Source organism: Manduca sexta, chromosome 21 (assembly GCF_014839805.1).
Source record: "Manduca sexta isolate Smith_Timp_Sample1 chromosome 21, JHU_Msex_v1.0, whole genome shotgun sequence".
In the NCBI taxonomy this organism is placed as follows: domain Eukaryota; kingdom Metazoa; phylum Arthropoda; class Insecta; order Lepidoptera; family Sphingidae; genus Manduca; species Manduca sexta.
In genome coordinates, this window is record NC_051135.1 from 4,286,141 (window position 1) to 4,430,319 (window position 144,179).

General features: G+C 33.5%; 4 protein-coding genes and 7 long non-coding RNA genes across 14 annotated transcripts; 6 read left to right on the forward strand and 5 right to left on the reverse strand.

The window, feature by feature from the left end:
• The first annotated feature begins 1,548 nt into the window (after positions 1-1,548).
• Positions 1,549-5,003, forward strand: LOC119190122 (pyrroline-5-carboxylate reductase 3-like). The gene is made up of 5 exons (XM_037441193.1): positions 1,549-1,762; positions 2,542-2,798; positions 3,244-3,471; positions 3,925-4,136; positions 4,674-5,003. Exons 1-5 carry the CDS (start codon positions 1,726-1,728, stop codon positions 4,747-4,749), a joined length of 810 nt encoding a protein of 269 aa, XP_037297090.1. The 5' UTR covers positions 1,549-1,725; the 3' UTR covers positions 4,750-5,003.
• Positions 5,004-12,416: 7,413 nt separating this feature from the next.
• On the forward strand, positions 12,417-17,607 carry LOC115445280. The gene is made up of 2 exons (XR_003938811.2): positions 12,417-12,700; positions 15,514-17,607. It is a non-coding gene; the product is annotated as an uncharacterized LOC115445280 (long non-coding RNA).
• A 7,157-nt stretch (positions 17,608-24,764) lies between these two features.
• On the forward strand, positions 24,765-27,505 carry LOC115445270. Of its 4 annotated transcripts, none has more exons than XR_005112698.1 (3): positions 24,765-25,124; positions 26,109-26,848; positions 27,311-27,505. It is a non-coding gene; the product is annotated as an uncharacterized LOC115445270 (long non-coding RNA). The 4 variants fall into 4 exon arrangements; XR_005112699.1 differs by having other exon boundaries at positions 24,765-25,030; XR_003938809.2 differs by having other exon boundaries at positions 24,766-25,332.
• A 2,067-nt stretch (positions 27,506-29,572) lies between these two features.
• Positions 29,573-33,234, reverse strand: LOC115445287 (proline-rich protein 12). The gene is made up of 5 exons (XM_030171509.2): positions 33,083-33,234; positions 32,569-32,787; positions 31,155-31,372; positions 30,287-30,436; positions 29,573-29,888 (listed from the first exon to the last, which is right to left on the reverse strand). Exons 1-5 carry the CDS (start codon positions 33,087-33,089, stop codon positions 29,796-29,798), a joined length of 687 nt encoding a protein of 228 aa, XP_030027369.2. The 5' UTR covers positions 33,090-33,234; the 3' UTR covers positions 29,573-29,795.
• A 10,579-nt stretch (positions 33,235-43,813) lies between these two features.
• Positions 43,814-45,804, forward strand: LOC119190059. The gene is made up of 3 exons (XM_037441084.1): positions 43,814-43,878; positions 44,160-44,304; positions 44,934-45,804. Exons 2-3 carry the CDS (start codon positions 44,217-44,219, stop codon positions 45,116-45,118), a joined length of 273 nt encoding a protein of 90 aa, XP_037296981.1. The 5' UTR covers positions 43,814-43,878; positions 44,160-44,216; the 3' UTR covers positions 45,119-45,804.
• A 177-nt stretch (positions 45,805-45,981) lies between these two features.
• On the reverse strand, positions 45,982-48,070 carry LOC119190060. The gene is made up of 2 exons (XR_005112754.1): positions 47,992-48,070; positions 45,982-47,298 (listed from the first exon to the last, which is right to left on the reverse strand). It is a non-coding gene; the product is annotated as an uncharacterized LOC119190060 (long non-coding RNA).
• Positions 48,071-53,147: 5,077 nt separating this feature from the next.
• On the reverse strand, positions 53,148-53,882 carry LOC115444908. Its single transcript, XR_003938768.2, has 2 exons — positions 53,743-53,882; positions 53,148-53,506 (listed from the first exon to the last, which is right to left on the reverse strand). It is a non-coding gene; the product is annotated as an uncharacterized LOC115444908 (long non-coding RNA).
• An 8,372-nt stretch (positions 53,883-62,254) lies between these two features.
• On the reverse strand, positions 62,255-63,499 carry LOC115444931. The gene is made up of 2 exons (XR_003938774.2): positions 63,422-63,499; positions 62,255-62,646 (listed from the first exon to the last, which is right to left on the reverse strand). It is a non-coding gene; the product is annotated as an uncharacterized LOC115444931 (long non-coding RNA).
• Positions 63,500-71,198: 7,699 nt separating this feature from the next.
• Positions 71,199-82,488, reverse strand: LOC115445065 (proton-coupled folate transporter). The gene is made up of 9 exons (XM_037441034.1): positions 82,189-82,488; positions 81,233-81,449; positions 78,423-78,716; positions 77,945-78,097; positions 74,722-74,914; positions 73,375-73,476; positions 73,040-73,177; positions 72,084-72,158; positions 71,199-71,594 (listed from the first exon to the last, which is right to left on the reverse strand). Exons 1-9 carry the CDS (start codon positions 82,230-82,232, stop codon positions 71,269-71,271), a joined length of 1,542 nt encoding a protein of 513 aa, XP_037296931.1. The 5' UTR covers positions 82,233-82,488; the 3' UTR covers positions 71,199-71,268.
• Positions 82,489-84,897: 2,409 nt separating this feature from the next.
• On the forward strand, positions 84,898-91,340 carry LOC119190121. The gene is made up of 3 exons (XR_005112770.1): positions 84,898-85,030; positions 85,491-85,714; positions 91,214-91,340. It is a non-coding gene; the product is annotated as an uncharacterized LOC119190121 (long non-coding RNA).
• A 7,999-nt stretch (positions 91,341-99,339) lies between these two features.
• LOC119190046 lies at positions 99,340-134,592 on the forward strand. Its single transcript, XR_005112748.1, has 3 exons — positions 99,340-99,443; positions 99,956-100,223; positions 134,574-134,592. It is a non-coding gene; the product is annotated as an uncharacterized LOC119190046 (long non-coding RNA).
• The last annotated feature ends 9,587 nt before the right edge of the window (positions 134,593-144,179 follow it).

A 144,179-nucleotide genomic window follows, 5' to 3' on the forward strand; every position in this document is an offset into this window, starting at 1 on the left:
TTTAGTGGTGAGTTTTTCGACAACAATGAACTCTGTGACAGCTGTTGAAATAACGTGTCAGTGCCATTAGCATGTTAAAATTGATTACTAAAGAGTATCGATTCTGTTTCTGTTCAAATTCAAACGAGGAAACACATGATTGGCCTGTAATAATATCTACCTAATAATATTTCCAAGAAAGCAACCAGCGATAGTTTATTGTATATTTTTATTCGCAGGGGTTTAAAAATAATTATTCATAATCGATTTATTTTATTAGCTAATCAGTAATTAACGTAAATAACGTTGCGTAACGCTCACCTCTATTTTGCATCCTTGTAAAGTGCCAATTTAATGTCAATCAGGGGGTGGACACTTAGAACATTTTGTGTAATGATGAATGATTATATATCTTAATGCCGTTACATAGAGTTTAGTTTTGGTTGACAAAAGGACGTCTCATCGTAACATCTTGTACCAACATAATAATCCAAATAAAATTAAAGCATGTTGGCTACCATGATAGTTGATAATTTGCCGCCATTATTGACGGTAGATTTGTCATTGTTGAAGTTTATTTGCAAAAAAATTGTATAATTGCGATTATGTTCAATAATAAGTTAAGTTTTATGTCGAATATGTTGAGTTGAGCCAGCTTTTCCGTTTCGTGTATATTTCTTCTTGAAGGAATTTGTGTAGTGTGTGTTACGAGATAGTGATTCTTATTATTCCGAGATATTGACTCTAATTCTGTTTACATTTGTGTAGTTTATTTATTTTGTGTGCGAGAATGGGGAAAAGAATTAATGTGTATAAAAATGTGAGGTTTGTGGCATACAAAAGTACCCAGTCAAACATATTTATGGCTAAGTATCCACTTGATCCACACCGGTAACAGAAAATTTATATTATGATTTAAAACATTACATAAAAGTGATGTATATTTAATTCAAATTTACAAACTCAGGTAGTCGTTGAAGGGAATACTCTAGATTATGGAGTTTCAATTCTATGCTTAGTAACCTAATCAAAAGGCACGTGCGAAATCTATGAATTTGCCCTTGCAATAATTGTATCATAGTAATTGTTGATTGGACGGAAAAAGATCATATCTGTAAGGTATCGAATTTGACAATTTCCATATAAAATTGGAAATAAATAACGGAAAACTGGAGTGTTATGAATATCTAAGTAGGAGACCTAAACATTATACAATTTATACATAAGAAATTCACGTGATAATATTGTGTATTTTCTAATTAAATAAAGGGAATTATTAAAAATTGTGGACGTTTTATTTTTAATATTCTAAATTCAATCATAATTTATACCAGTGTAAGATTTATGGTCAGCAATTTTTATCGATATAAAGCTGTCGATACAAAATTATCGATAATGTCGATTAAATAAGGAACGTCCCTAGAAACGAGCAGATTTATAGTAAGTTGGCAGCCTTGCGTGTCATTTTTTCTGCGTAATGTTGGTACAAAATATAACTCTACTGGGCTCACGTATGTGTGCGTGAGCTCAAATTCAATGTACTAAGTGCCGCCTCTTCTTACGTAGTATATTACTTACTCTATGATGTCAACTGTCAATTCAACAATCAACTCATCTGATCTTGGAAATTGTGTTGTGGGACGTTTAAAATCTGCTTTTTACCTAGAATTTTGCTGTTAGTTGAAAATTGTACAGGTTAAAATTCACCACCATGAACTTAAAATTGGTTTTATCGGAGGAGGAAATATGTCTACGGCAATATTTCGTGGTATAATGAAAAGTAGTAAGTTGAAACATGTATTACATATAAACGAAATGAAAAAAATTGTTTGGTTATCCAGTTGCCATGACCACCGGTTGAATCTATTACCAAGCATTGGTATGCTGAATTAGTAATTAATTGATGTCTAATGATTAAAAAGAAACATGTATACTGTTTTTTACTAATAAGATTTAATACAGCATAACTGGAGGGTAAATATCTTAAATCAAACATTTCTAATTTTAGGGATGGGGGGGGGGGGGGAGTTCGGGAGTCCCCTTGAAAAGCAAACCTTAACTGCTTGTTGTGCACTTTGGCTCTGGCACTAAAAAGCTTCGGCATGAAAATAAAAAAAATATACTTACCCTATTGTTATGCAATTCGGTTCTAGCACTAAAGACTTTCTGCTTCATACAGACTTATTAATATAACAACATTTTGTTTACACACATGTGACTCATATGAAAGTGTGAATAATTCAAAAATATTTTGGAGGCATTGCTGCAGCCAGTCGATTTGGAGAGCTTCAGAGAAACCCTTTTAACCCAAAAATCCAATGTAAAATCCCCAAATTTATACTCCTTAATGTAAGATCTAACCCAAACTGGAAATATCAACTGCTAGATTCTTTATATTAGGGGCTTTAAACCACTTAAGAATATAAACAAAACACTTTTTTCCTCAGTGTTGTAGCAGTTTTGGTTATTCATATGGGTTATTAACCAATTCCAGGTCTACAACATTGTGATATACCTGACAAAATGTTTATTTTCTAATTCATGTTTGTTCTTAATTTACAGATGGACACCCTCCATCAGAAATATGGGTGTCGGGACCAAATTTATCCAATCTCAAACATTGGAGTGACTCAGGTGCTCACATCACCACACGCAATGATGAAATATTTAATAACTGTGATATAGTTTTTCTAGGTGTAAAACCTGATAAGCTACATGTAGCTATTAGTCAATGTCAAAATAATGCAAAAAAAAATACTGAGAGAAATGTCCTCTTTGTATCGATGTTGGGTGGCATCACTATTAAGACTTTACACCAAGTTAGTATATTAAAATTTAATACATATATCTAATGGAAATAATTTACTCTATGTAATAGCTCTATAATATCTGGTGATAAAATTAAATATACTGGCTGTCCCAGAAAGTAGTGTCATCCCTTGGGGTATCTGAATCACCCTCATGTATGTTCCGCGATTTTTCATAGTTTTTGAGTTATGAATATTTTTCAGAATTTTTGAGAATTTTTGATTTGAACGATTAAATGTTTTCTTTTAAAGAAGTAGAAGACTTAATCGAGATTTTACCCAATATATATTCCGCATTTATTATAGACAGTGGTACATGGAGGTGATTCGGATACCCCAAGGGGTGCTCTATCTCTGGACCTCCCAGTGACACTACTTTCTGGGACACCCTGTATGTTTAACAGATCTCTTTAAAAATATGTATATATTATAAATTTTATGTTATTTATAATTTCAGGCCTTAAGGACATTGGATAATTATGCAAATGTAAGTGTAGTGAGAATAATGCCCAACACGCCTATGGAGGTTGGTACAGGTGTGTGTCTTTACTCTCATGATGACATTGCTACAGAAGAGCAGTGTACTGTGCTAAGAAAGCTATTAAGCTGTTGCGGGCTCTTTGAAAATATTCCTGAATCTCTTATGAACTCATTGGGAATTCTTACTGCATGTGGCCCTGCATTTGTGAGTATTAGTAAAGTATCATTTTCTATAGCTTAGGTTTTGATATGTATGGTTCATAATTTGTAATATTGCATGGTGTGATGGTGTGGTAAATTATAATATTCCGATTTATTATGTATTACCTAGATCTAACTCCTCTTCTAATCATTCCCATATTCAAACTCATTGTAAGTGACAATAAATACTTTTACAAAAAAACCATCACTAAGGTTAGGGGGAATAAAAATTCAATAAATTTTCCTTATTCGGGTAGTTCTTTTCTACAATATCTCCGTGTCAAGTAAGAAGTAACAACTTGTACCCAATATATATTCCGCATTTATTATAGACAGTAAGTTACTAAAAAGCCAATGGTACTAAAACCTAAAATTTATGTAAACGAAGTCCATTTAAATAGTTGAATAATACGTATTTAATGTATAATCAATGTATAATCAAACTTTGCAATTTCAGATGTATATTGTGATAGAAGCCTTAGCAGATGGAGCTGTAAAACTTGGTGTTCCAAGAGCAATGGCTCTACGTCACGCGTCACAAGTGGTAGCGGGCAGTGGTCAGATGGTATTGCAGTCTGGAAAACATCCTGGATTGCTTAAAGACGAAGTTTGTTCACCAGGTGGCTCTACCATATGTGGTGTCAGTGAACTTGAAAATGGAAGGCTAAGGTTTGTTTCTGTACATTTTAACGTTAAATGAAACCATATACTTCTCTTGTTGACAACACCAATTTACGATATATAGGGTTAGTATAGCTTATAGTATATATATAATAAAGAGATTCAAATAAAATAAATATCAACAAAAAGTAATTTCAATTTTTAACTACTACATACTATGATTGGTTAATTTTTACCTTTGATATGCTATTACTGTTATTGGCTTGTTTAGTAAAATTGGCCATTTGTGTTAGTCTATTTTATTTTATACGCAAAATTCGAGACACTAGGTTAAAATTGACTGTGTAAAGATGCATATAATATGCCATTCAGGGGCTAGATTCGTTATTAGGGAGAAATAAGGCATAATTTAGTATAAGCATAGTATTGAGGAGATGGTTCGTAAGAATTAAAATTACAAAAGGTTGTCAGTCATAAAAAATCGATAACCAAACAATTTTATTGTTTTTAATCACTATTAACACGGGACCCCCGACCCCAACAACTAGTTACACCCATGATGATATTGTTTTCATGTTTTTTCAGGGCTACATTAATAGCGGCTTTGGAGGCAGCATCTCAAAAAACTAAAAATGTTGGTGAAAATAAAAAGTATGAGTAAACATTAAAAAACTCATACTATAACAATTTTAGAATGCTTCACTGATTTTACATAGCATTTAATTTATATGAGTCTCAAGCATAGGTGGTTCAAATAATATATCTATATATATAAAAATGAATTGCTGTTCGTTAGTCTCGCTAAAACTCGAGAACGGCTGAACGGATTTATCTTATCTTGGTCTTGAATTATTCGTGGAGGTCTAGGGAAGGTTTAAAAGGTGAGAAAAATTGAATAATTGCCGGGAAAATCCTCAAAACAGCATTTTTCTATTTCCCATACAAACGTTTTCTAAATAAAATGGAGAGTCAATTTGTAATTTATTACCGCTGCATAAAGTTCAAATTCGCGTGCGCGTTGGAGGATCTAATATCGCGTTCTGAAACTCAACAAAAGTGAAAGTGAATCGCGAACGCGACAAAATTGCATAGTCTCAAAATACATAGTACATAAATAGTGTTCGGCTTCGAGAAACTCAATTTTAGCTAACTTCAGTTGTTAATATAATATATAACTCAAAGGTGACTGACAGTGATATATCAAGGAACAGCCCAAACCATTGGACGGATCGGGCTAAGACTTTACATGCATAAAGCTACTATGACGTAGGCATCCCCTAAGAAAGGATTTTGATAAATTCTACCCTTAAGGGGATAAAATAGGGATGAAAGTTTGTATAAATGTTCTTAGATTTTCGACTGATTGAACTGAAATTATAGATTGGGGATAAAATTAGTTTGAACCTATAAGTACCGGGAAAATATGTAGCAAGACTTTTATCAAACAGTGGAATTTTATCCTGGAAAACACCTTCACGCGGGCGAAGCCGCGAGCAAAAGCTAGTTAGTATATAAATAAAAAACAACACTCATACTTATTAAGCAAACAATGCGACACTGATTAAGGTTAAATGTAGCGCAAGATTCGATCTGCTTTATGAAATTAGACACATTATTAGTAAGTGTTTAATGCATAACCGTTTTCAGGTCTAATGCTTTTATTTACATGATGTGTATCAAATTTGGCTAAGCTTATTTTGATTTTTTTCGATTTACAAATAAAATTCTTTGTAGCACAAGCTCACTGTTGATGTATATGTTAGTATTAAAACATATTTGGTTATGTAACCTTTATGTATAAAAATTCCTAGAAAGAATTTTTTCTTATCTTAAATCATGACATTAAGCACAAGGATATATTATTTAGGATTTTTGTCTTAATAACACATTTAAAAGAAACTTCAAGTATTATTTAAGACATTCACTTAGTATTTATAACAAATTATATATTATTATCTTAACATTGTAATGACTTAAAGTCTATCTTAAGATATTAATTGCGAAACGGCACACAAAGTACAAGCCGTAAAATCTTTATTTATATTTTATGTTTTATAAGTACATAGTACATGTTCCTAGAAGTGATAAACGTCTGTATATTATTAAACTTGAAGACTGTGTTTCCAGTATTTATATTTAATTTATGGTTAAGATTATTTATTTTGATTGCATTTTTTTTATTAATTTATTTTTGTAAACCGTGTAAATTTCGTTGTTTTATTTGCTGTGATTATCTCATTTACAGAGTAAAATTTTCGAGACTATGAATATAGAAAATAAGGAATTTCACTTCAGTAGTGTTTTGGTTTTGATTGTACACACACACTACTAGGTTTGTTCATATTTAAGTTGGCCTGGAAAATGAACTCTATATCTTCCTATTAGTGAAAAAAAATAAAAGTCAGTATGTTTAAGTAGTACTTCCTGAGACAAGTGTCTTCAAACAAACAAACAAACTCTTCAGTATTATATATTAGTATAGATTTTATTATGATTTTATGTGTGTGGATGGATGGCGAGCGCAGTAGCATACCAAACAATACTTTGAAATTCAAGGTGTTGGATGGTGTTTCCACTGTTTATGGGCGGTCGTATTGTTTATCATCAGGCGAACGGTAAGTTCGTCTTGTCATTAAAAGGAAATGAAAAAAAATATTGAGGTCTTGTCGAAGGAAAAATTCCTGCGTATGTACTTATTTATAACTTTTAAAATACTCACGGTCGTCTCTGCCCATTGAAATTAAAATACCAACCAGAGGATTTCTGTGTATTTTATTCCGCCTGCCGAAGATGCATGACGCTTCTTGTCTTGACACTGTGTTCTGGCCTCACTACGATTTCAAAACCGATACTTCTTAGTTTGTATGTGTTCACAAATAAAAGTTCATAGAAAAATTACGTGTTTTATTTTTGAAGAAGTGAATAAAAATGGGGGAAGAAATCGAACGAAGTTACGAGTTAGAAGACAGAAATTATCCAGATAGTTGATGCACTATTAGACCTTTGCAGTTTATTACTTACGTATCAAGAATGAAGAAGAAAAGCAAATATTAAGTTATTTTAAATTAATTATTTGAGTAGATAAATCCTTTATTTCCTCATGGTAAATAAAGGAGCACAATTTTATTTATGTAGAGTGACTTGGTAGAGAAGGTAAGTATAATACAATCAATAAGAATAATTACAGTTACCTACCAGGTACTCAGAATAAATGAAAAAACAAAGTTATAATGTACATAAATAAACAGGAATGGAGAATTAAATTAACAATTAATATACAGAACGTAATCATCCCAGGGGGAATATAGCTCCCTGCTCGTTGTTCACGTATTTTTTATTTAAATTTAATGGCTAGACGTAAGTTCGCTCCACTGATGGCAATGCGAATTATAGACCGAAAACCAAGCTAAATTATAAGTTAAATTGGCTTAGTTCTTGGGCTGCAACCGGTTTAAAAATATTTTTTGCTACAGACTAATAGGGGGGTTGCTTTAGAGATGGGTTAACACGTTTTGATTTTTTATCGCCGTCGATGTCGATGCTTTGGTTATATACCTATACGGTTATGAAAAATATGTACGATAGTTACTCATTTTGGTGTTCCAAGAACCCTGTATCTAAGTAATATACAGTGCAAAAGTTTCACAATCAACTGTAACCTCACAATGTTAATTTACTTTGTGCTTTCGAGCGTTCCTATGATAATCTTCATACAAGGGGTTTCTAAAGATTTTTTTACATAAAAAATTATAATTATCTTTACTTTTATACTAGTTAGGTACCTAATCAGCTAGGCGCCTTTCGCTAATATTCTTAGATATAAACTTTATTTGATAAACTCACGTGTGTATCATAATCAATAATTTTCGGTTGGTTTATATCACATAATGATTATTTTAAGCTTTATTTATGCAACTCATTATCAATGTCTAATTGATGATAAATAGGTATACAAGGTAATTAAAATGTAGAAGATTATAACCTCATGTTTCGACTTTACAAAATATCATAATTAAATATAACATACCAATATCTTTTGTCTAATATTTTTAAATTTGGCTGTTTATAACAAATCAGAAAAGGGGTTGACCTCATATGTATATAGGAATTAATTTCAGGGCGGGTAGGTATAAGTAGATTTAACGAAGTGGCGTACAGATGACTAAATTAATAATTAAGATAGTTCTGAAAAGATATCACTATATCGCCTCTACATTGGCAATATTTTTGAATGCTGACAAGTTCTCTGACTTTTAACCAATTAATTAATAAGGTTTTCTCTAACTGATCCTGAGGACGATACCACTTTGGCCATTCGTTATAAAAACGAGGTTCTGTAACATATACACTCCACAAGACTGCTCGTCCCAACCTCCGATGTGTTTGTATAAGCCGAACCTTTTCGAGCTAACGGGTGTTCGTTAAATTCCATTGATCTTCCAAACATCCAGTAGATACTGCCAAATTACATATTAAGCTTTTGTATAGTTTAAAAGCTTTAGTTAGTATTTTTAAAAGCTTTAGTTAGTATTTTAAACAACGGTTATTAGTTATGAGAATACATAATGGGACCAAAGACATTAAACTATATAGGTAGTTATAGATTGGACATCAGAGGCAAATTTGTGGTCCAAAAGTGATTACCAATTAGTCCTTAATAAGCTCAATAAGTCATTGTCTTATTTGAAATGTTCGTGTGCCAAGATGTCATAGCATCCTTGAATATTAATACAAAAATAACATATTTACAGAAAATATGCTAATATGCGCATTAAAAACATGGAAATCACGACATGGATAAAATATGAAATATTTTACATTTGTGTTTTGCTATTTCACGGTAGATTGAGTAACCATAGTATGTGCGCAAAATTTTTGTATGACAATCTCCCCAATGTCCGCTCTATATAATCTTAAAACTCTTTGGTATCTATCGTTCAACTTTCTGTAATATGGCTCATGAAACGTGATATTTATTTAATACACACTGTCCACTAGCATGTAAGTATAAGCTAAATGTAGGTACGTATGATGGAAATTGCTGGTGTTAGTTAACCTATCATATTATTTTTTTCCTATAAGTAAAGCTTAGATAAGAATACACGACATATGTATTTACATGAAAAATATAGTTATTTTAAATAATAATAATGTAATATACGTACATAATTTATGGGAAGTATTAAAGTAGTTTATGCTATAGAATGTTTGAAAATATTATTGATTTAAAGCGAGTATCGACTATTGTTGCCCTTCATCAATGCAGAGCAAAATATCTTTTCTGTAACCTTTTCTATTTAGCCCCCTCAGGGCCTCCATGTAGAGAAAGTTCGTGACCTTGCTGGGTAAAACAGTAGATAGGCAATACAGGTGCTAATATTATTATAATAATATAGATGAGATAATAATATCTTTACAGTATAGTCTTGAGATCAGCATCTGCTCTACCTCATCTGCGCTGAGCGTTAATATCTACGCCACCCAAATAACTATATTATTTATTTTGTATCTAATGTTATATATTTATGTATATAATAAGTACAGATATAATATTACCCACTGATAAACAGTTCTTTTGCTTCCATTGTCCATATCAGTTAACGTCGGAATGCGACTTGCTAGAACGAGTCTCTAATTAAAAAAAAAAGTATAGATAGAGTTCGTTGTCAAATCGTTGTTCTTTTCCTCCAGAAATGTTTTCACCCCTAATTGCAGAATCGCTGCTGCGTTGTTACTAAAAGGACCAAAAATTCAAGCCAGTGCTTGCAAAACAGATAATTAGCAGCACAAATAATGTTCCTCTGTAAAATATGTAAATACTAACGGCTAACAAGTAAACTAGAGTTTTGTAATTTAATAATACTTTTTTGAATATGTATATAATATAATCAATTACTAACCTTTGTATGGATACGTGTTTAATATATTTAATTACTAGCCTTTGCGCGCAGCTTTACTTGCGTAAAATTATGTTTCTAAATTAAAGTCTCACTCTGAATTATGTCGGATAAAAAGCCTATAATATGTTAATCAGGACTTGGTCTATCTTATGACAAATTTCATTCAAATCAATTCTCGGAATTGCTTATGCGTTTACTTCTAAACATCTAAACCTATGAACATTTTCACAAACTTAAGCTTTTAAAACATTAGTTGTATGAAAAGATCTAGAACTTCAGTTTGTGATATCGCAATTATTTTTCTTATTGCAGACGAATGACCAGACGCATGCCGCTTATCTGATGGTAAGCGATAGGACCACCCATGGCACACCATACAGAATTTTAAATGACGAAGTACTGCGTGGCATACTAGCATACTCGTCACCATGAGATATAATATGGTAAGCCTCATAATTACCATTAATTTTATTAGGTAGGTAACATTCATTGTTACATCCATGTTAGTTATTGATTTGGAAAATTACGTAAAAAAAAATCTTTCAATTTCTAAATTTCGTAATAAAATGCATATATTAAATTACTTAGAGATTTATTGACTTACATGTGTATCATATCTTAAAACTTCTCAGTAAACCATTTCAAATTATTCACATATTCAACTGCAATACATAATGCTTTAAAGTACTTACTTACTGCGTATTTTATCATGATTAGTGATCGTGAAATGTTTATTACTTATTCATGTTTATTTAACTGTATTAAAAATATTCACTTACATAATATTTTGAATGGTTAATCATTACACATAGTAGGAATAGTTTTAAGATTACAGTAATCCTATATGATTGATATGCATGGTATTCACAATATCGTCCAATATCACTGCAATAATGAATATTCCAAATGACTATTACATTCCATCATCACGTTTTCGTATAATGCATGCCGGTTTAAAACTTTTTTTTTTCTATAATAATTTCCAACTTACTGTTGCACCAATTACTGTGTCTTTTCTTTTATTCTTCAAGCCTCAGTCTTTCCAATATTGTTACTGCATATTTCACAGCTATACCACACTTAATAGGTATTTCAAACCCTTTTCCTCTGGGTCTTAGATTGTATATTCCAATTAAACATATTTTTGATGACGTTTTGTAGAGTCTTTCTCCTCTGCCAGAATGTAGATTTTTCTAGTGGTTTGTTCTGGAGTGAAGGGATGGTATGGATGTACGCAGACCGTTCTTCTTGTAAATAGGAAAAGAGAAACCCGTCGTGCAAGTCCCACGCCAATGTCAATGCTTTTATGTCTTGAGACTTCTATCATTGGCACTTCCTCTTCATGTGACGCGTTTTTAAAACAGTTTAATTTTTTAAAACTATTTCGCAATTTGGCTAACCGACTTCTTGATGGCTGATATCCAGGTGACTTCTGTAAAAATGTTTCTTCTTCTGTTTCTTCGTCATTCTTTGTATGTCGTTTTCTATATTTATTATTCGAATATCGATTGCGTTCTTCGTGCTTCACTGATTTCACAAATGGTCTCGTTGTTTCCGCAAGCGCGACCACGCAATAATCATCACTACCCATGACTTTGTTATGATTTTTTACATTTTATTATGTGTGTTGTTCGTTTATCAGGCTAAAGTGAGCTCCCGTCTAACTTTGGCATTGATTGAGTGTGACGTTGCGGTCGGTGTGCTCATGATAAGATTTCCAGATTATAGTGATTATACTGACATATCTGCGTGATTTTTATGTTGGGAGATTATGAGCTAGTAAAGGAAATTGTTTCTTTATCAATTGACTTAAGATACAATTTTTAACCTTTTGATTTTATGAAAAGGCTTATACTATGTTGCTAAAACAATACCTCATGTTCTTATAGCAAAAGCAAGAGTTTAAATGCACAAAATTTTAGCAATGAAACAAAATACAATCCACAAAGGAAAAATGAATAACAATGTCAATATTAACCTTGCCGTTAACCGTGAGCCGCTACTGTCTTCCGCTATTGAATAGTTTTGATCTACTTGAACAATTCGTGGACGGTAGCTCCGAATTCAGACACTAATGAAAAATAGCACACAGTAAAATTTTAATTTTGTAGTTAAGTACTTCAAAGATTTTGCTTTGAATAACGCTTTCTTGATAAACTTTAATGTACCATATTAAGGTATTTTTGAAACCATGTAAAATCGGTGATAACTGGCGGTAAAATCAATATAATTTCTACAGATTTTTCAATCTTTCCACTATATATTAAAAAAAAACAACAACAATTAAACACATACTCGTATTCAAAATTTAAAATTAAGCTCAGAGCGCAGTCTCTACTAATCTATTTTGTTTTTGCCATTGAAAATGGTTCGCTAGTGTAAAATTGATGAAATAAAGGATGCCTTACTCTTTTCATTTTCCACAGTGACGTGCCTTTATTGTAATCATATTTTTTCTTGCTCCAACATATTTTTAACGCTTCATGTTGAAGTAGGACAGCGTCTTCCGCCGTGTAAGCAGTGCGCTGGCGTTCGCGTCATCGCAGTTTTCCACAGCGGGGCAGCGTGACAAACCACAACAAACTAACCAATTGATTCATTCAGTTTCGTCACTTTTCTTACGATGTTTTGTTGAAACTACATGCTAGTGTAATTGTATATAACTCATATTTTGGATGCTATAAATCATATAAGATTCTTGGCAAATTTCAAGTAAGTATATAATTGTTTTGAAACTTTTAACTCACTAATTAAACAGGTGTCAGTAACTAACATTGGCTTACATTAACTAATGCATTGTCGGTCGTCCATTAATTTAAATAATAATGAATAAGTCATGTGACGCATGGGTTTGTGTGACTCTACAATAGCTTGTATTATCATGAAGGCGAAAATATTTTAGGATGTGAATAATCTGGTTGTTTTTTTGCGGCACATGCATAGGTTTAGGCTAGTTATATTTGAATTAGCAGACTGAAGTAAATAATCATTTATAAATTGTAAGTAGTGAACATTGGATGATTGTTGTTAAGATCTGTATTGTGCATACTTTTTATTTTTGGTTAAAAATAGTTAATACAGCACTTATTGAATATGGTTTCACTGATATTGATGTCATAATTCAGAAAACAATTACAATGTCCTATGTTAGTTACACTAATGGTAATAATAATTAAAATTTATAGATGTGGGCAGGCAACTTTATTTTTAATGTGATATGTATCACTTTGCGTGTAAATTATAACTGTTTATTGCCCACAGGCCCCGAGTAGTTCATAACATTAGTGAGACGGGTATTCCTCAGTAACAAATTAAATTTTAAAACGAACCTACGGTTTTACACGTAATATATCGTGATCACAAATATCTACTGAATAATTCAATATGAATTCTACAGTTAAAGTACGTAAATATCGTGAGTAAGCCGCTTTAAGGAAAATAACAGAAGGTTCATAATCATTTGATAGAGGTACTACTTGCACGTCGTTGTAAAGTTAACAAGTTCTTTGTAATCATTAATAATTGTGAGTGTAAATCTATTGTGAAACGTAAGTAAAGTGTGAATAATCCTTTATAAAGCCTTAGAAAGCAAGGTTAAACGTATAAACATTTAAATGAATGCAAGGAACTTACTTTCTTGCTTTCTAAGTACATTAGATTTTAAAAAATCTAGTATATTATAACATAATAGGAATAAATGTCAAGGAAAAATTTAAGTAAACTAAAAGTTGTGCTCGATTAATTGGTATTTAAATATTAAATATCAATTAGAGTTATTTTTTTTTTATTTATTAAAAATTACCTCAAAAATACGGCTTTAGAAATCTAATGCAAAATGACCACATGCATTTTTTTATTTATATTTACTAATTTATTAAACTATAATATGGGAATCTAATCTTAATATCGTTGTTTGTGTGATACCAATTTTTAACAGATAATAAGTTTTGAATACGGGTTTGTTTAAACTCTGATATAGATAGACATACTTATCTACTCAAATGTTAATTTTATCCTGCCATTTAAAACAGTACCTATTGTTTACAATGATCTCAATGTACAAAAATGTGTACAATATGTACAATTACTAGATGTGAACGTTAAATTTGGTGTGCGCTTTTTGATAATGTGTGCAGTTGACGCCGTTTGCTGTGTGTGATTTAACTTTATTTAATATTTATTTTCTTCAGTCCCGGTTTACTAATGGAACTTCACTTTATTTTAATACTATTAAATCCCAATCTTATCAAGAGAAACAAATTTTAATATCGAATTATTCTAATGACTTTTAATGGCGTTGCGTAAAATTAAAATATGAAATAAAATAATATAGATACAGTACCAAAGGCATTAATACATGCACAGTATCACTTTATCAATAGATAAAGTTTGTCAGCAGTGATAACAGGCAAGTGATAACATTCCACCATTTTGAATACGAGTCAACACGATTCAAGCACTTATTCATCATAATATTTAGAGCCGAATTTTGGACAGTAGTGTCTTATTTATTTTAAGATAGGCTACAGGTATAACTTACATACGTTTTATCGATTTTAGTTGATATACAGAGAAAAGCGAGAATGGGGCTGTGTTTGTCATTCGACTGCGGCGACTGCGACACTTGTGTGAACCCGTGCTGTTTAGCACTGAGCGCTTGCTGTCTCATACCTTGCTTGTGCCCCAACGCGTGTGGTCAGCAGCAGCAACAGCCGCCACAGACCATTCACGTGCACCATCCACCAGTAGTTATAGAACAGCCGCCGCCGCCGCCACAAGGTTATCCATACCCACCGCCGCCCGACGGAGGCCATCCCGGAGGTTATCCCGGTTACCCCGGATACCCACATCAACAACCCGGCTACCCAGGGTACCCATCAAATCAACATATGATGCGATGAGATTTTAATTGTTTAGTATAAAGGTGAGTAGATACTTAATGGACGACCGATTTTTGTTTTGTAACTTGTTTATAGTAAGTATATACTTACTACTGTATATCCTAATTATTTTTATTTTAATTATTCCGTATATTTTATTAAGCCAACACGCGTTACAGTAGTTTTTAAAATATGACTCTAGGAGTGATAATTTCATGTTTTATTTATAAAATTGTTTAAAAACGTGGAATGATTCGTATAGACTAGAGCCGAGTCCTTCAATTTTTGACAGTTTCATTTATGGTGTTATTGTAATGTTTCACTTTATAATTTGTGGTTCAACGAATAATAGGTACTTACTTGTATAATATATTATGATATTTTTGAAGTATGATAACATTAATATTATTTCTAATGATATTATTCTGTTTCGGGTTCTATTGCTATTTTTATATATTTTACTAACCTATATTAAGTATCTTGCTGTATATAATAACTTTTATACTACTCCGAAGATTTTCTATCATTATAAATTTGGGACGAAGCCACCGTTCAAACTCACTATTATCGTTCCTAAGTGACACGCATTCAGAATCACATTGAAGAACGAGTCGTTAAACCTGCTTGAAAAAATATTGTTTCTAGTGTTTCAGGATGGGTTGCAACATCTCATGCCGCCCTTGCTGTTGCTGCTGCATCCCGTGCCTGTGCTGTGATTGCTGCGCTGACCCTCCAACTCAGACGACGGTGGTTCACCATCATCACCCTCCACAACCTGCACCCGCCCCTGTCATCATTAACCAACCTCCACCACCATATAAATAGTACATTTAAATATATCATTTTCGTGTCGCTTATGTAACAACGATGTAGCATCAATTAAGGAAATGTGAAAAAGAGATAATTATTTACTGTTTTATAATGCATAATATAAATATAATATCGTAGCTGTAGTAAAGATATATATGTATATATAATATATTTACTGCTTTTCCGATAAACCTTATTAGTCAGTCTTTTGATAATTTCAAGGCTTTTCAGCTTTTCCCAAAAAACCTAATTTAAGTAGAAAAGTGGCAAAACATTAGGTTAAGCAGTAAGTAATTAAAATTATTACTGGCAAGGTGTCTACTGTATGATTTTATTGTTTAATTTATTAGTATAATTTACGCCATTTGTTTTATTAGTTATCTACATAATAGATACCATTCTATTTACTTGCTAGTATTATGTATATAAATATTTATTTTATGTTTAATATAATTTAATATTTGTCTTTCAACATGATAAAGGTAAAATAAAACAATAAACAAGTTGTAAAATGTTATGTAAGTTATTCTACCAGAATAATTTATAAATAATATATTTTTTAATAAACTGATATGTAATAAATTGTTTATTGATTCCTCTTAGTATAAATAGTTTTCAGGTAGATATTTTAAAAAAATAATAATCAATCGGTTTATTTTATGTCGGCTTTATTGATATCATGTCACTGATAGTGTGAGTATAAAAATGTGTCATTAATGAATCATCATACAATGTTCAATTATATAAGCCTACGCTGTTATCTGCCTTATAATAAAAACTTTAAAGTCTCCATAAAAAACAGGAGCTGGGTAATATAATATTATGTATTATTCTTTTTTAATTACATTGTAAATAAGTATGTTGTTTAATACATCATTTTGTCATTATTAATCTGTTTATAGCCGTCTATCCCGTAAACATATTTATTATAAAAATAACATTATAAATATCGTACGATTAAAATAAAACGCGATTTGTTAATGGCAATTATGGTAGATATATTTTATCAATTCGAAACGCCATTGAACTCGGCAATGCTCATTGTTGGGTAATAATTGCTTAAGGCGTCCATGACTTCATTTTTTGATCAGCGCCAAAACGGCCATCCACCAGACCGAGTTATGCTGTAGAGGCCAGGACAGCTAAACAAATTGAACAAATAGCGACTTTAAAAGACAAGATACAGTACATAGACATTTAAATTACCACGGCTGTTTTAAAAATCCTCTCACACATTTTTTTTACAGAAAATATAACCAATTAAAAATAATGGCAAATGAATAGATTATATATTTTAGCTAAATAATGTTGTTCCGCCATTTTGTTCGGTTGAAGGTTACAGCACGTGACACGTCCGTAAAAATTTAAGATAGGTGTTTTGTGGTTGTATTGAATTTTAGCGGTATTTGATCTTTAAGTGGGAAATGTTCAAATTAGCCGTAAGTATTTCACCAGCATGTTTAAGTGTTTTATTTAAAAATGTAAATATTTATTTAACCATAAGGTTATCCACTCGCCCATCTATACCTTAAGTCCTAAGGTAATATATAATATTATAATTATTATTATTGTATCTGTGTGTAAACTTGAATATTAATAATGTGGCACGAAAATTTACATGAACCCTCATGCGATATATAATATGAAGTTTTATACTATAGCCCCTATTTATCAATTTTTTGTGATAATGATCAAGGAATTATAATATTTTATGTGACTATAAAAGAAAAAATATTGGAAAAGAAAATTAAAATCCGATTTTTTTATTTCGATGTCTAACGATGTTTGTTTCTGACATTCGAGTAAACATAAGAAATTATTACATATCTGCAAAGCCTGGCCTAGAAAAGCTAGGAAGTTACTCTACATTTTGTCCCATCAGTTCAATTTGTACGTAGGTTGCCGTGTAAATTACATTATGATACCAAGGCAGTTTTTTTTAGCTTTTACATTTGATACATGTTATACTTAGTATGTAGGTATATTAATATTGTGGTGAAGAAAATTAACATGAATTTATATGTCATTAAAATACAATTTAGGTAATAGGTAAGGTATAAAAGATTATCGCGAGCATGACTAATATTTATGCGTCATCGTACCTACATATTTTCTCTTTCTTGTATTGTTTTAAAATATAATTAATGCCCATGCGAAGAATCGGTTATGCTCTTCACATTAACTTGGGAAAAAAGTTTCTTCGTATTTTATAATAATATGTAGACACAAAACTTATTTTTTCAAAGTTTATTTACATTTAATTACAATATGTATTTGTTCCATGAGCCATGATTTAGAAATTTGCAGACTTCTGATTAAAAAATCACGCCACGTAGTTTTGGTAGTCGTCTCTTGATGTTAACCTGATATTGTCTAAAGAATTCTAAAGAGACCAGAACCGATGAAAATCTGAAAGGGCAAAGTCAGGGCTATATGGTTGGTGCATTAACACCCCTAGCCAAAATCTCAAAATTTTTGCTAAGTGTCGTACTATGTGTGTGGTTTAGCGTTATCGTAATAAAAGATCAGACTCTTTCTATTGAACAATTCCGGCCGCTTTATCTAAAATTTCGTGCTTTAATCTCATTAATTGTTGGCAGTTGAGATCCGAATCGATGGTTCTGCCCGGCGGTAAAATTTCATAACGAACAAAGCCCTTCCAATCCTACCATACACACAACATCACCTTATTGTGAGTTAACACATGTTTTGCTACAGTCTGTAAAGCCTGGCCGACCTTTACCTCGACCTTTTCGTACGTTCTTGTCGTACGTGATCCTCTTTTCCATAAATGGCGTCCATTTTATCCGTGACAGGGAGACCAGAGCGAGATGTATCTTTAGCATTAAAATTCCCAGATTGATAACACTTAAACCAACTTTGTGCCCTTCTTACTGTCACTGCATGAGGTCCAAAAATGTCCTAATGTTTTTTTGCGGTTTGTGCTGTATATTTTTCTTTTTAATAATAACATTTTTAAACGTACCTGTATTTCTTCATTAGATTAACTCATTTTGACAGAAAGGAAAATAAATGAAAAATGCTGAAAACATTTTACTAATTTGTTCTTTTTTTAAATGTACATTTAATTTAAATGTAATATTTAAATAGTCCAGCTAAAGAGTTTTTATAATAACTTTATACATACTAGATGCGAATAGACTTTTTCCCCGAACTATTATATCAATCTTAAGTACATATTTAAGGTATTACTTATAATCAATTTCTATGTACCCTATCAGACGATTTGTCATATATTATTGTAACTAGAGTTGTCACCTATTTTTGGCGAATAAAGCATATTTGCAAATTAAAGGGAAAAAATAAAGTAAAAATGAATTTACTTTATTACTTTCCTTAAAAAGACATTTTTCATTACTTTGACAAATCAAATTATCAGATTCAAAAACGATTATTTCTTACTTCTCGCTATTTGGTAATTTTTCATCACAAAATTTAAACTCTCTCTGTAAATACCGACGCACAGTGGACGGAAAAACGGGGCTCCCTTTCATAGGAATTTTGAAAAAAAAAATTGCAATTTTCCTTAAATCTAAGTATGTGGTATTGTTACTATCATCTTAACATTTAATATTATTATAATTTTATCGGTTTTTTTGGTCTCAATAAATAAAAAAATGCCCTTTGCAGGTTTTAAATGTATGAAAACGGGTTTTGTTTTCGTCATAACTTTTTTATATTAAGATGTAAAGCTGAAACTTTCAGGTATTGTAACTTAGATCCTACCTAAGCTATATATGACGTATGACCTTGACCCCAACCGTGCCCGTTTAGAAGATATGAGGTCAATAAAAATGCATGTTTAGCCCATATTCTGATCAAGGCTAATGTGCCTTAAATAAATTAGTTTCTTGAATTTGTCTATGCAGTAATATTATATGATAACAAAAGACCCCACACCACTTATGGTCTTGACCTTAAAGAACCAGGTTCCAAAGATATGAATTAATTAAAAGTGCACATTTTGACCACATTGTTACACGGACATACCTAAATACATTAAACAAATTATTGTCTTAAATTGATTGTTCTGGTATTGTAATACATTAACTGAAGACCCCATGTGACTTTTGACCTTGACCTTGAAGAGACCCCGTATAAAGGATGAATAAATCAAAAAATCTTTAGTCTATATCACCACCCGAGATTATGAACTTCAAACAATACTGTGTCTCGTACTAGATTTGAGACACAGTATTATACTTAATTAGTAAATACTTGATATGACCTTTGACCTTAATTCCTAATGACTCAACCCAAGAAGTATGAAAATTAGAGAACTGAGTCACTGGCTGATAAATACATCGCCTTTTTAAACTACTTAGGCTAAAATCATTAAATAGGGGACCGGCCTATGCTTGATTTTGTACATTATTCTATGTGTAATGGCTTTAAATACGAAAAAGAAGCACTTCTGCGAAAACAGCATAAAAATTGGTTAAAAAATGAGCGAGTAATTCATATTTAAAATATTGTAATATGCATAAGTGGGCGCGATGTGGGGATATCGCTTCATCTCTTTCTTTCGCACGCGTCGTAATTCCCGATGACGTCACATGTGGATATTTTGTCTCTTTTCTGTTTCTTGTTAATTACCCTTTCCACCGAAATTCAAATGCTTATAACTTGTTGATTTTTCACTGGATTTTAATAATTTCTTTGGTGTTATGATTTATATTATGTAAATATTTGATAATTGTTAAGAACAAAAATGAGTCCGGTACCCTATTTGGGACAAAGTTTCTTTAGACAAGAAAAGAACTTTGCAAATTCATCTCAAGAATGAAGAAACAGATAATATTTGTTGAAAAAAAATACACTATCGAAGAAAAGTAAAATTTTGTATTTTGTTTATAACTATAAATAAATGATGGATCTAACTATTTGAAAAAAAAAATGATAATAGATGATGTCTGTTAACATAATTTCCTAATTTGCACTAAAGGGTGACACTAATAATAATTTGGCTTCTTCTAAAAGTGGTTGATTACGAATTTGACTTATTCTTGGTCTAAAACTAGAGAGATATGGGTCAGATGAAATCAATAAATTATGGATAATGTCCTCATTCGTTGCAATTCTACTGTTTTTCCGTGAGTGAAAAGTTCTGAAATATTTAAAATCTTTGTTTCGCGCTTCGGATACCTCCTCGGAGAGTTTGCCTATTGGAATGAAGTTATTATGCTCAATTATGTCTGCACCATGTATAAGTAATTTATGCACACTAGATGGCATATGATATCATGCATACAGCTCGACATATTTATGAGCGGTTGTAGTAGAATATTGTCGAAATTTTTCAACATCAACAAATTCTCCACATGAAATTACTTGAAGGATGACTTGAAAGCGTTTAATTAATTCTGCATCTACTCCTGTGATCCGTGCTGTGGTTTCAGGATCAGCAAAAAATCTTCTAGCTGTATTTCCATCATTGGTGGTTCCTGTACCTTGCTTTACAACATTTATGAGAAGTCCAAGTTCATCTCGAAATTGATCTTGGATTGCTTTTTTTTTATTCGCCAATTGTTGTTTGAGATCATCTCCTTTACCTTGCCATTTCTTCAAATCAAGGCGGTAAGCTATGTGCAATATGCATTCCATGCATCTTATACGTGTATGTAGAGAAGACAAGTCAAACTTAAGCATATCCACAGAAAAACTTCTTTGCGAAAACATGTCGATATTATTCATATCCTTAGGTTTTGCTTTGCAAATATCACATGTCGCTGTAGATGTATGTATCTGAGAGATGTGAGATTATCTTGCCGTTAATCATGGTCATATGTAATTTGTGGTTGACGCTTACATGTTCAACTCTAATTGGCTGTAGAGCAGCAATTTCCCTTTCTACTGAAGCCATTTCCTCCTTAATATCTAAATCATTTTCTTTAGCAAATTTAAAATAAATTGGCCGACAGTAAAATGTTGAATCTGCTTTCGGATTATCCCATACTACTTCATCAGTGTAATCTCTTGCCAGTTTCAACGGAACAACTGAACACATAAAAATGCTGGAATCATCACCGTCCATTTTTTGTTTAAAATTGCTGTGTCCAAATGCACCATCGAATCCCCATTTACTGGTAAGAATTAAATTGGAGCCCGTAGAGTCAGTTTCCAATGTTTTGAATATTCTTTTAACAGTGATATCCATAAGAGATTGAAGTTGAAGTTTTACTTCTGATTCAGTAATCACCATATCTTGTTTTTCTATATAGCACTATTGCACTATTGCTTCTCATTCTGTATTAATTCATATGAAGGGAAAACATGACATCCCATATTTTTCATTTCTTTTCTTAATGTTTTATATTGCCATTTAGATAATTTTAAAGACGTTGCGATACCCAATTATTTGTCAGCAGAGCAAGCTCACTGATTTGCATTCAGACTGGCTCGTAGCATTGGAGCATCTTGCGGATGTTTAATTAATGGTGCTTTAATAATTCAGCAAAGTCGGTCAGTTTTTCATTTTCGCCTGCTTTTTTGGCCAACGCATAAGCTAAAGTGTCGAAGTCATTATCTGATAGCAGAGCTTCCGTTATTAACGGGGTACTTCAAGGTCAAGGTCAAAAATCATATTGAGTCTTTAGATAATGTATAATAATACCAGGATAAGTAATTTTAGACAGTGAGTTGTTTAATGAATTTACGGTCCTGTGACAACATGGTCAAAATGTGCACTTTTAATTAATTCATATCTTTGGAACCTGGTTCTTTAAGGTCAAGACCATAAGTGGTGTGGGGTCTTTTGTTATCATATAATATTACTGCATAGACAAATTCAAGAAACTAATTTATTTAAGGCACATTAGCCTTGATCAGAATATGGGCTAAACATGCATTTTTATTGACCTCATATCTTCTAAACGGGCACGGTTGGGGTCAAGGTCATACGTCATATAGCTTAGGTAGGATCTAAGTTACAATACCTGAAAGTTTCAGCTTTACATCTTAATATAAAAAGTTATGACGAAAACAAAACCCGTTTTCATACATTTAAAACCTGCAAAGTGCATTTTTTTATTTATTGGGACCAAAAAAACCGATAAAATTATAATAATATTAAATGTTAAGATGATAGTAACAATACCACATACTTAGATTTAAGGAAAATTGCAATTTTTTTTTTCAAAATTCCTATGAAAGGGAGCCCCGTTTTTCCGTCCACTGTGCGACGTGGTGGAAATCGACAATAAAAATGAAAATAATGTATACAATTAAAAATGATCAGGCTGCAGTCACCATTACATGCTGGCATTTTATGCAAAAAATCTTACGAACCATGCCAGAGAAACCAAATCATACTAAATAAAGAATAATATAATATTTTCGCGTACTTTATTGTTCACACAAAGTATAGGGATGAGTTAAAAGAAATAACTTTCAATCCTATATACGGGTGGCAACCCTAATTGTAAGGTTCGCTGTATGACTTAAATTTTAAAACTAGTAGAAACGCATGGTAAATATTTTATTATACATACACACTCACGCCCTTTATCCCCGAAGGGGTAGGCAGAGACGCAATTGATGCATCCACTTTTTGCCGTATGTGTTGGTGATGATGTGATAGGGAGCGAGTCTATCGCCATATCGGGTACAAATTCCAGACTCCGGACTGATATTGATTACAAAAACCCAATATTACTGCCCAACACGGGAATTGCACCTGAAACCTCAGCACTACAGTACCGTAATACAACTATATCACCGAAACAGTCTATCTAGAACAATATTATAGTAAACTTTACAATATAACTTCCTAATAATAATAAGACTTAAACACTAATGGTCGTCCTCATAATATTTCTTCTATTTGTATTTTTTTTTTGGAAATTAGTTGTTCCCACAAGATCGTTTGCGTAGGCTTTGTCTATCTCAGCTTGTTATAACCAGGCTTACAAAGTTAAACTCCTCCCCACAGAACACGTATGTGACACGTCTCTCCGTGTGTCCATCTGTCCCTAGCTTACTTTTTATTATTTATTTAAACTCTTTATTGTACATAAAGTCTTATAGAAAATATATCAAGTCTTATAGAAAAGTATACACATAATAGAAAATGTAAACAAATAGGAAGTACAAATGGTGGTCTTATCGCAATCGGCGATTTCTTCCAGACAACCTTTGGATGGATTTAGATAACAAGGAACGAAACGGGCGGTCATTATCGGGTAATAAAAGGGATTGAAAATTCCATGTACTAAAGTATTTAAAAAATTAATATTTTATACTATAGCATAAAATAACTAACAATATATAACATTGAGCAAACAGATAACTTTTTTTTGGCAATATTTAATATACACATAGATACAAAAAGAAATTACATATATATGGATATTAGTTAGTAGATACCTTATATTGCTTGAAATGAAATTGAATAAATTATTTGAACCTGTAAAAGATTAACATACAATTTGGAAATAGGCAGCGCCTCAACTCACTGATTATAGAAAGAGTGTATAATGTATGTTAAAATTAATTGTGTAGGTACATCTTTTTTAAGTACAATAGGGATTTATCGTCAATTTTCTATTGGTACTGCAGCACTGTCTGTAATTATTTTGGAAAAAATAACGGCGCATCAGTTATTGTACGCTTTAAGGTAAAGGAAAACTTCACGAGAAAACCTACACACTTTAGAAATAAGAATTCTACATAAGAATTATGGAGATATGCTGCCATCCCGCAGTAGATATCGTGCTCTACTAAGACCTATACTCCCTCAGTAGTAGATGCTAATAAATAACAGATTATAGCTAATGTCTGTACAGAACAGGCAGCATTTGCCTTTACTTTGGGAAAAATATATGAAATTAGCAAGGAAAACTGACGAAATACAAACTCACTCCCCCTTGTAAAAGTGATAATGCCGGTTATGTTAATCACGACCGGTTTTGAAGGCAACAACCACGTGAAAACAAAAAAAAAGAATATTTATTTAATACATGAAGAGTTTCACGATATGACTAAGACTATGTTGAATTGTTATGCCTTTAATCCCTTCTAATATGCCATATTTATATCTAATTATTCTATTCAGTATAAATGATGTGCGATGTGTACAATTGCACATACTTAATGTTACTTGTCGTTCGCCTGTAACTGGATAGTATGATTTAAGTGATAAACACAATAGAATAAAAAAAAACATTTACTAACCTAAAAATATAAATTTTCGGAGCTGCTCTGGAGAGTAATGAATACAGATGAGTCTCCATTTAGTTGGTACGGATTAAATCTAAAGCCATAAAAATTACTGGCTTTATGCTGCCCGGCATTTAAAAAATCAAAGGGTGACAGGAGCTGTAGCACTTAGCAGGTCTGTGGGACAATGTTAAATAAATAAAAAAAGGGATAGTTCATATGTCACCAAGGACATTGTCGTTACATAACACACTTTAAAAATAAAGCAGGTAATTTGGTACAGCTTTCCACGATTAGTTCGCTCTGAAGTTGCAACGATCGTGTGTTTGCTCATGTAGTGAAATACTTACAAGTTATAAGGACGTTGAGTACACATGCATTGAGATCGCTGGCGCCATCTTCAGATTAAAAATATTTGGTTGTAAAAGGAAAAATAATTGTTACAAATATACTATTATAATATGTCTTTTAAAGCATGTAAGTATATAATGATTTTCCATACTTAAATTACCGTGATATTATGTACTTGGAAATTAAATTTGTACCTACATATTATAATCATAATGTATAGGTACGCCACGTAAACATTGCTTCTCAGGTTGTAACGTCGTTATAATAAGACATTGGACCAAACAGATTTTCTTTAATCCCTTAATGGCATGATCAATTATATTCCTTATAAATTTTGTAATTAGATCCACAAAATTTTTATCTGTATCGTTTGGGTTTTTATCCTTAATTTCTAGGTACATCAATACTCAGAAGTATGATTAGTAGAATTGCGAGTGATATATTTTATTATTATCTTACCAGGAAAATACTAAGGCTTCTCTTACACCCGTATACAACAATAAATATAATTGAGACTAAAATAAATTATATTTAGGCAGAATATTATTTTCGAACCTGTGGAAGTGTTACACCAAAAATATTAGTTTTCTAATTTGTAATAATTGATCCTTTTATTATTATATATAGCACAGAAAAGTGATTTCAGTATCTACTATCTAATGCAGTGTAAGTAGTCAAATTAAAATACATCAAATGATTGCCTCGGAAGACGACGATTTAATTATAAATATTATGTGCAGAGCAAGTGGCACAATAAATAAGTAGTCTTGGTATAACAAATCTACTCTCATGTATTTATTGCAAAAGTACGCAGTATACTACAACGTACTTTTAGAATCAGTAGAGTATGTAGTATACTACGTACTTTTATAATTATTGTTTTACATGATGCAATTTTCCAGGGTCGACGCCAGGCAGGCATGTGATGTTTGACATAGGAAAGTTCAAGGAGAACCTAGTTTAGAACGAAGAATTCTCGCAACGTTCTCTAATCAGTAATTAGTAGAGACCTCTCTCTACCGATCGTGGTAGCTACTATTGTCGGTAGATGGAGGTCGTAGCTCTCAGTGTATACTTCTGCGAACATATGATGTCGCAGAAAGAAAGCGCCGAACGAGATCAGGAGCAAACCGATTATTCTACAGCCAAATGAGAAACAGAAAGCGGCTGATGATTAACCTGCGCCTCCCGCCGTGTGGGGTGTGAAAAATTTAAACTTCAGTTTTTTGCATTCAATCCATCTCTTCTCTTGAATGCACTCCCACTCGATATTAGGACGACCACGAATCGTTTTGCATTCACAGCAAAGGTTCGACTGCTCTTGCATACAAAGGTTGACTGATAGAGAATGCCTTCGGCATTAAGTCCGCCTTTATACATTTATGTATTATAGAAAATGAACATAAAATAAATAAATAAATAAAATTTGATACTTGTTTTCCAAAATTTGATACATCCTCGCATTGTGTACAAGCCCTTTGTTGATTCATAATGATAATATAGGTGCATGCTTATCATTGGTTAGCGATAGGAATGGATATATCGACAACAAAACTCAAATAATAAATCAGCTTATACCTAGTCATATGTTGATGTTGTAATGTGCTAGCCATATTTTTTCCAAAAACGCTGATAAACACATGTAAGTATTGTTTATGTAATAGTGTACCTACTAATAAGTATTTTCTTGTTTGTCTTTGATGATCAGATAGATATTAAATAATTTCTTCTTAATAACTTTATCACTTTTTAAAGGTGACCTTGTTGCAGTATAGTTAGCATTGGTTAGTGCACTTATCTATTACGTAGTTAAAGATAAAACGTGTTAAATTATTTTATTTCCTCTATAGTTGTGGCGGTACAGTAATTCGTCACCGTCATTCTCTGGATGGCATAGGTTTTCTTGGGGCACTGTTGAACTTTTGGAAAAAGATACGGGATTTTTTGGTCTTGGGCAATATCATCGAGCATATGAAAGGTGACGTCATAGTTGTTACTTCCTGCCTGGTGGTACCAGCACAGTTGTAGTTTATTTATGCAATAAACAAAAGTAAATTCAAAGCAGGTGTTCCATTACTATCACTTATTATTTTGTTTCTTTTAGAATAAACGATGGGCATCTGCTGTTCTTGCTGCTGTGGTGATTCGACACAACCTGTGCAAGTGGTGGAGCACGCGGAAACAAACTTCGGCCCCCCGCCTCAGCCGGTGATGATCGTAGAACACAGTCCTTCCAACTACGGAGAAGGTGTTGGTAGATGATAGTGCTTTCATATATTATACGACTTATTTATTGAAATCGAGTTTTATTTATTTTGTAATATTATGACCTTTGACGTTTATACAATTACAATCAGAATTTTGAAGGTCGAGAATTCGCACTACCTTAGATATCCAGGAGACATGCTCTTATCCTCGCAGTTTGATAGAAGGATGACTATTATACCTCAGACATGTCCGTATTTAGTATTAAATGAGTTATTTTAGAGAAGTAGTCGTACACTTTTATATAATGATATCAAGATGTTTATGGCATTGCTATAATAGACGTCAATTTACTTTATTCGTTAACCCTTAACCCACACTAATACAAAATCGACGTAAGTTTCTAAGCATTTCTTTGAAACGATGTGGATCAGTGTTTATGACTAGTTGCTTTCCTGACGGCTTCCCCTTTTTAAACACGTTTAATCCGCCAGTTATCAAACCCGTCAGCGAGTGTTTCAAATTGCCTTATTATACAACCCATATCCGATTATACCAGTTCTCTCTTTACATTGAAGGATCATGTATATTTAGCAGTCAAGAAGTGGGTAGTAACTGATTTCATAAGGAAAGAAAAGTTTATACCCAAGTGTTTAGTGAGCCTGACGTGGCGCCTCTTAGATGGTCAATGTTTTGAATTAATGATGATGATGTCTTCCTGGCTGATTTCGGCCACGACGACTGTAGAAACTGGAAAGGCATATTTAACTCGAACTAAGACTGGGTACTGTCTAGTCGTGCCTCTGCCCTTTGATGAGCTCTTACGTGCCTTATATAGCCAACTTTATTTATGAAAGTACGAGCGCCTTTTGGCTACATGTATAGTGACACGTAAACATTGCATTGGCTAGATTAAAGATCCGTTTGAAAGTTGTGTGATGCGTACCATGTAGATCTACCACTACAAATTTAAATAAAATGTGTTGGCGGTTTCACAAAATATGTAACTATTATGTTGATAAATCGAAAAACGGCGTTCTGATAAGGAGGAAGTAGAAACGAGATTACGCATAGAGATCAGTTACACCTCTTTATGATAAGAAAGAAATATATTTTCACTAATGGTTCGAAATACATAAGCATGGCTATCGCTTACATTGATTTTTCTACAATCACAGGATGCACAACGTTTTTATGGCTTTAGATCTACTTATTACTTATTCTAAAAACCTTAAGATTATTGGGTATAATGATAGTTCATATCCGACATGGTCACAGTTCTCCGAGATAGTCTTGTAAATCTCGCTTCCGTCATGGACATAGAGATCGGTCGTCCTTGGCCACTTTTGAGCCCCTTTTAGTGGTTAATGTTTATGTGTTATATAACTCTGTAATAGTAATCGAGGTAATTTTATTACAAATTATCAATGTATAGAGAGGGACAATACTTTCGTCGTTAGATAGCGTAAAGGCAGGAAAAATGTTGAGGGGATATACCCGCGTTGACTTTCTGAGAAAGGAACGGTCTTAAGTCTTTGCCTTATATCATAAAACGTATTTTCCTGGATCATTAATTGATAATTCTACTGATTTTCAACAGGTGTACGACAAAGCCGGCAAGCAAATTGCTCACTTATAAGTTTATAAAAAGGAAGTAAAAGCAAATTGAAGCTTGTTTAACATATTCAGTAAAATTTACCGTAAGTCTTAATATTACGTGTTACATCCAGTTTAGTTTGGTACTTAAATAAAAGCAAAATATTATTATTAACTAGATTATATAGCTGTAATATTAATGAAGTCAGTAACTTTTGCATTTAACAGACAAATTGAACATTGGGTTTAATGGCAATACTAGTACTCTGCATACGCTGCTAGTGAGTCGTAAACGCATGACATATTATATGGGAAAGAATACTTTGCAGAAACTGTGTTCTAAATATTAAAGCGTGCATAAAATTATAATATTTATCGTCTTTATAGTGCAATATCTAATTATGTTGAAATAATTTAAACGTTGATAACAGTAGATAAAGATAAGTATTGTTGGTGTTTATCTTAAAATTATCCGTATAATATGTCCTACATAGTATATAATATGAGTCATATGTATTCATTGAAGAACTAATAAAGAAATGAATTGCAAAAATAATTACACATATTACATAGATCTTGAATTTTTATTTGATAGGTTTTGTAAATAACAAGTTACAATTCTTATGTTTATAAAATGGTGTATACAATTATCAGGATAATGTACCGGTTTACAATTTAATAAACATCTTTTTGTAGATACGCGCTATCGGTATGATGGACTTACTGGATTTAAAAATATCAGTTGATAACTACCTCCGATAAACAATTGTCATTGAAAAAGAATGCGTTTAGGGATCGATTTTACAAAGAACTTCGTAATTTTTGTGCGCAATTTCTTTACCACCGAACGAAATGTAGCAACAGCCATGACTAGGATGCACCTGGAAATAACAGCATACGTATATTAATTTACAGCAAAGAAAATTATTCTGAGCAGCAGCCTCTTCTATACACAACATACATGTAGGTGTATACTGTATACAGGAGAGGTAAAGTAATATTCAGCTAATGTATAGGAATCAAATAAGTGCGTCATGTTTCGGGAATGACTATTGTTTTACTTATTACACCAATTGTGATTCTTACTTTTGAGTGTTAGATCTCGTTTTATTTATTTTTTTAAGTGAACTCTAACTGCCTTTTTAAACATGCTTTCCAAAGACAAGGGTTTGAATGCGTGTAAATAAAACTGACTCTCACTAAACACACAGTGAGCTCATGCTACATACAAATCCTAAGTCAAAATTATTTCATTGTAATATAACTTAAATAAATGTACCTTGCCAGGTGTGATCGATTTATCTTGTCTAGCTCGGGCGATGTATAGGGGTTCGCCGGTATGAGTGTTGCCAGCCGGGATAGCGCCTACAGGAACCTGACCGTGGGATCCTGGTATCCAGCGTAGCAAGTGTGCAGGAGCGCAGAGCACCTGGAAATAATGCATTTTATTATACATTAGCTGACCCGACAGACGTTGTTCCGTCTTAACTATGAATTTGCAGCGCACATTCTGTCAATCGCTGACAGTTATTTCAAAGAATTGACAGTTGTATAAAATTAATATTTTCGTTAAGTTTTCTTAAATTTTCTAATTTTCGCGCAATTTTTTGATTTTTTTCTTTCATAAGATGCTTCTCCTGACAATAACAAACACAACAAAAAAAATAGTGAAATCGGTCCTGACGTTCACGCGTGATGGCGTGACTAAGGGAAATAAGGATTCATTTATATATATATATATATATATATATATATATATATATATATATATATATATATATATATATATTACTCATTATCTAAAAAATAAGAATGAAGTTCCTTTAACAAAGTTAAGCCATGATTCGAATCGATCATAGGAATATAGAAAGTACCTACAAGAATATTTTAAAAACATGTACTTCCAACTTTACCCGTATATTAGCTCTAATTTCGAAACAAATATCCCGTAGTGCATAATAACAAGGAAAAAAGTAGCTTAAAAGTGCTTATTTAAAACTCGGGTTCTGGGTATGAAATCTAAATCTATTATAAAGGTTTATGCGTTAACTATCTAGGTCTGAATTAGTTTTTACGACTATTGTAGTAAATGTTTTTCTTACTTTGTATTAAATATTTACAAGGAAACGAATATTAACTTTATTTACCTCGAAGTTGTGAACTGGCACTTCTTTTCCTGCGTGAGGTACGTAAGCAGATCTATGTTTGATGGCCAGTTTTCCTGGAATGAATTCACCGTTGTGATAGGCCCTGATCACCCACAACGGGCTTCCGTCCCATCCTTCTTTGCCGCCAACAAAGGCTTTGTGACTCAGCGTTGAAGCATTTATCGCGTTCGTTGATACCCAGTCGATCAAGTCCGCAGCTAATAATGAAAGTTATTGTTAGTAAATGATCAGTTTTACTTACAAACTTGTTTTAGCGTTAAGAGGTGCTTAAGAATTGCTTAAATAGCTGTCAAAAACATCATCGGTTTTCCAGTTTAAACCTTATTAAGAGGCAAGATGGCGGGTTTTGACTTACAGCTGATCGAGGAAATTTGTGTTTCAACTACGCATAGCTTTGCGAATTTTTATAAGTAAGAATGTACGCGTGCATAGAAAAGGTAGTTTCTCTATCCAGAACAAGAATATAGTTGAATCATGATTTAGTTGAATGGGGTTTTGCTTCGTAAATAAAGCAAGGACATTAATTGCAAAATTAACAGGTTACTTAAAGTGCTTGATAATGATATCCTTGGGTGCTCTATTTTTATGCTATTCATCTATATATACCTAGAATATGCTTCCATATACATAAATAAAAAATATATAAATCTATAGTTTACACAAATACATGATAATCTGACTACTGCATAAGGACAAATGCACGTCCTTCTTACAGTTAACTAGAGTCGATGACCTGTATTAGCTGTATGCTACCTTAATGATCTCATTTAAAGTGATGCAAACCACATCCTTTATTTACTTATGTTTGTATTAGATAGAAAACTACATATCAAGTTTTTCTGTATGCAATATAACCTACTGTAAAAAACTTGTACGGACGTTGTTGATACCTATAACAGAAGTAAGATTTTACTTTGGGTCCCAGTGTTCAATATACATATTATTACTTCTTTGTTATAATGCATTTATAACGGTGCATATTTATTGTAGGTGGTAATGGTAATATATTATTCATTTTGGTAAAAAAAAGATATTCAGTGATGTAGAAAAACATATTCAGTGATGTAGATGAGTCCGCCTGGGTAGGTACACACCACAATGTCTATTTCGACGGCCAAGCAGCAGTGTGGAAATTAATGTTGGGTTCCGGTTTGAAGGACATTGTAGCCAGTGTAACTGGACATAATAAGACTTAACATCTCACGTCTCAGGATAACGAGCGCAATGGAATACCAAACAATACTTTGTAATTCAAGGTGTTGGATGGTGTTTCTGCTATTTATGTGCGGTCGTATCGCATTCCATCAGGCGAACGGCAAGCTCGTCTCGTCATTCAAGCAGCAATAAAAAAAACCATGGTCTCATGAACTCAATAAAATCAGAATATACTTACAGTCAACAAATTTTACCGGCTCAGTCTCTGGCACGGCGGGGTTTGGTGGTGGTTGCTGGTAGATGTAATTGGTGACGTAGGTGGGCTGAGGCGGCGGCGGGACAGGCTCCATGGGGGGCGGCGGGTACATAGGCATCATCACGGGAGCCGGCACGTAGGCGAACGAGCCGGGCGGTGGCGGGTAGCCGTACGGGTACGAGCCTGGAGGTGGTGGAGGACCTGAAAAAGGAGTTCAGGAGTCATTAAATATTTGAGTAAAAAGCCTTTAATGTGTCTCGTTTTAAGATCTTTCTTGAATAAAGCTTTTTTTTGCTGTAATAATAAATCCGCGAAATATAAATTTGTATATTTCAATGATTCTTATGCTGCGCAGTTAGTTTATACATATACCAATAATAATATTAAAACATTTTCATAATTCATTGAGTGAAGGAACAACATAATATATTTTTCGTTATATATGTAGCTCACACCATTTTATAAGTCATACTATATAAAAAATAAAACTACTTACCAGCCATTTTGATTGAATATTAATTATATGTCAAACAAAAGAAAATAAATTAGCACTGAGGTATCAGCGAAGCTTCACACTTCACTTTAGTTGTAGTTCGTATATTTGTATCATTTGTGCCATATCATATCGCTGGAAAGTTCGACGTATTGATTAGATAAGATTTCTTGCCGTCATCACCTACAAATGGATATAGACAAAGCCATATATTATTTATCACAATAAGCAGGATATTTACTGGTATGAGTAAGACTTTTAGAGGTACCATTTTACCCTTCAGGATACGAACAAAATATTTTGCGAATGAATATTTGCCTGACAGATCATGCATAGATGCGTCATGTTTTGGGTTACTTTTTATTATGATTACCTATGCATAGACTCTAGATGGGGCATTCTATTGTGATAAGGACATTTAACTTTAGAATTTTCCCAATTTTGAGTTGTGACTTTGCCTACAGAACGTATTAATAATGATAGACTACTTAATATAGAAAGTGCATAATTTTGAATGCCATCATCATCATCACTATCATTAGTCTATATTTTTGTCCACTGCTGGACATAGGCCTCCTCCAATATGCGCCATTTTACCCTGTCTTCGGCCTGTCGCATCCAGTTCTTACCAGGGACCTCTAACAGATCGTCGCTCCACCTAGCTGGAAGGCGTCCTACACTAGGTTTGCCGAGTCATTATCTCCACTCAAGAACTCGCTAAATGTACATTTTGAAAGTATTTGTGTTCAATTAAAGGGATTACCCATATAAAAATTTCGGCTTTGCCATCCCCCTAGATCATAATTTGAGATTTAGTCTCCTCTGAGTTGAAAGCTCATGACGCCCATGCTCTGCGATCAGGACTATGTATTTGACTGTGGAGTAATATTATTATATCAAAAGAGAATAAAACAGCGCAATCGCCTACAATCTGCATTTTCTTATGAAATGCAATTCTTTATCTAAATGAGCAAAATTTTTTGTATTGGACAAATATTTTATAGATTACATTACCTGCAATCAATAAACGATATCATCGTTATATAAGTACCTAATCTCTGATGTGTTTTATTTATATACTTTACGTTAAACATTTTGTGAGTCAATAAACTAAATTAATGAGGGATTCAAAATGTTTATTTGTAGGTTAATGTACTGTTTTAACATATATAGAGAATCATATTAGGCATACTTTAAAAAATGAGCAGTGAGTGAGCAGTGGCGGCACTAAACGACGCGAAACATCAGGCAAAAAAAAAACAAACCACGCGAGGCCCGAGAGGAGTAAAAAAATATTCCGCGGTTTTAACAGTTTCGTTAGTAAGATTGTAAAAAATGTTCAAAGGTTCTTTAAGGCACCGCGCGGGACCTCTGTAAGCGCAAGGCCCCGGGTGATTGCCCGGTTCGGCTCCCTCTATAGGCGTCTCTGTGTGTGACAAGGGCAAGGGTAAATATAATCGTAAGGAAACTGCAACCCTCCTCGTATATGAGAGTCCTAACACTAGTACCCCCGTTTTATAAAATTGTATCGTAAGGTGTAGTTATTAGCAGCTACAAAGCAGCTATGTTAAGTTTGGGACTATTTGATATTAGCAAAATATGGCAAATATGATAGAATTGAATGATAGAGAAAATCGGTGCGTATCTCTGTTTGCACCAATATTTAGGCTCTCTACCCTTAATGATTTTGCTATCAATATTTAAAGTATAGATAATTTGCCTATTTAATAGACAAATATACGAACTGGTGTGCGATATTATCAATACTGTTAAATTCAAATAACTAAAGTTTAGTAATACATTGCTGAAAATCATAATGTTTAAAAATATACAATGACTTCACTGTTTTTCTTTATCACAGATGTCATTATAATTTGGCAATTACATATTCTGCATTGCATTGCATTTTGTTGTTAAGACCACCTTCTTTATTTACATACCTATTTATATGTATCTCTGCATTTTTATAATATCATGTTATGTTTTTAAAATGAAACGTATCTTACAGTTATCAGATATGTTTAGTGATTAAAAAAATTACTGCATATAGAGCAAATAAGTAGTACTGTCAGATTTGACATTAAATTAGCTATTAAAACTGTCAATATTGATTTTTAATATCTTCGAATTTAAATACCATTTCAACGATGCAAGCAAAGTCTACATGGGAAGCTCTATAATTTTCAGAATTATGTATTTATTATAAAATATGAATAGTGCGTTACTTGTTAAATTAACATATTTAGATACATAGAATGTTTGTCTATACTTGTAGATGGTTTTCGCATTTTCGAAGAAATGTTTAACGTAACGTAACGTTTATGCTTTATTGCTTTGATGTCTTGTCTTGCCATCAGTTCATTTAATCGAGCTATTGATTTTTTTCAAACTCTACATTACTTCTTTTTCCATTTTCCGTAGAAAAATTAATTATACTTATATCTTATACTATCGTTTCAAGAAATTGGCATATTTTTAATTGTAATTATTTCCTTTTGTTCATTCGATATAAATACTTTATAAGGCGCTATCGACATGAAAAAAGGCACGTTTATCAGTAATAAACATAGCATGGCATTGTTTTATGAAATGATATGCCAGTTAGAACGTAGGGAGAAGCTTTGTGTTGCTTCTGTGTTGGTGCAAATTTGGTTAATAACTGATATATATTTAATGTTTAACAAAGAAATTAAAGTGGTTAATGAATAAAAATCGCCCGACGTTCACTGCTAGCAACGTGTTTCGTTTGGACTACAGAACATGATATTAATTCAATTGTTTCTTTTTGAGTGTAGTCATTGGTTGAGTTCAATTTAGGCATTAGCCAATATTTCCTACTAATCATTTTATGAGCTATATGAAGGAGCATAATTTATTCTATGTCATTGATGAATAAAAATCCATTTGTATTAGTAGAGATTTATTCTTAAATATAATTACAAATAATAAGTACAATATTCCTACGCTTAAACAAGAGCCGTATCAGTAAAACAGCCGAGATTCCATTTCCTTAGCACAATTCCACTTTCTTAATGGGCTTTAGAATCATAATAACGTTGTGGTGTGTTATTGCTGATTTTGCGAAGATTAGCTGCGGGCATGAAGCAAGCGTTTGGTTGGAACGCGACCTGTGGTTGTGGAGTAGCTCCATAGCCAGAGTGAGGCTGGAACATAGGCTTAGCAGGTCCACGGCCAACGTAGCTCGGTTGGCCGTAGCTCCAATTGTTGGGGAAGTTTGGTCCTGGGCGTTCCATTCTATAAAAAAATGAGGTACTATTGTAAATCTAGGAAGAAGCATACACAAACTATTGTAAGAATTATACCATTAATGGAAATCTCAGATACTACAAACACAAAATCGATACGACTGTATAAATAGTGTAATCATACTACTATGTAAAAAAAAATGGGATTTAAAAAAAAATATTTGCATCCATTCTCAATTTGATAAGTAAGCATTTTAATTGTAATAAGGTCAATAAGATGACGAATAAATTATATAAACATGATAATACGATACAGGGTAAAAGTACAGACAATATTGTAGTTCAGGGGAACTCATTTTTTTTTCTTAGTTATGGTGAATCGACTTAGATAATAAATGCGTTGATCTACTTCAGTATCTAAAAACGTAGTTAAAACCGAAACGTTTTCTTCAACTTAATAAATATAATATTCTTAGGAACTGAAAAGATTTTGATTAAAATAAAAAGATCTATCACACTTGCAAATACTTACTAATACCACACCAACCAACCGACCGATAATGAATGTTAATAATATCAGCTCAGTATTATATCGTCGTTGTAGGTGGAGAACTAAATAACTCGGATTTTGGCCATTTTGTACTTTTATCACTTTTGTGTCGCCCAAAACATGGCGCATATTTTGGCCTAACAAGCATTTCTTTATCTTATCCCGTTTCGAAATTATAGCTTTTTTATGTTACAAGTGGAGAAATTAATATATTCAAATAATATATATTTTGTTGTAGAAAAAGTGAATAATAAAATCAATAAACTGCGACTTATAATGTGTTCAATAGTAAAGAAATTAAATAAAATGAATTGTTTAATTCTTCTTCGAGTCTATTGTTTAACAAAATTAATCAAGTGTGTAGAAGAATTAAACAACTTGATTTGTTTAATTTAGACACTGAAAATCCTAATGGTATTCACTTTAATAAACTCTATAATTGTAATTATTTAACCTTATAATTATTTTACCATATGGTTTCTAGTGTAGCAAAACTAAATAACTATACGAGTTATTTAGTTTATTTTAGCAAACTTACAAAACATTGTCGTGGAAGAATTAAATAAGAAGTTTTTATTTTTTTATATTTTTTTTCTTCAGGTCAGAGTTTTTTTGTTAATGCATAATATAATAGATAATAAGACCCAAGATATATAAAAATCTCGACATTAAAATAATTTATAGTTTTTTAGTAATGCTTAAAAATAACGAAAAAAAAAACAGTTAATCGCGTTTATCTCGAAACTAGAAATTTTGAGTTATTTAGTTCTCACCTACAGCGACGATATACTGTCTCACTGCTGGGGCCTCCTTTAAATTACTGAGAGGGCTCAGGACTTAGTCCACCACGCTAGCATTGGCAGACTTCAAATCAAATTTCTAATGAGAACTTCTCCGGTATGCAGGTTTCCTCACAATGCTTTCCTTCACCGTTTTACCAAACGATAATTCCCAAAGAATACTCAGATAACTTTAGAAAAGTCAGAGGAGCGTGTTCTTGGGTTTTGAACCTGTGGACATTCGGTCTCAGCAGTCCGTTCCACTGCCAAGAAGGCTATCACCGCTTCAATTATATAGTATTTGTAATTTATCGTTTTTGGTAAAAGTTTCTTTCGCTTTAGTAAGATTTTTAAAGTGAGGCGGGACGCAGGTAAAGTAGTATAGCTAATCTAGTTTGTCAAAACGTTGTCAACGTATATATATGTTTCTTAATTTTGTTTCAGCGAACGCAAGTTAGTTTTAGGTATATAATTACTTCGTGTGAGAAAATACCTTGTAATATAACTTTACGTACGCAAGATTTGATAATCAACTACTTATATTTAGAAAAAATATGAAATCCTCAGTAATTAAAATAGATTTTATGCAAGAACTTTGTCAATGTATAACTACTGCGGATTAAATATTTTTCAAAATATTCTTTATACTTACATTTAGCAGGATATAAAAAAATGCTTGAATAACTACCGCTGTTTGTGATTGATTACTAAATGCATATGCTGCAATCATTGATATTTATATTGTGTTTTTATCTATTAATATAACTAAATACCATAGGATAAGAATGCGACAATCATAACCTTTAATGTAATCGGTTATATGCGGTAATAAGCAGCGATACCCTAGTTTAGGAATGGATCGGACAGCCGAAACGAAGGCTGTGGGTAAAAGGCACACACCTCTGAATTGTTAAAGTTACGTGTGTAAGTATTCTTTGTTAATTATAAACGCTCGCTTTGACGGTGAAGGAAAATACTTACATATAGTCTATGTATGTATATGTGGAGTGTGAGTGGTCAGTTTGGTGGATTAAGGACTAACACCTTTGAGTAGTTTGTGTAGGCCCATTTCTTATGAAATATGGTCACTGTTAGAAACTATGCTATGGCAGTAGTTACGATAGTAAAATAGATACTGCACTTAAAGTTTTTTAAATCACATAATTTTGAATCGGAAGGTCGGTTTGTCGATCCTTGGTGAATTAACTATTATTCTGCTGCCCAGGTTTAAGAAAAGTATAAATAATATCGATTAGTCTAGCGGGGAAACAAAACTCTGTAGTCACTTTCGAGGACTTTTCAGTCTGTCCAAATTAGAATGAATAATGAGTAATCTGCATCAACACTAGCGGTTGATACTTTGAACTACTCGTGACCAGAACTTTCCCACAATTTAATTAGTAATATCTTGGTAGTTTAAAAAAAAGACTATAATAGATTATTTAAAGTAATTATTCATTTCACCGTAGATCTTTGTATATTAGCACGCGTAACTCGCGCACCCCCAATTATGGAAACAATTGTACAAGGCCGTTTTCTCGGTGACGGACTTTAACGTAAGCGGTATTCTATTGTTATTTATCTATACTATTATATAAAGCTGAAGAGTTTGTTTGTTTGTTTGTTTGAACGCGCTAATCTCAGGAACTACCAGTCCAAACTGAAAAATTCTTTTTGCGTTGGATAGCCCTTTGTTCGTGGAGTGCTATAGGCTATATATCATCACGCTATACCCAATAGGAGCAGAGCAGTAATGGCTAATCTCAGGAACTACCAGTCCAAACTCAAAAATTATTTTTGCGTTGGATAGCCCTTTGTTCGTGGAGTACTATAGGCTATATATCATCACGCTATACCCAATAGGAGCGGAGCAGTAATGGCTAATCTCAGGAACTACCGGTCCAAACTGAAAAATTCTTGTTGTGTTGGATAGCCCTTTGTTTGTGGAGCGCTATAGGCTATATATCATCACGCTATGGCCAATACGAGCGGAGCAATAATGGCTAATCTCAGGAACTACCGGTTTGAACTGAAAAAATATTTTTGTGTTGGATAGCCCTTTTATCCCGGAGTGCTATAGGCTATATATCATCACGCTATGACCAATAGGAGCGGAGCAGTAATGAAACATGTTGCAAAAACGGGGAAAATTATTAGTTTTGAGAGTTTCCGTTGCGTGCGCTGCGTAAACGGTTAAAGTTATGCAACAATGATGTATGACGGGATTGTTCCTCTTAAAAAGTTCTAAAAATATGTATTATAAAACAAAGTCCCCCGCTGCATCTGTCTGCCTGAACGTGTTAAACTCAAAAACTACCCAACGTATTAAGATGAAATTTGGTATGGAAACAGTTTGAGACCCTGGGAAGAACAAAGGCTCCCGGGAAACTACTACTTTTATAACGGAAAACTTTAGAATGAAAAAAACTTTATAACGCGGACGGAGCCGCGGGCAAAAGCTAGTAGTATTATAAAACAATATGTGTTTTATGTTCAGTTTTATTATATAGATTTAGAAGAAGTATTTATTTATAACATACAATAATGGAATATTTAGGCTCCGTGTCACCACTGTGTGTAAATGCTATTTGTCACATAAATGTATAAGCCGACTAAATACAAAATTCAAATCTGTGTTGTTTGATAAATTTTCATAAAATGAGTAATGAATACATTACTTGTGAAACATTCCCTTACTGTACTAAAAATAATATTTCTTTGTTTTTTGACCCGTTGATAATTATAATTCCCTTGAGCTAAATAGAATTAATCAGAATATATACATCGTTTCGATTATTTTATGTAATACCATTATCGTTTATCGTTCTTATGTGACCTTTATATGTCCAGGTAACCTTAAAATGTGTTTTTTATATAGCAAAATGATTGCTGGCTTTAAATGATATTATTTGTATCTAATTATAAATTGCGAATCTCTTTCCTTTCATAGATAAAGCATAAAAAACACAGAAGATTGAACTGGGTTAAGCGACGATGTTTTGTTTTTTAATGTGTATGATACATACATAACATATATATGTAGACATACATTATTAATATAAATTTTCTTCTTAATAGATTTTTGAGTTCCGATTGCTTTTTTCTTCTATATCATATGGGGTAATAACATATTTTCATTGTGCCGAGACCCTGCGAAATACGAGCAATGAAGTTGGTAAATCAAAAAACTTTGCTGATTTTTTTTCAAGTTAGAGGACTTTTCCTTTAGTGGGGAAATCGCTTTCGGATCTCGCGCTGGCCCAGGAGGCCGAGGCGGGTATATCCTGGGTATATCGTGTAGTAACACGCCCCAACATACTGATTAAAACTACGTGACAGCCTTCGTCAATGCATAAAAGGTAGCTCCGGGCTACCATAAGGCCTTATATCACCAACAAAGTAGCCTCTGTGTTATATCTTATAAGCAGTCAGTCGACATGAATAGAATATACGAAAAACGCAACTGACGTCCACTATAGCAGCAAGGTTTGGACACAAATTAATATCAGGGTAACTATTGACGAGCGTACAGCGCTGAATGTATGTCCGCTGATCCTTAATGGCTACTGTTACTCGACTTTTATGGCAGACAGAGTTGAACATATTACTGTTCTTCCACGCTTCCATTACACACAGCTGGTGACGAGGAGAATCGTCTGATTATGATCCCGCTCACCTGTTTTTACTACGACATAGCACGGTCGCAGAAAGAGATCAATAAGTCGGTGGCCTGACCTATATTATTAATCCTTCTACGCATCAAGCAATTGATATCGTTCATTGTAACAATAATATTATTATAAATCCTCTTAATCAATGTTTCTTTATCAGCATATTTTCTTTTGAAATGTTAAAAAATAAATATCGATACGAACTAACTAGATTTAATTGTACCTAAGTTTATGTTAAAACTACCGGCTTTTGCTCGCGGCTTCGCCGGGGTAAATGAGTTTTCCGGGATAAAAGTATCGAAATAGAAAGTAACCTATGTCCTTCCCAGGGTCACAAACTTTCTCCATACCAAATTTCGTAGAAATCCGTAGGGTAGTTTTTGAGTTTATCGTGTTCAAGCAGGCGGACAGATACGGCCGGAGACTTTGTTTTAAAATATATATTTTTAACCGACTTCAAAAAAGGAGGAGATTTTCAATTCGACTGTATGTTTTTTTTGTGTGTTTGTTACCTCAGAATTCTTGATTGGATGAACCAATTTTGACGATTTCTTTTATTTGATAGCTGGTGCTTCCCCTATGCCCCCATATAAATTTCATTGTTGTTGGACCATTGGCTTCGGAGATACATCAGAAAACTCTTAAAAATTATGTCAACTATGATGTCCTCAACGTATAATGATTTTTACTAACACAAAAAAAAAAACAAAAAATAAAAACATTTTAACAAAAAATTATACCGCCTTCAAAAACCACTAAAAACCAAAAAATAATTTAACATTACCTATACACAGTTTACCAATATTGGAGTCGGTGCCTAATACAAGCCTAGTTAAGCTAGATAAATACATGAACAAATATACGAAAACAATGTTTAATTTTTGTTGCGTAAATTCAACTATTTACGCAGCACACGTACCGAAAGCCCTGAAAAGGAATAAATTTTCCCCTTTTTTGCGATATTTTTCATTGATGCTCCGCTCCTATCGGCCATAGCGTGATGTTATATAACCTATAGCCTTCCTCGATAAATTGCCCTATCCAGTATTAAAGAATTTTTCAATCCAAACAAAAAACTCGCCAGCCGTATATAGATTAGCCCTAAGCTCAAATGGCCACAAGGCAATCTTATTCGTAGTTTCTACTGCACCGAACTATAACACAGGAAAGCAGTGGCGAAGGGTGAAATATTTCGAAAGGAAACCCTACACAGCATATAAGTACTAATAATATGCATAAATGCGGTCTGCAAATCGTTCTAATGATAATAATGAATGAATGAATTCTAATGAATCGGTTATATGGACGCTTCGCCACTGTAGGAAAGTAACATATATTTTCCTGTCAATCTCAACAAATTGGAATTGGAACATATATATTTTTTGTTTTAAATAAATTACAAATTAGAATGGCCAGTTACTTAAATGAATTAGTTAAATTAAAAGTATGTATGTAATTGAATATCGTTTTTATTATGTAATGATAGGCTGTTTCACGGGTACAAGGCAACTCACTTTAGGTTTTTACTTATGTATTGATTCGATTATAATAACTAAGTTTTTGTTACTGTAATCAATATGAAATTTAAGGCTAGTGTTATTCTATGGAAGCCATTGGGTATTGGACGCGTAAACTAGTTTGCTTTTGTTATTAAAATATTAGTTTTCCCCGTCGAATCGTTAGAAAAAATACCTTGCAAAATGGTGTACAATAATTTTAGAATTTTTATTTCTATTTGTTTTGTATTTGGAATTGGAAAGGTTTTAATTAATTCAACTGGAAAAATTATCAAATTAAATCTATTTTATAAAATTTGGTCTTTAGCGGTTGTAGGTGGTATAGTACTGGGTTATTCGCTATCATCAGTTATGACAGAATTTAAAGATAAAAGAATTTTAGCACAAATAGGCAACTTAAATGATTTTGTGGCAAATCTTTTTATTATATTATTAAATTTGTTATGTGGCACTCAAGAATATGAGCAGATGTACGATATACTAAGCAATATATTTAATCATGCGAATCTAAGTGATATGTCTTATAAAATTATGTGTTTTAAAATGTATATGTTTTTATTCACACCGCTGATTATTTTTATTATTGTTATGACTTTGCAATTTATTTACATTTCACCGCCTTTTATTCTTTTATTGAGATTACCTACATTATTTACTATTTTATACATATCTCTACATTTTTACTTAATATTGTTTGTTTTAAAGATTATAAATGAGATCTTATCGAATATGTTATTGTTTGATGAAAAATGCGTAGTCAATATGGAGGAAATACCAAGAAAATTAAATATTATAATTAACTGTTTTTGGTCGGATTTAAAATTAAAATTTGCGACGAGAACTAATAATATTAATTTAAAATACCTTTGTAAAATATATGACGATGCAAGCACATGCATTTTACATCTTGAAAAGCTTCATGGACTGCAGGTTTATATATATTTTACATTATACATAAGTACTAATCAAATACAAATATAATATAAATATTTTTTATGTACTTATAGATTGTTTTGGCGATTTGGTTATCTTTCTCAAGTGCTGTGGTTGGCGTTACTCTGGTAGCTTGTCGTGAGGTAAAAAATATTCATTTACGTATTTGATTTTTAAGGTTTTATAATGAAAGAACACTAGTTCTTAAGTTTACACCTTATTATTTACATTTTACTGTGTTTTTGTTTAAACAAAAGAGTTATAAAAATTATAGTATGCGTAGTAAAAGGGATTGCATCTATAACAATTATGTTCTTATTATCTTACCTATACATCATTATTTTGTGTTACAATAAAGTCTTAAATATGTTTTATTACAAATAAAACTCGTCATCTACTATTAATAATTAACTAAACTTTTCAGAGCCATGTTCCGTGGTTGGAGATCGTTGAAAGCCTTCTCCCATTGTCTTGGTGCTTTATGGCAAGTTATATCGAAGACAAGCTGGCTAAAGAAGTAAAGCAGGTGGAAACGCATATTGTAAAATATCTTATTGACTATCGTTGTGGTAAGCAAATGTGTATGAATTTTTGCTATATTTTCTTCATTTGGTTCTTTTTCTTTCTTTGTATTAATGCGTACATATATATGTGTGTACACATTAATGTAGTAATATATTTACTTCCAAATACGAGAGGTACATCCAGTAGTCGTAATAAATTTTTGCTTCAATAAATCTCGAATAACTACGGTATTAATTGGAAGAATTAACATAAAAATTATTTCTTTTGTATCAATAAATGTTATATGAAATACATTGCTTCTGATTTCTTAAGTTTACGCGAATTTTAGACATTGAAACATAACATTTACCGGACCGACCGCCCAGTGACCACGAAGACTGCAAAGTCAATGAAATGTGGGTAGAAAATAATAACAAAAAATGCAGTACAATCCGGAAAATAGTTTTATTTCAATACAAATTTTCTTTTTGACATGCCCTTCTCATTTACCGATATGATAAATATAATTAATCCAACGGTGATTTGCCTCAAGAACTCTCATTCCACATACCACTTCCAGTACAATCTTACGACACTGTATTGCATTCGATGATTCATGAGTGTTTTCCGAATTTTTACCCGTTACACCTATAGCTGATTCATATTATGACTCTTTTTCTTAACATCATTTCAGATGAAACAACCAGGAACGTTCTGCAGACATTCAAGCAGTTAGTGAGTACAAATCGCCTCATGTTCACTGCAGGCAACGTATTCCGTTTGGACTACGGAATGATTCTTGGCACCATTATAAACATAATCACTTACAGCATTATATTGATTCAGTTGTTTTTGTCTGAGCCGCCGAAAGCCACGTGAGGCCCATAATCAATAGCTATCTTTGAAGAGGCATTGTGTAGACTGGCTTGCGATATGACGTGGCCCTTTGCTCTATTTCATCATACTGTGTGGGAAATCCTATACCTACCAGCTGAGTCAAGGCGGAAAATCTTCAAGAAGAAATCCAGTTATTACTAGTTTATATCAGAGCAGCAAAGGTATTAGAGTTTGGATAATATGAAGATTAATAAAATATTGTTCGCTGTGGCTTCAACGCCTGTTAGATATGATAGAGCAATTTTAATATATTGTATTGATAACGTGAATGAAAAATTCGGAAATTTATTGGCTAATAGTAAACAATTGAATTTTTCCTAGAGTAAGTCATAGTTGTTCAAGTAAGTATCAATTAGGTAACTTTGGTATGTAGATTTCTATACATAAAAGCTTATGAAATGCATTAACTGTAGTTATAAGTGGTTTATCTTGTGCCACAGTATGTCTCATCCTTTCATTCACTTCGCCATTGATACATGGTGTAATATAAAATGGCATTTGCTTTTACCTTCTAGCAGAATGATTTGTAGTATTCAAATATGTGTATTTAAGTAAAATATTTGCTACTTAGGCAATTTAATATTTCTTTAAAATCATCTATTAATGTTGGTACAGAAATAAAAGTTTATTTTTACGCATGTATAGATCTTTTAATTAATTTAATATAAGTAAACATTACATAAAAATCAGAATTGAGATTCAATCATAAACATAGTTTTAAATTACATTATACAATTTAGAAACGAAATAAACAATTAGTTTTAGCTTAAATAAAAGTAAATTTCAACACAATTAGCTTTAAATAAAAATCGCTATTAAAAGGATTATTGGAATCTATTTTCACATTTCAACTAACATTAAGACATGTTCCGCACAAGATATCCTAACATTTCTACATATTTTTTTTATTGTGAATATAAAATGTGGTTTTACTTAATTCGTAAACAGGCCCTAAGGCCTTGTCAATTCACTAATGCTAATTTGGCATGTCGCTGTATATATCTTGCATAGCTGTACAGTATTTTAGGTTACTTTCTGTGACGTTAGTGTACATGAGCCATTTGAGGATAATTTTAGAATCAGTCCCATCAGTAGTCAGATTGATCGTGTAATGTATAGTTTATTTTAAATCGTCAATCTGGAATAAACTGGTAGAGTTGTAGTGATGAGTCAATCTGAATCTTCTTTCTCGTCGTAATATCCTCCATGTCATTCCTCATCTCTAAATCATGTTTGTATTTAAAATTCTTTTAATATAATATAAAATATTATACAGGTTGTTAAATCTTGCTTTTGTAACCAAATATACTTAATATTCCTGCACGCAATTGGTTTAGTAATATTATTCTCAGCTCAGTTTTTCAGGAGACTGAAGTCAACCAGATTTATCGTCTATTGACAGCCAGCATTAATTTTGTTTGATGGAAGTGAATCTACTCTAAATGAATTGATGCCTAATTGATCGTCTAATAGCCCACTTAAATCAAAACAGCCCTGGGTTATTTGATAATAAATAAGGTACTATTAACAAAAGCACAATATAGTGTGAAATTAATGATAGTAAATTTATAAATAATCCGTAATATTGCCTGAAATTCTAGAACTTTGATTTTATATTCCACACATTGCTCCGAGATTATATTTTTTAATCTGAGGCTGTCTTGAAAACTATGCAGACCACAGGATATATTACAAAATTGTTGTATCACCTATGAAGTTATGATAAGTTATAGTGGAACAGATAATGATTACATGGATATTCTGTCATATTGATCATGCAATTTTTTAGACTTTTGTTGTGTCATATCGGCATATCCACTGCGTCATGTTTATTTCAGTAATTGATAACACGTATGAGATATAAAGATAAGCTGGATCTTATGGCACATACTCCACGTAGAGTGTGAGGCTGAACGCATGGCTATCTGTTCAATACGTTTGTTTTGATTTCTGGGATAATGTAAAATCTTGTTTAAGGAGCCAATCTTGGTTAAAAACAATCTTGTTCAGAACACGTCTCATGTCTAAGATGCAAATTTTTGCTAGATAATTGGATCATGCTCTAGGACGATCTCTTGTGGTATCTTGAGGGACGTGAGGGGTCTCGTTAGGTGGTGGACGGCAGGGCTTGTCTTCTTTTTTGTCTCCTGATCCTGACATATCTGTAAAAATGGGATATTTTAATATCAAGTTTCTTTTAGAAACTACAGGAACTTTGTTCATAAGTAGATAGAACTATTTATGATTTGTTGATGCGTATTATAAAGTTAATAAGTGTCAATTAACCTCGAAATATATTTATTTATTTAAGTCTAATATACGCTTACAGTGAAAGTATAGTAAAACGCGTATATTATGGTGACTAATAAAGTTGGAAACGTATTATCGATGAATATATGTAGCTCTAAACTCCGTCCGAGTTAAGGATCCATTTTAGGTTAAATGTTACTCAGTGTAATTTTCGAGGACGAGTAATAGTCTATGTCAACCTAAAGCAAACTATCAGTATCAATATTTTATCCAAATCTACCTTTAAGGTTCATATAAACCACCTTTAGGGTTTAAATAAACCTATAATAAAAAGTAGTTCTAGTAGTGGTAAAATTTATAGAACTGGAGTAGTAGTTGCCGAGATTAACACATTTCGACAAACTCCTTAGCTTTATTATATTAGTATAGAAAAGCAACAACAAGTACGTGTGGGAACCCCTTCCACATATTTGCATTGTTTTGTGCACTATATTTTCTTTAACGAATTTTATAGTATGTCATGATGTATTAAAGAAAAAATATTTAAAATGAAAAACAAAATGGGTTCCGGTATGATAACAAATAATAGACATAAAAGTAGTTACCGAAAATTTTAAAGTGCTCCTGTAGAATAAACTATCACTTGTCAAGAACACTTAGTAACTAAGGCTTGGATGGGGATCCCAGGTTTTATAGATGTAGTCTAGATAACAATAACAGATGTACAAGTTTTATCTTGAAAGAATTATCGCCTGAATTTTCTCTTACTTAGGATTTCCTTAACTACAAAAATCAAACTGAATTTAACTGATTCCTCATTAGTCGATAACGATATGATTAATGAGTTTTTGTGTTTTTATTTATCCAGATTTTATTTTATTGAACTCATACATAAAAGCGTGGATATTACTTATTATTTATTTTTAATAAATAAATCTATAAATGTGAATGGTCTAATAGAGCTAAAAAATAAAAGGTTTTTAACAATTATCGAATATTCTAAAAGTTAAGGTCCCTCGCACATTTTCTATGCTAAAAAAATTCAGCATAAATTAATTTTCATTTAAATAGCTACTCACTGTTTGGTAAAAGGAATGCACAATAAAATATACTTCTAATAGTTCAGTACACAATGTCTTCTCTTCAAAGAGAGCAAAACCTTAAATGAATTATTTTATAGTCGAATACACTGTAAATAAGTAGATGAATAAAAAAATGTGTCATCTTTTGTTGTCTCATTTGGTTTTTTTAATTTGTCCTCATATCGTACGTATGCTTCTCACGTACCCAAATCAGACTGTCGTCTTCTAACTGTCGTCATTACGGCCTTGATATAGATGCAGAATTCATGGGCTGTAGGTGAACTACGAAGACATTAAACTATATAGTTAGTCATAGATCGAATATCAGGGCCAAATTTTTGCTCCTAAAGTTATTACCAATTCGCAATAAATCGCTGTCTTATTTGAAATATCCGTATGACAAGATGCCATAACGTCCTTAGATATAGAGACAAAAATAATATATTTACAGAAAATATGCAAATATTAGCATTAAAAACATTTATGAAGTATTTTACATTGTTTTTTTGTTATTTCACGGTAGATTAAGTAACCATCACATAAGCGCAAAAAATTTCGTATGACAATCTTCTCAAGTCCGCTCTAGGTAAACTACGACAATTTATTTCAATTTGGTTTTACAATGTTGTGTTGGTTTTTTACTTCAGTTTGGGAAATCCCTAGGTAACGTTGACGTCAGATTAGCTGTGTGTCCTCAAATCTATAAGAATTCTCTTTTCCAAAATACGTAATAGCATGTATTACGCTGAATAAACATTGATGTTTAATAATGGCAAAAGGATTTAAACCTTTATTCTACTTTTAACAAGTTACGCAACTAGAAGTTAGTATCTCACATGATATTCACTCAGTATAAGTATTATTGTCAAATTGTAAAAAAGTCAAAGTCTCCCGCTTTATAGCCTCGTTAACCTGGCATTATTTAAGGCAAATAAGGGTAATTCGACTCTACATTTAACTCATTACATATACTTATTTTCTTTGAGTTACCTATAAACTCAATCCGAAACTTTCATAACATCTATAGTATACTGGGTGGATTTTTTAAGAGGAGGCAGAAGTGGTGCTACCTGTAGGTTAATCACTGTAGGTATCGGAAAAGTTATTATTGACTTCCAATTTTGAAAACATTTTGATTTGTTTTAGTTAAAATGTATTTCGTGAGATTGAAAGTGCTAAACTAAATTCCATCATGTTCCTAATTAACACTCCTTTTCTTTAAAACCGACCAACTTAATTTCAATTCCTTTGCGAGTGTTTTTGGGTGGCTATGATCCTTTACTTTATTGGATTCGCCACCTGCCCCTCTGTCAAGAATAAAGATTACAATAGAATTGCATGTAAATAAACTGATATGATATTTTCATGATTCACTTATGTTTACCCAATACCTAAATACATATTCTGATCAGTATACATATGGATAAATTTTATAAATTCTATTGAAATGTAATAAATCCCACAATATAAAAATCACTGTTTATGTAAATCATAACGTCACGAGAATATCCGTTTGCGAAATGAAGATGGAGTTTCCACTCGAGATAAGATGGACATGAAAATAAAGATATGTTACGTAGAGATATCACATCATAAATAAACCAGACATGGCAACGATACTGTCCTTTCATTATCATCACATAAGTTTATGGCCCTGTTGTCATTAATCAGGTGACACATCGTGCCGTCATAATGTCATAAATAGTAGGAATGTATCCAAAACTTGGTGTGCGTATATGTTCCATCGTCTGTATCGAATATCTTTACACAACTATCAGGTTCATGATACAATACAAAATACCTACAACAAACATGACATAGGTAAGCAATGGTTTATTTAGTTTCCATATATATTATAATTCTCTTTGCTATCCATGTTCCAGGAAGAGCTCCGTGCGCCACACACTATAAAATGTCCATAGAATTGCAGAATGACAATGAATTGAAATAAGTAGATGATACCGTGGTAACATTTATAACGGCTAATAATCAAGAGTTTTAGGACAATGCAATAAGGATCGTATCTATAAATATTAGTTAGCTAAGTACATAGCAAGGCTATGTATGCAGTGCCTACGCACTACGAAGGCGTAGAATAGAATGCGACGTTGTGATTGGTTAATAGAGATACAACTTTACTTGAGTCGGCTCTCAGATAAATATATCTAAATAAGACCGAAGAAAACTATAAAATTGTCGACACTATGCGTTTGGGCGCACTTTACGTCCTCATAGTATTATTTGTTAAAACGGGAGTGAATGTCTTTGGTTGAACTTAGGACTCGCCAGGCTTTGCCAAGTAGTGGCCCCTTACGTAGTGAAAGGCTGGTAGGTAAGCTAGGTTAGGGTCTTAATCATCCTCACCGGTGAGGATAGCGACGCGTTCTTCCCTTTATCTTTATTAAGATTATTTACATCTTTTTAATACTTCTTTCCTGTTAGCCCAAGCGGGCTTCTTTGTTTACTTTGTACTCATTCAGCTTTTTTATGTCTAATATTAAATATCTGTAGTTATATAGGCGACTTAATTTGAGTAATAATTAGATATTCTCATATACCTTGACTATCATAAGTGCAACTATGTTCGCCTACGTGATGAATAAAGCTTTTTATTTTATTTTAAAAGTCGTAATTCTTTTGTTGGTGTTTATAGTATCTATACTTAGACAACTTTTAGCAGACATTTAATGTTGGCTTTAACTTGCTTGCAACTCTATCCGTGTGAAAGCACTTTCCTAGGGTAAAAGGTCTATTGTTTATTTTTCCGTGATCGATGTCAATGTCTCATACTCCCCCGTACGCGCTATGCGTTAAAGGGGAAACGGGGAAAGGAAAACAACGTTTTCACTTCACGTATTAATATATTATATTATAAATAATTTTAGGTTTTTAAAGTATTTAACATATTTCAAGTATTTATAATTATAATAGAATTATAAAAACAAAACAAATTGAACAGTCACATATTTTCTATGAGTGTCAGCTAAGGCCTGAGGGTCCTGTTTACTATTTGCAGAAAATGATTTGTTTATATTTATTTATTTATTTGAACAGCCAACAAAACATACACCTTACATAGTTTGTTTTTTAACAATTCCATAAGTAATTGCTGCAGTGCTGTTTTAATTACAGGCTGTCACAGCATGACCATATTAAATACATAACAATAAACAATTGGCTGCACCATAAGTGCAGTATATTCTAAATATAAGACTGAATATAAAACTAAATTTAGGTTACAACAAGCGAGTTCAAACAACTATATCCAGACTGAATTGTTAATATAATTAATTTTAATAAGTTATTTTACCAGAGCTACAAAAATTTACTTGCTATAGTACGAGTGTTGCCAGCCGTAAAAAAAAAAATTATAATTAAATTATAACCCAACGTCAATGAAGTTACTGAGTTATGCTACTCACACACACTTCCATCCTCACGCCTTGCTATCTCCGATGGAGTAGGTACAGATACAACTAGTTCACTCACTTTTCGCCAAGCTTATTCCGTTCCATGTTATTGCAATAAGAAGCAAGTCTGTCCACATTGGGCATAAATTCCAGACTCCAGGCTAAAACTGAATAGAGAAATCTAAGGGCACTTAGCACATGGTCGCCGGGAGGGGAGAGCAAGTAGGTGCACGTGCACCCCCCAGCTCAGAAATAAATCATAAAAATATAAACCATTGAATGAATCTGCAACAAAAAAACTTAATGATATTATGTACTATAGTGCATAGGTGCAGATGCACCTATCTAAAACTAATCTTGGCGGTGCCCATGACTTAGCACGACCCGGGATTCGGACTCGTGACTTCCGGATGGCAATTAATACTCGTACCGTATATTGCAATAAAACTACATCGAGGTAATATCTGTGATGTTAATACAAATTGCATAATTATTATTTTTAATGTTGCACGCGATATTTTATAAATATTTTCAAAGCAATGCATTCCGCATTGTACTTTATGTGATACTGCCGTATTTATTTTACACGGCGCCGCGCCGTCTTCAGTCACGACATTGCTAAATGCTCAGCTTTAAATTTCACAAAATTCGTATTCTAGGGCGTACATACTTCGCACCCTTGAAATATATCCTCATTAAATACAAATTTAATTGAACTGTAGTGTAATTATCAAGGACATGTTTCAAGGGTGATTGTATAAAGATTGTTCCTTGTACAATAAAAAATACAATTTAAATATAGTTAAAGTGCGGCAGACTTGTAGGTCAAGGTCAAACTTCGACTTCTTGCGGTATGTGAACAAAAGGTTTCAAAACATTAAATTTTGGATAAACACAGAAAGGTATTAGGTTGGGTCTAAATGTATTTTTCAAAAGCGACGTACCTACTCATTATAAAAAATTTATAGCTTTCCTTAATTATAATACTTCTCACCTTTTCATGAATTATTAAATCAATATCAAGGTTCCAGTTTCTAGTATTTAGTCTATTGAATCTCGCCATGTCGTTATACAACAGGACGGAACCCTTCTCAATGAATCCAACTAATAAGAAGTAGATGAATAATTCAAGCAATAAGAATCGACCCGACATCCTAGCTTTGCCAGATGACCAATGTTTGTGACAAAGAATTGTAAAAACAAGAAGAATTCAGAAGGATGTCATGAAGACCACATTCAAATGGGTCGATTTTAAGTGAAAAACAATAATACATTAATTATAAGATTTTTATTATTAAATAAATTAACAAACAATAAAGTGTACAATATTCCTATACTTAAACAATAGCCGTATCAAAAAACAGCCGAGATTCCATTTCCTTAGCACAATATCGTTCGCTTAATGAGCATTGGAATCGAAAAATCGCGTTGGTGGTATTGTATTGCTGATTTTGCGAAGATTGGCTGCGGGCATGAAACAAGCGTTTGGTTGGAACGCGACCTGGGGCTGTGCAGGGGCTCCATAGCCAGGGTGGGGCTGATACATGGGCTTGGCAGGTCCACGAACCATGTAGTTGGATTGACCATAGCTCCAGTTGCCGGGGTAGTTTGATCCTGGACGATCCATTCTGAAAAGAAATATTTAGTATAATATCACAATATTAGAGAAAAGGTTGTGATGAAAAGTTCTCAGGAGTGACAAAGTAAAACTAAATAATAATAAATTATCATTGTTAAGACGAATAAAATATTTAAATCTGTCAACTCAAAGTAATATAGATTTTAAAACAGAATTTTATTATAAAGAAGTTTTTGAATACAATTCTAGCTCGATTTCAAATTTTATTATAATTTTGAAACTTACGTGATTTTTAAGAGTGATGAAAATACTTGGACAACGAGCTCTGTTTAGCGAAAGCTTGTTTACAATACTAAATAAGCATACGGCGCAATTGATATTTATACTGATTTTTTTATCTAATGTTTATTTATAGACTACAGGATGTGTTATCGGACAATCGTAACCTTTAATTTTGCCGGTGATACGCAGGTTATGATCCAGTATAAAAATAATATTGTTATTCAGATAAAAGAAACCTTTTCTAGTTTAATGTATAACAAAGATCTGGATCAAGATGAAAGAGATACATTTAAAGTTGTACCCAGTATGTATGTGTTATTTCGCATTACAAACACAATCATATCTACGGGTCTCCTTGCGCAGTAACTAAAACCCCAAAACATAACTACATTAAAAGTTCATCTGTCTCTGAGTTGAATGGTCTTATCCATTGCCAGAGTGACCAAGACAGTTCTTGAGTGGGAATTTTCGCAATACAAAATGGTGTCAATGTAGAATTCAGGTATATACTTATAAATATTATTGTTGGAATTTAAGTATCAATATTTTTTAAATTAAACTGTTGATAATTATATTGCCTTTGAGCTAAATCTCATTTATCAAAATAATTTAATTCGATTATTAAATACTAATTACCATATATTATCATTCTTGTGAACTTTGTGAAGGTCTACCAAATAAAGTCCAAGTAACCCTAAAACGTATTCTATATTTAGCAAAAATGAAGTAAACATTTATCAATGGCTTTAAATTATCTTATTTATATAATAATAAATAATATTTTTTCAATTGTCTTTTCTTTCGCAGATAAAACGTATCTTTTATTGAGGATTAAACCTTACTCTTTTGTTTCTTTAATGCATACCAAGATTTATGATACAGACGACACTTTCCTGTTATATAAATTTCTCGAGATAGCCAACATCAAAGGGCCCCATGATTAATTCTTCAAATATCGAAGTTTATCGTGCGGTATAGTCACGTATGTATGTACCGATGCATCTGATCTGCCAAAACATGTTGCGACAACGTATCAATTTAATAACTTTATGTATCACAACCAGTTTGATGCAGTTATCGTGTTTTATAAAAGAAAAAAATAAAGGTATTCGATTACCTAAATAATAGAAAACTGAATGGCTAGCCTAAGTTAAAAGAAAAGAAAAGAAGTGTCGGTAAACCAACGTAGAATACCTAACAGAATATCCTACAATATCAATGTCCGACGGAATAGCAAAATAAGGTCATGGGGGCCTATTCCGCCTACCAGGGCAAATCCGTATTTTTCACAATTACGGGCGTTCTAATCGAACTACAACTATCATAGGGGATTTAGGTAAATAGGGCATTTTTCGGTGCTTTTATCTGTACGACTATCAAGGTTAATTATTAAGTATTTGCAAAAAGACGGATTTGCCCGCGTTAATAAAATAGGGCCCCCTAACCTTACTTCAGTTACTTCAAGTCAGTTTTCTTGACAATAGCTCGCTTATTGAGCCGGATTTATATCAAAACCAATTGGTATTTATAGCAATATTCTGTGATGTGTAGAAGTTATCTTCTTTTTAAAGCATAAACCCACATTTAGTTGGAGCAGTTATTGCTAGATCTATCTAAATAAATCTTAAACTAGCTTACGAACAAGTGAATATAATTAAGGGATCTCCGTAATCAAATACAATACCAACAATATCAAAGAGATAGGCAACGATTTGCGATTAGGAAGGGAGTTGTTTGCTACTCCGGAAATCTCACTCATTATACGAACTGCAACACTAAAGTTTCGCTTCACGTAGTTTTACCGTGTGCCATTGATATTATTCCATTTCGAATTGAATTCATGCTGTAAGCATTGTATTATGTTTATAACGTCGCTGAATATAGGGCAACATTAAAATTAAAGAGTAAAATATAAAATAGGTGCCAATGTTCGTGTTTACTGACAGAACGCAATAAACGAGGTCATTGCACAAATATTAAAACCTTTCGAATAATGTGAGGCGTAAGGCGCTTTCTGCCGAAAATCTGTAAATAGATTGAGGAACACAAATATTTATTGATCATGTAAGTAATAGCAGTAATGATTGGTTGACAAAAAAAATATAACATAAGTATAATGTAAAATGTTACGTGCTTCGGATAGACAACTATTAACGTACGTACATATTTTATTAGTTTTATTGAAAGAAATTTATGCGCGAGTTGAAGACATACAAAATATGCATGTAGTATTATTATTGAGCCATTTTGTATACAGTCCTATTGAACTGTATTTTTAAGAGACCTATATTGTAGGTATAATTTTATATAATCATTTCCTGACCTATAAATTCTTATAGGCATAAAACATTTGATATCGTTCATTGTAACAATAATATAATCTTAAATCTTCTTAATCAAAATTATGCTATCTATATTAATTTCTTAGGAAATGTGATCGATATTATCTTGAATATTAAGTTAAATGCGTGCTGATAGTGGAATTATTAGTCATTAACAAACACATAAGTCAGTAACAACTGTTATTCACGATATTTCTACGAAAATAAAATAACAATAACAGAAATTGTCAGTTATTATGCAAGAGTATTCGAGTCAAAACAACTTGTTTATGTTGTTGAAAAAAGAAATATTTTTCAGATTTTATCGTGGTTTTGTTTATATTATACCAATGGTGAAGGGTGAAACGTTCTGAAAGGGAATCCGAAATAAAATAGAGGTACTAATACTAATCATAAATAGATTATAGCTCACTTTGCTGTGAATATTAATTATGTATTTATTAATAAAAATAAGCAGCGATAGCCTAGTTGGTTGTGAAACGGACTGCCGAGACGAATGTCCGCAGGTTCAAATACCAAGGCCAGACACCTCTGACGTTTCTAAAAAAAAATATGTGAGTTTTCTTTGTGAATTATCGCTTGCTTTAACGGTGAAGGAAAACGTCGTCAGGAAACCTGCATACCTGAGAAATTCTCTATACGAATTTTCGAGGGTGTGTGAAGTCTACCAATCCGCACTAGGCCAGCGTGGTGGACTAAGGCCTAATCCCTCTCAGTATTAGAGGAGGCCCGTGTCCAACAGAGGGACAGTATACAATACAAGGCTGATATTATATTATACTAGACATTTTGCAGATACGATTTTGTTCTTGGCACCGTCGAGAGAGACCAACCAGTTATAATCTTAATATAGCTATATACAAGATTTAGACAGGTATGTCTGTACGTTGGTGTTTGCGTTGGCTAATTGGAACGCGTCGTCGCCTGCGGGCGCGGTAGGGATGGTGATATCGATAGTCGATATTTTATTACGATACGCTCGCTTCCTACCGTATCAAGTGTTGTAATAAATAAAATACGATTTGTAATATCAGCCCTGTATTATGTACTGTCCCACTGTTGGGCACGGGCCTCTACTACTGAGATGGAATACTTAGGCCTTAGTCCACCACGCTGTAATGCGGGTTAGTAAACTTCACACACCCTCGAAAATTCCTAATAGAGAATTTCTCAGGTATGCAGGTTTCCTCACGATGGAAGAAACAGTTACAAAAGAAAAAGTAATTTTGACAGACGTTTGCAGCATGAAGTTTGGTTTCACAAGGTTTATATCTTCCAATATCAAGGATAGATTTGTTTTAAGACTTTAAAAAAGTTGCAAGTTCTCAATTCCATTGTATTTTTATTTGAAAGCGCTCGGCTTCCCGTATGATCAAATATAAATGTCATTAATGATTAATGATTTCTTGTGATTACGCGAATATTAGACATTAAAATTAAACTAATTATCATATTTGATTGCGGTTTTATATTTTAATTTTCTCCCGTCGTTTCGAAGAGTACAGCCTTCGTGGTCACGGGGGGGACTGAGTTGGTCATTCGCAAAGTCAAAGTTACAATATCTACCTTTATTCTACTACTAGCTATTGCCCGCGGCTCCGCCCGCGTTATAAAGTTTTTCAGGCTAAAGTTTTCCGTTATAAAAGTAGTAGTTTCCCGGTAGCCTATGTTCTTCCCAGGGTCTCAAACTGTCTCCATCCCAAATTTCATCTTAATACGTTAGGTAGTTTTTGAGTTTAACACGTTCAGGAAGACAGATGCAGCGGGGGACTTTGTTTTATAATATATTTATTAGAACTTTTTAAGAGGACAATCCCGTCATACATCATTATTGCATAACTTTAACCGTTTACGCAGCGCACGCAACGGAAGCTCTCAAACCTAATAAATTGTCCCCGTTTTTGCAACATGTTTCATTACTGCTCCGCTCCTATTGGTCATAGTGTGATGATATATAACCTATAGCATTCTACAAATAAAGGGCTATCCAGCACAAAACGAATCTTTCAGTTCAAACTGGTAGTTCCTGAGATTAGCCATTACTGCTGCGCTCCTATTGATCATAGCGTGATGATATATAAAATAGAGCACTCCACAAATAAAGGGTTATTCAACACAAAATGATTTTTTCAGTTCGAATCGATAGTTCCTGAGATTAGCCATTACTGCTCCGCTCCTATTGGGTATAGCGTGATGATATATAGCCTACAGCACTCCACGAACAAAGGGCTATACAACGCAAAAAGAGTTTTTCAGTTTGGACCCGTAGTTCCTGAGATTAGCCATTACTGCTCCACTCCCATTGGGTATAGCGTGATGATATATAGCCTATAGCACTCCACGAACAAAGGGCTATCCAACGCAAAAAGAATTTTTCAGTTTGGACCGATAGTTCCTGAGATTAGCGCGTTCAAACAAACAAACAAACTCTTCAGCTTTATATAATAGTATAGATTAAAATAAAAATAATTTGAATAGTTTGGTTATATAATATATTACAAAAGAGAATCCGGCAGGAATCGGGTTATATTGACCCTTCGCCACTGTATTATACAGTTTCCCCTGTGACCAAGAAGGCTGACGGTCATCGAAACGTCGGGAGAAAATTATAATATAACATTTTTATATTCGTGTAAACGTAAGAAATAATTTGTTTATGGGTTGAGCTCGAATTTAAACTATATACTAGTTATTTGTACTAGTTTTATCTTACAATAATACACGTGTATTACAGAGAAGACATGTATAATAACAATAAAATACAAAAATATTTATAAAACTAAAGGGAAGTTTAAGCATCTAACGGTTGATGTCATCATTCACAGAATAATATTACGTTTGCTTGTAAAAATTCAGTGATTAGACAATCGATAGCCATAAATTTTGTAAATACGTGTATGATAGTATTTTGAGTATTTTTTCCGCAAATTTATTTCTGCCGTCTAGTTGCAATGTGCAGTATTTTATGTGTCCAATAGTAAATGACGAGAAGAGCTAGTTCCAGGTCCAATAATAAGCGTTACGACAGCCTCAAAACAGTTGCAACTCTGTTCCCAGAAATTTCAACCTCACGTATAGTCTTTTTCCAAAATAAAAAATTGATGAAATTAATTAATGTAGATAAAGTAGAGGGGTCCTATACCGTCTACGGGGGCAAATCCGTCACTTTGCAATTACGGGCGTTTTAATTAAAATGCAGTTTTCATAGATGTATAGGTAAATAGGGAATTTTTGGCGCTTTTATCTAAAGATTAATATATGGCGAACAAAGCTAATAAGCTGTCTTTAGATTAGAACGCTCGTAATTTCTAAAAGGCGGATCCTGCCCTCGTAGACGGAATAAGACCCTCCGGTCTTAATAATATTTTAAGTTTTCCACAAAAACAAAGCTAAACAGCCTAAAACAATAAATTGAATAAAAATATAATTGATAAAAATAAAAAAGCCATGATTAAAAATAGTAATGTAGAATTAAACCTGTGCTATTCCGCAGCATTGTGGATGCGTAAAGCTGAATTTGAACGCATATTGAATGTGAAGTTGAATTCTCACACCTAGATTTCCCTCCCTTCAACCAATTTTAGCGGGCAAAATCTCAGATTAACCACGTTTCGAGTATTCTTAATAAGAATCAGAAATATTACGAAAAAAACTATGAAAACGTAAGAAATGTAGGTACTGCGGGGAATACCGTCTGAGTATAGTTTGAGAAGGATGAATGCATGGAGTCCAGATGGATTCGTAATACATTTCATATTTATACATGCAGTGATATATAAGTATAAGTAAGTGTAACACTTATAATACACGAGACGTAATACAACAAATAATTAGTAACCCTTCGATAATATAAAAATTCTAATTAATATTTATAAAAAGTTTTTTTCTTACAAGGCCAATATTCAATACTTAAGTATTATTACCGTTCACTGCACTTCGTATCATGCAATAAAGTTTCTTAATAATTCGAGTATTTACTTTTATCTTATCCTTCATAAACAATGTGAGATATTGCTACACTGGGTCCTTCCCCGAGAAAAAGGCTTTGAGAGATTTTTTTCATACTTGGCAGCGCGCGTGTTGCTAGAAGGATGCATATACAATAACGAATAATTTCCAAAAAAAATGAGGTCTTTTTTAAAATTTTAAACTATGATAATATTAATGTCTATTTAATAGTGTTGCTTGTAATTTAAAATGATGTGTACTTTAGGAGGAGGAGATGCACGAAATCATAAAATGTTTGTAACTTGTTATTATAATATTAATGAAGCTGTAACCGCCTTATATTTTTTTTTAAATCAAAGGAAAATATATTCTAGAAATATATGTTTATTTTTTAATCTAAGACGCATATTATTTAAATTATCAAGATTGTTACTACGATACGATTCTTATCTTATTCCTAATTAAATTATCATCCATCAAACCAATCACACCAATACGCAATCTAATTAAACTTTCCAATGTTGCAACCGCTTATTCAAATACATTATACCTAAACTTCTCTTTGAGTAAGAATAACATATTGGAACGGGAGAAGTATCTCTCTCTAGGCTCGCGGCAGCCGGTGTTTTGCTAGGATATTTTATAATTGCCTGGATGGCGACCACCTCCAACACAAGGTGTTATAACGCATCATAGTGGCCCATGAAAGTGTGTTACGTTCCAGGATCAGCCTGCGTATATCCGGTTCTAATAGACCGGCATAATCGTGTCGACTGTTAAGGGGTAATCATCTCTCGTCAGTAGACATTCTATTTGACCCCACTATACCTATCCTTAGGTGCAGTGGGGTTACTTTGGTGTGCTCGTATAAAAAATCCAGGTCAAGAAAAAAATATTTTATCAACACTTGGCGCCTATAGAAATAATAATAGCAAGAAATACGTTTCTTTCGTAAGAGAATAAGTTCAATAATGGTAAGTCACTTTTATCGTTTTGTGTACCAGATTTATAAGTTATAAAACTTAGCCAACCAAAATTAACACAAACTGTAATTGGCAGCGTCAACTTAACGATCTGACATAAAAATTGTAGCAATAATTGTATTAGGGAATAAATAAGTACATTCTTACACAATCTGGCTACTTATATTTGAAAATACTATAAATTTATGATTTACAATAGCCTAGATTCGATTCCCAGTGTCTATACATATACACATAGTAGACATTAAATTATCAATTTAGAATGTAGTACATAGGTAATAATTACCAAAACTATTGGTTTACGTAACGAAGAATTCTTTAGCATAATTTTTTTTTTTTTTTTTTTTTCTGGTCCCCCTATCCAGGACAAGGGATGTTTTTTATTTCTTTATTTTTTATTTTTATTGTTTTTTATATTTTTTGTTTGAAGAACATAACTTCTTAAATATCTTATATGCACCAGCATAATTAATATTAATGCAGGTTAGTCCGAATGCACACATAATAGTCTAAGAGCCCGTGAACCCCAGACCTTCGTTATTTTATAAAAGCTGAAAGTTTATCAGCGCATGCTTCCAACACAGATGACAACGATGGGCTATTATGAAGTTTGGGCTACAGTCGCTTTGGCAGGTACACGGTACTAAAGGTGTATCAATTGAAAGAATTGATTTTCGATCCTGCGCCGGTCACCTGCACAGGCTCAAAAATCTGCACAGGTCTGTTCCCACACACATTGCGGTCTATCGGCGCAGACATACCTGCACCGGTGAACCTTTCCGATGGACAAATTAATTTAGCGTAATTGGTAGGGTAGTTTACATTCTCAAAAATTTATTTCCTTGTTTGTTAGTTGATTATGGAATTATGTAAACAATATATAGATATGCTGTCGCAGAAATCGCGGTCAGTCATTTCCTTTTAGTGATTGATGTATTCCATTTTTATTTTTGAATATCTTCATCAGATATATTAAATAAGTACTAAAACTTCCCTCAAAAACATACATTTTAATAACGTAAATCTCGTCCAAATCGGATGAGCAGTTTTTGGGAAAATCGCGAACATACAAACATTCATACATGCTGGGCGAATACATAACCTCCTTTTTTAAAACCAATTAATAAATAACGAATGTTAACTATTACTAAGAACATAAATTGCTCAAAAAACCTACCAATCAACCTCAACATCTGCTACACAATAAGTTTTTATTGAAATAAGTAGAAATGAGACATAATATATATTGACAGAATTTTATTAACAACAACTTAAATCTAAGAAATTAAACTAAATATTATACACTCTAATTTAAGTAATAACACACCAGAAAAATAACACATCAGAACATACAAAGAGGTAGAAGAGATTCTATTTCAACAGTTTTTCATTTAAAACCTTGGTCGAAACGGGGCGGCGTGGTGTTACTTAGTTTGCGGATGGTTGCTGCAGGCATGAAGCAGTTCTGCTGTTGGCCCTGAGGTTGCATTTGCCCAGGGGGGCCATAACCAGGTCTGGGTGCTCCGGGCATTGGAGCGCCATAGTAATTGGGAGGAGCTTGACCCGGCATGCCTTGGTTTGGCATCGGCATACCTCCGGGATAACCTGGGTTGTAACCTGGTGGGCGTTGCATTCTGAAAGAAAAATAATTTATTATTTTCCCGAAATTACCTTCTTAACAGTACCGCGAAATGAAACTGCGTATCAGAACCATAATGGATAACCATTTATGACACACGACATCGATAATGAGATAGATATTAAAGGGTGATCCCTAAACCTACAACAGGCAAAATACCATACTAATAATTAACAACAATAGACAATATACACATAACAATTTAACTTGTTGACCATTTAAATCGTTATTTAATTGTACATATGTGCACACACACAAAATATGTCGAATAAAAGTATAACTATCAATAATATAATTTATTGTAATGGCGCTATGAATATCTTCATTATAGATTTAAAGAATACATAATACATGATGATTCCGTCCTAATTGAATTTCGGCTACGGAGGCCAATTTCAACAGAGGTCTGTCAAGTACGCAGGAGATATTATAGTGTACAAGTGCACAGGTGCACTCTCTGTTTCTTCACTCTCATAGTCCGGTGAGACGGCAATCCTACATGACCGGAGAGAGATCAAGCGCAGGACCAAAGGCTTTACGTGCTTTCCGGCACAGGGGTACCACAACGCCGAATTCCTGACTCCGATCTGCGAGTAAGTCATTTTTTAAGATGGAAAAACCCTGTCGCCTTTATTTTGGCCGGACCCGGGATTCGTACACGGGACCTCAGCGCGGTAGTCGTACCCGTACCCTGTACAATTATAACTACGCCACCGAGGTAGTCAGAACATGACGAAAGTAAGTACATGACGAAGTATAGTGGTACTTACATATTCACTTTCTAGAAGAGTATGTAAATAAAACAAATGTACAGAACGATATGTTCAGAGATACTGCCTTTGCTGTATTGCGGTAGAAATATTTATACCAAAATTTTATCGGATTAATAATGAAATGTTAGCTATCGCTATCGAGTCAGATCTCGCATCATGTTGTATTGTTTGATATACATATCTACATTGGATATACATACATACACCCACGTATTTATTCCCGAAAGTATAGGCAGAGACGCTACTAGCGCACTCACTATACGTTGTTTATTTCGTACCTTGACGAAAAGGATTATAACGCTATATTGGGCGTAACTTTCCGAGTTAGAGCTGGTACAACCCAAAAAACTTAAAATTTCCCCCTGAGAACCGAACTCAAGACCTCAGCATAACAATCGTACCGCAATAGGTGCATATTATGTACTTACAACTAAATCACCGAAGCCATCAAATATCTACACCTGAAATAAAGTAAAAAACTGAAAAGATGAAATTTTGTTTTGTTTTGTTACACTACGTAGAATATTATTATCGGTAAAAGTACAAAAACAATTACATAGGCGATAATGTCAAAAAATAAGTAAGCATTATTGTACCTTTAGTGTAATATCAGCGATCGTTGCACTAGACTCAAAACCTAAATGTACTTGTATGAACCTGTATCGTGAAGATCAATAAATAGATACGAGACGAAAAAACATGGAATAAACTGCATGAGAAAACTTATATTTCTATAATCTTACACATCTAAAAAGCAGTTACTTTTGGCGCGACTCTGTCTTCGGTTATCCTAACTTTATTCTGCATTGTACATACGTATGGCATTATGTTTAGACGAATGAAAATATTTAGTATTGTAGCCGGAATATAATATAAATAAACTATTATTACAGATCATGGCGCTGCATTGGTTTTTATTTTATTTAATAACGAGACGAGTTTGCCGTTCGCCTGATGGCAAGCGATACGACCGCCCATAAATAGTAAAAATTCTATACAACACTTCGGATTACAAACTATTGTTTGGTATTGAAATATAAACTAAAAACTATTTAAACGGATTTTATCGCGGTTTTTTATATTATTATTTTCTCCCGACGTTTCGAAGACTTTGCAGCCTTCATGGTCACGGGGGGGACTGAGGTGTTGTTCATCCGTAAAGTCAAAGTTACAATATCTACCTACATTTTTCAAATATACAATTTTTTAAAATTTTTATCTGTTGACGGTCCGATCTACGCAGAATGAGCTCACAGTGTCTTGAGGTCTGGCAGCCGGTCTTTTGGGATCCGATCCGATGGTGGTGAGATTCACCGTTCAGATATTTATCAGTACTGATAAATATCTGAACGGTGAATCTCACCACCATCCAAAACAGTTAGCTACCGTGGGCAAATCATTGTTTCAGAGAGCACGAGGAATCTGTGACGAGAAACACCTGGCCGCTGAGCTACAACATGTCAAGCAAGTACTGCGAGACAACAAGCTCCAAATTCCACGCCGCCGTCACAGAGACTGAGTGAAACCAGCCACAGTTGAACGTGTTCCGGTTGTACTACCATATGTGAGAGGAGTCACCGACAAGATTGGCTACATCCTGAAGCGTGCTTCAATAAAAGCCTATTTAAGCCGCCTAAGAAGATTAGTCAATTTTTACCACCTGTCAAGTGCCATATACCTCTGCAAGAACCGGGTGTATACAAGATAGACTGCAACTGTGGCCTCTCTTATATAGGACAAACAAAAGAAATATAGGGACCCGCGTAAAAGAACATATAGCTGACGTGAAACACCGACGCTCTACGAAGTCTGCAGTCGCTGAACATTCTGAAGGAGGCTCCAATCATTATTTGCGATTAGACAAGCCACAAATCCTTGCCAAAGAACACCGATTCCTGCCTAGGATGATTCGCGAGGCTATTGAAATTAAAAAACACCCAAATTTCAATAGGGAAGATGGTTGGAAGCTTGCACAAGCCTGGGATCCTGTTCTACATTTAATTAAATCGGATCCCAAAGACCGGCTGCCAGACCTCAAGACACTGTGAGCTCATTCTGCGAAGATCGCACCGTCAACAGATAAAAATTTTAAAAATTGTATATTTGAAAAATGTAGGTAGATATTATAACTTTGACTTTACGGATGAACAACACCTCAGTCCCCCCGTGACCATGAAGGCTGCAAAGTCTTCGAAACGTCGGGAGAAAATAATAATATAAAAAACCGCGATAAAATCCGTTTAAATAGTTTTTAGTTTATATTTCAATGTCTAACATTCGCGTAAACATAAGAAATCATTATTGTTTGGTATTCCACATTATGCTACAGCCAGTGTAACTACTGGACGTAATGAGACATTGCAATGTTTTTCAAACAGGAACACAACAGTGACTACACATCGTTGCTTGACGGCAGAAATAGACATTGCAGTGGTACCCAAGCGGACTCTCACATATGAGCGACCTACCACCAGTAGCCAGACAGTGTTTTAACACACTAAAGGCAAGTAAGACAAAATCTACAATAATATTATGAAAGTTTTCAATAATTATACCTTGACAAGAAATCAACAAGGGTATGAAAGCAATATATTGATTGCTCGCTGGTGGTAAGTCGTGTTTTGAACGAAGAAAATTATGTCGGCGAAGTTCCTTAGATCTTTGTTACAAAACCTCGGAACGCCAAATTTAGCAAGTGTAGGTATCTGAATTATCTGGGTAATCAAAGATTCATCTGTGTGGTGACGGGCAAATATTCAACGATAATGTTGACTGATGATAACTCGCTAGTCACCAGATTATGCCGCCCGATCTCACTTTATGTACTCTGATTGTTACCGCGCTGCCTGACCCGACTAGGGCGCCTTCAAAATTAATGCGCGTGCTGCTCCAGCGTTTAACTTAGCAGCAAATTCGAAGACATCTTAAAATTTCTCACCAGTATGCAAATAATAATGATTTTCATCAATTGTATACCCCAAAATCAAAAAGTGTAATAATTAAATCAATTTGATGACTAGTCAAATGTTTAAAAAATACAAGACAATTATATTTAAATATCTAGGTATATTTCATATAGCATTACTGTCTCCTTTAATTTACGGGAGAGCTAACAAAACATAGGAAGTATCACTATATGCAATTCCATGCATTAATAATATTATTTCTTAACTTAACTTACATTAAATTCCTTATGCCTCGACTGCTTCTATTGTTGATCGAAGCTCGACTGCCTCGGTGGCGTAGTTATACTGAATGCGCGGTACAATAGCGCTCTGAGGTCCTGGGTTCGAACCCTGGGTCGAGCGAAGTGATATTTGGGTTTTTCTGCTCAGTATCAGCCCGAAGTCTGGAATTTATGTCTGATATGGCGATAGGCGCGCTTCCTATCACATCATGGGCGGAACACACTTGGCGAAAAGATATTGTGATATTGTGTGTGTGTGTGTGTGTGTAAATTCTTTATAACAATTTCAAGACTTGCCTTTTCAAAACATTTAATACCAATACAGATAAGTTAAAATTTCCAATGTTTTGTACATATCATTTAATGTTACAGTAAAATGCAATTATATTTTTATGAAAACAGACAAACAAATAATGTTTTTGTAGGATATCTTGTAAGATTTTATAGCCTGATACTATGTTTTTCTTGTAGATATATTATTGTATCAACAGTGCCTGTAGATAGTGACATTCTCGTGATATACTAACATGCTATTGTCATTATACATGCATGTGATCCCCATTTGTGATTCAAATATCAAATTGAAAGTATTAACGTGTAATAGATGACCCAGTGCTTTTATTCCAATTCTTAGTTCACTCAATCCAAAGGTAACGACAAAACCCCGTAATATTATAAGGTATAGTACTCTATACTAACTAGTTATGGAAGGCAGTAGTTCAAATCGGTGGCTTTTTGTACCCAAACCACGGGAAATGAAAGTATGTTATCATAATATGGGAGAGTCGAGGTTTACAATAAATTTCCAAAGTCATCCATCATAATATTATTGAGAGACTATTATATCTTTATTCGAATAAGTGAGATCGCGAAAATTTGTTCCATTTTCATATCACAGGACGACATAAATGATTGAAAATGTCTACAAATTCGGATTAAAAATTCGCCGAATGATAACAGAGACAAAGATTTTTAGCTCTTTGTGAGCATACATGGGTTTGATCAGAACAAGGTAATCGACCTGGAGTTAGACGTAGTCCTAGATATTAAACTGATCTGATCAAGATGTCCCCTTTCATTTGATTTGATTAATAAACAAAAGATCAGTGACTATAGAATATTTTTTTAGTTTCGTTAATATCTATAGAATTTGTTTAACAGTTAACCAATATCATAATATGCTGTTTTTATTATTATCAGATATTTATCTAAATTCAGATAACAAAAATATTAAAGCTGGTTTGGTTCTATCGAAGTAGCTTGAGTAATGTTGAGAAGGTGAAGATTAAGGTGAAACTTTGTTTACGTTTTTAAAAAATATACCGAAATAAAATTTAGAGGTGACACGGCAGGGGTGGTTCAAAAGTTTGCATTTTTTTGGTATTATTGTTTGTAAAGGTTCTTAGTGGTCAGTAACTCGATTCTCGCGTTTCTACTAAAATTAATACGTAATTTATATTCGTAATAAATATGAGTATATCTTATTTTATATTTTTTGTTTAAATGCCTTTATTATCCATGTAAGAACTGACAGCTATAGCCATCTTCGACCACCACAAATTTCTTATATTTTTTGCTGTTCTGAGTGACCTAATAACATTGTTGTTCCTTCAACGACCTCCTATTTATTTATTTGTTTATTAAACACAAAACAGGTCACAGTCGTGTATGCAACATATTATGACACGAAAAATAATTCCTAAACTATAATTATAACCCAACTTATCCTTGCCATCGTCATTCTTTTCGAATGATATTTATTATGATCGTTGATTTTGTTTAAACCGGCAAGGATTACTTAGTGTTAATCGATTACCGTCAGTAAATATTACATTGTCCGCTCTACCAGAGAGAGCCAGGATCAGAAGAGGATGAGGAACAGGGAATCTGAATGTGATCTCTAATATGTAATACAGCCTATATGAATTGTGGATGTATTCAATTTTTTTTGGAATATTTGTCATCTAATACTTGTACCTAATACTGTTATGTTCATTGTAATAAGTGCTAGCAGTTTCATACGTTTAGAAGAAAAAGCAAAAAACTCATCGTCTTTTTTCTAACCTCAACTAAAACATAAGGATTAACTTTGATTTCATTATCATTTCTAGACCTATATAGATTCTCACGTATTGATAGACAAATCCTTCACATCAACTATGATTATTATAATTTGATTTCCACAAAGTATTATAATATTTGAAAAAATCTTTGATGTTTCCAATATAACTCCTAATAATCCACAATTAAGATTATCAGTGTGATAAAGCAGTGATTTTGATATTAGCAAAATAAATTATTACCGATAACTGTTGGGCGTGTACATAACGTGTTTTTGCAAAAGGTGTTATTTTGTTACGGTTTTGAAAAATTCAGGACATTGACATTATATCAGTAGGTATTATCTTAATTTTGACTGGCAGTCTGGACGATAACAGGGTAAAATGTGTCATTTATTTTGCTATCAATTACTGACAATTTTTTAGTCAGGGTTATATAAAGGACGAAGCTTGTATGATCTTTCCTTTCTGTCAGAGTATAAGAGCAAATGCTCATGCATACATTTATAAAACTGTTTTAGTCTAATAGACAAGTGTTTAGGTTTATTTATGTTTGCGTTCATAACAATACAGAACGATATAATTCTTAATAAACTAGCTACTGTTACAATGTACTCTAGATGCTAATTGTTTTTTTAGTAATGTATTATAATATGATCTCATTTTATGTTACCTTACAAACAAAGTCTATTGTGATAAAAAGCACTTCTGAATGATCTCACGGGACCCCACGATACAGGCTTGCCTAGTGTGGGGACCGTTGTCAATACATTGTTTCAATTCGTACTTTACTGTAAAATTTCATACTTTGTATATTTATTCCGTGTAAGATCTTTTGTGTTAAATAAAAAAAAAATATTTTTCATTTTTTTTTTCATACATTGAGAGCGACAATATATTTCGCGGTAATAAGCACACGGGGCGTCCTTCTAGGTCCTGGATTCCAAACTTGGGAGTAAATACCCCCGCAGGGGTAAATCAGTTTTCATCGGGGTAACAAGGGACCTAATTATAGGATCGTAAAATAAAAAAAGTAACAGAGCTGACATTAAAATTGTAAGGCTTTTGAGCAATTTATGATTAATAAAGATGTTTGTATTTGCTTGTACCTTTTGTTTGTTTTGATAACATTTTGAAGGTAGAGTAAAATTAGTTACCCACACAGATCATAGGGAAAACAATATTAAAAGATTAGACACCACTGTTCTAGGTGGTCTAAGGATATATTTAATTTAGACAAGTCCATCCTCAAATGAAAGCCCTCAGAGCGGCGGTCGAGAGTAAAAGAATATTCATTGTAATAAAACAAAAAAGCGCCATGAATACCAAGCCCCAGCCCCCTCTTTCATCAAGTAGTAAATACGATAAAATATGAAAGACAAAGTTTTTATTTTAAAAGCTTTTATTTTAGACATTTTGCCGCCTCCGTATAGTTACGCCCGGGACGGGCCATCCTTACCACACCCTCTACGTCGTCTAGATCCGTGGTATTTTTTAATTTCCAGAGATTTTTTACCTTTTGTTGTAATACAATATTACGTAATATAACATTTCAAATGTTATCAATAGGTTCTTGAACTCGAAACTTGAGTGTTTTTAGATCGATCGAAAGATGAGGTCATCCAGATATGTATGAGTGTGACTTACATACTAAACTACTTCATGCTGTATATTTAATGAATATATGGAAAATCCAAGAATTAGTTATATTGTGTAAGGAATTAAAAATATGTGTTATGATACTATTCATTTTCCCCTTTGATGGACTTTGTATTACATGTAAATAAATATTTGACTACAATTTGCATACGCAGGTTCTGTATTACATCAAAAACAGCTTTCATTTTTGAATTCCTTTTATTGTAAATTGCACGTCTGCCTTGAAATGTATAAGTAAATCATGTAAATATACCCAGGCCCGCAGGTCATAATGTGACCCGTAGTGGAATTTTACATGGCCCGTTCATGCAGATTAATAATCCCCGCAAAGTTTAAGTGTTGCGTACCGCAGCAAAAACGAGTAGCACGGCCAGCAAATCGTCTCTCTTTATCTTAATATTGGATTTTTACACAAGTTTAAAAGTTATTAAAATAGGAACGACTTTTGGCCCGCCAAAAATGTCTGAATCGTCCATTTCGCCCCATTGTTAACAAATTGAACAATCTTTAGAAAAAATATTGAAATGCCTGTCTCTGGTGGCGTAGTTGTATCGCGTGCACGGTACGATCACTACTCTCTTAAGTTCTGGGGTTCGAAACCCGAGTCTGGCAAAGTGATATTAATTTTTGTGCTCAATATTAGCCCGGAGTCTAGAATTTGTGCCCGATATGGTGATCAGTTCGCCACTTACCACCTCTCACCCCTTCGGAGATAACGGCGTGATGTGTGTTTGTATTGTTTTTAGGATATTGCAATGACGGCTGCTGTATTCCGTTTTTTTATCCATATAGATTTTTCTATTTCCTCGAATTCTAATATTTAAGACATCCATCTTATTGGATATGCAGTTCCATAGACGTAAGAAAAACAACTTTTATAAAAAAAAAATGTAATATTTTATCAAAACAAATAAATGTTACAAAAAGCGTGCACTACACTAAGTTTTAGTTTTGACAGGTTTACTATCATCTAAATGATTATTCGAATTCACTTCACTTTTTACATCGTTACTCTGATTTACATCCTTTATGTTTTCAGCATCTGGGTTACTTTTGATTGGATTTTCTTTAGCATGAGTATTTTTATTTCCCAGACTTCTTGTTATTAAATAGGCAAGGAGTTGAAACACGGCTAGAGTTATTCCAGGCAGGAGCCATGCATCAGGCATCGACAAAACCGTCTTGCTGTACAACAGAGAGTATAAGGGTGAAGACATAGTTTGTGTAGCTGACTCCAACGCACCCATGACGCTGTATATCTTACCTGTAAATCAGAATTTGATATGAATTTGATGGCAGAGATGAGATAAAGTCGATCAATCATCACGCGGAATACGAATGAGCGCATCGAAAGATGCTAATAGTTTATGAAAGAATTGACAGTAACTTTTGCTCTGATCTCATATTCCACTTGAAATTAGTTTCGCAATTTAATGTTAACTTGTCACTCTATCCAAAATTTAAAATCAAAAAAAAAACAAATAATATATCAGTGATAAACCTAGTGTATTTTTTTAGATTTTCAAAATACTTTACCCCAGAAATAAAGTAAAAGTGACGCATTAAAATACAGGTTAATAACTTTTATTGACATTGTATTTTAAGATATTTAATTTAAATAATTACATATACCAAAAATTATCTTTCTACTGACATTAAGGAATATAAAGAATATTACAGCTAATCCTAAATCTAAATTAAAGGAAATCATAAATCAAGTGTGTTGACAAATAACGGCGTAAGTAACACAAACCTTGTTCGGTGGGTAAAATTTGTTTGTTAATTAACGGCCTTTGCACAACTTGAGATCCTTGGGATATTATACCAACTAGGGAACTGAAATAGAAATATTACAACTATCATTTGCTTGCTTTAAATTTCTCTGCAATAACAAAATATTGCGTAATTTTTGGTAATCTTTGTATAGCGTCAATGACAAAAGAAATCGACCTTTTATCCTTATCATTGACTTACATTTTGTTGTATCGAATGTGAATGATAGCTTATATGATAATATGAATTGGAGATTAGATGTTAGCCAGTTACATGATGCTATCAATTATGATAGAAATGATTACGTACTAAGAGCACCCATAGACAATATATAGGTACCTACAATTTAAAGTAAAATGAGATTATGGAGAAACGATAAATGATAATTTATAAATAAAGAGGACACTTCCATATTAAATTTTTATGCGACTTCTACACGAGCTTAATGGATTAAAATGAGTCATCGAATACGGAGTTGCTATTTGATTCCTTCCTTCAACCGATTTCAGTAGTAGGTAACTAACTGCTACATGGACAGAAAAATTAAGTAAGGTTCTGACCTTACTATATGCTATTCTCATTTATAGAGGCGAATCTGTCTTCGATAGCTGCACAGATAACAGATTCAAAAATGCCCTATTTACCTATACGACTATCAAAGCTGTCCTTCGATTAGAACACCCGTGATTGGGGAAAGACGCGATATATCCCCATAAACGTAATAGGACCTGGTCTTAATTAGAATGAAGTATAATGTACCAATAAATGACTTATTTTAATATGTTCATTCTTAGAATTGTTTCGCAATTATTGGGGTCGTTTAGTAAAATCTGTTAGTAGTCAATATGACATTAATTATAACTAGACATAAATCTTTATAATCACAGCGAGTGATCAAACATCTTAACGTAATTTTAGACAAAAAAGAATGCGTACGTAAAAACACGCAGATGGTATTTCTGGCTGCAATGAGACCCGACGCTGACAGAACGTACGACATACAGCTCAGCATCCCGACAGTTTCATCCGTCAGTCTGAGTCGCCGCTTCAGCACGGATAAAATTAGAAGTGTGCCTGAAAATGAAACGTGATTTAGTATAGTAAACTCTGCCAATTATTAACATGTGAGCGGAATAACTGTTCAGGAATGTAAGGTGTAGCGCAAACGTTAAGAACTTCTTACCGAGAATCTATACGATGAAAATGATGAATACTGATCTAGTTGTCAGTGGTAGGTTGACAGCGTGTGCGCGGTGCCTTAGATTACTTACCGGTAAAACTGATGATATTTCTGTAGGCGAGGAAGGATCCGAACATCACGTCGTCCCAGTGGAATTTGTATCTGTAGTACATGTACGCGATCAAGACTTCGGCTAGGAACAACAAAATAATAACAATGAATAATAATTTATTGACAACTAAAAATTGTACAGAACTTGACTAGTTTTTTTTTCGTATTTAGGGGAACACCTAAATTTAAAATATTCATAAAATCGTGGTATGAAAAATATGAAGAAAAACTAAATATAACTGCATATTATCATAAAATAACAAAAAATATTGTTGTATGTTTTTGTACTACAACACAAATAAAAATAAAAACACCGGCATTGTTAGGAACCAGGCTTTCTTCGATCACACAATCTTATTATGCATTGGTTTCTACTTATTAACTTGCGCTAAAATTAAAGATGAGATGCAATTACGAATTGATGAATTTTATTACCGTAGAAGGTTTTCCTGGACCGCCAACTACAAGTTTGGTTTAAAAACCGTTTTTCGGAAAGTGTGGATACCATATCTTTATTGATATCATTTACCTAGATGCATCACATTATAATCACTATTTCTAAAAATTCTAATTGTTATGTATTTAACTAGTCTTCTTAGTAGAGCCGAAATTAAAAATGGTAGAGTCTATATTATACAAAAATAGTCTAACATGTTTCGAATTGTTTATTTTATTTTAAAACGAAGAAATTCAGTGCGGATTTTAGGTTAGCTAAATATTGGTCCAAAAGAAATAAATATATGAAGATATAGAAATGCATACCTTTTTAAAAAAAATATTCTACTCCGTATAACACGTAACTATAATATATAAAATACATAGTAGTTTATTTCTATCGGCACTTATTTACTGTACAGCGACCTTCTACATATTCATTTTAATCCTTTCCCGCCAGACCGGCGCTAAGCGAGGCTGGCAATGTAAAGCTATGCTACTATTAGATATTTCCTAACGCCTCGCTTAATGCCCCCGAACGTCTAGTGAGCACGAACCACAACGCCTTGCATGACTAACCCTGAACAATTCTTCTTTACAGCATATGCCGATGAATGAGTAATTAGATAATGATGTTAAATGTCTCCACAAAGAGGGATAGGGCTTAGAAAGTAGGGATTTTTGGACATACGGCAAAACATTATTTCACTACAGTTAAACTCCTATATGACAGATGATGTGCCCGAGCTAGCTTATGCATACTGTAGATATGCATTTCTGTATTGTGTTCACGATTATCAGCACTGATCGAGGAGGTACATGGAAGTCTAATAGAAAGCGCTAATAAAGCAAAATGAAATCAGGAGCTAACATATAATTTAAATTTACTGACCTGATAACAGAACTCTGTCTCCAAGAGCAACAACGAGCATCAATAGGATTATCTTGCGCTTGTTTCCGTCTCGATTCCTAAGCAAACATTGTACCGCGTTGAAAGGCAGCCGCCAGTTCCAAGCGGATACTCTATTCTCCCGGTTCACGTTGACGTCTTTCATGACGAAGATCACGTACATTAGGGAAGAGAACTGAAATCAAAACATTTGCAATAAGGAAATAAGAGGTCGCTGGCCGGTAGGACGACATAGGTACCGCTGGAGGAATACGGTAGAAGGTGATTTGTAAAAACTTCAAGCCAGTAACCGAAGAGTGCTGGCAGCGGATAGGGATAGCTGGATGACTCTCATGCCAGAGACCAAGACCCAGTTTAGGCCGCTGAGCTAGCTGAGGGATAATCTCGGGAATAAGATAAAAATAGTGTTTATTTTAAATTCAATATTTTTTGTCCTACATGTTATAAATCAATGGAAGCGTAATTTAATATTCATTTTAATTTTGGAATTCAATAAAAAGTTTGTTAGTGAAAAAATTAAAAAATATTACAAACTAACTAACACAATACTAGAACCAATAAAAAGCAAGTTCATGTAATTAAGCAAAAACTAAAACCTAAGTAAAATAGTATTTAAAAACAATATTCCGTGTTATGTAAAAGCAAATCTTAACAATTAATTATTGCCTTGAAATTTTACGTTCACTTATCCTCATTTTTGCGGGGTCCAGAATTTGTAAAATTTTATAGTTATAGTGAATTCAGATTTAGATTTTTAAAAGAACTTGTCAGTGATACGTTAATTATTTTCAATAATCTTTTAGTAAAGTTTCCACACCTTAATGGCAATAAGTCATGTTTTATTTATTTTGTTTTGCGTGTTCTTAGGGTTGTCACGTTTCCTCGCTTGAGCATAAAGATATTGTATTATAAAATAAAATCTACTTACGAATATGATGGAACAATTACAAATGTATTACCTTTTGTAAGTAGTCATTTTATTTTACATGTCAAACATTTTTTAAAATGTCCGACATGGATTTATTGTGATCTAGTTTATTTTTGTGGTTTTGTATTCCCATAATCTATTTTGAAGTATTTTCTGTAATATTTGTAGTTTCTTCAAAAATAGTTGTATCACCGTATTTTATAAAGAATAGGCATCAATTACATTCAAACATTGCATTGTTTTAATAGTTTTTTTTTTGTAGAAAAATACAATACTGGGAGCTTATCAAAAATGGCAAAGATGGCAGATTTTACGGCATGTGTTCAATTCTTTGAAACTTTTAGCGAGATGAAGTTTGACGACAAAGATTAAAAAAAAATACATAATGTAATCAAGAAATATTGAACATTATTTCTATTTCATATATTAAAGGTTAATATATACGTATTAAATTTTAATAATAAGCGGCTTATATTTGTATTTTATTCTTTATACTTATGTAAGTTGCATTCATGCTTTGTTATATAAATGCCAACTGAGATAAATATCAAGCATCAAAGAAAGTTGCCGGGTTAGTTATTGGATTAACTCACCAAGTAAACGCTAAACTAAGTGCAAATCCTGTTTATCTAGCAATTGCATCAAGTGTGGCTAGTTTGGTTCTAGGCTCTATTAAGCATCTTTACAACCGTGTTGTATAATGACTTGACCCAGCTTTGTTTACGTAATTTAGTTCATTGGAATTTGGATCAAAAGAAAATGTTAATTGCACGGTGGATATTCGATTATATCTACTTTCGTATCATCATCATCAGCCCTGTATATTTACTTTCCCACTTTTGGGCACGGGCCTCCTCTACTACTGAGAGAGATAAGGCCTTAGTCCACCACGCTGACCTAGTGTAGATCGGTAGACTTTATACACCCTCAAAATTCCTATAGAGAATTTTTCAGGTATGCCGGTTTCCTCATGATGTTTTCCTTCATCGTTAAAGCAAGCGATAATTCACAAAGAATACACACATAATTTTTGTTTAAAACTCAGAGGTGTGTGTCCTTGGGTTTTGAACCTGCGGACATTCGTCTCGGCAATCCGTTCCACACCCAACTAGGCTATCGCCGCTTTCGTATATTACATAGTATTGTACCTTCTCCATAGCCTTTACAAACCGGGGCACGTTCATATTAAAAGTCTCATTTCTATATTTATACTTTAGACTAAGTATCACTCGCGACTTTGTATGCGTGAAAAAGCCTTCCCGCTACAAAAGGGCCGAACTCAGTAGCGATCCATTATTTCCTGTGGGAGTAAATTCCCGTGACAAAAGTAGTCTAAATGTTAATTCAAGACTTTGTCTATACCTGTGCCTAATTTTTTGCAAATCCGTTCAGCTATTTACGTCTAACAAATATTCAACAATTTCATAAACTTTTGCGATTATAATATTAAGAAAGATACGAAAAGATATTTTTTTTTTTTTACACTCTAGACTACTCTTAAAACTGGGGTTTGGCCCCTTCATAATTACCAAAAATATAATCAAAAACAACACACCTCTAATTACCAATGTACAAGAGTTACATCCTACTAATATTATAAATGCGAAAGTTTGTGAGGATGGATGTTTGTATGTATGTATGTTTGTTCCTCTTTCACGAAAAAACTAATGAACGGATTTGGATGAAACTTTACAGTAATATTGCTTATACATCAGAATAATATATAGCCTACAATTAAAAATAATTTTGTGTAATTTGGGCATAATATAACGATACATATCTAGTAATTTAGAAAACAAAATTACTATTTTGCAGTTTGCACCACCTTAAGGTCAACTGGTAGAAAATGCCTTTGGCATTAAGTCCGCCTATATACTTCTTTGTATATAAAGTGTTAATAAATAAATAATAAATATTTTGGCATACGTTGCCTAAACCGTTGGAGTTAGACAAAGATGATATACCGTAGGATTGTTTGTCTTAAATAGGTCTAAATAAAATTCCGCGACAGCATATACCTACCTTTTATGTGGAAGTCACTATGACCAAAATAGTGATTTCCTCAAAATCTACCGAACAGATTTTTATGAAGTTTCGTATGGAGATAGTTGACCCAGGGAAGGTTATAGGCTACTTTCTATCAAGGGAAAATATATAGCGGAACTTTGATCCCGGAAAACTCCTGCACGCGGGCGAAGCCGCGAGCAAAAGCTAGTGTATTATATATAACAAAAATCAATCAAGAAATTAAAATAAAGGAGTAAATAAAACAAATACCTGTAGTAATAAAACAAGGGGAAACACACCGTAGAATCCGAGGTAGCGGTAGAGCAAGGGCCCGCCGACTGCGCCCACCACGTGGGCTATCTGGATGGCGGCGCGGTGGGTGCCCATTGTCCGGGTCACGTCACGACCTGTCGCGTGGCACACCTGGAAATATTGGTATTTAATGAGTGCTAATATGTCAGGGAACGCATTGGTTGAAGATGCATGATTTGATAAAAGTCGTTCAGTGTAAGAAAATCTCAGTTATGAAGACGTATGTTACAGGATGCGCTACAGAAGCTTATTTAATTGTTCATTTATAATATTGTTTTATACAATTTAAGTATTTTGATAAATTTCTTGTAAGACATTATGTCATTTGCAGTCAATCTAAATAACAATAACCATTATAATTAATAATTTGCTCAAAACAAATAACTAAAATCACAGACTCGTACATACTTGTACACTATGTTAAAACTAAACTTACATCTCCAATATGGCTGAAAGCAGCAGCTAGTAGTAGTCCAAAATTCCCTCCCAACGATATGGGTATCTGTACAACGTACAGCACTTGTATGGTGGAAGCACCAGGAAATATTAGCATGAGGAGTACTCCCGTTGTCATGATGCACATTCCAACCAGTGGCATGATGAGCAGTGGTTTCCGACGACCGCTGCAGTCGCTCCACGGACCCACGAAGAGGAGAACGATAGTGGAAAGAAGACTGCCAATGAAACTTCTGCTCACGTTCACACTCGATACCAACATTTGACTGTCTGCCTGGAAGTAAGAAAATGTTTTTGTTAAACCTTTGCTGATAAAATTCATTCTTTTGCCAGTTACCCTTGCCCTACTCCACTGTGGACATGTTTCAAGCATGTTGCAGAAAGGATTCGGCTTCGTTTTTACGTGATATCAACTTCTAGAGAGTGCAGTTCTGAACATATTATTTTAGAAGACGTATCAAAATGTCGCCCGAATTGATATTCGATCCGAAAACCTACAGTTATAGTTATAGTTTAGTTAACTATCCTGACATGGAGGTTAATAAGACATCTATTTTATTTATTTATTTATTTATTTATTTATTTTATATGTATGTATGTATATTATTGTCAAAACTGAAGAGTTTGTTTGAACACATCAATCTTAGGAACTACTGCTTCGAATTGAAAAAATCTTTTAGTGTTGGATAGCCCAATATTATATAAGCTATATAACATAACGCTAAGATCATTATTCTCTTGCGTGCGCTGCGTAAATGGTTAAAGCTATTCATCAATCATGTATGACAGAATTGTTCCCGTTAATAAGTAAAAAATAATATTATAAAACAAAGTTCCCCGCTGCATCTGTGTGCCTGATTGAACACGATAAACTCAAAACTACCTAACGGATTTCGATGAAATTTTTATCCCGAAAAACTTATATACGTAGGCGGAGCCACGAGCAATATCGTTTATATAGGTGAGTGCTGAACATTGCGTTATGAAACTGAGCAATTTTTTGAAAACTGACTGGGATAAATTATTTAGATATCTCTTAACATGAAATTGTTGAATAATATTCTCCATTTGTTTACAGATTCGTAGAAATGATACTACAGTCAGTTACAATATATTCATTGTTAACTCGAAACAATGTGCGGCTGTTATTTAGTATTATTCATTCTATGAACACAGAAGAGATCAAATAGACTTGCCATGCGACGTAAATGAAAACCTAGGCAGAAACCAGTCAGAAATGATATACCAGTAGTCCAATACGGTAATAAATAAGTATATGACATCAGGCATCAGCCTGTATACCTTTTCACTGGTGCATGCAATGAACATTAAGATAATTTTTATTTATACAGAATTCATTAAAAGTCGATGGACTGAGGAAAGAATTTTAAATTTAAGTTACCACAGATCTACAGCATACAAAATTTTATTATAATACCTGCTCTTACATAACAATGTGAAATACGTCGTCATAATTGTTATATCAACTCAAACGTATCGTGTTTAAACAACTTTTCTATCTTAACTCCTGATATTATGTTTCATACTTTCTTGAGTCCTGAATAAAACCTAAACAGAGATAAAGGAATATTCCTCTTATAAACTGTTTAAATGTACATGTTTAAATGTTTATATTAATATGATCGATTCTCACAAAAAATAAAGTCGTCAACCGTTTAAAACTGAAGGAAGATAATTATAAATGGTGCGTACTAATAATTATGAGTGTTTATATTTATTAAGGCAAACATATATACCATCATATTTATTGTTTTGTATTTCGATTAAGTATCTAGAAATAACTGAAGTTGTTTACGTATTTAATTTAATAAATTGTTATTAATCAATCCATTTTATTTCTTTTGCCATTTTGTGTCATCTGATACATTAGTAACATTGTTTTATACGTTGCTTGACTATATAGTATACCCGCTATGTTTTTCTCTGTGTATTAGTGGACAAGGGTCCCCATTTTACCCGATTCCTGCCGGCTTCTCTTTATGTAAGATATCTGTAGAATAATTATCATCGGAATGATTTGTAGACCGCATACATGCATATTAGTACCTATGTTTTGTGTCGGGTTCCTTTGGGAAAATTTCACCTTTCGCCAATATTCTATACATATACCATGAAATTAAATGTTTGAATATTTAAAATTATATCAAGTAAAATAATTCGTGCATTTCAAATATAATAAATTATTAATTCTATATAAATATTTTACACGTACAGATGAATAAAACCTAAACTAACTAAAACTATTAATTTTCCTTAAATACCAAACATTTTATTTTCTCCATCGCACGAAAAACACACGTACAATTTAAACTGATTTAGGTAAAGTCATCGGCATACGTAATTGGTATACTATTTGCAGGATTATATTGATGTAGGTCGATGCCCTAAATAAACACAAAATATAAAATACAGTGTTACTTGGAACTCGGTTCGCGCTGGTCCGAACGGGAAAACACTATTGCTGTTTCCTCGTGACAACTTCGAAAAGCATGTCATTTATAACGGTCTTAAAGAATTTCTGTAATTTTTGTAATATTGAGTTTTAAGAGTAGACACTGAACAATTGCAATAAATAGCAGTAATATTGCCGAGCAATTGCGAATGTTCTATATAACCCGATGACTATCGGCTTCCCTTTATGTTAAATATAAATCAACAACAACGTTACAAGAATTTGCAGACCGCATTCAAACATATTACTACCTATATATTGTGTCGGGTTCCTTTTCAAATGTCACCCTTCGCCACTGCTGTGTATTTAAGTATTACCTCAGCTTCACGAAATTCTTCCCCAACACCTCTGTAGCAGATCTCTCGCGAATAATTCAAGTCTACTGTGCACGCAGTTCGCAGGTAGAAATTCTGCAGCGAAGTCTGGCCAAGGTTGATGGCCATCATGGCTCCCACCAAGGCTGGTTCCAGGATTATCCGCCATCTCTGTGGTGTGTCGTTTGGCAGCGCCTTGTTCTCTCCTGTCCCCTTTGGACTGTAATTAGATTTAAAATCGAACTTTGAAAATGTGCCAAATAACCAACAGATTTGAATTGATTCTTAATTTAAAATAATGTGCATTACGGCCGAACGTTATAAACTTTTTTTTTTAAATATGTTTTGTCGAGATAAGCTAAATAATTCAAATATTAGAAATCGGAAATATGAATAGCACAACTATAGTGTAATTGACATCGAGCGATATTCGATCCATTAAATCCACCTCCTGTTATCATTTAGCAGGTCGTTGCTCGATCTGTCTGAGTCAATATACTCTCCGTATATCCAAACGTGACCCTTACTTCGAAACTATAGGAGATATTTTAAAATAGCACAAAGATAATGCGAAACACTGCGAAAAGTTTCAGCACTCTGTTGAATGATAAATATAAATAATAGGTTAATTAGTAAAATCAAGATGAAGATTAGCTTGTTTACGTGATTTCAAGATTTGTCTAACTGTTAAATCGGTTTATAAATGTGTTAACAGAAAAAATATATTCAAAGTTATTTAACTAATGTATTAGCGACTACTAGTGTCATTCACCTGTGACAATAATATTTTTCTTCCTAGTTTTTGAATACAATCATCTTTTTGTAAATAAATATGTTAAATTTAAATTACTTATTAAAGAACGTTACCAAAGAGTTGATCTTTTTATAATTAATATTCTGAAAACATTACTTAATAAAATGAATGTTAAATAAATAACAATTAAAGTAACATATCTAACCTCAATTTTTCCAACTCGTGAAGATCAGCTATACTTTCAGTCATCGTCACAATGCTAGATGGTATTTATCACAGTATTTCGGTATCACAAACACGAGATCACATCACAGTATCGTATCGGTCGACGGAGCGTGCATCCACTGCCATACAACATCAACCAATACGAATAGATAAGTTATCACCACACTGTTTGCAAAATGGAAACAAAGTGCTTAGTCAAATAGATAGATAACTCTCTGAGCCGATGCATTATCGGCACAGCATGTTAGTTGGACTGGAAGCTAGCGACTGGCTCGACCGGCACGGCTCGGTTCATACCAAATTGGTTCGATTACAGCAATTGAACGACACACCTACTGCCGATACCGCTTGATCGTAACGCTTATGATAATTTGTTTGATTTAGCGCGTAACGACTATTGATAATTGATTTAATTAGAGATATATTTCGTACATTGTAGCTGTTTTGTCTTAAATGTGATAATTCCTAATGTGGTGTTGACATCATTATCATTAAATAATGTCTTAGCATTTTGAGAAATGTTCAAGATTTAAGTACATAAAAATAACTAGATATTACTCGCAGCTACCCCCGCGTTATAAACTTTAACCAGGAAACAAATAACTTATATCCTTTTTTATGGTACAAAGCTAATTAAAACCAAATTTCATAAAAATTGGTTCAATAGTCTAACAGGGTATTGACTGATATAACCAAAAAATATATAATGCTCCAGGAGAAAGAATAGTGGGATAAAATATTTATCAAATACATTTTTTTTGTTTTAAATGTATTGTAAATATTTTACTTTCGTCATTAAAATTTTGAATTTTTATTCTGTAATCCTCGGAGCCTAAAACGAAGCGATGCCAGCCGTCATTATTAGTGACGTCATCACACATAAACATTGCAAAATTCAACACAATAAATTTATAGTAACGACTGCATGAAACATAAAACAACAGATAGCATGCACTCTTTCTTATAAAAAACCGAGGTTACAAAAAACATAGCTTAAACACACTTAATATTTGACATTTATATTACAACATTGATTTTTTTAGGTAACAACAACATTTATAACACAATATAATTAAGTGTATTTCAACATAAAAAATATAATGGACGCTATAAATGAGTAGTTTTCTATCGTTGTATATATATACATTCAAAAAAATTGTCAAACACCCTATTACAAAAGCGTGACAGACAGATAGACAAAGTTACTTTCGCATTTATAATGTATGGATATCTCGTACATCTATGTTGTTTAAAACTCTAGTTTACCGTTATCTCTAATCAAAAGGGTCGGTGTTTGCTTTTATTAATATAATATATATGTATATCTATAACGACATAGCGATATCCGAGGACATAATCCACTCGTATCATTTCCTTAGTCATTATATTTTGTGATCTACGTGATAGAGATCACATACGCAACATTGAATCGGAGAATGTGCGTACATGTTGTTCTTACTAGGTTATTTAAATTTGTTTAATATTAATGAACAAACAGAAGATAACATACACGGGTGTTAATAATCATCACCATCATGTTTAATTGCATAGAGTTGCTAACAACGGATGTGAACTTATATAATACAAGGCAATAATGTTTGTTTGTTTCAACACAATAATATCTAAAACTACTACTTTAGTTTAGGAGATTTTTTATTATTTGAAAGGTTAGGATTCATTACTGTTTTAAGGCCAGATTTTAACTCGGAAAAGAAATTTACGAAGCCGTAGTCATAAGTAGATATTAATTTGATATAAATCAATTAACTTGAGAAATACGGAAGGTAATCGTTTAATAAGATAAGATAAAAGTGGCGAATTACTCAGCTTATTTTACTTTGCAAATATTTTAATAATAACATTGAATAATCCATATGTTTTGTTTGCAGATAAATTCTGCTACGTAGGAACACGTTGTATATTTTTATCTGTAACTACAAGTCCTGGATATAAGTGTCGTGGATATGCTTAGTAATGGGGCAGTTGCACCTGGTGCACCTGTATAGCAACACTAGTTCCTTATTAGGAAATCCCTCATAGGGGCACTTTCCTGTGTGTTCCGTTCCGATGGCTCTAATTCCTACAATTATATTATATCTAATACCAATCAGATAATGGAAACTAATTACATTTTGTAGCCATTGGATATTGGACTTATAATGTTCAGCGACCTTTTTTATATTAATAAGGCAAAATGAGCTACTAAGTTGACAGCAAATACTTCTTAAACTTATATAATACGAGTAGCGCGAATCGCTACAGCCGTAGATGCATACAAAGTAGCTGATGATTTGTTACTAAGAGATAACTGTCAAGATCCTAACATACTGATATTTTTATATCTTGCTAGCTGCGTGCTGCTAACGGAGTGACGTGCTAGCGAATTGATGTTTTGTGGCAGGTGGGAGGCGAGCAGCGAAAACAGAAATGTAGTAACTCGTATGCGAATCCGGAGTGGTCATCGTGGCAAGTCGTAGTGGCTATGACTTCCAAATATGACCATAAGCAAGAAACCCTGAACCAGTACACTAGAATTTCGTAACCAAATCACTACTGGATATAAAACCAACTAGTGTGGAACTAAACGTGACAATTGCCCATAAAAATTCGTTGTTCCATTGTGTTAAAGAAATAGGGGCAATTAATAATGCATAAGACACCGTTCTTGTTCAGTCAATGAACGACATTGTACTCATCGTGATGTTAGAACTAACTACACCTCTGCAATATTTTCACGGCCGAAGTGGGTGCTCGCTTTAAAATAAAACAGTAGAGAATCTCGCTTGGCGGCCGGTACTCGCTCAGCGTAGCGTGTCGATAACGTGCGCAATTATCGCTTATTATATCTACTAGGTCAATTCTGTTTTACGTTAAGTGTTTAATCTTCATTATCGTAAAAGTGCTATCTAGTAGTTAATACACTGGATTCCCCGCTACTTCTTTTTGTTCATATTTTTGTACGATCATGTCTTTGTTGTCTGTTTGAATGTAGGAAGTGGAAATGTAATGTTCATTAAATATAATAATATAGATACAGAAGTTTCAGAATTGACCTAGTAGGATTCAGGCAATGTTATTGAGCTATCTGATAATATAATAAGCGGTTTATATACTCACTGTTGAATGTAATAAGACCGCTTCATAGCATTTTATGATCAAGATTGCCTTAAGATATGTGCATCATGAATTTGGCATCCGCACCGCCAAATTAACAAATTCTAGTTATCATTAATTACTACTATCTGCTTCGGTTAAACGAGTTTGGAATCACCTACGTTTCAGGCGGAAATTACACGTTCGAGGAAAAATAACTTTAAGGAGAGCAGTATTACGAAACATTTTCGTTTGAAAGTGAATTATTTCAAAGTCTTACAAAACGTCCTTAATCAGTCAGTCAATTCAGAATATTCGGTGTTACGGTCGGTGCCTAGTTAGTTTGAAAACAGTGTTATAAAGTGTAGTGGTATAAAAGTGAGAAAATTGCAAGGAAATAATTGCTTGATACGGTTCGTATTCACGTACCTATACTTCCTAATACACATAAGCAATATCACTTCCTATATATTAATAGTTTCCCCTACCTTCCTATTCAATTGTATAAACTCTTCAAGCAGAACTAAAAAGTCGTATATTTGACATTTATATTCGTCAACAGTAAAACAATTTTTTTTAGGGTTACATGTCTACTTCCGTTGTAATTATTTTATAGTTCTTACTGAACGTTACATAAATGTCTAAGTTATGTAAAGTTATTGTTTTTAAATACTGCTTGAATATCATATTTACTATTAATTAAAAAAAAACATAGAGACTTCCTTATAAGTGTATTCGTTACGTGGTATATTCAAAAATTAATGCGTATGACAATTCCACAGAGAAATTTTGAGGAGCATTGTTTGAAACCCTTTGGAATATTAAATGTGTAGTGACGTACACAATTCCTTTGGTATATTATCATTGAATAGCATCGGAGGCGCAGTGGACTCCTTTTGTGGAATGGAGTTGGCCTTGGGTCGCGTACATCTCTCGAAATACTGAGCTTCGGTTAGACAAATGTTGTTTGCTTTAATTTGAGTTCTACATTCAATTATTAGTTTATCGTGTATGCACTAATTTATGAGATACAAGATTGAGTGACGCAAGTTAGATTGTAGATATCAGTTTAGAGATTATCTTTTTTGGATATCTCAATCTGGTGAAACGTAAATAAGTATAATTAACAAAAAAAATAATAAATTAAAAATTCTTCAAACACACAAATTATACATATGCTTTAAAAGACTTAGACACGAAAATGACTAATAATGTAACAATAAACATTATACCAGTAATCTATAAAAATAATTTTAGACAATATGATAAAACTACCCTTTAGGCAGTATTACTCTTACTCTCAGAGTGAATGAGTCGGCTCGACCGCGGCGGTACCATTATTTCAAAAGAAAATCAACGTGAATAAATGTTTCTATTTACCTTTGCGAGTGTTTAGTATCTAAAATTGCTAAATTAAAACCACCAACATCTTACCTGCATTGTCTTTAGTTTTGGATCACATTTTACTACCCCGATGGCCGGCTTATACGTTTACCATGTCTTTAAAAAACAAGGAAAACAATTGAATAATTAATGGAGGAAAACTTCAAAACAGTATCTTAGGTCTTATATTTGGACAAATTAGTCACTTATAAACCTACTATTGTACCTGAGACAAACAAGTCAAATTCCTTTTATAATGTATATTATTCACAATTTTTCAATGAAACGCGAAAGGCTGGTATGATATCACATTATTGAATGACGTAAGGGATCTGGATAAAATGTGTTTTATTGTGAATAATTTATAGCTTGCGGGTCCGCTCGAATGAAAATCACTTTCCAGATTCACTTTACAATATTCTGAATAAATAGTAATCTTAGTCAACATAAGATTTGGTTTATGTGTATGTCAAATGTCATCCAAATATCTTCACCAATTTCTGAATCTACTCCTAAACATTTAAAAATCTTCATATTGCCATTAATTATACACCTTAATAATTTTAATAGGCTAAACAATCAGTAAGAAGCAGAACAGTCCGTACAAGGTCTTTATGCCAAGTCACTAACCCTCGTCCAAACTCTCGTAAGGCATAATTAGCTAAATGATAATTCGAAGCTCTCAGTCATGCGGCACACTCAATTGGTAAGAGCACCTAGATTTGCGCTAATCCCTTGATATAACTCCTTCAGGCCAGTGATTTTGCTGCATAAAGCCATAGGCATGTGCCGACCTTGAATTGTTCGTTTATAGCTATTTCCTTCCACTCCGTAATATCGTACCTATGTATGATAAGGTTCAATGTAGACGTTTTTTGACTATAAACTTTTCCACGAACTGTTTGTCAATACGTTTTGATAGTCAGTGTATAAGTTGTAAATGATCTCTTTAACGATGAAGGAAAATATTGTGAGAAAACTTGCACCTTTAACAATTCTAAAGGATTTTGATGGTATGTGAGTCTACCAAATCGCTCTAGGTCAGCATGGTGGACGAAGGACTGCGTCCTCGGTAGCCCCATCAGTGGGTGCGTGTATAAAACAAAGCTGATAATATTTTTATAGTCAACTAGCTTTTGCCCGCGGCTCCGCCCGCGTTTTAAAGTTTTTCAGGCTAAAGTTTTCCGATATAAAAGTAGTAGTTTCCCGGGAGCCCGATGTTCTTCCCAGGGTCTAAAACTGTCTCCATACCAAATTTCATCTTAATACGTTAGGTAGTTTTTGAGTTTAACACGTTCAGGCAGACAGATGCAGTGGGGGACTTTGTTTTATAATATATTTTTTAGAACTTTTTAAGAGGAACAATCCCGTCATACATCATTGTTGCATAACTTTAAACTTTTGTTGAGTTTCAGAACGTGATATTAGATCCTCCAACGCGCACGCGAATTTGAACTTTATACAGCGGTAATAAATTACAAATTGACTCTCCATTTTATTTAGAAAACGTTTGTATGGGAAATAGAAAAATGCTGTTTTGAGGATTTTCCCGGCAATTATTCGAATTTTTCTCACCTTTTAAACCTTCCCTAGACCTCCACGAATAATTCAAGACCAAGATAAGATAAATCCGTTCAGCCGTTCACGAGTTTTAGCGAGACTAACGAACAGCAATTCATTTTTATATATATAGATGTATACCGATAGAACATTATGTACTCAGCCATGACGTTATGTTGTGACCTTACTTGCTAAGAAGTTTGACATGTTTACTGTCTTATAAGATTAGGTGAATGCATGAGTAATAACAAAAAAATGCGCTAAAAGTGAAATTAGAGGTAACCGTCTGTCGTATAATAATAATATCAGCCCTGTATTATATACTTGCCCACTGCTGAGCACGGGCCTCCTCTACTACTGAGAGGGATTAGGCCTTAGTCCACCACGCTGGCCTAGTGCAGATTGGTAGACTTCACACACCTTCGAAATTCCTATAGAGAACTTCTCAGATGTGCAGGTTTCCTCACGATGTTTTCCTTCACCGTTAAAGCGAACGATAAATTCACAAAGAATACACACATGATTTTTTTAGAAAAGTCAGAGGTGTGTGCCCTTGGGATTTGAACCTGCGGACATTCGTCTCGGCAGTCCGTTCTACACCCAACTAGGCTATCGCCGCTGTCGTATATTGGTCATATAACTAAATCTAAACCCATTAAGGTATGTGCATTGTGCATCTATAAACTTTCCTCGGCTCGAAACGAATTAATCGTCGAATTATGATTTATCATTATATTAAGTATGTATGTTATTATAACTAAATCGTTTATCATTTTCTGAATAAATTGCCGAGTTAATTAGATAAATTATAATTTAAAATAGATTTCGTTATAAGTTATTTAATGCAAAATATTATACTAATCCTAATCGAATAAACTATAAATTATTGTAAAGGTGATAAGTTATATGACTTTTATATAATAATATAGCAACAAATATTACCCGTTTTATATCATATGAAGGCAATGTTGTTAAAGATTGATCGAAATTGAATTTATCTTTGGTAGACAGAACCCATTCATAACATAAATTAGGTTCCTTGTAATCCTATTTCTATTATATATCTGGAATGAAAATCTAGTATTGTTGTAATTTACTTCACCCACGCACGCAGTAGGCGATATAGAGCTCATTAATCTCATAACTTCGCTGGCCGTCTATAGAAAAATGTAGTCCATTGAAGTGAATCTCATCTCAAAAGTGCAAGCTTATAGTTGAGTGAATGGGGTGACGTCACATCATCGATTCGTTACTTACTGTCACTGCGAGCAACGTCAGATGCGCGCGCAGGTTTTTTCTTATAATTTTCCTTTCTTGAATTTAAAAATAGAATAACAAAGTAACCGCACGAAAATAATACTTTTAGAGGCAGTGGCTGACATAAAATGTATTCAAAAGATTTTATTTGAAAAAGGAATTGTAAAAGCCGGCAACACCGAATATACGTAACGATGGTTTTAGTGATTGCCTCGTGCGAGGAAATTGAGGCGCATGCGCGGGAAATATGGCGAGACGACGACCTCACTGCGGGGCGGTAGTGACTAATGCACAGGCACCTACTAAGGATCCAATTTAAATTTTCGTAATATAGCATACTTGTCTTAGCTGTGTGAAATTAAGTGGGTAAATTAGACGTTTGACATACATCATTGTATACAACTTAGGTTTACAATTGCATTATATAACTAACGTATATTGTAATTTGTAAAGAAGGATTTGTAAATGAATACAAACTGCTGACATCTGATGTTTATTGCATTAAATAGCTAGGAAACTGAACAGCAAACTAAAAAATAAATATTTAAAAACTATAATATTATCTAGTTAATATTATTAATATTATTTATTTGTATTTTCATGTGAAATATTGATATTTTATAACATCGGAAAGATATAAACGGTACACATTAAAATATTATTTGGATAAATTAAATATATTATTCATAGTAAATAAATTTTATATATTTTAGCAACTTCGTCGATGTAGTACTAATATCAAAGCAATTTTTTTAATTCATAATTCTAATAATACTGGTTAAGGTTCTATAAAAGATAAAAAAAAAAACAAATAAATCTCTAACTATTTACTATAACATAAAAACATTTTACACATACTAGAAATAATTATTTTCATGCGGCCTTTAGTTACGATGTTCCTTCTCTAAATTCGTCCCTGTACGGTATCTGCATTCGGCTCCGATCGGAGTTGTTCGTGCATTTCCGCGAGGTTCGCCTTTCAACCCTCCGCGAGATGCCTCTACCACAGTCTGAAAAATCTTTACACATTTCCCCTTTAATTTCCTCTAAAATGTTATTTTTAAGTGAATTTTACGTGTATACTGTATTATAAAGTTAATAATTGTTATGTAGATTGTTAAGTCATGGATATTTACCGTTTTGTTAAGTGTAAGTGCTAGTTAATTGTTGTGGATACATTGTGCTACGAGGGGCGAACATAGTTCGATATTAAGGTAAAGATTAGCTTGATTAATAATGAAATAACTGTTCGATTTTTGCGTGCCGTGACTATAAGAAATATTAAACTATATTTTAATATTATAAATGGACTATTATCAGTGATGGTCGTAGTTTATCAATTACTAAATATTTTATTATTTCGCGGTGTTTTAACCTAAATAGTACTAATGTTATGTTAAATCTTCGTATCTCGTAAATGTATGTTATGTTTGTGTCTTCCATGTTTAATTACATACCCAAAACCATTTCCGATGTAGCATCGACTGCCGATGGCGACGCAGCGAATGTTACGTAGGGAACTTTTTCTTATTCGCTATCTATTTTTTGACACACCCAATCTACAAGAACAACATTTACAAATACAAATAACTCAGTTTATTACAGCTCTATTTTCATAATGAACTTATGAAAATAGAGCTATTATAAATTGACTGAATCTTTAAAACTTTATTTATACAGTATTATTTGTTAAAGATTGTTTTTTTTTCCAGCTAGAAGCCATGAAAAACATTGACGACGACCATGACTGAAAAAGGAGAAGTTAATAGAATGCTGGGTAAGTGTTTGTATCCGAATTACACCTTCTTTTATTAAGAATGATTTCTCAAAAAATCATCATTTTAAATCATAAACGGTAAATGGTACAGAAATTAGCAACCATTGAGATACATTTTGTAGGCAATTTTCCTGGGCCTCTATCGACGACCTAAATACTGCAGAGCAATATAGGCCATACGCGGCTCAGTGAAAGCCTATGCGAAACTCGAACATTCCCTGAAATGAGTTGACTATGAAATGTAATTTCCTGGACTGGTTTCCTAGTTGATTAACGGGAGACAGTTAAACATTGTATTGTATTCTCCGCGTTAGTCTGGCTGGTCAAGACTTTGTTTTATGTAGACTAGTGGCCTTCCTGTGGCCAATTTCGACTATTTCACAATTCTTTTCCCATAACACTAAAGTTCATAACTACCAGATAAAAAAAGATAACCAGTTAAAAAAGAGAAGAGGAAGAGGTACTAAGCGGTTTGTCTTTAGCTATATCTATAATGTGTATTAATACATGTCCGTATGTATGACGTATGTCAATTGCTACTAAGTCTGCCTTGCTGGTGGTTGGTTGTATGATGTGCGTGGTAGGACACCGCTCCGAGGTCCTGGTTTTGAATACCAGATCGGGCAGTGATATTGGGTTTTTTACTCAATATCAGCTCGGAAACTGGAATTTGTGCTCGATTTAGCGAGTCTATCCTCTTATCTCGTCATGGAACGGAACTCACAGGCGAAAAGAACCTTGGTTGCACCTCTGCCTACCCCTTCGGGGATAAAAGTGTGATGTATATAGATCACTAAGTTTAGGGCTACTTAGTAGACGTAACACAAGGTCAAGCAAGTCTCAACATATTATATTTTCGGGTAAAACATATTGTATATATATAACGCTCTCGTAACGATGTCCTAGTTTGCCGGTATTCATCTACGCCCCAAATTCTCCCTTTACAAATTATATTTATCCGACGGCGTGTAATCCAAGAGAGGTATAATTTTAGTCATCTAAATATGTAAATTGTGGGTAGTCATCTGGGGCTTTATTCTGTATAGCACACGTTATTTTGACAATACATAACAAGGACTTAACGTACCGCGTTGCGTTAAAGACCTTAGAAGTTCATATACAGAATATTGTCATTCCACTTTAATTTCAAAAAGAATACGTAACACGGCCGTGTTACGAGTTAACATTGTTATATAGAATAAGGCCCTTGGTGTGACTATTTCAAAACTATTTACTTATCAAATTTTAATGCAAAAAGCTGATAATAGATGGGTCTCAATGCCAATCTCGATATTTCTTTTTAAAATATGTTAAGAATACGATTGGTTTCTGGCTTTATTTTAGTATTTAGATTCACTACGATCACCTTCGGAATGGGTCAAGCTATATTACAACCTTTACTTGTGGAACTTATTACTATATTTCCTTAAGAATCAATATGTGAAATTAACTTGATAATCTCGGTTCTCGCTCGAAGCCATAATGTTATATGATAAGGTATTGAATGAAACAATGAAGTGTAAAGTGCTTTGTCTCATCACTTAAGCGGTTGGTGCGGACGTCACGATTGTTACATCCGACTTTACAACGCTTACGAAATATTTAAAAGCCTGTTAACGTTTTATCAACGTAACTTACATTTGTATTAGTAATATCGAAGTCAAAGCACTTGGTGTCGGAACGGTCTATTGTAAAGATAAGAATTTGTGTCATAGGTCAAGTATGGTTTATGTGGGGTCTATGAAATGTTTATCAGGTTTTTTTAGTTAGTGTTCTGGCACGACTAAGTAAGGACTTCATGATATCTGGGGTTTGCTAACACTTCTTCGATGAATTATAGTATTTTTCAAAATAATCTATAACAAATATAGCACACTTCATAAAATTATAGTATTTTACGGAAAAAGCAAAAAAAAAATACAAATATATATTTGTTACTGATTTATCGTACTAAGTATATATTTCTTCAACAATATATAGTACGCAGACCCAAAATATAGTACAATATGTCAACCCTAACTACGGTTGGCAACCCTAACTATATCATAACTCATAAGCACTGTGAAATTCAAGAAATTGTTGGGTAACAAAGACAATCTATCCCGGCCTCTCTTAATTATCGTGAGGAGTTTTGCATTTCCGACGTAATTTTAACTAACACGCTAAGTGCATAACCAGTAAACGCGTATAAAACCGTTCAGACATTATGATTTGTAGAGCAAACATCCATCTTACTTCCGCGGTTAATTTTAGTAAGATATTAGGATCGGAAAGCGTATGGTAAAATTACCGGCGCTTGTTTTTGTACAACACTAACTTCGGACATTGGCTTCGCTCACTGTTGTTCTGACATAAAAATCCCACAGTATTTATTTCTGGAATAGAAAGTGTTCTATAAAATATTTTTTACCTCTCCAGAACTTTAGTTGCAAGTTATTACACTTCACAGTTGTCGAAAAAAGTGTTATATTTTAACATAATAATAGCCTTGGTATAGATATATGTGTTAACTTCATTTTAATTTAATCAACGGTTATTGCGTGGTTGGTATCTTCATACTCTTACATTTTTAATATAAGCATCATCTTATGGTCTACATACATATCTACATAGTATCACTCCTCTGTCATGTCTCATAGGGGTAGGCAGAGACTTCGGGTTGCCACTTTGACGATTCTGGCATACTTCTCGCACTTCCACCTTCATCAATCTTTTCATGCATTTCCGTCGGATCCGATTATTTTTGACCTGGCCTTTGCTAAGAATGTCAGATATCTGACATTCGATGGTTTGGAGCGGTCGACCCTACCGGCTTTTCCATCCAAATTCGCCTTATAAATCCTCTATACGACCAAGCTCCTAAAATAAAGCCAAAATATCCCTCTATAAACACTGTTACGTTCTAAATTCCTTAAATTACAATGATAAAAACCTTACACGGGAATATACGTCAATGACACTGGGCTTATTATCTCAATGACATAAGACTTCGATAACTTACCAAAGTACCAATCTACGTCGTCTAACAGGCTCTAGAGGACTAAATGAAATCCTTGATGTGATGGGACGGTTGATAACACTTCGTTGGGCAAAAAATACGTACTTAGGCTTATTTGTCAGTCTAAAGAATGAAGAGGTTAACATAAAGGTTCTTTAATAACATTTTGTATTAGCATTTCGACAAATTTGCAGATTGAACTTATCATCTTAAGTGGTGTAAATATTTTTCTCTGTTTAAGTAATATTATACTGGTGATAGGAATTAGGATATACTTTATATCCGCCTATAGCAACCACGGTACACAAGGTGTTAAACCTGCCACAATAGCCCACGTTAGTGTGTCGCGTTCTGGGATCAGCCTGTGTACATCCGGTTCCAACAGGCCGGCATAATTGTGTCAACTGCAGAGCGGCGATCATCTCTCGTCAGTCGACATTCTATTGGACCCTACTTCACTTACCATCAGGTGAAGTGGGGTCTTTTTGGCGAGCCTTATAAACCAAATTTATGACGATTATGGCGTGTGCGTGACGTAAAAGTAACCAGTCGATTTAATATACAAGTGATGTGTGAATATCAGGCGTTTATTCAACATGTTGCTATCGGTAACGTTCGCAAGTTTCTTCTCGAGATGAAAGTGTCTCTATGTTCTTTTTCGCGATAGTATAGTGCCTAGGTGCATTGTCCTGTATATGGTCTATGTGTGTGCCAAATTTATTTAAGATCCGTATTGAATAGTCTGAGTTAACTTCTAACTAACATCTAAGCATTTTTACAATTTCTCGCATTTGTAATACTAGTGATATATTGTTAACTTTAGATGGGAAATTATATACTCTAGCCAGTAAAGGTTATAAACATAGGATAACCCAATAACATAACCAATAAATGTAATTTGACAACACAATAAATACAGTTACGTATATATATTTATTAGTGCTTAACTGGATTAAATTGTTTGATGAAGCCGTTATCTTATATTTGTGATTCAACAGATTACGATTCTTATTTATGTAAACTTTGAGTGTTTTTAGGTTCAAGTTGAGTAACTTTAGGCAAACAACATGAACTAATTATTTTCAATTAATAATATTTTAATTGTTTGTTATAACGCATTTAGTTTAAATTTGGAACACTTGAATCTAATAAACGAAATCATACTGAGGTTTTAATGTAGTGTACTTGGGGCTATTAACGAAAAAATATTAAAGCCACATCGGATACAATATTTCCTTATGATGTTATGTCCTATACCTATACTACTTAAAAAAAATAAAGCATGTTATTTAACGAATCAGAACTTATAGTTTACTACACTAAAATGGACTCTGGCATAGCCAGTTGCCCATATTGCTGGGAAACGTGTTTGTTACTCGGTATCTATGCAGTACCATATTTGATGAGAATTTATTTGTCACGCAAACTTACCCTCATTGTTAATAAGTGCGGTTTAACGCCGATAATACAGTTAAGTTTATATTAGTCAAACATATTTCTCATGTAAGTGAATGTAATTCTTTTTGAGAAATAAATATGCCAAACCATATACCAATATAGTTTTTTTATCTCGCTACATGATTCAGAAGTATTATTAACAAAGTATCAATACTATCCGCTAATTACGCAACAAGTTCTCAGTAGGTAACACAATACGCGTTACCTAACACTTATAAACATTTATCTATGGATCGACAACCAGGAGACAATAAAAAAAAATACATAGATTTCCAATTTCAGTAACACTAACCTAGTTCCTAAATACAAAGGGAGAGTGCGAGGATTCCCCGGCGTATAAGTTTCCCAGATACAGTAGAGTGAGTGCCGCACGTTGCTCCTACGTGACTAATTATACAGAACTCATTTGAAACGGAAATCACAAAGCAGTTGCCATACTGATTATAACAAACAACGATGCACCCGACGCATTTTCACTTCGCCCTTCAAGGGATAGATACGACCGCCTTCGCTAGTTAAATATGCTTTTACCGATTCTCACTACCGATAACGTAAATAAAGATTAAAGTTTGAGTAACCGCTGTGATTTAAAGTTTACAATACAGTTTACACTATAAATGGGTTACTCTAACAACGTATTCAGATGTTTACATTAGTTTAGTGATGTTATAAATATTGTTAAGTGCAGCTTATATTGTGTAATGATCAAACGCGTGTGGCGTATATTTTTAGCCTTATTTAGAAATCACTTCAAGGCTCCCGCTGTGTGATGTTAGCGAGCAGTCATATGTTTGTCTCCTTACGTGAAGCGCAGTGATAACCTCACAATAATCTCATCCCACATAACGGAGGAGAGTCCTACGCAAAAAACACTGCACAAAAACTGCAGTGTTTACCGTACGTACGCTGTGAAGGTTATGTGTAAAACAGTAATTTGTGCTCCACTAAACCAATACAATAAACTACGGAATAGATTGTTTGTGACGAACAATTGGAAGAAAAAAGAAAAAAACTGTGCCTCTACGATAACAGGACAAGATAAAGATAAACACGTTTAACATTATAGCTAAAAGTTTGGAAATGATTGCGTTGGTGTTGTGTATTATTGGTAAAATATTGGATGTCGCTAAAAGTGCTTACGGTCAAGTGGAAAGGAGAGATGAGCAAATGAAGAATCGAAAGTCTAAGAAACGAAAGAAAATACGTAAGCGGAGGCGACAGAGAGGTACGTGTCAAAGTTGTCACAAGTTTTAAACGCACTCTTACACACCTGTAAGTTGTAAGGTGATTGCACGAGTTAAGTTTTCGTGAGATACTACTTATCTAATCATTTGACTTTAAGAATGCGGTCAATGACAAGAATATTTAAAGCTATATTCATGTTTTAGATACGGAAAAATTACTAATTAAATTTTATATTAAATGTTTTTATGGCGTACAATGAAATAAATTAAACATTCTTAACATGTTAAATTACACATTATAATTAGGAAAATACATTCTTTCCACAAAATGTACAGTGTGCACAAATGTAGAACATGATTTCTATTTGCATGTTTAAATATAATTTTTAAGTATTTTTAGTTTATTTCATTAGAAGGCTATACAAAACATCACCAATAATATTTGTCGTGTTCATGATCTTCGATTACAAGCGGTAACAAACAAGTGGTAGAGTCCTACAAGGTTATCGCGGTAATTTATTACTGACACCGTCTGACTAATCAATGCATTATCATATTTCACAACATTACTAAAGCGACATCTATCATTTGATTAAAGTACCGTTAATAAGCTTGGCCAAGTAGCACTGTGATCGCTTTAAATGCTCACAATAGCTTTTGTAATAATTCATAGATGTCGCTTGTGTTGTATCCGATCTCGGCAAAATTTCTTTCGTTTTTAGTTTTAATTTTTAATTTATGGAATAATATATGATTATAACTACCTATATATTAATCACTCAGGGTTGTTAGCGGATTTATCTATCTGTGAGATCTTTTACGGTGTATTTAATCCCACTGCGATTTTTCTTGGACAAAAAGTTTCCTCCGTTTCTGTAAATCTAGGACATGATCTATTTCTGAGCCAAACTTCTTCTAAATTCCTTGAGCAGTTTACGCGCTTTTTTAATAGTCATCTTTATAAACTTTCGAGTTTATATTAGTAAAAGTATAATAAGAAGTACGATGTGTTGATTCAAAGTTTCACATTAACAGCGTCCGGGTTACGACTTTTTGTCCGAAGTAAAAGGACACATGACGAACATTTGGCCAAATGTGCGAAGTGTAGGCGAGTCACACGGCGGTTTATGACTAAACTAGCACTCATTTCGCAGGAATTGCTTGTTTTTGTTAAATAAGGCACCTACATAATGTCGGTCTAGAAAACATCCCAGACAATGCATCTGTTGTATAATACAATCTTTGTGCATTTGTAAAACGTCGGATATTCCAAGACGGTTAACTCGATTGAGAACAATGAATGGTTTATCGTAAGGATCAATTTTCCAGTTAAAAATAGTCTTGTATTTTACGCACGACTATTTCATTTTATAGGCATTGTTAAATATTTCAACCTAGATAATGCAGGCATTTCGATGCGTGAAATAAATTTTCAGTCCATCGACATTTCAATTTGTAATTGTTTCAACTGCGTAACTAGATCGTTTAACATTGGCGAATTTCTTTCTTGAACACGCAATAGCTCTCACCGCAGTTCGGAGTGACTTTCAATTTATAGTGCAAAACTTGGTTTCAATTCATTATCTATTTTCGTATGCATTAAACGGTTAAATCACGCGAATATTCGAACAATTGTACTTGGGAATGAGGAATCCACTTTGGTGTCTCCATTTGAGGGGTCATTCACTTAGTTCGTTTATTATGACTGATTTGGCAAACATACCGTTATATTTTGAAGACTCTTAGTAAGTATGTACAGCTACCTACGCATTGTGCACACGCGTAGCTGTTTTACAAAAAGATAAAGACTATCTACTATATTATAGGCTCCTTTGTTTTGTTAAGGTAGTTCATGATTTGCTATTATGTATTATTATTATATTCTTGACCAAAAATGAAATCCAAAGATAAGGCACGTCTCTTGATACATTTTTAAAATATAAGGACATATTTTCTATGGTGTGTATAGCTATTAAAAAATACTTAAGTTGCACCAATAGGTATTGTTAGAAATGTGCCTGAATTTACTGCAAAAGAAGGTAACATTAAACATTACCAAATTACTTTTATAACTGCCTTTGTTATGATCTAAGTATTATTCATACTACAAATCATATTAGGTTTTTATTGGTTTTAAGATTCGATTTATAATAAAATAATAGTTTAGTATACTTATAAGAAAACCAGATTAATATTATGTTTTCCGCGTAATCTAATTTTCGAAATGAACAATGCTATGTTATGATATGGTGTTATAATAAAATGGTGAACACAATATTCGCTTTACATTCATATTTTATGCGTAGGCATATTATGAATAAAGAAACACGAGAAAGTCAATTGATGGGGTAGTTTTAATGATATTACTACTCGACCCTAATGTTGATGTAGTGAGAGTTCGCCGTAAAGAATGACATTGTTGAGCGGAGTGAAGTTGGCGCGCATGCGTACGTCAGTTACAGGCGTTGCGCCTGCGCGTTTGACGCTTTACACGGCGGTGGTGTAGTCGTGATCCGATTAACAACGTCAGTTTTATTTTTATATAATCTCATAATATACAACGATATTTAGTTTTTGTTTACTATATTGTTCACCGTATAGCCTGATTTGATAACTTCACTTAATATTTATCTTTGCTATCGTTATTTATTGGAAATGTTCTGCAGCGTACAATTAATAATTGGCCATTGTGATTCTTACAATAAAAAAATTTTACATTACCAGGAAAAAATACTTGTATACTTTTATTCTCTTTATAAACCCTTAAAGTATCAAGATATATCGCGTCGCGGTCGCTGTACATGCCAATTAATCTGGTGCTATTTGTATCCCGGCCCGTTCCCGACACGTCCTACGTCACGTGCAGCTAAGTTCACTTCATTTTCTATCTCGTTCCCTCACCCCGCGCTCATTCACGCGTACCATCCAATATTTGAATCGGGAATTCGGGATAGCGCGCTCGCAGCTGTCAAATCAGGCTACACGCGATTCAACCCCTATCATTTTATAATTTGTTGTTTCATCGTTTACTTTGCAGTGTCTTTACTTGTGTTTTGTACGAGCAAAAACAATGTGAAAAGTGGTTGTTAATAATATTTTCTTATTAACTTGTATCCTTTCTGACTTAATTACAATAAAATCGATCGTAGACGTGAAATGTGAGGTTTGTTTACCCTCGGTGTGTCGAAGTGCTCAGTGATGAAGGTGCCCAAGTCGCGATAGTGCACCACGTTCGAACATTGCAAAAAGGATACATTGAGAAAAGAAAATGCGGATCAAGACATTCACAGATTATCGCCCGAATGGTAAATATACTAAATAATATATACATAATATTAAGGAAGTACCTAATATGCTAATGGCCACACCGTTGCGTACAATCTGCATATTGATGATAATATAAAACATGCAAATTTTGTACATCATGCAGATGTGGGTTGATTTGTTAATAAATAAAAAGGAGGTAGATATGTAGGTATTTAGACCACAGTTGGCAAACGCGTTTGCATTACTTCAACAATAATAAAATTAATGATTCATCGTTGTATTTACTGAGAAAGTCCATTTCAAGTACTTTATAATACATGTTCCGTGCGCGGACCGTGTAAGGGCCATTTCACACAAACAGCAAAATAGCATTAGTAATTATTGAATGAAAATATACCAAGCTCATTAATAAGTGCTCTTAGTCGATTCCTATAATAGCGTATATTCTTACATTTTAGGGTCATAATTACTCGGTGAAAGTGCTATCTCCTGCAAAATTAAGGTTAAGACAACCGATTTTTTTGTACTTACTGTACTTTAGTATGAGTTCTTGTTGGTTATTATAGAACAATGAAAATAATGGCTAATTCTACTCCTTTTCATATTTAGTATTTAGCGCAAAACCATGTAAAATTAATTCATTTAATCTTTCAGGTAATGTATACAATAATTGGTCTATGATTTTATAAATCATCCAGATTTTATTAAAATTTTAGGGCATATGTGCCTTTCAGTGCAAAAGCAGTTAAAACCCCGTACATTAAAACCATTGTTATTGTTCATTAGTCATGGTTTAAGTACTTATTGAATAAAATGTTTGTTTACTATGCCTAAAAAAGTATTGAAAAATATGGTGTTGATTGAGTTGAAGTGTTTTACGAAAAGAAATAGTAAAGTGTTTTCTTTAACAACGCACGTCAGCGCACTTTGGTGTTGTTATATTTAATTATAAAAACTTTCCTGTATATCAAGGAAAATGTATAAACATAACATAAAATTAACATAGCGACTACACAGAAGTATAATTGGCGGCGTAATCGCATCCCGCAATTTATGACAGGACCTTTAGAATTTAAATGGATTGGAAAAGATATACTTACTTACTTAGAGATATGGTATAGTGTTTAACCAAGCCAGAGAAATAAAAAAAAATACTCCATATTTTACACACCAATAAACCTTGTCGAAAATGTTTTACTTTTCGTAAGATTCTACATTTAAAACCATAGACAGATTTTTTTGATTCAGTTATCTATGAGCAATGCTTTTAGCTCGGAACAAGATGCTTGTCATTGTTCTAAGCCTTTTAGTATTAACAAAATTAAAAATAAGAACATTATTTTGTATTTCAATACAATATTACTTATACTTACTATAATTTTTGGAATTTTGGAAATTTTCGTAATAAACTGGAAGGGTTCAGTACTTACTTCGTAATCTCTTGTATTATAAGGCCACCGTTTTAATTCGCAAGTAATTTGAAAGCCCTTCCCGGAATAAAAGTCCCAGTGGTCACTATTGCGTTGTAAAAAACAGCTTATATGTCAATTGTACACATGATCAGTCATCCATTCAATAATATGATTCACAGGTAATACAGGTCGGTTAACAATATCATATCTCCGAACTGCGTCAACATAGTTTCCTATCTAGTAAAATAAATTATTCTTATCCCTCGGAACCAAGCCAGTCTCCGCGTGAGATGTGGATACGCTTATCTAGGGCATTCTATACTGTATTGCGGCTTTGCGCAATGAATTCGTTTATAATCTTGGTGAAATTCTACTTCAGTGAATTTTGTCAAGAGAAAGATACCTTGCAGTTAATCTATGTACGTTATCGTGGTAAAATCATTTCTAATCGCACGTCCGAGTTGCGAAAAATGATTATTGTGTTGCGTCAGTGATAATGTTTTCACTATCTATGTTTATATCTATTGTGTTTACTGTACAGGTACAAAATGCTTAATTTTTAAAGTGTATTAAAAATCTATATATAATCATACAAATTACATCCTGCTAAAGCATTTCTCTTATACATATTTTTTTAACTTATGTATTGAAGATAATTTTGAATAAATTGGGTCCGCAATTTATGCCTGATATAGCGATAGGTTCGCCAACTATCACATCATGAACCACACGGTGAAAAATAGGTGCACTAGTTGCACTTCCACCTATGCCTTCAGGAATAAAAGGCGTGAGTGTGTGTGTGTATATTTTTTTACATAAAAAATATGACAGTAATGACAACATTTTTCCATTCGATATCACACAGTATAATATGATTAGATATATTTATATTTATCGATATATCATACTTGTGGTCACGCTTGAAGATAATTATTAGTAACTGAAACAGATGTTGCACTATTTAGTTTTCTTCGACAATTAGTTGTGTTGAAATCTTGACTATTGGCATTACAAAACAAATGTTAAACAGAGCGAAAAAATGCCCTTTCTTTTTCGCGGACGACATTTGCAGTTTTATGGGCGCAATCATTTAATGGAAGAAATCGATCGTCAATTGTCACTAGTGAGAAATATCATACGAGCCTTATGTAACAAAATAGCTCCAATCGTTTCAATACGACGGTAGAGATAATATGTTAATGTATCAAATAATGCATTTACAGTAGGTTTATGCACACGCATTTTGCTTAGTGCAGTAGAGTAGCTGCTAGTCATTAACATATGCAATATGGCATTCGTCGGTTTTAGAATATGAGACGCAGGAGATAAAGGGCATTATTGTTTGAACTTCATTCGGGAATTAAATTTAACAGGCTCTGCTTAAAATCATAAACCTATTTCAGGTAACCTACCAATACCATTAACCATAGTAATGTAGTCTCATTTCGTAAACGAATTTAACGAAGCTCCGTGACGTTTAAAATGACAAATGTTAAAATAAACAACAATTTTCATCAGTAAATAATTATGGTTTTAATAACATGACGTATTTCTTTAGAATATTGAAAGATAAACAGATAGGTACAAAAAAAACATTAACTATGACCGTTACGAATGTCAGTGGAAATGCCGCCTTACTTGTTCTAATGATTTAAATTGCGATGACTTGTCCCGGCGTTCTCTCATTGGTGCAATTGTGGTCGACGAGGTCGGGACGGTTTCATCACGATCATAAACGTTTGGAATAAAAATAAATATGCATCTTCCATATGGCGCCCCATATGGTAAAATGTGAGTCCGATTTAGGGGCGTTATTTTAAGATTATTTAGATGATGTCGTTTTGATGTTCACTGCGACTGTTATTGCTATATTGTTGAAATATTTTTAAAACAAACAAATTCTAAAAAACGCATGTTAAATGATTCCTTATGAAATTATAATTTTTTTAAAAAAAGATTTAATTTTTCAGAGCTAGTACCTATTTTGTTATGAAATTCTTTGATATAATATTTTATAATTTCAATCCAATTGTCTATAGTATCATAAAAGTTACAATTAGCAGTCCGTTGATTGGACAACGCCCACCTCGTTAGGGATAAAAACAACCAACGAACGAAACTAATTTACCCGCTGTCGCCGACTCAATTTTTAAACGTTATCCTGGAAGTTAATTGAGTATTACCTAGTTAAGTATCAGTGAAGCAGAGTCTAATGTCACCATTATCAACATAATTTAGGAATTTTGTTGCTTATTTATTTATTTATTTAAGGTCAGCCAACAGTTGTTTACACATCTCATTGCAAACTTAAATTATTTGGCACCATGAACATGTGCAACAGCCACTTAAAGGCTAACACAACATGCACAAATAACGGTTGGAGTATACATTACAAAATTATGACAAAATTAAAATGTTTTTACAAAATAATTAGCTAAATTAAAAAAAAAACTTAACTTATAATTGTGTTCTTAGTAGATTTATCACTTAAATAAAAAATACAGTTAATGGTAAAAGTAAAGCATCATAATTTTACGAAATATGTTAATATTTAATGTAAAAATGAGGGAAGAATTACTATAAATACGCTATAAAGAAACAATAGCCATGTAAAATGACAAATAATTCTAACGAAACACTGTGTGTATATGCCTATTCAAATAAGTATAATATATTAAAATAGTAACAATATTAGGTATAATGAGACAATACTTAACTTACTAAATGCGAAAACTGCTAATCTAGGACATGATCTATCGGTGTGCTAAATGCCCTAATCAATTCAGTTTCTGTATTAATTATAACAAACATTAAATCTTCTAAATACTTTCGCATTAGTAAGATACAAGAGTACCTTTTCTTATATCACCTAACAGATTTTCCCCGTCATTGCGATTCGGAAGTGAGATCCGGAGATATCAATGAATTTAATGGTTGGGTGTTACGCGAAGGTTTTTATGGTACTTTCGTCAGCCATTGTTTACGTAACGAGTCTGTTGGCAGCTTGTTTAAACATTATGGCGCATTGTCCGCTAATACTTTAAAGTGTGCTTTGACAGATTTCTATAAACATATTCTATTCTTTAAAGGAGTTAACGAAATAAACGCGCAATGAGTGAAGCCCCATGTCGCAAGGATTTCCTGTACCGTTATCGTGATTATAAGTAATTTACGCAAAGATGTGGTAATAGTCATAGTGTGTAAGTACCTAATTTGAGTCTTCAGGTTTACAATAATGTGATACAGTCCTGTAGGTTAGAATAAAAAAAGTAATTAAAATCATGCAATTTTACGGTGGTGCGGGAAAATGCGAAAAATCCTACTCCATTGTTTCATTCCTACATCGCTTTGGTGGACAATAAAGCACTTAGAAAATAGTTTAGCAATTTGTATTGACGTAACATTTTGCACGAATGTGTATTACAAATCCATATTAATGTGAACGTTAAAATGAATAGAATGACTGCAGTGTTGCAAAATTTTGCCAATCACGCGCCAGGAAATTTTAAACTATGGTCTAAATTCATTTTGTATTCTGCATTATCATTCTTTGTTGAAAGAAGTCTGGTTTACTGATCAGAGCAACCTTGTCTCCTTATTTTTAATAATGAAGGCTTTCTTCTTTATCCAACTGACACAATCGCCAGATACCTATTTTAAACAGGATCCATTGCTATGTATACGAGATTACTTTGTATCTATAAGGGGTGTACGAGGTGACCAGGCGAAGTCATTCAACGCAGTGCCTATTTCACACAAGTGTAGTGAATATGAAACAAAATCTAATCTCATTTTTGATTTCTGCATTCAAATATGTAGTAATAAATGTTTTTATACTTACTAGCGTGCGCGTAACATACTAACGGAGAACTTCAAGATGGCACTATATTACTTCTAGAACTAAAAGCCGCTGATTGCTACCATTGTACCAATCAGAATTATCGGGGTTACTTAATTAAAGCGCTTTTGTACGGAGAAAGACCTTTAATTCTGCGGATTTGCGGGAACTCCACGTTATCCAAATAACATCATTTGATTGAAGACAATTAATGATGCAATCATATAATATTAAAATAGTAAGATACTTGAAAACGGAAAATGAAACATTAGAATCTTTGTTTTTTATCATTGACGGATCCCCTAAAACTACGCGTCTGAAACTACTCTTAAAGAAAAATAAGAAATGTCGATCGTAATTTTCGTCCCCTATCTTCATGTGGCAATTAAAGAAGCAAACCCTGCTAGAGGGGAAGAATAAAATCGATGCTATATTCCACCCTCGGCCCGTATTGACTTGGGTGACCCTCCACTAGGGACAAGTAAATAAATGAAAGCAGAAAGATTCATCATGTTTGTAATGCACAGTTGACCATAGTGCTAAGATTTCAGTTCTTAGTTCTAATGTCATTACATTTAGTCATAGAATTTCAATCATGATTCATAATTATCATTGGCAAGTTAAGACTTAATTATCTTAGAAGTTTGAAGTCTTAAAATTGATGCTGTTCGTCAGACAATCTACAGCTATTATAAAATTGTTACCTACTAGTTAAATAACTACATAATATGTATAATTTACACAATAAAAATATTATATGTATTATTATTTTTATAATCACAGGAAGCAGTAGAACTTATATATTCGTTCATTACAAATTTACTTAAAATATGCAGTAAATTTTAACGGTATTTGTATAGCTGGTAAGCATAATATATGTATAGTAGTTGACTTACTGCTACACTTATCGCTATAATGTTATCACAAAAACTACTACAAAAAAGGGAAAGCCTTTCACAATAACTCAATTTACCATTCCAGCGTGTATAATGTGTAACCACTCAATTCATTCCAAGAATCTTTAGAGCGCCCTGACACTAGCAGGGAGTTATAATATTGACATCACGTAATGTAAACGGCTGATTTGATCGCTTTGATCCCGTACAGAATAAATGTTTGCAAATTCCCGCTCGCGAAACTACCATGTCCCAGTTTTTCTAAAATAATCACTCGTTAAGTCGACATTTGAGTCGACTCGACACGTGTGGTCTCATTGATTCTATAACGTGACTTGATGGACGTGAAGAATGGAGATATGATTTTTTGTTTTCATCTCGTTTAATCTATGCTCTGATTTATGTTTATAGAGATCAAAATTATTTGCTATTTTTCTTTTATGTGAGTGCGATGAACCATGACAGAATTATAGAGTACATGTAAGTAGTAAAGGTTTATAAAATTCAAGAGAATATTTTTTCTTTATGTATTATATAAGTTTCCTATTACATTTTAGTTCATTTATGAGTTTTCTATTCATTCAACATGAAATAAAAAAGACGACAAAGATAAATTAAAATGTAAACAATCAATCTGGATAATTAATTTATACAATGCTAATTATAATGAATTCAGAAGTTTAAGGTCGTGATTATGGTCAAGGTTCCCAAAGATAAAGGGTTTAAAGATGTAGTTATTAATCATAAGATAGAGACGGCGTCACTAGTCAATAACATTACAATAAAATATGCCATATGAAATATTTACAAACCGTTTTACCAGGAAGGAATCGAAGATTCCACATAACCACTATTAAATATAAACAACAAAATCTCCAAAGTTTATCTAGCAACGTCTATTATTTATTTTACTTATTGTCAATAAATTAATATTCGTAAACATTAGCCAACTAACTAAGCACAAGTCGTTTCCGATTTATAAAAGCTATTATCATACTGCATCTTACGTGATCGGACACATAATAAACTGTTAGAAAAATCTGTTTTTGTAATTCTCAGAATGTACGTAAGAGCTATTTGCTGTAAGGAAGCGCGTTGTATTTTTAGCAACATTTGCAGACGCAGACTAGACGTACGGCTAATTTTCGAGTCGGACGACCAAGTTTATTCTGTCCATTAGATTTACAAATAGGTACATTGACTTCCAATTAGGGGTCGCAATACCGGACCATTTTTCAAAACCGGTATTTTCGGTATTGACCTAAATTAAATTCCGGTATTCCGGCATTTTCGGTATTTTCGGTATTTGAAGAAATATAAGAAAAATAGGAAATATACATTTAAATTGGTAATTAAATGTCAAATTTTAATGACAGCTTAGTGGTTAGTTAAAGGCTGAATGAAAAGAGATTATTTTCGTAAGCCAACGTTCATGCCGTTCTGATTTCTGAGAGCTGGCTCAAACCTCACCTTCCTTATACCCTTTACACCTTCCCTGGTTTCATTTTGATTAGAAATGATCGAGTTGACATGAGAGGCGGAGTTGCTATATATTTATGTAGCGACCTGAAATATAAAACTGTAATATCTTCCTTTGCTTCTTATTCTACTTATGCGAAATTTCTGCTTCTTGAGGTTTGGGTAAAGAGAGTGAAAACCTTACTAGGTGTAATTTACTGTCCCTCATCTCTTGATTACTTCTCCAGTCTGGAAACAGTGGAATTCTGAATAAGCTCATCACATCATCATGGGTGATTTAAATACTGATCTCCTTGCCAGCCACTCTTCCCGATCGCGTAAACTCCTCACTATCCTTGACTCTGCTAAACAGCATGTCCTACCACTGTAAGCCACCCACCATGAAATGGATGGTCTCGACACTTGGCTTGACATTATCCTCACCTCTGCTCTTTCCTCTGTTTTCTCCCACGGTCAGTTTCCGCTCCTGGCTTCCCTCACCATGATCTCATCTACATGTCTTACGCCCTTAAACCTCCCAAGTTCCCCTCGAAGATATTGCACTTGCGTAGTTTTGGTCGCATCGATGCGGATAAGCTGAAAGGAGACGCTGCTAACTTTAACTGGGATCACCTATTGGTAGCCACCTCTGTTGATAAAGTCGCAATTTTTAACCGCGTTGTCTGTTAACTCTTTGATACCCATGCCCCTTTAAAGAAAATTAAATTAAAACGATCTCCTGCACCATGGATTACATATGGGGTTAGGATGGCGATGAGATCGGGCTTTTCGCCAGTACAGAAGGGATCGTTCGGAGGAGAACTGGTGCCTTTTTAAGGCTGCAAGGAATCGGTGTAACCAGATGGTTCGTAATGCTAAACGCCGACACATTCTCAGTATTATTTCTTCTTCCTCGCCAGCCAGTATCTGGAGATTCCTCGGAACTCTGGGTATTTAGATCTCTACGGTGCGACTATTGGTTTGGATGATATTAATCAACATTTCACATCTGTTAGCCATGATTGATCACCAAACTAGGCGTCGTACCATGGATTTTTTAGCGGGTCTATCCAGGCCTAACATTAATACTTTTCATTTTTCTTCTGTGCTGTTGGGTGAAATTAGAAAAGTCATCCTGTCCATTAAATCCAATGCCACTGGCTGTGACAACATCAGTCGTCGCATGATAATACCTATCCTGGACCAACTTCTACCAATCATGTCCCATATCATTAACGCCTCCCTCAGCACTGGTATTTTTCCGTCTTTGTGGCGGAGAGCTATTGCTATCTCTCTTCCTAAAATCCCTAACCCATCACTTGCTAAACATTTCCTTCCCATATTCATTCTTCCTAATCTCTCGAAAGTGCTCGAGGCCTGTGCTCACAAGCAACTGTCTAAGCATGTGCACCGAAACAACCTACTTTGCCCACCCCAGTCTGGCTCCAGACCTGGCCATAGCACTATTACTGCACTCCTCAAAGTGACTGGCGATATTAGGGCGGACATGGAGGATTCCAAAGTCACTGTTTTGGCTTTGGTTGATTTCTCCAATACCTTCAATACAGTCAGTCACGACATTCTTCTTGCAAACCTCTCCCACCTTATGATTTCGCCCACAGCACTGAATTGGTTCTCGTCATATCTTCAAGGACACCAATAATTGGTGCGCCTAGACGACTCTTCGTCTAGCTTTTATAAAGCGTGGCCTGGCGTGATATAGACTGTGGCGTCCCTCAAGACGGCATACTCTCCCATTATGGTTCTCTATCTTGATAAACCTCTTAACACAAAATCTTCAATGTGCGTACCATCTGTATACTGATGACTTGCAAATTTATTCTCATTTATTCTCAGGAGCAAGTCGATTGTGTGTCCGCAGCTGTAGATAGGGCAAATAAGGACAATTTCGGCCTTTCGGTAAACGCCGCAAAATTGCCATGAAAGACCAGGCCATTATTGTAGGCAGCTCGAGGCTTTTAAACAGGTTGTATTTTACATCTATTCCCTCTGTTATGTTTCTCAACTTTGTTTATCTAACAGCTTGCTGTTTGTTCAGCTATGTTAAGATGACAGCCAAATAGATTCAAGTTATATCACAATATTAGCCAATCACAACGGCCTTACGTCTGCGCACTGCAAAGGCTGCCATGCCGTCAGCACTAAGAAACAGACTTGTTATCACAGCAATGCTCCGTCCTTAGATAAATAACGCCTATGAATAATGAGGATAGACTTTAAAGAACAAAAAATATGTCTAATAAGTTCTAATAAAAATAACAACTAACAGTCAACACCGCTATGCTTAGAACAAAACAAAAGTAGCAATATAGGCATAAGCCATGTATTTTGCCCGCTCTTTATAGAATATACGCCTATACGAATGAATGAAATAGCAAGCAAATAAAATTTTTGCGATTTAAAACTCGAGAAATTAATAATTATACACACATTTTGTACTGAATTTTATTTTTATAAAATACCGAAAATACCGAAAATCCCGGTTTTTGTAAAATCAATACCGGTATTTTGAAGTTCTTAATTTGGTCCGGTATTCCGGTATTTTCGAAATCCGGGATACCGGTTTGCGACCCCTACTTCCAATAGACACAATATTCCGATACTTCAACGTCAACCTTAGAAAACCGGTTTCGGCGTTTCAAAGCTATCAAATTGATATATTGTAATTTGTTGTAACTCTATATTTTTGCTTCCCAAAATAACAAAGCTTAGCAAACGGTAATATTTTAAATTCTATGTTCCATTCTGCAGAGCGATAGCCTTGAAATCGAAGCGGTTACTTTTTGTAGTTCCTAACTATGGCATTTCGCTTGACATTTAAAGAAATTACATTTTTTATTACTTCACCCGAAACATTCTCATGTAGACGTCTGCAACATAAAGATTTCAAAAAAATCATATAATATACATTAATGACGATAATGTTACTTTTTATTGGATAAGAATTCCCTGGTAATAAAATGTCAGGCTGCGAGATAACGTAAGAGCCAAATGTTCGATTTCCTAAAATGGCATAAATGATGCAGTCACCTTGCTCAAGGTGTTTTCGGTACCAGGTGATGCCGACCACTTACAGCATCTGCCGTGTGCCGTTTGTATCACGATTTTACATTATTTGTAAATATTTAAGTCCTTGCCATTTGCATAAAAATTAGAAATCGCCGCACGCAACTTGAGTACTTATTTCTTTTATGTGTAGCTATAGTTATTAGTTATGTGTTGTAATAATAATTATAAATGGCGAATATTTAAAATAATATAATAAGGGACACTGATTTAATTAATTTATTTAGATGTTTATCAACCTATAAACGATTTATAAAAACTACTCATATATGGGTCTATATCGTTAATATGGTAACATCAGAAAGCACTCTGATAAAATCAGACTGTGAATAAAAACATTGCCATTGCTCATCATATTTTTATAACTATAATAATAATAGAAAAAGAGAAAATGGAAAAATGAAAATACTGAATTTAAAATCATAAAAAATGTATATTCCATGCTACAACTGGATACTCATTCTGACTGTTTACTAACACCTAAAAATAAAAACTAGGGATATAACAAAGTACACTCGATCACATTCTACTCGATTCAACTCGATTGTTGACCAATCTAAAACACAATTACGCTCTTAAGGCGCCTTAGCCTTTCAACTACACCTATAGAATATTGACACTACTTTTGTGAGTCATTGTATGTTATTCCATTAACTAAATTTTAAACCCTTTAATGCATTTTAAAACACTCATTCGCGTCGTTTGTATATTTTACACAACTTTCATTTTAACCCTTTTGCTAATGTCACTTGTACTACATATTTTAAGCGTTAATCACTTTTGCTTTTGTTTTTAAGTTATAAGCGACCACGTTATTAGATCACTTTCGGTTGATATTAAAGTTTAAATAGCGTTTGCTACACTTTAAAAACAATATTCAACTGATTTCCTAACATTCATGATATATGTATGATAAAGATCACAAATAATTTCCTTTATTCTCTAAAGACTTTCATTTTTTTTATAAAGATAATAAAACATACAAGGTCGCAAATAATAATAATGTAAACACTAGATCATAGAAAAGGCACCAATTACATTTCCCGCTTACGCTCCTAGCTTCAAGTATATAAATCGTTGATTTATTCAGTGCGTGTTGCGCGGAAAAATTGCTTTAGCAGGGAAAGGTTAAGTCGATGGAGTTGGGCGGGACCCATTTCGCATTTAGATACGCTGCCTCATTCGATAGCTAGCAGTAGCGAGTAGCGACATAGGTTGCGTTTTTAATCAACGACTAAGGCAAACGACGAGAGATGTTCCCCACAAGCTACTCAACGAATGCCCCTCACAATAAAACCAACAAACATTGCAATACATTGTGTGCACTTTCCCAAAGTTTTATGGAAATAGAATTTGTATTTTATTTCTACTTCGGCAAATTACATTTTACCCCTATACATGCGTGTTGAATTATATTTTTTTTGTTCTTGCGCTTGTTCAAGGACATACTTATTAGATCCTAAATGTTGTATAAGTTAATACTGGGTAAACGGTATTTCGGGGCGTCGTAAGGTTAAGAAAATTGAGATTTATTTTGCTTAGTCACGCTTATCTGGCTGTGAACGGCAGCAATTTGGCTTCGGTTTGCCTCGCGTCGTTTTTCCAGGAATCCGACGAGGGATAGGGTGGTATAATTCCACGACCCCTTTGTACCCCCGTGTCTGCGACGTATTCATACGTAGCTATAGTTGTGTTCGTGCTATTGGACGTGGCAACTCAAGTCAATCTGACAAATTATTATATTAGTGGATAAAATTTTCAGAATTATTCTTTATTTGATAAAATAAACAGTGTAGGAAAAAGTAATTATAGGAAGACAGTCGATTAAATATAAAACATTAATATGACTACATTTGGGTCACGTTTCTCGTTTAACTCAATTTCGCGCATTATTTTAATGGTTGTAAGCTGGAACGCCGATGCCATTAAATTAAATTTGAATTAAAAACTCGTAGACTGCTGAAAGCCCTCCACTGATGATAAGATAGGCAGACACTCGGGAGAGGGTCGCCCGAGGGGGACTGTGCGTGCCTCCTACGACAAAATTAATTTCGCTCCCTCCCTGCCCGTTAAAATGTTTAAGTAATGACGCATTACTTCTAGTATTGGATTTATGAGCGTGAAATGAAAAACTTGGCTCAAATCCGTCTTGTGTGCCATGTGAGACTGATCTTAAGCCATATAAATAATGGGTGCACCATCTACATAATTAAAGAATGGTAAATGAGATTTCATATCGGTCCATGCTTCATTCAGTTATCATTCTCTAAATCTACCAGAAAATTACTGCCCAATATTCTTTGCATCGTAGTCTATACGATAATAAAACAGCGCTGTAGTTATGTTTTGTATATTAAAACTGTGATGTGTACGAATGACCGGACAAAAACCGGTATGGCGAAAGTATAGATTCGTTTTGCTAAGGACATAAAAATAATTTAAATAATGTATGCATTCAAAGACAAAGAAGAAAGGAGACGATTACCGCGTGGGATAGGAATGTCGTGGATTCTATATTATTATACTGCATTCTCCTGGTTGTACTATACTCTTATATCTAATATCCATCCACAAGGATTATCTCAAGAGTTAAACCCAGTCACGATTTGATAAGTAAGCAATATCTTTTGTTCGCTTGTATCTACACGAGTGAATAGTGGTATTATGTCTGAAGTTTGAGTTATTGATATTATGCATATATGCAACGTTGGCATGTCACGTCTACAACCTGTTTCCATCAAACTGAAAGCCCTCCCGACACCGGCTATAATTTATAAGGTGATTATAATTATCGGCGTATCTCAATAATTACCCAATATCATCAAGAAAAGCACCTACTTTTCTTTAGATTAGATTTAGATTAATTCAATATAAACGAGGCTTGTTGCTCTGTACGTATTAATGTATAAAAATAATCTATTTCCCGCAAACATGTGTCTAATTAATATTATCAAAGTCTAAATAATCAAGACGGCGAGTAATAAACATCAGAATCACATGAAGATAGATGAATCCGTTTATCAAGAGCAATAACATGTCTAAAAAGAAAGTAGTTTTTTAATTCGCGAATCAACGAAGATATTCGATCAAAAGAAAAAAACATATGATTTATAGATTTAAAATGTAAAAACCAAGAGCTTAACATGCAAGAAGAGTCTACTGAGTACTGAAATATACACTATCATTTACACGGCTATAGGCTACAGCTATTTTAGAAAAATAGCTTTAAGACATCGAGTGTGTCCACTCGCAGAAATGTGTCAGCTGTAGTGTGGAAGCGTAACGTGAGAGCGATATCACTTTCAATGCATCGGAGTGTCGTGTCCACGTGAATAAGAAATAAGAGTTTCCACTCTGCAAACAATAAATCGCGCCGTTGGTTGGAGCTGACTGTACGCACGCTTGGCGCTCGGCCAACTTTTCCTTGCAATTTTACTGCGCGCCGGTTCGATACTCGGACATTTTGCAGTCGGCATTCTAGACGAAGATGGCAATAACCTATCAGCTTTATTGCTTTTAGTTGTAACTGAGATTTACTTGTCTTTTATATATGTCGTTCTTCCTCTTTGAACAAGACTTTGATATTACACTCGTTAGAGCGATCCTAAAAGCGACGACGATGCTTTAGAAGTTTTCATGAATCATATTACGCGATGAAGATAATTTTGTATCTGTTATTATATTAGCCTTTATGATTTTTGTATCATGTAAGGCAAAGCTAAATGAATTGTTGAACCATATTTTTAAATTTCAGCGTGTTTTCGAACGAGAACACGAAGAACAACGGTATGCATCGACGGGCTTTCACTTTTAGACAAGTGGGACATCTGGCTAAGATGTGGAACGGTTTTAATTCCGGGATAGCGCTGACACAAAGGACAATATTGCGATTGAAGTCGAAGTTAAAACTGTCGGCAACATGCAGACCATTCAGTAATAAGCAACGATACATTTTAATTAAGCGACCCAGATAATATATCAGCCTCAAAATGTGGTTCAATGTGGACCAAGGCTTTATTAATGTGCCGACGTTCGGATCTATTGTTTGAACGCACCTGACTATTAAACCAAGACGCGAAATCATGATGACGCTCTCGTGCCACCAATAAAGCCGTTTACCTCTTGAAAATCAAGGTGGAATCGTCAACGTCGTGCAAGCCACTGGAGCATGAAAACAATACCAACAACATTCATTCGTTTAAAGTGCAAATAACTGAATCATAAACTTCGGTAAATCATTCATACTTGTTACCGTATCTATTTACATAATACGGAATTAGAGAATACAAAACGATCTTATTATACAATTTTACTATTACTATACCAATAAAGTTTATAAAGTATACGATTTATATGTTCAAAACAAATTTATTTTAACCATTTGTAGGATTTATTGATACGATTCGGGATAAAATATTTATAAGTTGTACTAAAATATCAAAGAACATAGATCTGAAACGATCACGTCTAAAAATATGCGAAAGAATTCGATTCCCGCGCTTAGTAATGATAGAAACCAGACATCCGCGGTGTTAAGTGTCCGACACTGATATTGAGTGTAACACTTTCAACGGCTCTTTTGAGAAGGCGAAATATGAATATGGCTCTGGATATTTTATTAGACGCGTTGATTTGTTTATAATTTGAGTGTGATGCATGGCTGTCGTTATGGGGATTTAAATGCAAGATGTGGTGACATAATGGTGCAACGTTGGTTAATGATTGCATTCTAAAAATTAATATTATCGTCATATTAATATGTACTTATAGTTTAATGTAAACATGTTTAGATTTATTATTTAACGCATTCCTTTTATTCCTATGTGTCTTAGTTTTTATGTAAGTATTATTTATGAAACACACGTCTTAAATTAACTTGTTTTTTTAAGTTTTGTGATAAAATAAGTTAAAATTAAGGTTAACAATATGAAATAATGTAAAGAATTTTCTTTTGATTTAAAACTCCTAAGTATTCACGCTTGCAACTTCATGCCAAATGGCCACTAAGTTAACAATAAAACTGTTTTAAAAACAAAGCTATACTCATAATATTTTAACAGGATGTTTCGCGTCGCAGTAGATTGTTTAATAACCAGAGTTTTATGCAGTTATATGTTTCCCTTAACACATTACAACATATCGAATATGTATTCTCATCACGATTGCGGGTCCGTTTTAAATTAATGTCAGGGCCGAACACGAGCAGTCTAATGAATGCCTCCTGTGTACTGTGGGAGTATCACATTTTGCTACAATTCCGAACTAAATTCTGCAGAATTCTTAAAAATAGGAGCAATCGTTTTCAAAATTAACGGTCGAAATTAATAAGTGGTTGCTATCTTCCGATCGATCGCGAGAATAAGCCAATCAAAATTAGTGATCGTTAATCTGTCAAATAAACTTTATTCTGATTGGTCCATTTTCGCGTTCAATCCGAAGATAACGTTTATTAAAATCTGCCGTTAATTTATATTGCAGCATATTATTTCTTGACTAATGATTTTCAAGGACACAGCGCTCCTTGCAAATCCAGTATTTTAAGTGCAAACCTTACTTTATTTACCCGGATAAGATCAACTTAAGAATACACTATTGTAAGTTATGAATTTAAACATGTAAAAACTCGTGGATGAGGAAGTGAATGATTAAAATTGCAGTACAATTAAATGTAATTACTTGAGTTTATATCCGAGGTTGCGTTCTGGGTAGAAAAACCTTGTAATATATTTACTTGTGTTGTCTCGGCCACGGGTGAGGTGAAAATTGAGAAACCTTTCTTTAATATTTTTATAAGTTAATCTTAAATCTGAGACATTTCAGCGTTTTTGTGTAACTTAATTATCAAATTTATTGTAATTTTCTAGTTTACTCTGATAAATCATCTATGATTAGTGATATTTGGACTATTTCCTTCTTACTTATTATGCAACGCTCTTCGTATTTTCGTAGATGTATATCTAATAGGTTTATGAAACTAACATTTGAATTGCGTTTCTGAATTTTTACGTCTTTAGAGATCTTTGTAGTGTAATAAATGGATTTACAAATACCTAACGGACAAAACAAGTTTAAGAGCCATGGCTACGACAAGCGATGCATACTTACCACGATACTTATGTTTTTCGTTAGTCTACCTACAGAATGAAAGTCGACCAAGCGCATTCCCATGTTATCTGTCCGCTTTAATCTGCACTTGTCCGTCTCGGTGGATTATGTTAAATCTTTTAAATTATTCTGTTATTTTCAATGAACATTAATCTTTTTGAAATAAATTGTATGAATAATAATTTTTATCACTTATATATTTCATGGCATTAGGTATACTATTATATTTTCTGAAAGTGATGCTGATTATTTTAAATTGAATACATTTAATGAATCTTATGCAGAGTATAAACTATTAATCAAAACAGACGAGCCGAATCTACTTTTAATATTAAAATAGGGTATTCCCAATAAAATTAATCATTTCTAAGGATTATATTATATTTCGAATTTTTTAGTTGACTGTACGATCAAGTCTAAATCCGAACACAGACCCGCATACAAATGAACGTTCGCTGAGCAATACCCAAGTCTGCAACATGGGCACGTGGTCCTGCATAAATTATGTGATGATAATCAAGCACTTTTATTATTACCGCCTTATTGGTGTACTAATAATTGGCCGCGGATGATGGGCTTTGAATTCTGATTGGAGGCAATCTTTTATTTGTTTCTTTTGTAATATGACGTGTTTGTATTGGATTAGTGCTCGATATATGAAAACTAGCTATAATATATTCAAATTTCTTTATTTGTAAAACATGAGTGTACAATATGCAAATCGTTCAAATATAAATCTAGAGTGCCGTATAAAGTTTGACCTGTGTGACGTACAAATTATAATTTATGGAATTATAATTTGCACGCCACATAGGCCAAACTATATTAATAATCATATTGGATGAAATTATATGCATACTCCATTTAATCACAAGGATACAAACATATCAATAACAATATAGACATAGTGCATATTGTTATTCATTTCCATAGCATAGTGGCGGCTAGAAGTGATTATAGAATACAAATTCCAGGGATTCCCCAATATGTCATAGTGTAACACAATTTGCCTGGCATAGATTCAGACAGGTTCAGACATAAAAACCAGGACAAATTATTTCTACAATATGTGAGGGCTTGGTGTGGTGACTATATTAGTTAGGGATAATATCGAGTGAATATGCTGTGATGAATATTTCATTGTAATGACTGTGCAAAGTACATAGGGCAGATAGCAAGTGTTGATCACCTTCGCAGTACTTGCCAAATATTAGAAGTGCCAAGGTGTGGGAGCATCAACGTAAGCTGTTTATTTATATTCTTTAATAACTGTCTGAGTATTTGATGCAGGTTATAATTAATTTAATATAACTAGTGGTTGTAAAGTGGTCGAAATTCGACATTCGAATTTATAGGATAAATTTTATTTTCCTACACTCGTCTATTATTTAGGAATTTAAATTTTGCCAAATCTCATACTCTGTGCGCGCAATGTGCATAAAAAGGGGTACAAAGATTTTATTCACGTATCAATAAGTATATAATAATATATACTAAAAAGTACCGTCATATGAACATAATTTGTTACGGATATAAGATACCACTAACTTAAAACTGTTATAACTCAATTAGCTCCAATGTAGGTAAAGCGATAGCAATGGCTCAATATTTTTATTGTAGGAGGAAAATTTGCACTAATCTAAAACTATACAATTTATACTTAATAAACAAACAAAAACAATAATTAATGAAAACCGACCAACATGACATGTCCATTGGTAAATTTGAGGCTAGTGATATAATAACCACTATAACACTTCGTTTTAATTTATTATTTGTGATAATAAATTTGATGAATTCAATATTATGGGTTTATTATGAGTTTTATTTGTCGTGCCTTTGAAAACATATGGCTAGTTGATAAATATTACTTTAAATAGAAGAAATCAGAAATTTATATAGGTAATGCGAAATAAAATACGTCTTGTCAATACAAGACAACAGACCAGAGTGTCAGTACATTTTATTTTTTATAATTGTGACATTACATATAAAAGAACTAATCTATGATCTAACACTAGTGTTATAAATAATATGAGCATCGCACCATTTAGATTCTACGAAGATTTAAAAGGTATGTCATGTTGCCCAACACGATAGAGTGAATCATTAAGTGAGATCACTTCACAAATTATTATAAAAATATTTACATGTTACATTTATAGGTAAATCTAATGAACTATCATTCCAATAAAGACGTTCGAGTATCATTAAATTTGATTTAGTCATCGTTGGAATATTCACGACTGATCAATTTATGATTTTGCAATATTGCTGTCTGCTAGTAACTGTTTACCTAATTTCGATTACAACCAGTTTTTTTACATTCGTCTATAAAAACGTCGAAAAGGAGAACCCATAACTAATATTTATGAGTTTAATAACATGAATAATAATCAATTCAGAATCAGGTTAATTAATTAATAATATAACAAGTTATAAATAAAAGTATAATCTCACCAGAATTTAATCGAAAGTTATACAGGAGACTGCATCGTAAATTATTTACTTTGGTACGTATCTAATATTATGTATGTACACGGTACAATGAACACAGAGCCACGAATAACAAAGACGTTTCTATCATAATAATTCTTAAATTGTAATAAACACCAGCAACTGATGTATGAATTGTATCCGGTCATTCATTCACGACAAAAAAAGACCGTTGCAAAAAGCTATTTACCTTTATAGATACAGTAGTCATTAAACATTTCACGTCTCTAACATCTAATAACGGTCACGGGACCGAAATACGGAATATTTAAATGCGTAACCACTTGCTAAGAACGATTACAAGTCACATGGCGTTAACGATTGTGCGATAAAGACTCCATTGTTCATTCAGATTCTCATGCCATGAGTAATTCCCAGCTCTAATTGTGATTACCTAAGTGTTAATTAAATATTTTTAGAGAGCATAAAAGTATTTCTTGTGTCAATATTTAGCTTGGTCCGTAGTCGTGATGTCGACACCGCCTGTCATTGCATTACGCGACGTATATTTCACATTGTAATCCTCTTATGGAGACGGTATAAAAATGACACATGACCGGAAGCCTACCGTTGATTGTGAAAAATAACCTTTGCTTAAGGCTTACTTACCGTAGGCTTTCCGCAACACGTAAGCAGGTAATGCTTGCCTCGTTTTTCCATCAGTATTGGATTTATTAGAACTTTCGTGTTCTGGTCACGTTACATAGTAGTAACGTTTTTAACCATGTCATGTACATAGAAACCGAGCTCAATTAGCTCTAATGGAGGTCGTTTCGACACCTCTGGGTTTGTTTGACATCGCGTACAGTTAAGGTGACACAGTAATCATTAACACTACGGCTTGTTTAGTATAACTATCTCCTTATCTATAAGACCTCGACATAATTTAAGGAATATTATCTGGAATATGTTCAGATTTATTTTCTATGGTAAATGAAAACTGCTAAACGAGATTGACAAGGAATAAGAAATGGCCTCGGACGCAAACTATTAGATTGTGTTATTCTGAGCCTTTCAGCGAGAGCATTTGTAACGTAATAGAGCGTGTGACAGATCCATTATAAACTTCCCTCTAAACACAGTGGACAGTAAACTTGCAGTCTCTGGTCTTGTTTGCGCAAACATTCTAGTTTTATTCTATCGTCAGACAAATGTAACAGTAGTACCGTTGTTTTCCTGAGAATTTTTGGTTGACTTTTTCAAATGTTTACTTTGTAAGAACGTTACATCAAATAGATGCCTTTGAATAACTGGCATTAACTCTGTCGCAATTATTGCTTTAACCCGCCAATTAACCCAGATTAGCCATAAACCATATCTACATCTGGTCAAAACGTCCGACCACTCCCAAGCGATTCAAAGTCAATAGTATAATTATGACTACTAGTAGCTCCTACTTCTTTAATCTATGCACTGCCATTAAAAGTTTAAATCTGGGATAGGGTTAAGCATGTTTTGTGCTTTGGAATACATTCCTACCGGTTATTATTTTTTTTGGATTCTAGCTTTTTACTAATATTATACATGCAAAAGTTTGTGAAAATGTTTGTTTATTTAGATGTATTTTAGAAGTAAACACGAAACAACTTAAAAAATTGGGATGTAATTTGGCAATGGGAAGACCATGTCCTGTATTAACACATAGGCGACTTTCTATCCTGGTAGTTAGCTCCCATGGAAAATAATATTTTTTGTATTGAATTTTTTAATTAGATGGCGCTGGTGGCTTCCATACGGCGCTATGAAACGCTAATGTTTTTTGTGTTTTAGGGTCTTTAACGGAAAACGCTTTACACATGGACAAACCCGTAAACGACATCTAGTTACTTGGAAACTTTTGACATTTAACATTCATGAAAACCCAACATTTTTTAAAATCTATTTTACATTCCTTTCTTTAAAAGTCTGCAACTTTTTATTATTCAATATTACCTCCACATTTTCCAAATGAAAATTAATTATCCGCTAAACACCATAAATAAGACTGTTTAATTGACACGTCTTTTCATGTTTCATACGACCCCGGAAACGAATAAAAAACACAAAGTAAAACATTTACTCCAAAACATACTGAACAAAGATGTCGAGACGTTCACGAAAGGGTGGCGTCACGGCTAGTATTTTATCGATTTGAATACACGGTGTTCACGTAAAATGAATAAATCGTAACTTGTTTGTAACTTTCAATCGATATACGTAGACATATAAAGTTTTCTAAACATTTTGATTCCTATCTGTGTAATTTTCACTTGAATAAAATATTGACTACTTTAAATTTGGTTTACTTCACACAAATAAATAAAGTATTTATATAGAAAGCTTTGCATACCAATAAAATAAATGACGTTATCACAACTTAAATATAAACAAAAATACTTTCATAATCGGTGTGTCAATTCTCGAATAGCTTGAGTTTATTAAATACATTCCATTATATTTTTTGTAAATGAAGAAAAGATGATTCCGGTTCTAGTTGAAGAAATGTCATGTATTTTGTTTTATTTAGGACATATCTCTCAATTTATCGTAGCAATTGATATCTCGACCCACGACTAATATTTATATTTTCAATATTTATTAGTTAACGTTAGGTATAGATACCTAAGTACAATATTCTTTTTTTATGTCAAGAGCGACAAGCATTTATGTAGGTACTATCTAATAACTTTAAAGTAATTGAACGTGGTTTACTGTTTATTCATCTTTACAATCGCAAACATATTTTTTTTTTGTTTATTCGACAGAATGTATCAACGAAATATTTTTAGCAAAACCCAAAACATGAGCAGTGAATAAAATCCTGCATATAGCGAAAGAAACATTTAGTCGTACTGATTAAAACAGGCAAAGGTAGTGTAACAGAATTAGATAGATAAAGGTGTTGCGTTAGAAGTTTCTTCAAAAGTTAAATGTATTTATGTAAGTACTGAATCCCTGATATAAGATATGCGAAGGTAAATAGGTATGTTACATTTTAGAAAGGCGTGCCGTTGCAACGAACTGTTCACTTCAATGATGCATTGAAAAACTTAGCAACAAGAATAAATTGTCATAAAACTAGTATGACTAGTATCGTACGTTTCTATTACGTTTTTTTATGAAGAACAGAAATGCTCTATTCTTTATATAATAGACAAATAGTGCGATTACATGATATCTATTATAACTTTACGCATGCTAAACCGATTACTTTTCATACCGGCAGCAATTGCTTACTGCTGACGTCATAAACTGCATTAGACGGCTAGTGGTAATCTTTTCCTACTTCTAAGTTGATATCCATCAAATTGCGGTAAAGTGATACCTTATCGTTAACAAGCTAGTAGGCTTATACCGCGAACCAACTAATGTTATATTTACGAATTGTTAAACAAAATATAATTTTATTTGTATCGTCGAAGTTGGAAATCACAACCGTGACCGGGCCATTGGGTTCTTTAAATAACGTACTGTCAGTATCGTAGTGAGCAAAAACTAAGCGGCCATGAAGCGCTCGTTTTATGAGTCGCTCGTTTCCGAGTGTTTTTGTGCAGGCGAGCCAAACGGGCAAGCCGCGGTCAATCCGACCCCGAGCCCCAAGGGGCGTATCGATTTGGATGCTCGTTTCGCGGCTCGCGAGGTTTTCGGGTTTACTCAGGCTATAATTCCAAGCACATTGAATAAATCTTAAGAGCGTTTACGTGCCGCGCGTGAAGTCAACTATAGGTAATTCTTCGCAAAATTCACTCACACAGAGCCGTTGCGTAGCTGTGTGCGTAGAGTTAGCGCGTCGGCTATCTTTATAGTCAGACCAACCAATTTTGATCTTTTCGCTTTAATTATCTAATTGGAATGTAACTTATGATTTATGAATTTATGATAAATGAAGAATTCTATTATTAAATATATAAGAATTCATCATGAAATAGTTTATATGTATCATTTTGTAATTATAAAAAAATAAACATTTTTAACAAATTTTAACGGCAATTTTACGAATTGTTATTTTCACTTTTAAATGCAAATGCTTAAAAATTTAAGCATTTGCATTTAGAAAAAAGTACCCTATAGTAAAGTGGAGCTCATCATGAAGCCGAAAGATAGGCACCAGAACTCCGTATTCAGACAATAAATCAGGAAAATTACTGTGCTACGATGTTTATAATGGACCACATAATTACTCCATAGATCTGCAGTTTTTAATATTTAGCGTATTGAAAGTTTAAATTAAGTCATTAGAAATTACATATTGGAATTTATATTTTGAGTCAGAAGGCGTATGTAATGAGATGTCATTTTTAGGTGTATAACTAAAAAGTGAGAAATAAAAGACTTCTTTTTCGGAAGTTGGTTATATTTTTTGGATAGTTTTTTTTAATAGGTATTGCTTCTCAGTGACATCGATCATCAATCGATCGATTGTACATCCATGTATAACAATTTACCAGTTTTATATCCATAGTTTTGCATAATATTTGCGACACACGACGAACCAAAATAGTTGGTTCTGTACTTTTTTGACCAACAGCAGTCAGCTTTGACTGTAAGTATGGGAATACCGTCTTTTACATCGCCACAGGCAACATCTTTATCAGTTTCTTCCTAGCGGCCTCTTGCATCCTGTCATCTGCAGCTAATTTCAATCATTTAGCTAACTCGTCGTAACATTTCATGTAAACATTTTGCGTTAATATTGGTAAATCTATGGAAGCTAACTGTTCGTTTAAATTTGATCTACCAACTTCAGTGATCATAGCTCCATTCACAGTTCCACGATATACGTCCATACTATCAGTATATCTCTTAGCTCTTAAATAGCTTAAATTCCATATTGCACATATTACACTTCATTAAAAATGTTGACTGCAAGCAAACATTCTCTTTCAATAGTTGTAAATGTTCGATACTACAACCTGTTGCTCTGTTGTGGTTATTGAGTGTTTTAATTTGATCCAAAAAATATTGAAAATCTATAATTTTGCGGCTTTTAATAACCTTATTTATTTTGAGTGTAATATCAGGCACGATTACCTAAAAATTAAAAAATATATAGAATATACTATTATTGTTATCGAAGTTTACGCAAACACTACATACTTAAGTAAAACTGCATATGGATCTAGACGCGTTTAATTTATACAAGTATAATGACGCCGAAACCTGCACAGGATTAAACATCAGGATAAAATTATATGTAAAATTGATGTGAGCGTGTAAACCTAAACTAGCCCAAATAGTTAAGAAGATAGGTATACTAACTACTACTAGTAATTGAATTTTCTTAACAGTGCGCATCAGTGAACACAAAAACCTTGTTATTTGAAAGTAAGCGTACCTATGCATTATGCAAAAAAATCAGCCAAGTGCGAGTGGGACTCGCGCAATGGGTATTTGGCCAGTTGTAAACGTTTTGACAACGGGACAGCAAAGTGAGTCTATAAGGCTAAGAATTCACGAAGCGGTTTTTACTCGCGCCCGCCGTGGTTGAGAAACGGCTGTTTTATTTCCAAACTCATGACGACCGGAGATCTGTGCGATTTGTAACTACCGCGGTTCCGATTATGTCCTGCAAACTTGGCGAGCGATTATCGCAAGGCGGGCGGTTACAAAATGGACAGTTAACGGTCAGTTGAGTTCCAGAACGCGATGGACACATATCAAAAACGATCACGATGGAGGAAAATGGCGTCAGATTTCTGTAACCACCCCTCCCCTACCGACTACTGCAGTCGCCCACCATATTTGCAGGCAAAACAATTTGCTACAAATTATCACTTTACAAAATTTATGTAAGACGCATAGTTTCCGAGATATCGCGAAAAAAGTGTTTTCACCCCTTTATTCATGATGGCGGCCAGGGGACAAGGGGGGCGACCTCACAAACTTGAGATTAAGCTTCTATTGACCCCCCACACATGTTCTAAAATTAAAATTGGGTCCTCTAAAAAATACAAAGCTCATGTAACATTTCAATGGGCTTATTGCTTTTAGCTTAAGGTTGGTGTTTAATGAGTAAAAAAAGCAACAACCATAACTACAGACGCATGTTATAACATTAGTACATCAATCTTTTAGCTTTTGCTTTAGCCGAAGTTTCAGCGTTGTTACGTTTCCTTTTCTTGCCTAGAAATAGCTTTACTTCCCATTGTGTCTGAAACATAATAATATAATAATAATTTATAGTAACTACTAAAATTATTGTCAATCATTAAAGAAAAAAAAATATTTTACTTAATAAAGTACTAAGATGTGGCAATCACTGTATACACGTGACTATTTTTTCTACGCACAGCAAAGTCCAACTGGAGTCTCGCCGGAGCGACGAGCGATACGTCCTCTCTCTAGAAAGCCTCAAGGCGGACTACAAAGAGAATATAATCACTACGTTTTAAGAGACAGGACTTAATACAAAGTAATAAAATCGAATTTACATGGCGTATCAATACCAATATCACGGAAGAATACGTCAGGAACGTCAAATAACAATACTACCAACTGAACAAAATACATAGTAGTGAGTACTTTTTATCGATATCGATAAATTCTACTGGGTGAGAATCGACGCTAATGCTACTTTGATAAAATTCCTATAATGTATTTTCGAGTCCACATTATCAATCCAACTCACGCTATATAGTGAACATTTTAGCACTATAATTAATTACAAGGCTGGACTAAAATGAGGACTCGAAATAAAATGAAAAGCTTTCACATGTTGAATAATAATTGTATTTTAAAATAAAATCCTTCATTCACCATGTAGGCGAATATAGTTGCACTTATGATAGGTCAAGGTACAATGAGAATATTTAATTATAAAGTCAAAGGATGGTGACACTTCTTTGTCACACTCATTGTTTATAAAAACATGGCACGGAAATTCAAACATTTCATCAGGAAGTGGATCAGCTTTCAAATTTTTCGATGGTATGGCTGACTTTCTAAGGCGATTGTTCTTTTATTAAATTCTTTGTTATTAAAGTGAGAACCACACACATATTTCAGAGTATGCAGCTTTTCTCTGGGAACATATATCAAATCTTCTTTTCCCACAACCTGAACCCACTTTTGGCATCTGGAAATATTTTTTAATTGTAAATAAATTGCTTATTAAATTATATTTAAGCCTAAAATCATAAACAGTGACCAGGCATATTGATTGCTCAACGCACACACACACACACACATACACGACTTTAGTATTTTTTGTCCTGATGATCAGTCATCATCTTACTAATATTATAAAGCGTGTGCATGCAATTGTATGTTTATTATTCGTACCCGCAAAAAATCTAAAATGATTGCGATTAAACTTGGTATGTAGATAGTTCGAATTACTACTTTTTATCACTATGTTCCCACAGAATCTGGACCTAGATGGGTGAAACCACGGAGGGCAAATTGATTAATAAATTTAAACAGGTATCGATAATAATAACAACATCACTAGTAACATAATGGTAATTAGAAAATGAGAATTTTCATTATTTCTAAGCTACTTTATTTGCGCGATGACTAAAAACATCTAATTAATGCTTACCTGACCTCATCCAATGGAAATTTCGCCATAAATATTCTGCTTTTGTGATTTATTCGACTGGCTCGATCTCCACAAATTTCACACGTAATGAAACGTTTTTTGGTGGCATGTCTTTAAAACGTATTCACTTACACCAACAAAAACACTTTTGGTATATTTTTACTTGTTTGAATAACAAATAATACAAACATAAATCAATAAAACACAAATGTATTCCAAAACGTCAGGAAGTCAACAAACAATAATAATGGCGGTGAGGAATAGAAAAAGAAACTGTACTGAGAGAGAGAGATAACAGTATCCGCCATTAAATGCCATGTCAATTCCATACAAAAGATTTTTTGTTCCTTGTTGCGCTAGGCTGGCGGACTAATTTGAAACGATTTGCGCGTTGCGTTTTATAGTGGTATTTAAAATATTTATAGAAAAATAACAACTAATTTTGTAGAATTTTTAAATTGTATGTTTTTAAGGAAATGTTCTTCTATTATAGTAATCCAATATTATATTCAATTAAGTAAGATATAGTGATAAAAAAAAATCATTTAAATGACCAACATTTCTGAAATTTTCGAATTCTTTGAATTTTTATTTCTCATGAATTAAACATAAAAAGATATTTTTCTCTACTAACTTTTTCTTCAGGATCTTTTTAGTTAGATAAAAATAACATATTGTTATGTTCCTTAGTGGTTTAAGATATTTTGAGCTTCGAAATAGACGTTCGAAGCGCAAATTTGAAAACCTCTGTTCAGTAATCATTAAACAATTTACAAATACTCAATAAATCTAAAAATGTTCTCTACTAACTTTTTAGACAACAAAATTTTCTATAATAATTACTAATTCATATGTTTTTAAAATAATGTTTTGATGGATATTATCTCCTTCGAAAAGTGCTGTTTTTGAGACATACGGCGCGCGGATGCGTAAACGCTCTTAAATCGGGTGAATATAAATATAAATTTGTTAATTTTAACATATTTTAATGTATAAAATGTTGATGAAATTCCAAGCTATTCCCAAAAACTGTTTTCTGAAATGTCTATCTGAAATAAGTGTCATTAACATGTCAGAAAATGTGGGAATAAATTAAAAACATATTATTTGGCTCCGTTCCTCGCATTACGTGCCGCGGTATCGTAGCGCCGAAACATATTAATAGACTAAACCAGTGCCAAGGTTAAGAGGGACTGTTATTAATAACATTTGTACAATAAATAATATTTTTAAACGACAAACATACTTATTACATGACTTGATTTATTTTAAAGGTGTTAATATTTAAGACTGTTCAAAAAATTGCTGGCTCACTATTACAAGGTTCTATGTTATATAATGTACAAATTAAATTGTGTATATCACACCATTCTAAGTATTTTTCAGTGAAAATTTTCAATAATTCCGAAAGATAAATCAAGGTGGAACCATGAATTATGATTTGTATAATTTTTACCATCATAAATTATCTTATCAACGTTAATTATCTTTTTTGCAACGTGAATAAAAATTTAAATAACCTTGTAATAGTGAACCAGCGATTCTACAACGTCTTAGCTGCCATCAACCTGTCTTTCTAGGAAAGTCATTAAATAGAGAGAGCTAAACGACACATCTCGATACTGCATAAGGAGAGACAAGTGATAACTTAGTCGGCTTCCAACACAGTATGTCAGACCATTAAAGATATGTGCAAGTATGAACGAAGCCTATCGTGATTGCAATAATATTTGAGATCAAATATTTTTTTATCACCGCAAAGTGACATCGCTGCACCTGATGGTAAGTGAAGTGGGATCCAACAGAATGTCGACTGACGAGAGATGATTACCCCTCGACAGGCTACACAATTATGCCGGCCTGTCGGAACCGGATTTACACAGGCTGATCCCGGAACGCGAAACACTTACGTGGGCCACTATGTCGGTTTTTAACACCCTGTGTACGGCCGTAGCTATTCGGACAGATATAAAATATATCCCACCACCAACAAGAGAAGCAGATAGAAGTAGTATCTATGTTTGTCTTTGAATTTATCATTTACACCTACAGACAGACAAATCTTCAGAACTAAAAGAACTCACGAAATAACAACACATTTAAAAACATATTATATATGGGTTCGCGAGCGTTTGTAGGCTGCTAAACAAGTTTTACTATTCGCAAAAAAGAACTAGAAATCCATCCAAACGTTGACGTAACTAACTGTACCTTGAGCCATTCCCTCAATCATTGGGGAAAGCGGTGACTATTCATAAAGTTTACTCGATTCGTATTTCATTTGGTTATAAGTTATTCCTATGTTATGAATTATGATAGTAAAATTGAATTTTAACCAACGATTAAATGTTTAAATATGTTTGTGTTTTTTGAAACTCATCGTATCTTTAGTGTACTAATTGGTGTCTGAACCATTCAGCTCTTGGTAGATACTTATAAAAAAGATGACCTACGTCGGTGCAGTGTCAAACCCTTGATCTTCCGTTCTTTTCCAGGAATCCTGATCTTGCAGACATAATTTTATGGGAGTAACTTTTTACTAAACCATTGTTCAGCATCTTTAGCATATTATACAACCGCATCTCGAAGCACTTCGGTTACGCCTGTAAAAAAGATCTGATAAAATTCAAATACGTTCAAGTCATCAGTCTGCTTATATGACAGGTACGCATTTAGAAGCCAGGCGTGCCAGACACATTAGGGCGCGTCCACAGTCACAGTGGCGTATCGTAACACGTACATGATCATATAATATTAGCGCCGTGTCATTAGCTTTGTGGCTAATAGTATCCGTCTCTTTTTTGCCTTAGGTATTTTAGATAGAAGTATTTACTATGTTGATCAAACGAACAAGACTCGTTTTGGGTACCGTGTCAGTTGGCATCAAGATATCAACCATTACTCTTTAGAGGTTCTGATACGATAATCGAATGGAGAAGGTAAAACCCAATGTGAGAATTAGAGAACCACTTATAAACACGCAGTTCCGTATGTAATACCTTTATTCTTATTCGGCTTTCGCCAAACACAATGGGCGTCCAGTGACACCCACAGTGGAAAGTGCTTACACTATGTAACCTCATGCTAGAAGGTGACTATGCGACATAAGCGAAAGTTGTTTCAACGTACCAAATTTTTCGTATTCCTTACTGTTTAAATATTTGTATAGCTTTGGCGCTAAAAAACCTCTGGCCTACTTGATACATGTTAGCACACATTCATCCAACTTTTATGTGATCGATTTACTCGTATCTTTGTAGCCCACGTGTTTGTAAAGCCATTTTATCTAAACACATAACTTACAGACTTTTTTGTTGCAAAATCTTCGATATTTTATTTTGCTTAATTCTAAACTGCTATTGTTGACGTCCAATGTGGGCTGAACAATAATGTATTGATGCCATTACATGTCAGGCATTATCATATGGGTAGCAAAGCAGACGCATTCTTAATGAACGAACGAACAATGGAATAACACCTTTATAGTGATCGAACCAGACGTGCAATTTTGTTTCATGTCTGTCTCGTGTGAATAATTTGTATGGTGCAATGAAGTTAACAAACTACTGCGGCATATAAACTTTGTAGTTGTGCTGTAGTCTATATCATAAAATCCATAATAATGTAGGCAAAATAAAAGTGATATCCCCAATTCGCATCCCGATTGTGAGACACCAATATGCTTTTAAGTATATGCAAAGACCGATGGAAATTTTGCACATTGCCTCTGCAAAGCAGCAGTTTTTCCAAGAAGTTTTGTAATATATGGATAACGTACGGTAAGATTCATAACACGTCTCATATCGCGTAATTTTCTCACGACGGGCTCTAGAGGCAAATTGTTATGTAAAGTGTAAATCATAGTATTACATCAACGTCAGAACAATGATTCGAAGATAGTAAAAGAAATTTGGTGTTGATATTGTCATATTTTATGTTTTATTATATGATCCAAACACGTGCTCTGAGTATCTAGATTTTGTTAACTTATCGTAGGAAAGTCAATTATTATGATAGATTATTTAGGTAAGTCGCCGCACGTTCTGCTTCATTTGGACAAACTAGGAATTCAGAGCTACTATTTGCATAACTTGCTCGTAAGTACAGCAATCGGTTGATTAGAAACCAAAAAGTGAAGACGAAAAAGGTCACGAAGTAAATCGCATCATCCAATCAAACCCGCGACACTGCAACCAACTGCCTCATAGCTAACATTTCGATTTCCAACATTGTATCACCTTTGGCCATCGTTATTGCACAGTCAATTTACAATGGAGCATATTTATTTTGTAGAGACAATACAAAAGTTTTAATCCAAAGTCGTAATCCCTTTTGCCAATTTAATGGTACCATGACCAATAAGATGTCGTGTTAAATATTTATCATCATCTATCAGTATGCTTTGTTGTTAGTGCTGTTTGTCCGGATGCAGACGGGACACGGCGACGGCGCCGCTGCACGCACGTCGCATCAATACTCTCCATTCATCCGCGTCGCCCGCATGCGAGGGCCCTTTTAATTGCTGATGAGCTTTATATTACGTACTTATGCCAGTCAGCTACAGAGCATCCTTTATCGCGTGTAAAATGAACATCGTAAATCGGTTTGTACTTTGTAGCGAAAGGGTGTTTTGTTAAAGTGGGATCGTTTGTTTGTTTTATACTTAGTCTGGCCATAAATACTGTTACACTTAATTATAAAAAAATATTACATTTGAATTTCGAATCTGTCATTTTTATACGATTGTTCATTGTGTTTTCTCATTTTGGCGCCAATACATTGTAAAATATTTTGCGATATTAAAATGGTGTGGGGTGATAAAGAGAACCGAATCGCTGTGATAGCATTACACAAAGTAGGTATGGAGCCAAATGCAATTTTTAAAACTCTCCATACACTTGGTATTAGTAAAATGTTTGTGTACCGGGCTATTAATAGGTACAATGAGACCTCCTCTGTTTGTGACAGAAAAGATCTGGCCGTCCACGTAGTGTTCGTACGAAAAAGGTGGTCAAAGCAGTAAGGGAAAGAATTCGAAGAAATCCTGTCCGAAAGCAAAAGATTTTATCTCGGGAAATGAAGATAGCACCTAGAACCATGTCGCGTATTTTAAAAGATGACTTAGGACTTGCAGCCTATAAGAGACGCACTGGCCATTTCTTAACTGATAATTTAAAGAAGAATAGGGTGGTAAAAATCGAAACAACTACTGAAGCGGTACGCAAAGGGAGGTCACAGAAAAATTTTGTTTACGGATGAGAAAATTTTTACAATTGAGCAACATTTTAACAAACAAAATGACCGTATTTATGCTCAAAGCTCTAAGGAAGCTTCCCAATTAGTCGACAGAGTGCAACGTGGACATTATCCGACTTCAGTGATGGTTTGGTGGGGTGTTAGCTATGAAGGAGTGACTGAGCCATATTTTTGTGAAAAAGGTATCAAAACATCGGCACAAGTGTATCAAGATACCATTCTTGAGAAGGTAGTTAAGCCCCTTAACATCACCATGTTCAATAACCAAGTATGGTCCTTCCAGCAAGACTCGGCGCCGGGTCATAAAGCTCGGTCCACGCAGTCTTGGTTGGAATCGAACGTTTCGGACTTCATCAGAGCTGAAGACTGGCCGTCGTCTAGTCCCGATCTTAATCCGCTGGATTATGATTTGTGGTCAGTTTTAGAGAGTACAGCTTGCTCTAAACGCCATGATAATTTGGAGTCCCTAAAACAATCTATACGATTGGCAGTGAAGAATTTTCCCATGGAAAGAGTGCGTGCTTCTATTGATAACTGGCCTCATCGTTTAAAGGACTGTATTGCAGCCAATGGAGACCACTTCGAATAAGCTTTTATATTTTTAATTGTTTTATATTTATGTATTAAACTGACACACTGTAAAAGTAATAAATGTTATTTGCAGTTAACAATTTTCTTTTTTCTTTATTACAATATTTATGGCAAGACTAGGTATTGTTTTGTAAAACTTTTACTTTAATTCTGTCAAGATGTAAACATTGTCAAATAGACTTCATTATAGATAGACTAACAGAAACCAAATTTCGAGGTGTAAACCCTAAAACTTGAACAAGTACAATCAAATTATAATAGTATATAGGTTTGTGAAGTTTTCGGTGTTTACGTATTTTGTGAATTGGAGCGGTCGAATACACCGTTACCTATACAACGAAATTAATGTTTCTGCAGTATACGGGCTTCCTCAATTTAGGGCCATTTTATTGAGCACTCAATTACAGAACGTACAGATAACTATCATTACGCCATCACCGATAAGACACTCAAGACCCTAACAATAACATTCAAATTGTTAATTGTTTAATTGTTATTGTGTGAAATACAACATATGTATGTAGTGTGCATATATTGTAGTTATTATAGTAACTTACTATAGTTGTGTTATATTTAATGCAGTTACATTATTTGAAACAGATAAAATGGTTTCCTACGAAACGTTTTCTACTTTATCAACATTTCGTGACAAAAATTACGAAACAAGTCTACGAAAAAGAGCATTCTGCATAACTCAAGCAGTGTATCTTTTCCGACACATCCTTACGTGCGGAGTTAAAAACTTCTGTAGCCTTTAGTGTTTAACTTAGTGCATCTTTTCATGGTTCACGCTCTGCTGAGGCACATTCAGTGGCTCTTCTTGCGTCACATATGTTCGTAAGCAAATGTTAACTTTATGCCGAGAGATTTACATGTCACAATCGTACGTGACATTGTCAGTTCTACGTCGTGGTGGCGAGGCTAACAACTAGAACACAAAGGAGAGTGTCCTTCAACATTAGTGGTTTCCCCAGGACAGATACGCTTAGCAGTTTTCATTTCAGTCGTCATCCTGCTTGACACTGTGCTCTTAACATTTTAAATATTTCCCTTGATTTTGCTGAATTTTGTTGTTTCTCTTAATTTAGGTAATTTCCAGTAATAGGATTTTATTTCCTTTATAACCGCATTTTTCCTCATCGATTTCTGGTGAGTTTTTAACAAATATGAATAATTTAAATTAGTTGCAGTGTATTATATTTAATATTTATTTTAATTTTCAACGATTAGTTACATCAATTTGTGGTTATGTGTAATTTTATAATTAAAAAAATAATTTGTGTAAGATTTTTATATAAGAAATAATTCGTCGTTTTACATAAGTTACAAATTGCTAAAATGGGTGTTAGATTCGAGTTTTATTTTTACTAAGCCGTTATTACAAATGCAAATTCGTCGGCGTCAGATGTTGTATAATGATATGTATCTATCATTATCGCTTACGCAACCAGAATCAAAAGTATTCATAAACGGACATTGATTATACATATTAATACATCATAATACCACGGGGTATTAACACGTTTGATTTACACAATTAAATACTTACGCAACGTCAACAGCCATCGCTTTCATTATTGCGTAATGATTGAATGATGACATCCGTTACATCAAATATTTTGTTTTTATTTGAATATATTTCAGTTAATTAACAAGTATAAACGTTTATCAACATTTATATTCATTGGAAGTTTTAATTGCATCGTCATTAATGTTTTTTTCTTTTACAGGTACGTTTACAATCCATCATAGTTCAGTAAGAACTTCATCTATTTGTAAGTACGAAATCATGTTTAAGCACACATAAATAAATACGCATAGCTTTAATGGTTCAGTAAAAGCACGTCTAGGCTATGAACCTTACCGCTCTAGGCCCGGAACTTGACAACCGAAATGAAATAGATGAATATCGGTATACTGACTATTTTTTATATCTAGGACTTATTTCAATGAGCCTAATTTATCATACTGCGGCAAGAACTGTGGTCTTATAGATTCACAGGTCATCTGGAAATCCTTTGCGAAATTACGACTTGTATGATACGAGCAGCCACAAAAAGGCACATAGGATACATAGGTCCTACTCTCACTTGTATTGACAACCGTATATCATAATATGAAAATACCTGGCAGTTATAATAAAAACATATCAAAGCATTATGAATTCAAATATTCTTTTTTAACACCATTATTCCGATACAGTGGTTATTCGTTCAATTTCTCGCGAGGTTTCACTTGTCATGAACTTATAGATCCTTGTAGGCGGTTGGAAGGCTCCGTCGCCCACGTGCGTGGAAGCCATAATAATAACTGTCCCGTCGGTGCCAAAACGCGCAGTGAAACTATTGTGATATTGACTTGCGAAATATTAGTCTTCATTGTCATAATTTTGTCAATCGCTAATAAAATGTAAAGTTAATGTTTTACATTACTTTTACTATAAACTATCAATGTCATAGTATAGAGTTTGCGAATCAAATTTCATAATACAGCAATGTCTTATGTATAAAAATACTTAGAAAATTAGAATACTTTTAGTAAACAAACGTTAATTAACAAAAGTGCTGTGAAGCGCTCTGCGAAAGAAATGCTAATACCGAAGCAAAAACAAGTTCTGCAAATTGAATTAAGTATTCTTGAAAGTAACGAGTCACAGAAAAATGTTAAAATTAATTTTACAACTTACGAAAAAATACATGTCTTCTTTAAAATAGAATCTAGGACGCACTGTAGAAACGTAATAATAGTACGAAAAAATGTTTTGACGAATCATCATTAGCCACATAAATTCCACTGCTGAATATAGACCTAAGGATTTCCACACAAATTTAAACATTAATTTAAAAACTTGACGGACCATCCACTGCTAATTACACATCTTGCTATGTATAAATAAACATAATATAAATTAGCAAACACTAAACACAAGAAAACATGAATACGACCGCTCAATGCTAGTATTAAAGCTTACGTATACTAATGAAACCACTAGAATTTATCTAGGCAAGCGTAATTATTGTGCAGAATTCTAAATGATATTGTAAATGCCAAAACGTCTAGTTTTGTTGTTCGATTGCGTGGCAACGGCTAAATCGTTTATTTAGATTAAACATTGCACAGATCGTTAGTGCTCTAAATGAGTCAATTGATTACCTACTTGATCTATTCGGCTATTAGTGCAAAACTAAAACGTACAATGCAACTTAAGATTTATTCTTGTAATAATTAATTCACGGTTTATTTTTAATTAATAGAACTAAAACAAAATACTTTTAATGCGTCTAATTTTTAATACTGATGCGACAGCTAACATTTGTTTTTTGGTAACAGCTGTAAAACGGATAATATTAACCCCACACTATACTGTGTAGTATCGACGACATTTCCTTCGCCACTAGGGGTGTTTGGGCACAACAAAATGCGGGTTGATGATTCAATAGGGTGATCTTCTACTTACCCGCATTTGATCAGATGTTTTTGTGCGTAGCTTTGTATTATAGTCATTCGTGTTTAGTAACTACGTTAGCTGATAAGGTAAAATAATACAAAATAACAAATCGCGTGCAAAAGTTACATTTACTATTATTACGCTGTCGCCGCTAAGTGTACAATTGTAAATATAGTTTTATTTCCTCCTATTATACATATAAATATGTCGGTTACTTCGTGACCGTATAAAAGCATAAAACAAAGCACACAAACTGGAAAGTGAAGGATGTTTTGCAACTTTGTAAGTTAGTAATCAAATCGCTTTCACCTTTACATGTAACTGTCACTTTGATTATAATATATAGCCATTGAAAATAATAATAAAACTCATTAGATCCTTATACACAAGCGCTTCTGCGAATATAATTTGCATTTTATTTTGATCACGGTTTAACATAAAACTTAACTTGATCACAATCCCAGGCCTAGTTTAATGTAGCTCTTAGAGTTCAAAACTGATAAAAATCAACGAGATACGACAGATTCTCGTCGGCCTCAATCACTGCAGTATCTGCGCTTTTAAATATTTTTCAATATCAGAAGGGTGATATAACGCTAAGTGGGTCACCTAATTCTATTATATCAGAAGAATTATGGGCGCGGAGAAACCTTAAGGAACGGGAATAAATGCTTTTAATACATTCATTAAGGTTTCATTGAGTCGAACGAACGGAACAGCAAAGCTGACATACATTTCTTTCAATCCGTATAGAAGTTGATCTCAAAATATGACAAGGCCTTTGGGTTGATTTTTATAAATGTGTATATTATGTATTAGCTATAGTTTGGCGTCAAAATGTCTTATGATCAATATAGCATTCGCGTACCGCATATCGAGGTCTTTAAATAAAAATAGACGAAGCTATTTTTTGTGTATAGAATGTAATAATACGCTAGGAAAAATGTTTTTACAATTTGTGTACGCGCAGTTATACGGATGAGCATAGATTTCGCTCATTAGCGAACATGACATTGTTTTGCTTTTACGTTATACTGCATAACAAATTTTAGTAATTCCACGTTTCTTATAAACAGTGGTTTAATTAAAATATCATCAGCGCGTCCAATTTAACTAATTTTAAGCTTAGACAATATTTTTGCTATTTAAAAGTCATGCTTAACTTCTGTTCTTTGACACGCAAGCAATAAATATACGGACTCTATGAATTACGTTATAGGTACTTAGCTTCTGTTCTTGTTGCGCGCAATAAAAATATAATATAGACTCTCTAAGAATTAATCTCGCCATTTGACAAACATTTGGACACATGTCAATTATATTAACATATTAAAATATTTTCAAGAGTTAACATACTTTGAAGATTTAAATTCATTTGTCTGTAAGATACTAATAACAAGATCCAGTATTTTTCAACCATTCCTCCAACGTTTGTATATGCTACATCAACCTTGCAGCCGAAAGATGTTCCTATTGGTGCAATAAACGTACGAGCTTGTTAAACTACGCGTTGAATCACATTTATATATGGATCCTTCCACACTTTGTAACTAAAATTTAGAACATGCCGTGTTTGAGGGTTTGCAGACTCGTGGGCGTTACCCGCATCTCATCTCGCGTGATAGGCATAATAGAAGCGTTGATTAAAAGCCGACGTGATCAATATACGTTTTAGAGCATACACAAATAATAATTTACCGAGAATTCCCCTGGTTCGTTACGCCAGACTTTACCCTGTTTTTATTATCACACGCTTCAAAGTCTGTCTGCTCTACTATATTTGTAGTAACCAATTCTACTTAACATTAAATTTAGTTGCGAGTACCTGGTACTACAGAAGCTTTGATCGAAATTGTCTTAGTTATTTTATTCGGTTAGTCATAACGGGTGATTTATAGATTGTTGCCTTAAACACTGAATGGGAGTTTCTTTTATCTTTTTAATATAACACGTGTCCGTTTTCTTACAACAGTAAGAAAATATAAAACGAGATTATGAATTCGGTTACTGACTTTAATACGATGTGTTTTGAAACATCGTTTGTGATTTTATTAATAAGATACATTCATAAATTCATTGATTCTTTAAACTTAGTTGTAATCATCGGTTATAATGAAGTATTTATATTTAAGATCTGGTAAACGCATTGCTCAAAACAGAATCTTAGGCACACCTGTTCTTACGAAATTGCTTTGTTTCGAAAGTTTTTAACTGGAATCGATTTTTTCAAGGTTGTTAACATTATCAGGTGTCTGAATTTTGACACACTGTTTTTTATTACGACTAACATGATAGAAACAACGTCAGAATTGAAGCACTACCCACAAAGCGATACAAATCGAATGCATAATGCATTAAAAGCATTGCTTGCTACCGGGTCTACACGATTTCAATTCTTCCACATTTGACTAAATCGCTAACGTCCACTGCAACGTTTCAGTTTTGTACGTTACAAATTCAAAATTTGGTGACTTTCTTGTAGGTGTAGGTACGCCCGTCGCCAAATTTATCATGCATGTAATGTCCCGAAATAACGCTGCATACTTGCACGCATATAAATTCACAGCTGTACGCTTACAAATTCTTTCTCAGGCTCGTTCACACGACTTATTTCAACTAGCAGCTCAACGACGCCATTGCGGGAACCGGCGCGGCGCGGCGGCGACGGCACTGCCCAGATAACACGCCTGGGTGCCGGGATATCTCTTCACACACGATTACGAACATATTTTCTCGCCGACGCTCATTTTAGCACGGCATTGTAAGCTTTAAGAAATTGTAGAATCGTATCAAAGTGTTTCTACATGCGCAAAGATTTTGCAAAATGAAAGTTGAACGCGACGTTTCAGCGTAACGTTACCTCAAAATGGCGTCATAAATCAATTCTCACTGCATAATTATTCGATGCGAAAGAATACTGTAACAGAATTTTACTCTCTAAAAAATATAAAAATGAAGTTTTACATTAACAATATCGTTTGCACGTTATAATGCTAAAAAGTAAAATCAGATAGCAGTATCCGTTTTATGAAGGCGAGGTTGAGGCGACTTAATTACTGTATTTAATGATACATCTACGTAAAATATACCATCACTTGTCCTTTAAACTAAAATGCATAGGTTGTATTTAGTTAGTTAGCTAATGTTCGAAGCGGACGCCCTTTGCCATTACATCCATATGTAACGCGTCATGTGTACGGAATCCATTGTCCACGGCGGCCGGCACCGCTCGCTCGGGATTCCAACGGGGTCTATTTATACTCCCAATCAAGGCCCACATCGGGAAAACCTGTCCCTCTATATTTACAACCATTTATGTACTAAAATAATTGAATGATTTATCCAGAATGGAGGACTAGTTTAAAACATAAATGTAGGCGGTTTAAATTTATGGTTGTCTAGTAAAGCTGTATAAAACTCTTTCATAAAATGGCAATATATCTGGTCTGGATTTTTTGGCTAGATTCAAACGTTAGTATTTAAAACTATAATATCCTTATGTGCACCGTATCGAATATCCATGAACATTTTATTTTTATAATAAAACTAGTGCTCGTAGTGAAAACGTATTTAGTTTTATTATCGGAGCACTTCAATATAACGGGGTGACTCAGTTGACAGGAATTATCTAATAAACGACCTATGTTAGAGAACATTGAGATTAATTGTAAGTTGGCACGAAATACAGCTCGGTGTCGCAAAATCGAAATGCACAGTGCACGCAATGTACGTGATATATACAGGATTGCTGTTGAATAAATTACGCAGGGGAAAATCCTTTGTAGCCGACTGTGGTTTCTTTTTTCATAATTTATTATGCCATATACAATATTCACCACGTGATAAACATAGGCATTATGAAATTATGGAAAGTAATGTTAATAAATGTAGTAGAGAAGTTTCTTAATTTTGTAAATATAGCCGCTTCGATATGAAAATATTTATTCCGATGTCAAAAATAATAGACATTTAATAACGAAATTATATCTTAATTTATGGACTTTATTGTCACAAGAATTAAGCTCTAATGTGATTGTATCTTTTTTAAAATGATTGTCATTAATTATGTCAAAGGACTCCTTATGTGATGTCTCAGGTTTTAACAAATAATTTGATAGTAACATAAATAGCAATTAAAAAATAGGAACATTTTGTAAATTTAAAATACTTTACGGCGGCAGTTACCTCGGCACATGTGTGAGTGCGATTGTCCTAAATTTTATATTGCTAGCGTGTGCGAATTACATTGTCAGTGTTTCGTATAAATGTTCTACACTCACTTTTTCCAGGGCGTCAATCACATTAAACAAATAATCACGAATAAAAAGTTTCTTAGTAACAAAAAATTCAGAAACAATATTATATTTTTATAAAGTAACAAGTAAACCAATAATACGAAAACCAATATCTTTATGTTTTCATCTCGGTAAAGGTTTACTAAAATAATTCCATGTAAAACCACTACAACCAATAACGAAATAAGAAAATAACGCAAAACAATAACACTAACAAGCAAGAAAAGATAATAAACACGATTGTTAACAGATTTTTAACAAGCGTAAATGCCGATTTAAATAACATTGCAATCAGTCGAGAGCGAGCCCCTTTCCACAATGATACGCAACCACAAATTACTGTTCGTTTTTTGAACAAGTTAAGTATAAATAATTGTTGAGACTAATGGGGAGGCGGGTTGTGGATTAAGTATTATTACAACGGTCTGAATTTAGATATTATTGCCAATTACTGTTCTGCTACAGCAAAAGTGATCAAAATTTGAAAGTTTTCCAAGCACATTACATAAAGATTCTCTTAAAACTCTGCTGATAAACGTTTACTATCATCAATTAATTAAAACATAGTCGATAGAAAACTAATGTTGCAAAAAACCAAACGAGTGGGATGTGACCACGACTCAATGAGCCTTTCTCTTTTTGAACAAAATAGGAATAGGTTTAAAGCGGGTTTGGTGCAGGGCCAAAAAGCGGCGCTTGGTGGCGCCAGCGCGAGTCAAGGACGACAGCCAACGTCGCCGGCCGCCGCGCCGCGCTGTATTGTTATCGGGCTGAGATTTCACTAAGGAACACGACGGCTCCGCGACAGACCATGTTACAACCCTTTTATGACATTGTTTTGTCATTAGAAGTAGTATATAGGTATCGTAAACAACTTATGAAAGGAAGGCACAGAATAACAGTTTCGAATCTTTTGATGTTTCTTATCAATCTAATATGGTGAATGTTCTTGAGAATATATCAAGATTTGTCACTATTACTTATTTAAATTCTTACAATATTCAATTTCGAAATACTGTTTTTGTGTGTGTGTTATCTTCAATTTAAGAAAGTATATTTTAATGTCGCAATTTTACAATAGACTTAAATACGGCGCATTATTTATTCCATTGTGAATATTTCACATCGGGTAAGTAGGTCACTTCCTACCCGCTCGTTCTGTAACTCATTTCTCTAATATAGGTTAAAAGCAATAACGCCGGCATTAATGCTCGGTTTGAAAGTTATAATGTCTAAAATGATTAAAATCGTTGCTTCTAAGTAACTCCATAAATAGTTTACGGCTCCTAGAAATCTCGATTTATTACGATACCGGAACGTCGTATCGCGAATTTCCTTAAAGGGATTGATTTGTCACTGCAGTGGAAACGGAGGTGTCGAGACAAAAGGAATCGTAGTAGGAATTGATTAATTTATAATCGTTAAATATGGCTCTGAGCATAATACGATTCAAAAGCTGTTCCGTATTAATAATTTTAATAAATTATAGATTTATAGTATTTAATCGTATTTTAATAACATCCCTAAAACGGTAGTTACATCAATTCTTTAGTTACTTTTTGGCCTTGATTGCCGCTCAATGGCGTTCAACAAAATGAAACTGCTTACTTAAGAACTCGTGACTCCATGAAGCGAATTTCGATTAGGAAAAGTAAATTGAAATTGTTAATTGCTAATCAACGAGCCAGTTCCTGTATATCGTAAACAATAGAAATCGCCTAGTCATTGTGCGAGAGCATCACGCATCATTATTCGTGCGACGCTACGCATTACGCACAATGAAACCAATACAATAATTTCCTTTGTATTCTAAGTAAGGTGGGCCGAGTCTCTAGTCCATGTAATTGATGCTAGATGAAGCTTACTCGACTTAACAAACGACTCTGCATCATGATAATTTGCTTCGTATTGTTCTATGAATAAAGTTATCATTTTATTGTAATGAAAATAACATTAAACGAACTGCCTTCAAGTCGTCTGCAAAATTAAGAGATGCGACGGCGCGAATGTCTAAAACAGAAATGTTGACAATTGCAGATGTAGAACTTGTATTTCGTTTGAGTGCATTATTAACACAAGTATATAAATATACTACTGAGCACGATTCACACAGGAACACGGTATTAAAGGAACAATTTAATTTCGTACTCTGTACACGTATCCTAATAAAAAACAAGTGACTTTATGAGTACATTGTTTTATAGCTTAATATATTTATTTTTAGGAGACTATTATTTTATTATTGAGTATATCCCTACATTTACTATGAAATATATATTATTTTATTAGTGAACACTAGAACAAAGTTCAATGATTGGTGTCCAAAGTTAATCAGACAGACGGATGTAATGTTTCAAGTTAGATGGCACTTGAATGTCTTAATCGTTGTAGTACTAAGGGTCTAACTCGATTTATATTTATTATTTCTTTGTAGATTAACATTTTCCGACTGATAGACCAATTAGCTGATACGAGTAACTATGTCGATCCAGAGTTTTTAGATCGCCTATTAAAAGAATTACATATCTACAAGTAATTACAACAGTTAATGTGATAATTCTTTTTGCAGCTGTAATGTAGCTGCATTAAACAGCAAATTATAACTCGGAAATTATTGGTGTCGACCTTATGCATGTGTAACGGAATATTGTTAATTTCTTATATCATAACAATTTTATTGCTTTCTATTCGAGTGTTAAAATGATCCATAAAGTTTTAAATGTTATTTAATTTCCTTATATAAAATTTGCATGTTCAAACCACACTTTCACGTAACAGTGATTGTATTGAGGGCTTGAGGTTAACAATAATTTATGAAAACGGAATGTGTTGTATGTTCAATAGCGGCACTCGAAATGTTTATTCAATTTGCTATTTTAAAAGGATGTAGTCGTTTGTGTACAGTTTGAATCGTCGTTTAGAGCCGATCTCGCCACTTATCGATGTAAATGACACAGGTTGGTATAACAGATTAGTGCTCGATTAGTCATCCGTGTTTTGCCTATGAATGTGTTCAATGAGTGACGTGTCGACGTCCGCCCACCTACATTGTAGGTACACATTTTTATTTATTCAAACGTATGAACACATGTGCAGAATAAATTCTGTGATCCTATCCTATTCTATTCTGAGAGCTGTGGAGTGTCTATATGGAGTACAGTTTTATATCATCTATATTCTCATTCAGAATATTTGATCGCGCAAACATTTATTAGCCGTAACCTTCCCCAACCTTCGTAGCTCTTAATATAAAAACCTTCTGCACCTTAATATATTGCACAGTTCTGCACGCAGTCATAATTATATTTTAGATTACGTAATCCCAAACCCACACTTTAGTACTTTAATAATCATCAATTTTCATTGCATAAAATAAAATTGCACATAATAATTTATCAACTCCGTTTATACTTTGGTATGACTTTATGTGTTACTTAATTTTTTATAATCGTTGTACTCGGCATGACTCCCTTAGGCAATTTATTTTATTCGTGAGTAAATTTATGTGACTCTTTAGTAGATGGACCAATTATGTCTTGTTCTACATGGTACTTCCAAACGTCAAGGGAAGGCGTATGGATAAGTACAGAATT

What these genes read in the sequence shown, in the direction of transcription:
- LOC119190122 (XM_037441193.1), top strand. Translation starts at nt 1,726, where the DNA reads ATGTCTACGGCAATATTTCGTGGTATAATGAAAAGTA. An exon ending in CTGCATGTGGCCCTGCATTT is followed by an intron (nt 3,472 to 3,924) that starts GTGAGTATTAGT and finishes TTGCAATTTCAG; the next exon opens with ATGTATATTGTGATAGAAGC. An exon ending in CTTGAAAATGGAAGGCTAAG is followed by an intron (nt 4,137 to 4,673) that starts GTTTGTTTCTGT and finishes ATGTTTTTTCAG; the next exon opens with GGCTACATTAATAGCGGCTT.
- LOC115445287 (XM_030171509.2), bottom strand. An exon ending in GCCGGTAAAATTTGTTGACT is followed by an intron (nt 31,373 to 32,568) that starts GTAAGTATATTC and finishes TTTCATTATTAG; the next exon opens with CTGCGGACTTGATCGACTGG. An exon ending in AATCGATCACACCTGGCAAG is followed by an intron (nt 29,889 to 30,286) that starts GTACATTTATTT and finishes TGTTATTTCCAG; the next exon opens with GTGCATCCTAGTCATGGCTG.
- LOC119190059 (XM_037441084.1), top strand. Translation starts at nt 44,217, where the DNA reads ATGGCAAGTTATATCGAAGACAAGCTGGCTAAAGAAGTAAAGCAGGTG. An exon ending in TCTTATTGACTATCGTTGTG is followed by an intron (nt 44,305 to 44,933) that starts GTAAGCAAATGT and finishes ACATCATTTCAG; the next exon opens with ATGAAACAACCAGGAACGTT.
- LOC115445065 (XM_037441034.1), bottom strand. Translation starts at nt 82,232, where the DNA reads ATGACTGAAAGTATAGCTGATCTTCACGAGTTGGAAAAATTGAG. An exon ending in AAATATCATCAGTTTTACCG is followed by an intron (nt 73,178 to 73,374) that starts GTAAGTAATCTA and finishes TTTCATTTTCAG; the next exon opens with GCACACTTCTAATTTTATCC. An exon ending in AATTTTACCCACCGAACAAG is followed by an intron (nt 71,595 to 72,083) that starts GTTTGTGTTACT and finishes TCTGATTTACAG; the next exon opens with GTAAGATATACAGCGTCATG.